The 144,179-nt window shown below is 48.6% G+C and overlaps 1 protein-coding gene across 1 annotated transcript; it reads left to right on the forward strand.

The window, feature by feature from the left end:
- Positions 1-25,978: 25,978 nt before the first annotated feature.
- On the forward strand, positions 25,979-93,455 carry LOC141174502 (ras-related and estrogen-regulated growth inhibitor-like). The gene is made up of 3 exons (XM_073659431.1): positions 25,979-26,050; positions 85,001-85,375; positions 93,155-93,455. Exons 1-3 carry the CDS (start codon positions 25,979-25,981, stop codon positions 93,269-93,271), a joined length of 564 nt encoding a protein of 187 aa, XP_073515532.1. The 3' UTR covers positions 93,272-93,455.
- The last annotated feature ends 50,724 nt before the right edge of the window (positions 93,456-144,179 follow it).

A 144,179-nucleotide genomic window follows, 5' to 3' on the forward strand; every position in this document is an offset into this window, starting at 1 on the left:
TCGGACGCCATCTGCAGGACACCGCGCGGGAAGAAGAGGGGCGTGGACGTCCAAAGCGCGTGAGACTTGAAGCCCCGCCCTACGCACCGACGCTGCGCAAGGTCCTGGAAGGGAGAGAGAGCGACTCTGACGTCACCAGGACGCGACGCAAGGTCCTCGCACGGAGCAGCACCAGCGGAGCCGCGGCCTCCAGATGAGGATATTCGGAAGGAAGGCCACGCTTAACTAGGGGGGAGAAAGATGACGGACGCAGAGCGGCCTTCTACAACCAGCGGGGCTGCAGCAGCGGTGATGCCGTTTTCTATGCCCTACATCCCCGGAGCAGCCTGGCTGCCCAATACTCAGGGGAATCCCATACCTTAACTGACTTTAGGGAAAGACTGCACAATTTATTTAAAGTTTACCCCCTGACAGAAGAACAGAAAGTGAGCATTCTGACGGGGCAGCTAACCGGTGCAGCCCAGCGGGAAGTGAAATCATGGTCCGATGAGGAGAAAAGGACAGTAAAGGACATTCTGACCCGGCTGCAGAGTACTTTTGATACCCGTATCTCAGCAGAAATCAAAATGCGGTTTTATGGCTGTAAGCAGCGGGCCCAGGATAGTATCAGAGACTATGCCTTGAACCTGCAAGAAGCCCTGAGAGCTATCAAACAAGCTGACCCTGGTAGCGTGCAGGACACTGATAAACTGTTGACTGACCAGTTCATAGAAGGTCTGCTGTCCAGCGCCCACAGGACTCAGCTGCGCCTCATGGCCCTACAGAACGCCGATTTGACTTTTGCGCAGTTCAAGGATAGGGCCATCCGGGTGCTCAGAGAACCCGCGCCAGGTGGCGCTGTAGCTTCCCGGCGCCCTACCATCACTTACCACCAGGGGGCAGCGCCCTACCCCGCAGACCTTGTGGGGGCTGATGCACAGGCCCTAAATCCGTCCCAGCCTTCAGACCTGCACCATCAGGTCCAGGAGCTAACAAAGAGTGTGGCTGCATTAACCAGGACCGTACAGTCGTTGCAGGTGGAACCGTCAAGACCAATTGAGCTGGCATCCAGTCCGGAGGATGTCCCGTGGCGTCGACAGAGGAGGATCCCGCCATTCAGAGGGAGGCCCGCCGACCGCTACACTGAGGATGGACAGCCGATTTGCCGCCGTTGCAGTCAGCCAGGACACATAGTAAGGTACTGTACTTTAAATGGGTCCGACCTGGGGCTGAGGGCCAACCCCCAGGCATAAGGTCATCAGGCCCGTCTAATTGGCGTGATAAGTACGTGGGGGGACGCCCGGTCTTACCCGTAGTGCTGGACGGTATCCCTATGAGTGCACTGCTGGACACCGGGTCTCAAGTGACTACCATCCCCTACGTACTTTTCAAGCGGTACTGGAGTGACGCTGACATAACCCGCTACCGAGACGATGACTTAAGCATCATTGCCAGCAATGGCCAACCCGTGCCGCAGGTGGGGTTCAGAGAGATGACCATCAAGATTGGTAAGGTGGAACTGCCAGCACAGGGAGTGATCATTGTGGACATTGACCGTCGTGAAAGTCACCCTAAAATAACCTTGGGTACTAATGTGATTGAAAACTGTCTTTCAGAAGTAATTGTGATTTTACAGCAGGTGGCGATGAATGCTAGCTCCAGCCAACAGAGGGTCCTCCAGAAAGAGATAAGAGCCCTGATGAGACGGCAACAGGTAGAACTGTCTGGTGGTGAGATCGGTAGCGTAAGAATGAGTGACCTATTCCCCATTTCCATGCCTCCCAAAAGTGAAATGATGATCTGGTGTCGGGCTGCAAGCGGGTTGAGAGGCAGAGACTACCAAGCCATGGTAGAACTCGTGTACTCAGACAGCAGGCCCACCATTTTGACAGCCCGGGGGGTGGTTGATGTCCGTCACGGGAGGGTGCCCGTTCGCATTCTCAACATTGGGGAGAGGGAGGTACACTTACCCAGGTACGCTACACTTGCCAAACTGTTTGCTGTTGAGCACAAAGCTATCAGGGCCGTGGAACCTTTGCCTCCATCTCCACAGGCGGAGGGTAATGGCTCCCAGAAACAAAAGGAGGACGGGTGCCAGAAACTCCATGTGGGTGCTGACTCCACTCACCTGCACCAAAAACAAGGAGTCTACCGGGTGGTTCAGGAGTACGAGAGAATTTTTAGTAAGCACCCGCTAGACTTCGGCAGAGTAAAAGGGATAGAACACCATATCCCCACGGGGAGCCACCCACCAATAAAAGAGAGACACAGGCCTGTACCCCCTGCACATTATCAGAACGCCAAGGGTATGCTGAGAGAAATGAAAGAAGCTGGGGTCATTAGAGATAGCTGTAGCCCCTGGGCAGCTCCCTTAGTTTTGGTGAAAAAGAAATACGGTACCATGAGAATGTGCGTGGACTATAGACAAATCAATTGTATCACCCATAAAGATGCGTATCCGCTACCTAGGATAGAGGAGTCTTTAGCAGCTCTAAAATCAGCTAATTTCTTCTCTACTTTGGACCTTACTAGTGGGTACTGGCAGGTTCCTGTGGCAGAGGCTGACAAGGAGAAGACCGCCTTCACCACCCTGATGGGACTGAGTGAGTTCAACTGTATGCCCTTCGGGCTCTGCAATGCACCAGGGACCTTCCAGAGGCTGATGGAATGCTGTCTAGGGCACCGAAACTTCGAGACGGTCCTCCTTTACCTGGACGACGTGATCGTCTATTCGAAGACTTACGAGGACCATCTAAAGAACCTGGCAGAGGTGTTCGAAGACCTGGCAGGCTACGACCTGAAAGTGAAGCCTTCAAAGTGCCACCTGTTAAAACCGAAGGTCCAATACCTAGGACACGTGGTGAGTGCAGAGGGAGTAGCCCCCGACCCCGACAAAGTTACGGCCATCAAGAGCTGGCCAAGCCCCTCCAACATCAAGGAAGTGAGGCAATTCCTCGGGTTGGTAGGCTACTACCGAAGGTTCATCCCCGGGTTCACTAAGATGGCAGCCCCTATGCAGGACCTCCTGATAGGGCAATCTAAATCCAGAAGTCACAAGCCACCCTTCAAGTGGGACAAGCCGGAAGAGGAGTCCTTCCACCAGTTGGAGATGGCCCTCACGGGGGATGAGATCCTGGCCTACCCCGATTATGGTCAACCTTTTATCCTCCACACAGATGCCAGTAATGTGGGGCTGGGAGCCGTACTGTCACAGAACCAACAGGGCAGAGAAAGGGTGATCGCGTATGCCAGCCGGAAGCTGAGCCCACTGAAAGAAACCCGGAGAATTACAGCTCCTTCAAGCTAGAATTCTTGGCAGTGGTGTGGGCCGTTACGGAATGGTTTAAGCATTACCTGGCCTCCGCAAAGTTCACCGTGTACACGGACAACAACCCGTTGACACATTTGGACAATGCAAGACTAGGTGCCCTAGAACAGCGGTGGATGGCCCGGCTATCCAATTACAACTTCACAATCAAATACCGGGCAGGCAGCCAACGCCAACGCAGACGCCCTATCAAGAATGCCCCACCTACCTGAAGGAGAAGACAACTCGGAAGAGCTGGAGAAAATAGAGCTCCCTGCGTTCCACCGGTATGGGGCCACTCAGTATTCTCACCAGGTAAGAGACAAAGACTTGACCACCGTCATGTTCAACCCCTTACCCCACCACGGCTGGGCTGAAACGCAAGATAGCGACCCTGCATTACGCCTGGTGAAAGACATGTTAACCCAGGAAGACGCTAGCCCTGGCCCGGATGCTCCAGAGGAAGCCAAGCAGATATGGAAGGAGAAAAGCAGGCTATTCCTCCACGAGGGTAAGCTGTGCAGAAGGCTTGTCAACCACCGGACGCACGAGCTGACCTGGCAGATAGTGGTCCCAAGACGAGATGCAGCAATGGTCCTGGAGGCCTACCATGACAGAGCGGGACACTTCGGGTGGAAGAAACTGGAGTTCCTACTGAGAGAGCGGTTCTACTGGGTCGGCATGAGAAGGGCCATCGAGAAGTGGAGCAGGGACTGCGACCCATGTCACCTCAGAAGGAAGGACCGTACCAGCCAGCAGACACCCTTGAGGCCCATCGTCACCAGGCAGCCTCTTGAGCTGGTAGCTCTGGACCATGTGAAATTGGCTCCAAGCCGGTCGGGATACGTCTATGCCCTGACAATTGTGGACCATTACTCCCGGTTCCTGGTAGTGGTTCCTGTTAAAGACTTGACAGCCCAAACAGCGGCCAGAGCCTTCCAGCAACACTTCTGCAGTCCACATGGGTATCCGGAACAGGTCTTGACAGATCAAGGTCCAGCGTTTGAGGCTGAAGTATTCCAGGAGTTCTGCAACCTCTACAGCTGTAGGAAGATTCGGACAACACCTTACCACCCGCAAACCAACAGGCTGTGTGAGAAAATGAACAATATCGTCATCGATCTCCTCAAGACGTTACCCCTGGAAGAACGCAGCCGGAGAAGCTGCCAGACCTGATTGACTTGTACAACCATATCCCTGTGAATGCTACAAATTGCACCCCGGCTTACCTGATGTGAGCAAGACCAGGTAAACTGCCGAAAGACCTGGAGATGGGAGTCCTGACACCTGAGGACACCTCCCCAGACGCAGACTGGGATACAGAATGGCGGCTACAGTACAAGAAGGTACAGGAGAGTGTGGAGAGGAGTCTGGCTCAAGCGAGAGAAAAGCAAGAGAGGCTCTTCAACCAACATGCCCCTGCTGGTCCCCTGGAACCTGGTGAGCAGGTCCTGAAGCGGAAGAGAAGGCTTCACAAGCTGGATGACCAGTGGGAAAGAGACCCGTACACAGTACTGCAGTCCGACCACAACAACCCGAAGGTATGTGTGATTACCAAGGATGGAGGAGAAACCACTAGCACCGTCTCCCGAGACCACCTAAAACGGTGCCCCGAGCAACTACAGAGTCCAAGTGAAGATCAAGATGACCTTGAACCTGCAGAGGACAAGGAAGAGATGATCAGCACAGTTCTCTGAGAGTTTCCCCGGACCTGGACTCAGATAAATGGCGCAATAGTGGTAGCCGTCCTACACTTCCTTCAGCCTACCCAGCAGGAGCCTACAGGAGGACAGGAAGAACAAGAAGAGCAAGCGGCCCAAGAGGTGGAAGAACCCACGCCAGCAGCCCAGGAGAGTCAACCCTCTGCTGACAGTGAGCCTGCCATGCCTGCGGTAAGCCAAAGGACCCGCAGACAGCTGCCTGCCCTGCCTGTGCACCCAGCTAGTAGCTGTACTCTCAATGATAGTGGGGAAAGCCAGGTTGGCCCACCACCAGACAGTGGGTTAAGGAGGTCAACCAGGAGCACTAGGGGACAAACACCAGCTCGCTGGAGGATATAGGTGCAAGATCTAAATGTACCATGTACTGTATATATTTAATATGTTTGTTACCTGTAACTAATAGTGTTTTCTCCAGTTTTTCTAGATATGTGGACTGACAGGTTATGAACTTTGGAAAACCAGAACTACGTTGTAAATAGTTGCACTTGGTGCCTTTTGCGAAAACGGCCACGGAAGAAAAACCTGTCTGGCGTGGCCCGTGTGGTCCAAAGTAGTCTTAGCACCAGAGAGGAAGTAAGAACTGCACTTGCTCCAAGCCTTCACAAGGGGTCATGTGAATATCACTGGCGCCTCTGTGTCACCCCAGGCCTGGATGCCACAAACTTGTAAGGCTGTGTCTGAGAGCAGGAGGGAGGTTCTCTGGTCATGGACCATTTGCATGCAGCACCTCCTGTCCCAGGCCAGTAGGGGGAGCAGGCTGCCCCTATAAAAGCTGGAACTGAGGGCAGGGTTAGAGGGACCAGGACCCACTTCTGAAGCATCCAGAAGGGTTCTCAGAAGAGAGGGACAGGTCAGCCGCAGCTGAGAAGTCCAGGAGGCAAAGGAGGAACAGAAAGCCAGGGACAGAGGCGACGAGAGCCGGTCCTGGTTGAGAGAGAACAACACAACCGGACACTGAGGTCCGAGGCTGCCAGGGTTGCAAGTCCTGCAGCAGATCACCTTCCTGCGAGGGATTTTAGGTCCCTTGGCCCTAGAAGCCTGGAGGCTCCGCCACACAGAGGGACCGGTACAGCACGGAGAAGCTACAGGTACCTAAGGCCCGAGTCGCAAGCCATACAGGCGTAGTACACGGCAAGCTCAGGGATGTGGGCTATCATACCACTAAAGGGGAAGATAGTCAGCAAGGGCAGAGAGAGAATGGTAGGCCTACTCACTCACCCTGGCCAGTGGAGCTCGCCCGAATGCCCTCAGACACCCAGGCCCATTCCTACCCTGTACTCCTGGTGGGTCTGTGATAAGATCTGCAGTAAAAGACCCTGGACTGCATTATTGGACTCTGTGTGATTACTGCGGCGCCTGCACCATCACCCCCAACATCCTATTACACTGCCCTGAGGCTACACTCCTCCCGTAGGGAGTTGTACTATTCCCTGCTGCATCCCCAACACCAGCCTCAGCGGTCTGCCTTGCAGCGGCAGTCCTCCCTGACCGCAATCCACGGTTGGTGTAGTCGGACTTTCAAAACCTATAAATACACAGCCACAGCATTTGGTCTGACCACCCTGAGCCACGGGACCGGGTCGCCACTACTACTCCCAGCATTGCCCTGAAGCCCGGTTCCGAGTGCCCCACGGCCCAGGTGGCGAGTCACCTCCCTATTGCAAAGTGAAGGTATTTAAACACCCAGGCCAGGGTGTTAATTAGCAAGACGAAGGTAGCCGCTGGGTCCTAGAGTGAGAGAGATCTAAGAAGATGTCTGTAATGCCAAGTGAAGAGATCTCCTGCAACCAACTGCGGGATGACTGTCACATCTGACACATCCGTGACAGTACCCCCTCCTCTATGAGTGGCCTCCAGACACTCAGGACCAGGTTTCTAAGGATAAGAGGTGTAAAATGAACTAAACAACTTGGGAGCATTGACCTCTGATGTTTAAACCCACATCCTCTCCTCTGTACCATAACCCTTCCAGCGCACCAAGTATTGTAGAGAACGACGTTGGAGACGAGAATCTGCAATCCACGAAATCTGAAACTCTAGATTACCATCAACCATTACTGGGGATGGCAGCAGAGGTGAGGGCTCAAGAGGTTCCACATATTTCTTGAGTAAGGACCTGTGGAAAGCATTGTGGACCTTAAGGGTCTGAGGAGGCTCAAGACAAAACGCTGCTGGGTTAATGACAGCTGTTATTTTATAGGGACTAATAAACCTAGGTCCCAGCTTCCAGGAAGGGACTTTCAATTTAATATTCCTGGTAGACAACCACACAAAGTCATGCACATTCAGGTCCAGACCTGGCAAGCGTTTTCTGTCAGCCATACATTTAAACCTGTCTCCCATGATCTTTAAATTACTCAGGACCCTCCGCCACACCGAGGACAGCGTCAAAGCAAAACGCTCCTCCTCAGGAACTCTCAAAGCTCCTCCCCCACTAATGGTACCAAATTGTGGGTGGTAACAGTATGCACCAAAGAATGGTGACCTGCCAGTGGATTCTTGACGATGATTATTAATGGCAAATTCCGCCAGCGGTAAGTAGAATGCCGAATCCTCCTGGTTTTTGGAGACGAAACACCTGAGGTAGGTCTCCAAATTCTGATTGACACGCTCAGTCTGTTCATTTGACTGAGGGTGGAAGGCAGAGGAAAAGGACAGCTGCACCCCCAGTCTTCCAGAACTTGGAAACAAACTGGGTCCCCCAATCTGACACCACATCGGAGGGAACCCAGTGAAGCTTCACGATCTCATTTATGAACACCTGAGCAAGTGACTTGGCATTTGGGAGTGCAGATAATGCGACAAAGTGAACCATTTTACTGAACCTATCTACAACCACCAAAACTACCGTTTTGCCTGCGGAAATCGGTAGGTCAGTAAAAAAAATCCATGGACAAGTGTGTTTCTAGCCTACTAGGGATAGTTAGCGGAAGAAGAGTACCAGACGGATGGGTATGCACGCAAATACTACAAGCAGATACGTGTTCAATCGCATCCCGATGCAAGCCTGGTCACCAAAAACAACGAGAGAGGAGGTCTGCGGTTGCCTTGCCACCTGGATGCCCTGCAAGCACCGAGTTATGATGTTCCTTAATTACTTTGCGATGCAGATTAGATGGCACAAATTACCTTCCTGAAGTACAGGAGGCAGGGGAGTCCCCCTGAGCCTCCAAAAACTCACCCTCCAGTTCAGGATATAATGCTGAAATGACTACCCCCTTCTGTAGTATCAGGGCAGGGTTCTCATGGTCACCGCCACCAGTGAAGCTCCGGGACAAAGCATCAGCCTTAACATTTTTGACCACTGGACGAAAAGTGACAACAACATTGAACCTAGTAAAAAACAGGGACCATCTGGCTTGCCTAGGGTTGAGATGTTTAACTGACTGGAGATATGACAGGTTCTTATGGTCAGTAATAACAGTAAAAGAATGGACAGCCCCCTCCAACCAATGTCGCCATTCTTTGAAAGCCAATTTGATCGCCAAAGTTCCCTATTACCCACGTCATAATTTCTCTCAGCCGAAGACAATTTTTTAGAAAAGAAGTCGCATGGACTCCATTTACCAGGGGATGGACCCTGAGACAACACAGCCCCAACCCCCACATCCGACGCATCAACTTCCACAATAAAGGGCTGGGAAACATCGGGTTGACTGAGTATAGGTGCAGTGGCAAAATAATTCTTTAAGGAAGAAAAAGCCTGGAGGGAGGCATCAGACCATTTGGAAAAAAGATACCTTCTTAGTCATGTCAGTAAGGGGTTTCATAATTACTGAGTAATTTTGGACGAATTTCCGGTAAAAATTAGTAAAGCCCAGAAAATGTTGTAGAGTCTTCAGGATCTCGGGACGGTCCCAATCAAGGACTTCTCCGGATCCATCCAAAAACCCGAAGATGACAACAAATACACCAAAAACTGCATGTCCTGAACGGCGAAAACACATTTTTCCAGTTTGGCATAGAGTTTGTTATTCCTTAACATCTGGAGTACCTGTTTAACATGCCCCCGATGTGTCTCAAGATCAGGTGAATAAACCAAAATATTGTCCAGATAGATCACCACAAACCTCCCCACCAAATGACGGAAAATATCATTTATGAAATGCTGAAATACCGCAGGTACATTGGTCAAACCGAAAGGCATAACCAGACTCTCAAAATGCTCTTCAAGGTTATTGAACGCTGTCCATTTGTCCCCTTCTCTGATTCTAACCAGATTGTAGGCTCCCCTTAAATCCAACTTGGAGAATACCTACAACCTGGCTGAAAAAAATCAGGAATCAGAGGAAGAGGGTATGGATCTCGGATAGTAATTTGATTTAATTCCCGGAAATCTAAACAGGGACGTAGACCGCCATCTTTTCTCTTCACAAAGAAGAACTCTGCCATCACAGGCGAAGATGAGGGCCTAATGTGTCGCTTCTTCAAACTGTTCGCAATGAAATCCTTCATGGCTTGTCTCTCAGGGCCAGAAAGATTATACAATCTGGACTTCGGTAGTTTAGTTCCGGGGGTCAGATTAATAGGACAGTCATATGCACAATGAGGAGGCAATTCCTGGCACCCCTCTCAGAGGGAAACGTCCTCAAAACCTGACAAAAAAATCAGGTAATATTTCCGTAGACACACTGCAAAGGGAAATATCTAAACAGTTCTCATGGCAGTAATCTCCTCATTCAATAATCTCCTTGCTTGACAATCCACCAACGGATTATGTTTCACCAGCCAGGAAAGACCGAAAGCAATTGGGGTGTGAAGACATAGCAAGGGATTATTTCACAATAAACCACCCTCAGTTTTACATTAACAACAATCTGAGTAAATGCTTTCTGTGCACGTGGTGCCGATTCAATGGTGAAGATGGAAATAGGATTAGCTAAAGTCAGGGGTGGATTAAAAGTAGCAAGGGCCCCGGGCAGATTAGAAGGCGACCCCCCCCCCACACACACACACCTGATGTATCACGAGACATGTCACATGACCCCCTTTGATAGATCATGTGATAGTTCACGTGAAATTAATTTGGCACAATATTAATATATTAATTATAATTATTTTTTTTAATTAATTGTATGACTTAACCCCTTAACCCCCGTGGGTGGTTTGCACGTTAATGACCAGGCCAATTTTTATAATTCTGACCACTGTCATTTTATGAGGTAATTACGCTAGAACACTTCAACGGATCCCTCTGATTCTGAGACTGTTTTTTCTTGACATATTGTACTTCATGATTGTGGTAAAATTCCTTTGATATCACTTGCGTTTATTTGTGAAAAAACGGAAATTTGGTGAAAATTTTGAAAATTTTGCAATTTTCAAACTTTGAATTTTTATGCCCTTAAATCAAGGAGATATGTCACACAAAATAGTTAATAAATAACATTTCCCACATGTCTATTTTACATCAGCACAATTTTGGAACCAAAATTTTTTTTTGTTAGGGAGCTAAAAGGGTTAAAATTGACCAGCGATTTCTCATTTTTCCAGCAAAATTTACAAAACCATTTTTTTAGGGACTACATCACATTTGAAGTCACTTTGAGAGGTGTTTATGACAGAAAATACCCAAAAGTGACACCATTCTAAAAACTGCACCCCTCAAGGTGCTCAAAACCACATTCAAGAACTTTATTAACCCTTCAGGTGCTTCACAGGAATTTTTGGAATGTGGAAGAAAAAAATGAACATTTAACTTTTTTCACAAAAATGTTACTTTAGACCCAATTTTTTTAATATTCACAGGGGTAACAAGAAAAAATGAACCCCAAAATTTGTTTTGCAATTTCCCCTGGGCACGAAGATACCCCATATGTGGGGAAAAATCACTGTTTGGACGCACGTCAGCGCTCGGAAGGGAAGGAGCGCCATTTGACTTTTTGATTGTAAAATTTGCTTGAATAATTAGTGGACGCCAGGTTGCGTTTGGAGAGCCCCTGATGTGCCTAAACATTGGAGCTCCCCCACAAGTGACCCCATTTTGGAAATTAGACCCCCCAAGGCACCTATCTAGATGCATAGTGAGCACTTGGAACCCCCAGGTGCTTCACAAATTGATTCGTAAAAATGAAAAAGTGTTTTTTTTTCACTTTTTCATTTTTACAAATCAATTTGTGAAGCACCTAGGGGTTCCAAGTGCTCACTATGCATCTAGATAGGTGCCTTGGGGGGTCTAGTTTCCAAAATGGGGTCACTTGTGGGGGAGCTCCAATGCTTGGGCACACAGGGGCTCTCCAAACGCAACATGGTGTCCGCTAACAATTTGAGCCGATTTTCCATTGAATTTGTTAGCGAACACCATGTTGCATTTGGAGAGTCCCTGTGTGCCCAAACATTGGAGCTCCCCCACAAGTGACCCCATTTTGGAAACTAGACCCCCCAAGGCACCTATCTAGATGCATAGTGAGCAGTTGGAACCCCCAGGTGCTTCACAAATTGATTCATAAAGATGAAAAAGTGGAAATAAAAATACTTTTCCATTTTTACGAATCAAGTTGTGAAGCACCTAGAGGTTCCAAGTGCTCACTATGCATCTAGATAGGTGCCTTGGGGGGTCTAGTTTCCAAAATGGGGTCACTTGTGGGGGAGCTCCAATGTTTGGGCACACAGGGACTCTCCAAATGCAACATGGTGTCCGCTAACAAATTGAATGGAAAATCGGCTTAAATTGTTAGCGGACACCATGTTGCTTTTGGAGAGCCCCTGTGTGCCCAAACATTGGAGCTCCCCCACAATTGACCCCATTTTGGAAACTAGACTCCCCAAGGCACCTATCTAGATGCATAGTGAGCACTTCCAACCCCCAGGTTCTTCACAAATTGATTCGTAAAAATGAAAAAGTGAAAAAAAGAACACTTTTTCATTTTTATGAATCAATTTGTGAAGCACCTGGGGGTTCCAAGTGCTCACTATGCATCTAGATAGGTGCCTTGGGGGGTCTATTTTCCAAAATGGGGTCACTTGTGGGGGAGCTCCAATGTTTGGGCATACAGGGACTCTCAAAATGCAACATGGTGTCCGCTAACAAATTCAATGGAAAATCGGCTCAAATTGTTAGTGGACACCATGTTGCGTTTGGAGAGCCCCTGTGTGCCCAAACATTGGAGCTCCCCCACAAGTGACACCATTTTGGAAACTAGACTCCCCAAGGCACCTATCTAGATGCATAGTGAGCAATTGGAACCCCCAGGTGCTTCACAAATTGATTCGTAAAAATGAAAAAGTGAAAAAAAAAACACTTTTTCATTTTTACGAATCAATTTGTGAAGCCCCTGGGGGTTCCAAGTGCTCACTATGCATCTAGATAGGTGCCTTGGGGGGTCTAGTTTCCAAAATGGGGTCACTTGTGGGGGAGCTCCAATGTTTGGGCACACAGGGGCTCTCCAAACGCAACATGGTGTCCGCTAACAATTTGAGCCGATTTTCCATTCAATTTGTTAGCGGACACCATGTTGCATTTGGAGAGTCCCTGTGTGCCCAAACATTGGAGCTCCCCCACAAGTGACCCCATTTTGGAAAATAGACCCCCCAAGGCACCTATCTAGATGCATAGTGAGCACTTGGAACCCCCAGGTGCTTCACAAATTGATTCGTAAAAATGAAAAAGTGGAAAAAAAATACTTTTCCATTTTTACGAATCAATTTGTGAAGCACCTGGGGGTTCCACGTGCTCACTATGCATCTATATAGGTGCCTTGGGGGGTCTAGTTTCCAAAATGGGGTCACTTGTGGGGGAGCTCCAATGTTTGGGCACACAGGGGCTCTCCAAACGCAACATGGTGTCCCCTAACAAATTGGAACCATGTCGCGTTTGGAGAGCCCCTGTGTGTCTAAACATTGGAGCTCCCACACAAGTGACCCCATTTTGGAAACTAGACCCCCCAGAGAACTTATATAGATGTGTGGTGAGCCCATTGAACCCCTAGGTGCTTCACAGAAAATCATAATGTTGACTTGTGAAAATAAAAAAAAACATTTTTTCCACAAAAATGCAAAAAAAAATATTTTCACAAGGGTACCAGGAGAAATTGCACCCCATAAGTTGTTGTGCAATTTCTCCTGAGTACGCATATACCCCATGTGTTGGAAAAAACTACTGTTTGGGCGCATGTAAGGGCTCGGAAGGGAAGGAGTGACGCTTTTGAACGCAGACTTTGATGTAATGGTCTGCGGGCGTCATGTCATGTTCTCAGAGCCCCTGATGTGCCTAAACAGTGAAATGCCCAACAAGTGCCCCCTTTTTGGTAGTGGTAGTTGATTTTTGAATTTTGTAATGTAGTGTTATACATCAGTTGTGTAGGACAACCTGACGAACACTACACAACTGACATATGACAACCTGACGAACACTACGTCAGCTGTGTAGTGTTCGTCAGGTTGTCATACGTCAGAAATTAATTTACTAGTCCATCGAAGTATGGTACCTTTTGAAGCAGTCTTTCATACACAGGCCAGGTTTGTCAGGGCAGGTGTCACATTGATAAATGGTGTCCTTGCGTATTCCACTTTTATAACACACTCGGCACCTCTTTTGTGACTTTCCTTTTTTTCTGCTGTGAGGGATCTGCCCCGGGAAATGCTGGCCTGGTACAATTCTCGGTCCTTCAATTCCAGAAGTACTGGGGCCCGCTCTGTCACCGCTGCCAAATATCAGGGCCTTGATAACTGTTTCCTGAAGCTGAAGATACGACGCAGAAGTCTGGCCTGCACATTGTGACAGAAGGAAAGCGTTGTGCATTGCCATCTGTACAATGTGCACGGCCAGCTTCTTGTACCACACTCTGGCCTTTCTCAAAGCACTGTACGGCTGGAGGACTTGATCAGAGAGATCAACTCTCCCCATGTACTTCTTGTACCCCACTACACAGTCTGGTTTGACGACCTGTGTAGTGGAACCTTGTACAGTGCTGAGTGTGCTGCCATCACCATGTATGGTGGTCAAGAAAAGGACATCCCTTTTGTCCTTGTACTTGACCATCAACAGGTGGTCGCTACATTGTGCTCTGCTCTCACCCCTTCTGAGCAGCTGCCCAATAAGCGTCTTTGGGAGGCCTTTCTGATTTTTGCGGACAGTACCGCAGGCTGCGGTACGTCGCGCTGAGAGGGACTTGAAGAGCGGGATACTTGTATAAAAGTTATCCACGTAGAGGTGATAACCTTTATCAAGCAGTGGGTGCACCAAGTCCCACACAATTTTCCCACTCACTCCCAGAACAGGGGGGCATTCAGGGGGTTCAATCCGGGAGTCCTTCCCTTCATAAACTCTAAACTTGTGGGTGTATCCTGAGGTACTCTCACAAAGGTTATACAGCTTGATCCCGTACCTTGCCCTCTTACTGGGCAGGTACTGCCGGAATCCAAGCCGCCCCTTAAAAGAAATTAAGGACTCATCCACACAGATGTCCCTTTGGGGCACGTACACTTCACCAAACTTGTTGTTGAAGTGTTCGATGACCGGCCGAACTTTGAAAAGACGATCAAAGTTCGGGTCATCGCGTGCAGGACACCTTGCATTATCTTGGTAATGGAAGAACTTGTAGATGGCCTGAAAGCGTGTCCGGGGCATGACCATTCGGAACACTGGAGTGTTATACAAAACATCAACACTCCAGTATTGCCGAAGCTCGGGCTTCTTCAAGATCCCCATAAGAAGGACCAGGCCCCAAAACTTCATCATTTCTACTGCGTCTACAGGAGACCAGTTAGAAAATGATGCAGAGGGGTTTTGTTCTAAAAATTGATGAGCGTATAAATTAGTTTGGCCCACCATGAGGTTTATAAAATCCTCAGAGAAAAAGACTTTGAAAAAGTCTATTTCTGTGAGGCCGGTGGTGTCAAACTTGATTCCTGATTCCGCCACGAAATCAGGAATCAGCGGCTCATAATTTTCGGGGGGCGAAGTCCATATAGGCTCAGTAGTGGGGGGCACTGGAACATCTCTCCTGCGACGACGGCGGGGCGGGCCAGCAGAACCTGAGGAAGAGGAGGAAGAAGAGAAGGAGGAAGACGACGAGGAGTCGGAAAAACAAAGAAATGTGGGATCCTCACCCTCGCTGTCAGTGTCGGAGGCAAGAATAGCGTATGCCTTCTCCGCTGAATACTGAGTTTGGGATGAGCAGGACATTGTTTGTTATGTATGTGGTGCGTGTGTGTCAATACTTTATTGAGAGTGTGTGTGTGTGTCAGTACTTTATTTAGAGTGTGTGGAAAAAGGAAATACTGTATGTGGTGCAAACAGCGAGCACGAGTGTGGATTGGTGAACTATGTCACCGATCAATACTCGGCGGCTGCTGGATGTGCGCACAGATGTGTGGGGAGTGGGAAGAGGGGAATTAGGTTGGATGAGGGGAGATCAGAGATTACTTACCAAAGTCCTCTCTGTTCTTCTTTCAGGACCGGGAGCCCGGAGCAGGAGCCCGGCGCAGGAGACCAGGAGCCCGGAGCAGGAGCCTGGAGCAGGAGACCGGGAGCCCAGAGCAGGAGACCGGAAGCCCGGAGCAGGAGACCAGGAGCCCGGAGCAGGAGACCAGGAGCTCGGAGCAGGAGACCAGGAGCCCGGAGCAGGAGACCAGGAGCCCGGAGCAGGAGCCCGGAGCAGGAAACCAGGAGCCCGGCGCAGAAGCCCGGGAGCCCGGATCAGGAGCCCGGGATCCCGGAGCAGGAGACCGGAAGCCCGGAGCAGGAGACCGGGAGCCCGGAGCAGGAGACCGGGAGCCCGGAGCAGGAGACCGGGAGCCCGGAGCAGGAGACCGGTACTGGAGCTGGAGATCAGAACCAAAAGAATTAACAGGGACACTGGGGTGAGGCGGATTGGGGTGGGAAGGGGGGTAAAAAGACAGGGGAGTGGGAAGAGGGGTAAAAAGACAGGGGAGTGGGAAGAGGGGGATTGGTGTGGATGAGGGGAGATCAGAGATGGACTTACCAAAGGGTCAGCAGGACTGGAACAGAAGACCCAGAGCAGGAGACCGGGAGCCCGGAGCAGGAGACCGGGAGCCCGGCGCTGGTGACCGGGAGCCCGAAGCTGGTGACCGGGAGCCCGAAGCTGGAGACGCGGACCAGAGCTGGAGACCGCTGCAGGACGCAGAAAAAAAGGTAAGGGGGGTAAAAAGAGGGGGGAGGGGGGATTGGGGTGGATGAGTGGAGAACAGACTTACCAAAGTCTTCTCTGCAGGATCAGCAGTAGGATCAGCAGCAGGATCAGCAGCAGGCTCTGGAGCAGGAACCACAGCAGGTCAGGAGCAGAAGATCCAGGACGCTGGAGCAGAAGATCCAGGAGCAGCGGCAGCAGTAGCAGTAGCGACTGGAACAGTGAGAAGATGGTCTTGTGGTGTCACAGAATATTCTGTGGCACTACAAGACCCACCACAGACACATCAGATGTGACCACTCTGTAGAAATCCTCACCAAGTGTGAGGGTCTGCAGGGCGGTCACAGGGTGATGATGGGGTGGTGACAGGTGGAGGTAATCTGATTGTAGCAATCATTGATGACATTGATTTCTCCAATCAGAGTACCTGAATACAGGTGACCAGGCGGTCACAGGGAGGTGTCACCTCTCTGTGACCCCCTGTGGTGCATGCTGTGCCCTAGCCATCTGATTGGTGACACTGATTGCACCAATTAGATATAGCTGGAGCAGATCATGCACCACAGGGGGTCACAGAGAGGTGACACTTCCCTGTGACCGCCGGTCACCTGTATTCAGGTACTCTGATTGGAGCGATCGATGTCATCATTGATCGCTCCAATCACAGCAGTCTGGGGGCTTGAACCACATTACAGGGGGTCATGGGGCGGTGACAGGCAGGTCACAAGCCGGTCACCACCCCATGATCGCCCTGTCACCGCGCGGTCGCGCTACGATCGGTGCGATCGATGTGATCAGCGATCGCACCGATCATAGCAGTCTGGGGCCAGGGCTGGGGTGTCCTAGCAACAGCCTAGGATCGGTGCTCTTAGGAGCACAGATCCTAGGCTACAGATCACTGTTTCCGGCAATCACAGCGATTGCTGGTGCGGGGGGGCGGCGACACCCCCCGGGATGATGACGCCATCTACCCAGAGGTAAGATGGCACCGTAACTTTAATGCTGTCACCGCGACGTAATTCGCGGTGCCGCATTAAAGATATGACGTACTAATACGGGTCTGGCTCTTAAGTCCCAGGGCACAGATGCGTATTAGTACGTCTAATGTTGTTAATGGGTTAATATTGAGCACAATTAAGTATGCTGACATCCCCTATATACAGTATGACACCCTACACACAATATGAGCTGCCACAATCCTCCTATAGACAGGAGGCCACACATAGTCATCCATACACAACAGGAGGCCGCACGGTGCCATCTATACACAGCGGGAGGCCACACGTAGCCATCTATACACAGCAGGAGGTCGTATGTAGCCATCTATACACAGCAGGAGGCCGCACATAGCCATCTCTACACAGCGGGAGGCCGCACGTTGCCATCTATTCACAGAAGGAGGCCGCATTGTGCCATCTATACACAGCGGGAGGCCGCACGGTGCCATCTATACACAGCAGGAGGCCACACGGCGCCATCTACACACAGCAGGAGGCCACACATAGCCATCTATACACAGAAGGAGGCCGCATGTAACCATCTATACACAGCATGGAGCTGCACGTAGTCATCTATACACAGCAGGAGGCCGCACGTAGCCATCTATACTCCACAGGAGGCCACACGTAGCCATCTATACTCCACAGGAGGCCGCACGTAGCCATCTATACACAGCAGGAGGCCGCACGTAGCCATCTATACACAGCAGGAGGCAGCACGTAGCCATCTATACACAGCGGGATGTCGCACGTAGCCATCTATAAAAAGCAGGAGGCGGCACGTAGCCATCTTTACACAGCACGGAGCTGCATGTAGCCATCTATAAACTGCAGGATGCCACACGGTGTAATCTATACACAGCAGGAGGCCGCACGGCGCCATCTATACACAGCGGGAGGCCGCACGTAGCCATCTATACACAGCAGGAGGCTGCATGTAGCCATCTATACACAGCGGGAGGCCGCACGTAGCCATCTATAAACAGCAGGAGGCCGCACATAGCTGTGGCGCCCCTGGGGGTTCGACCGCCACAGAGATGCTGCACCTCTTTAATAGGGTGTGGTATCTCTCCTTCGAGGTAAGAACGGTGCCATCGTCAGGACCCCACCTCTACATCCAACATCACACTTCTCCCACCAGAGGGGGCTAATAGGCACCAGTGTGCTGCCCCTATCGGGATAATGGGAGATTGGGGAACCAAAAGATAGGGGGAACCAAAAGATAGGGGGAACCATGTAGTGGGTGAGGGTGGAGGACGCACATTTAGGTTACACTTAATTCATATTTAATCTACAGCCACCTTGGGCTCATGGTCTTTTGATTGTGATCTTCATCACTGAACGTGGCTTTCTGTGTGAACCTGGAGTTGATGGGGACACGGTCCTCGTGCTCTGGCCTTGAGTCGAGGAGCGGGTCTAAGTTAACGGCTGTCTCAACCCGGTCAAAGTCCCTGCCCAAGAAGGCCTGGAGCTTAGGAGTCTAGCTCCATCGCAAAAGGATCCCAGGGGGATGCAGATGGAGTGGTGTATGCTATTCTGGCCTAGTCAGAGGGATTCCGACTGCAAGAGGGGTACCGGCCCCCGACACCTGACTTTTCTACTCTACGTCCTAGTCAGGGAAGCCCGGTAGGCACAGAGGATCCCATCGGGTAACGGAAGGAGCGGAGTCGCCACCCGTACCCTTTTTCTGCGCGTAGTCCAGAGGGAGACCCGGCCTATCTACACACATACAGACAGGAGGACTCTGTCTGAAGTCTAGGAACACTCTGGTGCGGGGTCCTGATTAAGCACTTGAATTACTCGGAGGTTGTCGGACCCCCGTTCCAGGTGACTGCAGAACCCTGTGAGGAGCAGGGAGAAGCCTTGCAGCTGCACCCTCTACTGTGAGTAAAAACTCTAGAAGTCGACCCCTATGGCCTCTGGACTCTTTATTTCTGCACCGCACCACAGAGCGCCAGACCTCTTTCACTACGACTCCCTCCATCCTCGTCTCTGCCCTGAGGCCCTGCTCCGCCAGTGGGGAGTAGTATCACCGTCGGCTGCCACAACATCCCGCCTCAGAGGACTGCAGCAGCGCTGTTGGCCTTCATCAGGTACCACAGGTGGCGTAGTCGATAGCAACCACTCAACCCTGATAGCCCATTACACCTTTTTTTTTTAATGTGACGGCCCTGGGCACGGAACGGGTCCTGGCCACAGCTACAACCCCACCAAACATCTGACCCGGCTCCGAGTAACCCCCCATCTTCCCAGGGTAGGGCTGCGAGCGTCACATACTCATCTATACAAAGCATGGAGCTGCACGTAGCCATCTATACACAGCAGGAGGCCGCACGTAGCCATCTATACACAGTGGGAGTCCGCACGTAGCCATTGAGACAGAGTCACTGGCATGATATATGAGGGGAGGTATGTGTCGCACAGGTTGATAGCCTGTGTGAACTGAAACCAATTGACTTTCTGCCAGCATGTTATATGCTGGTGGGTTAACTCACTTAAAGGGCGTGGTTTTAGGGGAATGACAGTGATGGGAGAGACGTCATTCCCCATACCTCCACCCCAGGGTGTGACTGACCATCGTTTAAATGTTCAGCCCTGTTTTTTTTTCCTTTGAGTTGTGTTTGGAGAGGCAAGGTCTCCAGACTGGACAGCCATAGCTCAGGAGGGAGCTGAAGGCTGTACATAACCTGTGTGTGCGACCAGCACACATATATGGACTGTGCTATAGTTTATCTTTTGTTTTGTTGTTTAGCCAAGTAAGGCTGTATTTATTTTGCTAGAGCGCAGATCTTTATGCTGTTAATAAAGCCTGCAAAGAAAACCCGGGTTCCTGAGTCTACTTGCGGAAGTGGCCAAGCGAGTTGTCTTACCACAGTTGGTGCGAGAGTGCATGCAAGATTCCAGGAACATGTGTACCTGCCACAGAGACCAGTGGATGTTCTGGGTAAGGGCCGCCAGCCAGAGAAGTCCGGCAGCATGGAGGAGCTCGTTAAGCACCTGGCCCAAAGCCAGCAGAGCATGCAGCAACTGCACTTGCAGACCCAGCAGAGCATGAAGCAGCAGCAGCACAGAGCAGCTTCAGCAGCAACAGGAGCAGCAGCATGAGACAAATAAACTCCTAATACAACAAATCCAGCAGCAGCAACGACAAATGACTGTTTTTGAAAGGGTGGCGGAATGGGAGAGATTACCTCAGGAGCAGTGGGCGGAGGTTCTGGCGCCACATTTGACCGGGGAGCCGCAGAAGGCCTATTATGATCTGACTTTACAAGACGCAAAGGAGTAGGCGAAATTAAAAACCGAGATATTGGCATGCTCGGGAGTGACAATGTCTGTCAGAGCACAAAGGGTCCACCACTGGGCGTATGCTGGTGACAAACCTCCATGCTCACAGATGTTCGACTTGTTACATCTAGTCCAGAAGTGGCTGCAGCCAGAGTCTTCCACTCCTGCCCAGATGGTTAAGCGTGTGGTGATGGACAGGTTCATCCATTCCCTACCCAGGCCGTTGCAGACCTGCGTTGCCCAGGGCGACCCTCGGAATGCGGGCAACCTTGCTTGCCTGGTAGAGAGGTACCAAGTGGTCGAAAAATCCCTAGGGAAACCCGACATAATCACCTCCCTCTACTGGAGAGCACAAAAGGGGGCGGGTTCACCATGGAAGGGGTTCAGATCCACAACTGGGAGGCGTCCCACTTCCACTGAAGGTGCCGCAAGGACTGTTATTAAGGATGTGATCTGTTGGCGGTGTCGCAATCCAGGACACGTAGCCGCCCAGTGTCATACGTCTGCTGAGCCAATGGACTGCAGCCTAGGCAGACGATGTTAATATTATGCTTACCCAGCCTGCAGTGTGGATTGTCAACCCAGCGAGGGCCCGCAGGCGTGTGCCTTATCCGTTAACAGAGTGATGGTCCTGGGTCTGTTGGACTCTGGGAGTCTGGTAACCTTAATCAGTGCCACCCTTCCCCACCAGCTGATCCCTACCAAATCTGCATACATGGGGAAGCCAAGAACTACCCGGTGGCCAAAGTGACAGTCGGAACAGACTGTGGCGCCCAATCCCACATAGCGGGAGGCCGCACGTAGCCATCTATACACAGCGGGAGGCCACACGTAGCCATCTATACACAGCGGGAGGCCGCACGTAGCCATCTATACACAGCGGGAGGCCGCACGTAGCCATCTATACACAGCGGGAGGCCGCACGGAGCCATCTATACAAAGCATGGGGCCGCACGTAGCCATCTATACACAGCGGGAGGCAGCACAGCGCCATCTATACACAGCAGGGGGCCGAATGTGGCCATCTATACACAGCGGGCCGCACGCAGTCACGCACACACACAAACATATACAGACATATACATACACGCATAAACACATTTGAAACACAAAATACATATAAACAGACATCACTCTATGGTATCTACCTGCACACACACATACACACACACTCACTCAATCACACACTCACGCACACACTCAGCATCCCCCGGTTCGGCTCCAGACGTCCAGCTCCTCACCGGTGCAGCAGTGCAGGGCGCACACTGCGTGACATCATGCTAGCAGATACGGCGGTGCACAGGGTCGTGTCTCCTAGCTGTGACGTGGCCGGGCCAGCACACAGGGAAGTTAACAGGTGCAGTGCTGGCCCGGCCGAAGAAGAAGCAGCAGCATTGCGTAGCTGCTGCTGGAGCGGTTCGGGGACCCCCCCCCGCCTCTGCCTGTCGGTGTGTGTCAATTGGCGCCACACATATTATAATGAGTTATAATGGAGCCGGAGTCAGCATGGTTGATGCTGAGTTTGCAATGAGTTGGTTGATAATGAGTGCAATCTGGCCATGGGCCCCCCCCGTAGCCCTGGGCCCCCCCGGAGCCCTGGGCCCCGGGTGGTAGCCCAGATTGCCCTCATTATAATCCACCTATGGCTAAAGTACAGAAAGCAAGATCATGAGTTTTCGCAAACTCAGCATAAACCATGCTGACTCCGGCTCCACTGTCAGCAAACACAGAACTTTTCTCGGTTTTGCTCTCTAGCACCACCTCTGCTGTCAGGACAAACCAGGAACTGCAGGTTGGCAACAAATGCACCCCTTGCTTATCCAACTCCAGACTACCAAGAGTTAATCGAGTCTCATTTTGTTTAGGAATTGAAGGACAGGTCCCAATAAAATGTCCCTTTTTCCCACAAAAAATATACGCTTTTTTTCTTGCAAATCTCCGGGGAAATGTATGATGTAAAGGCACCCCCTAACTGCATGGGTTCCTCCACCTTCTCCAGTACTGGTTCATCGCCAGACCGCTCCTCCCGGCAGAGGTGCATAACCCCTACAAGAAGGCCCCAGAGAAGGTGGTCTCACCCGTCTATTCCGAAAGCTTCTATGAAGACGTGTGGTCAACGACATGGCAGCCTCCAACGATTGAGGAGTTTCATATACTGCCAAGGCATCTTTCAACCTTTCAGTAACACCCTCACAAAATTGACTTCTAAGGGCTGAGTCATTCCATTTAGAATCCGTTGCCCATCTACGGAACTCAGAACTATACATCTCCACTGACCGAATCCCCTGCTAAAGGCGACGTAGCCTAGACTTAGCCAAGGCGACTCAGTCAGGGTCATCATAGATGAGCCCCGAAAAACCCTTCTACAGACTGGAAAGAAACCAAATCCTGCGCTTAAGAAAACGCCCACGATTGAGGATCTCCCTGCAGTCGAGAGAACACAATTCCAACCCGTTCCTCATTTCCAGAGAAGTAAGGACGAAGTTTAAAATACAGTTTGCAGGCCTCCTTGAATACAAAAAACTTGTCCCTACCTCCTGAAAACCTGTGCAGGAGGGCAACCTTGGGATCAGGCTGGACAGGCCTACCTGCAGAGACCCCCACATTAGCAACCTGTAGCCGCTGATGCTGTTGCTGAACCTCACAGCGGAGGTCATTCACCTCCAGAGACAGACTGCGCAGCCGCTCTGTGAGCTCTGCAACTGAACCCATACCAAAGGAAAAAAAAACCCACATAATTAAGCCCAATTGTCAGTTTTCTTTTTGTTCTCTAAATGTACATGGTCAGTGATAATGTCACGAACAGTGTAGGAAAGACAAAGAAGGGATGAGGGGAAGGGAGCCCAGAAACTAGGGAAATGGGGAAGTGGAGATCTCCTAGGCTGATCTGCAATCACCATGTCTACCCATACTGTACCTATATTGGTTCCTCACAGGAACCTATCCCTGTATTTCCTTAGCGCTTGGATCTAGATAGGGAAGGGGGGATGAGCACTAGTCGATCCCCACTGACAACTAAAGACAGCAAGGGGAGACAGACACGGGGAAGTAGCTTAGGTTGAGTCGACTTCAGAGAGATTGCACACACGTCCTCTTAGCACCAGAGAGGAAGTAAGAACTGCACTTTCTTCAAGCCTTCACAAGGGGTCATGTGGATATCAACGGCGCCTCCCTATTGCAAAGTGATGGTATTTAAACACCCAGGCCAGGGTGTTATTTAGCAAGAGGAAGGTAGCCGCTGAGTCCTAGAGTGAGACATCTAACAAGATGTCTGTAATGCCAAATGAAGAGATCTCCTGCAACCAACTGCAGGGCGACTGTCTGTCACATCTGACACACCCGTGACAGCTACTTCACAGTGCTGCAGGCTTCCTCTACTTTTCTTTGTGCTTGTTGATAGAGAGAGTCAGTTCTAAACACGGGCAATTTTTATTTGTATAGATGAGGTGTGCATTGATAGTTTTTTGTTTAAATGATTTGTAAAAGGGGAATTTTTACATAAACAAGGGAAGGTAAGGGTAGGGAATACAGCAAAAAATATGCAATTATGAAATGCAATATAAGAACTGAAAATATGTACAGTAGAGTAAAATAAAACATCAATAATACAATATATCATGTTTACCCCAAAACCTAGATGACAAAGGAGGGAAAGATGGAGGCAAGGAAAGTTGGGTAGGGAAGAGGGATTGTAGGAAAAGAGTAAAAGGTATAGGAAGGGAAAAGGACTAGTCTATAGCGTTCATTTTGAGGACCATTATGCTAATATATACAGTCATGGCCAAAAGTTTTGAGAATGACACCAAAATGATATTATCACATGATCTGCTGGCCTCTGGTTTTTATTAGTGTTTGTCTGATGTTTATATCACATACAGAAATATAATTGCAATCATATTATGAGTACCAATAGGTTACATTGACAGTTAGAATGAGTTAATGCAGCAAGTCAATATTTGCAGTGTTGCCCCTTCTTCTTCAAGACCTCTGTAATTCTCCCTGGCATGCTCTCAATCAACTTTTGGACCAAATCCTGACTGATAGCAGTCCATTCTTGCATAATCAATGCTTGCATTTTGCCAGAATTTGTTGGATTTTGTTTGTCCACCCGTCTCTTGATGATTGACCACAAGTTCTCAATGGGATTAAGATCTGGGGAGTTTCCAGGCCATGGACCCACAATCTCTATGTTTTGTTCCATGAGCCATTTAGTTATCACCTTTGCTTTATGGCAAGGTGCTCCATCATGCTGGAAAAGGCATTGTTGGGCGCCAAACTGCTCTTGGACGGTTGGGAGAAGTTGCTCTTGGAGGACATTCTGGTACCATTCTTTATTCATGGCTGTGTTTTTAGGCAAGACTGTGAGTGAGCCGATTCCCTTGGCTGAGAAGCAACCCCACACATGAATGGTTTCAGGATGCTTTACAGTTGGCTTGAGACAAGACTGGTGGTAGCGCTCACCTTTTCTTCTCCGAATAAGCTGTTTTCCAGATGTCCCAAACAATCGAAAAGGGGATTCATCAGAGAAAATGACTTTGCCCCAGTCCTCAGCAGTCCACTCCCTGTACCTTTTGCAGAATATCAGTCGGTCCCTGATGTTTTTTCTGGAGAGAAGTGGCTTCTTTGCTGCCCTCCTTGAAACCAGCCCTTGCTCAAAGAGTCTCCGCCTCACAGTGCGTGCAGAAGCACTCACACCAGCCTGCTGCCATTCCTGAGCAAGCTCGGCACTGCTGGTAGTCCGATCCCGCAGCTGAAACAGATTTAAGATACGGTCCTGGAGCTTGCTGGTCTTTCTTGGGCGCCCTGGAGCCTTTTTGACAACAATGGAAGCTCTCTCCTTGAAGTTCTTGATGATGCGATAGATTGTTGACTGAGGTGCAATCTTTGTAGCTGCGATACTCTTCCCTGTTAGGCCATTTTTGTGCAGTGCAATGATGGCTGCACGTGTTTCTTTAGAGATAACCATGGTTAACTGAAGAGAAACAATGATACCAAGAACCAGCCTCCTTTTAAAGTGTCCAGTGATGTCATTCTTACTTAATCATGACTGATTGATCGCCAGCCCTGTCCTCATCAACACCCACACCTGTGTTAATGGATCAATCACTAAAACGATGTTAGCTGCTCCTTTTAAGGCAGGACTGCAATGATGTTGAAATGTGTTTTGGGGGTTAAAGTTCATTTTCTGGGCAAATATTGACTTTGCAAGTACAGTAATTGCTGTTAAGCTGATCACTCTTTGACATTCGGGAGTATATGCAAATTGCCATTACAAAAAATGAAGCAGTAAAAAATTAAATTACTATTTGTCTCATTCTCAATACTTTTGGCCATGACTGTACAGTATGAAGACACTTTAATGCAGGGTTCCCCAACTCCAGTCCTCAAGGCCCACCAACAGGTCATGTTTTCAGGATTTCCTTAGTATTACACAGGTGATAATTGCATCACCTGCACAGGCAATAATTCCATCAATACTAAGGAAATCCTGAAAACATGACCTGTTGGTGGGCCTTGAGGACTGGAGTTGGGGAACCCTGCTTTAATGGATGTGATTTTATTGTTCTCATGTAAAGAATATTTCCTCTCTTCACAGAAATGATTTATAGACACACAGCTGCAATAGATGGAGAATTTGTCCATTTTGAAATCCTGGACACGGCTGGTCAGGTATGATCTATTTTCCAGACCTGCTTAATATAAATCTTTTCACCAAAAGTGCATTAAAAGTTGAAACAACTTTGCTAGTAGTCTTGATTAAATATAGTACCATTTTGTGTATACAGGTCTTATTGAGATCTATGGTTATGGGCTACAATGTGTGTACTATGATTCTCCATTCTTCCTCTTTTTTCCTAACCTACAGGCAGCAGGAGCAGCAGATGAAATAAAGCCATGAAATTTGGCCCAAATGCAAAATAAGTGAGAGTAAAGGGGGTAGTAAAGCTGAAGGTTGGGTTGGATGTGATGTATTGGGTCAGACTCCATTATAAAATGAGGGGGCGCAATTTAGAAAAAAACAAAACCTGATATTGCTGAATGCCTGCGGCCTCCCAACACCTTCCTCCTGCCGCAGGCATTCAGCATACTGACTGCCGGTGCACAGGTACGAAGGTGAGCAGTGTCAGTGAGTCACCAACACCGCTCATTGCCTGCCCCCCCGCCGTTGCTACCTTCCTGCACTCAATTATATTCACGTCCTTAAGACAATGTGAGCGCAGGCCAGGACAAGAGCAGAGGAGCTGTAATCAGCTCGCTGCTCTGCCGGTAACTCCTACAAGACGCAGGCTATGGTCAGCCTGACTCTGTTAGAGGATGGCGCCACACAGGAATACGGCAGTAGAACAACCATCAGTTTTTTTTCAAGCAGCATCTGTCAGCACTGTGGTTTTGCAGTTTCACGGTTCAAATCTCTGTATTATGCAGCTTTTGGCCTTTTTTCCGTAAAAAAAACCCAGTAATAGTGTCTCCCTAACTGTTCAGACACAAATATATCTGTTTAAAAGATTCTGGTGTAGGCCACATAACTATAACTGTGGTTTTGCAGTTCCACGGTTCAAATCTCAGTATTATCCAGCTTTTGGCCTTTTTTTCTGTAAAAAAAAACAGTAATAGTGTCTCCCTGACTGTTCAGACACAAATATACCTGTTTAAAAGATTCTCGTGTGGGCCACATAACTATAACTGTGGTTTTGCAGTTCCACGGTTCAAATCTCTGTATTATCCAGCTTTTGGCCTTTTTTACATAAAAAAAACAGTTTGAGTGTCTCCCTAACTGTTCAGACACAAATATATCTGTTTAAAAGATTCTGGTGTAGGCCACATAACTATAACTGTGGTTTTGCAGTTCCACGGTTCAAATCTCAGTATTATCCAGCTTTTGGCCTTTTTTTCTGTAAAAAAAAAAACAGTAATAGTGTCTCCCTGACTGTTCAGACACAAATATATCTGTTTAAAATATTCTCGTGTGGGCCACATAACTATAACTGTGGTTTTGCAGTTCCACGGTTCAAATCTCTGTATTATCCAGCTTTTGGCCTTTTTTACATAAAAAAAAACAGTTTGAGTGTCTCGCTCAGTGTTCAGACACAAATATATCTGTTTAAAAGATTCTGGTGTAGGCCAGAGAAATAGAACTGTGGTTTTCCTCTTCCACGGTTCTAATCTCCTTTCTATTACCCTTTTTCCATTGATAGTGCAAGTGTAAGCTATTTTACTTCATTTACAATGGGCAAGGCGCGTGGCAAGGGACGTGGAACAAGGGATGGTACGTGTAGAGCACGGGGCCGTGGCAAAGGTGAAAATGTGCCACAACCAACAGCCACATCTTCTCGCTCCCACTTCTTGACCGAATTAATAGGGAAGCACACTACAACACCAGTATTGCAAACTGATCAGTGTGAACAGGTTATTAATTGGATAGCAGATAATACTTCCAGTTACCTGGGCACCACCACCTCCGGTCTGTCTTCCACACGGTCAAGTTTTAGTAGCCATGAGTCTCAACCTCATACTCCTACTCACCCTGATGCTCCTTCCTCCCACCATGCCTAGTGTCGTCAGACAGCAACTGATCCCACAGTTGGACACTCTGAAGAGCTGTTCACTGGTCCATTTCCATATTTGTGCCCCTCGCCTGCTCCACTTGAAGTGGTGGAAGAGGAGATCCCATGTAGCGATGCCCAAATATTTGAACAGTCACGGCCACAGGAAGGCGACGCTGGCAATTTGTCACAAGAGGTGGATGATGACGAGACACAATTGCCACGAAGTGAGGAGGAGGATCATGGTGCGCAAGTGAAAGAGGAGGAGGTGGTGGATGATCTAGTAACTGACCCAATGTGGCAGGAGGACACGCAGAGCGAGGGAGGGAGGCAGAGTACCCCAACAGGCAGGAAGAAGCAGTGTGGTAGCCACACACAGAAAGCGGGCAATGGTTCCCCGTAACACCAACACGAGGGACGTTGCCAGTACAACCTGTAGGTCTTCCAGAGTCTGGAATTTTTTTAAAGACTCTGCTGATAACCTCAAAAAGGTCATTTGTACCACCTGCCATGCCAGCATCAGCAGGGGTGACAAAACTACCAGCCTGACCACCACCAGCATGATCAGGCACATGTCAGCAAAGCACCCGACTTTGTGGGGCGAACTCCAGGGTCCACGACCAGTGTAAGCGGGTGTCACCACTGCTTCTTCCGCTGTTGTGCATGCAAGAGAACCACCTGTTGTGCGTGCAAGGCAATCCCATGTCCATACTGCATGCAAAGATGCCCCCTCCTCTCAGTCTTCACTTGTTATGGCAGTTTCTCAAGAAACAGCATCAACGTCCACGTCCACGTCCCACCGCAGCCATATCCCAGACCTTTGAACGAAAGCGCAAATTCGCAGCCAATGCGCCACAGGCCACAGTCCTAAATTCGCACATTTCACGACTGCTTGCGTTGGAAATGCTGCCTTTTAGGCTGGTGGAGACGGAATCCTTTCGCAACCTTACTGCGGTAGCCATCCCTCAGTACTCGATCCCCAGCTGACACTATTTTGCCTGGTGTGCCATCCCCGCACTACACAAGCATGTGTCCCAAAACATCTGCCATGCCCTCAACAACTCAGTTACTGGGAGAGTCCACCTGACAACGGACACGTGGACAAGTGCTTGTGGCCATGGATGGTACACTGGGTAAACATAGTGGAAGCCGTTACCCAGTCGGACCTTGGGATGCAACACATCCTCCCCACACTGAGGATTGCGGGCCCTATGTCAGTCAAAGTTGCCCCCACAGTGTACAGCTCCTGCACATCATCCTCCTCCTCCTCCTCATGTTCAGCCTCCATCTCAGATATCACCACATCAGTTACAAGCTGGAAGCACTGCAGTGCTGCCTCAGCCAAGCGGCAAAAGGCTGTGCTGAAACTCATAAGCTTAGGTGATAAACCTCACACTGCTTGTGAGTTGTGGACAGCTGTGAAAGAGCAGGCAGATCTGTGGCTGAGACCGCTGAACCTACATCCAGGCATGGTCGTGTGTGACAATGGCCGTAACCTGGTGGTGGCTCTGAGGCGAGGCGAGATCACACACGTATCATGAGTGGCTCATGTGCTTAACCTCGTGGTTCAGCGGTTTCTTAAATCGTACCCCGAGTTGCCAGATCTGCTCGTGAAAGTATGCCGCCTGTCAGCTCATTTTCGGAAGTTGGCTACAGCTTCCGCCGCCCTTGCTGTGTTGCAGCAGCGTTTGCAGCTTCCGGCACACCGACTGGTGTGTGATGTCCCCACACGTTGGAAACTCTACCCTCCACATGTTGGAAAGGATTTGTGAGCAGAAGAGAGCAGTTGTGGAGTACCAGCTGCAACAAGGCCGTCGATATTCAGGTCAGACTCCACACATAAGACCTCAGGAGTGGACCTGGATGTCTGACACATGTACCATCCTGACAAACTTTGAAGAGTCCACCAAGATGGTGAGTGGCGATGACGCCATCATTAGCGTCAGCATCCCACTTGTCTGTCTTTTGCAACGCTCTCTGCAGAGAATTAAAGAGGAGGCATTTCAGCCAGAGTATGATGAGATGGATCAAGAACCCATAACGGGCGATTACACACAGCCAAGCCTCATCTCATCCTAACGTACATTGGGGGACAATGAGGGAGAGGAGGAGGAGGAGGAAGAACAGGAGCTGGTATCATGCGCTGTAGACGGTAGTACCTGTACAACTGTCATACCGTCGGTTCAGCGTGGGTGGCCTGAGGACAGAGTGGGAGGAGGAGGAGGAGGAGAGCATGGTCAGTCGTCATCTTGGTGAAGACACGGAAGTCTTGCCCGTTACCAGTGTGGCACGCATGGCTGACTTTATGTTACTGTGGCGCCCCTGAGGGTTCGACCGCCACAGGGATGCTGCACTTCTCTAATGGAGTGTAGTGTTCCTCCTCTGAGGTAAGAACAGTGTGATGGTCAGGACTCCACCTCCACATCCAACACCACACTTTCTCCACCAGAGGGCGCTAGAATGCACTATGTGCTGTCCTCCTGGTTACAGGGAGACTGGGGAACCAAGAGTTAGGGGAACCATTTAGTGGGTGAGGGTGGAGGACTCACATTCTAGTGACACTTAAAATTTCATATTTAATAAAAAGCCATTTTGGTTCTGGCTTCTTTTGACTGTCTTTGAACTGTGAAGTACTGTGATCTCCTACCCTGAACGTGGATCCTGTGTGGACCTGCAGCGGATGGAGACACAGCCCTCGTACCTTGGCCTTGGGTCGAGGGGCAGGTTGTAGACAAAGAATGTCTCAACCCGGTCAAGGACCACGACCAAGAAGGCCCGGAGCTTAAGATTGTAGCTCCACAGCAAATGGATCCCAGGGAGGATGCAGACGGAGCGGAGTACGCTACCTGTCCTCGCCTACCTGATATATTCAGAGGGAGTTCGTCTGCAAGAGGGCTACCGGCCCCCGAAACCCGACCTTGGTCGGGAAAGCCCAGTAGGCCCTGAGGATCCCACCGGGTAACGGAAGGAGCGGAGCTGCCACCCGTACCCTTTTTCTGAGAGGAGTTCAGAGGGAGACCCGGCCTATCTACACAACCAGACAGGAAAGAGTACCCGGTCTGTAGTCTAGGAACACTCTGGTGCGGGGTCCTTATTGAACACTGGACTTACTCGGAGGTTGTCGGACCCCCCCCCGTCTCTGGTGACCGCAGAACTCCGCGAGGAGTAGGGAGAAGCCTTGCAGCTGTATTCTACAACTTGAGTAAAAACCCTGGAAGTTAACCCCTATGGCCTCCAGACTCTTTATTCTGCATCACACCATATCATGCGGCACGAGGCCTCCTGGACTACTACCCCCTCTATCCTGCCCTGCTGCCCTGAGGCCCTGCTCCACCTGTGGGGAGTAGTAACAACACCGGCTGCCCTAACACCAGGCCTCAGCGGACTGCAGCAGCTCTGGTGGCCTTTACCAGGTGCCACAGGTGGCATAGTCGCGATCAGACACTCAACACGGACAAGCCCATACCATCCTTCTTTTAATGTGATGGCCTTGGGCATGGAGTCGGGTCCGGGCCACGGCTGCACCCCGTCTCTCCATCACAGGACCCAATTCCGAGTCCCCCATCTCCCAGGGTAAAAATAGGGGCTTGCGAGTAAAGAGGCGTCACATTACGCTGCCTTAACTGTGACCCTCGCGTTGTCAAAATGTTGGGTGACAGTCATTACTGGTTGGTGACACTTTTAGACCCCCGCTACAAGGAGAACTTTCACTCTCTTATTCCTGAGGTGGAGAGGTCTACAAAAATGGGGCAGTACCAGAAGGCCCTGAGGCGCGGGGTACTCTCACAAGGAGTGGAAAGTTTCAAAAGATGGTGAGGGAGTACCTTGCCAACCGTACCAGCATCCTCCGTGATTCCTCGGTGCCTTTTAATTATTGGGTATCAAAGCTGGACAGTTGGAATGAACTTGCTCTGTACGCCTTGGAGGTCCTGGCCTGTCCCGCCGCTAGCGTGTTATCGGAGCGTGTTTTTAGTGCCGCTGGGGGAATTATAACTGATAAGCGCACTCGCCTGTCAACTGACAGTGCTGACAAGCTGACCCTTATCAAAATGAACAAGGGCTGGATTGGGCCAGACTTCTCATCACCACCAAATGACAGCAGAGTAACATAAAGTCAAATCCACTGTGTTATTTCGGGAGGTGTATTCCCATGCACCGCTTCACACCCACACATGGGTATACGCTTCCTCATTTCTGCTGTATTTTGCTCTTCTCCTCAGCCTCAGCCTCCACCACCACTATGCCACCAGGGTGACCGTGGTCAATGTTGCCAGCATTGCAAGTTCCTCCGTCCTAATTTTTGGCAGTTTTTGCTTGGAAGGCATAGGCAAAGACTATGGGAGACCCACTCCCCAATAATGGGAATAATGTTTTTAATATGCTGTACTGCATGGCTCTTGTTTCCCAGCATTGCAAGTTCCTCCCTCCTAATTTTTGGCAGCTTTTGCTTGGAAGGCATAGGCAAAGACTATGGGAGACCCACTCCCAATAATGGGAATAATGTTTTTAATATGCTGTACTGCATGGCTCTTGTAAGGGGCATGAAAACCGTCTTGTTAAACCACTCTGAACTCCACAGCTCTTCCAAGGGGTATTACCCCCTTAACAACATTAGACGTACTAATACGCGTCTGTGCCCTGGGACTTAAGAGCCAGACCCGTATTAGTACGTCATCGCAATCGCGCGCGCACACAGGCTGTGCGGGCGCGATCGATGTCGGGTGTCACCTGATTGTCACAGCTGACACCCAGGGCTATGTGCAGGGAGCGGTCACGCACAGCTCCCGGCACATTAACCCCCGCAATGCTGCGATCGAAGTCGATCGCAGCATTGCGGTGGCAAGGGGAGGTGATCGCAGATACTCACCTCCTCTTCCGCCTCCAGCGCTGTCTGCCGTGGCTTCCAGGATGTTGCCATGACGACCCGATGTCGTCATGACAACATCGAGGTCACCAGACAGCAGGAAGATTTTTTGGACATGCGCAGTGCATCTCCAAACTATCTTCTCCCTGTCCAGAGCTGACAGCCTGCATGGCACAGGGATGGTGCTGCATTCCTGTGCCATGCAGGCGATCAGAGAAAAAAAAGTGAAAGTCCCATAGTGGGACAAAGCAAAAAAGTATAAAAACTGTCAGAAAGTGAAAAAAAAAATAAAAAATAAAAATATAAAAAAAAATAAAAAAAATAATCCACCAAAAATAAAAATATAATGTACTCATCAATAAATATTATTATAAAAAAAACAAAACAATAAAAGTACACATATTTGGTATCTCCGCGTCCGAAACGACCTGCCCTATAAACCTGTCCCACTAGTTAGTGAACATGGTAAAAAAGAAAAAAAAAAACGAAGCAAAAAACAATGCTTTATCACCATACCGCCAAACATAAAAATGGAATAACACGCGATCAAAAAGACGAATATAAATAAAAATGGTACCGCTGAAAACGTCATCTCCTCCCACAAAAAACAAGCTGCCATACAGTTCCATCAGCCAAAAAATAAAAAAGTTATAGCTCTCAGAATAAAGCTATGCTAAAAAATATTTTTTTCTATAAAATTGCTTTTATTATGTAAAAGTGCAAAACGTAGAAAAACGATATAAATGTGGTACCGCTGTAAACGTACTGACCCGAAGAATAAAACTGCCTTACCAATTTTACCACACGCGGAACAGAATAAAAAAAAAAAAAAAAAACAATTCCTGAATTGTTGGTTTTTGTTTATTCTGCCTCACAAAAATCGGAATAGAAAGCGATCAAAAAATGTCACGTGCCTGAAAATTGCACCAATAACAATGTCAACTCATCCCGCAAAAAACAAGCCATCACACGACTGTCTGCCAAAATCTGGAAAAATTATAGCTCTCAAAATATGGCGATGCAAAAACTAGATTTTACAAAAAATGCGTCTTTTAGTGTGTGACAGTTGTCAGTCATAAAAATCCCATATGATTCTGGTATCGCTGTAGTCTCACCGACTCGAAGAATAAGGTCGTCTAATCACTTATACCGCACGAGGAATGGCATAAAAAATAAACTCTCGGGTTAGGGTTGGGCTAGGGTTAGGGCTAGGGTTAGGGCTAGGTTTGGGGTTAGGGTTGTGATGGGGTTGGGATTTTTTTCAAAAGTAAGAAAAAAAGAAGACAATGTGGCGACTAGCGTTGAGCGCAAGTGCTCGCTACTTGAGTTTGCATCGGGTGCTCGGGTATGCATTGAGTATCGTGGGTATTTGAGTGACATGCTCGAGTCTCTGCCCCATATGCTTCGCGGCCAAAATAACTTTGCGGGAATTGCCTGCCATGCACAAGCGATCCCTGCATGTTTTTTTTGGGGTGTCTAATAACCGTGAAACACGCGGGTCAGGGACTCGAGCATGTCACTCGAGCACACGCAGTACATGGTGCATACCTGAGTACCCGATGCAAACTCAAGTAGCGAGCACTTGCGCTCAAGACTAATGACAACTTATTCAATATGATGACCTAAGGTTATCAAATTCTGTGTCGTACTTCTGGGTTCAAAATGTTCACTATACCCCTTAATAAAATCCATGAGGGGTATAGCTTCCAAAATGGGGGAGCTCCACTGTTTAGGCACATCAGGGGCTCTCCAAACGCGACATGGTGTCCACTAACAATTTGAATGGAAAATCGTCTCAAATTGTTAGCGGACCTCATGTTGCGTTTGGAGAGCCCCTGCGTGCCTAAACATTGGAGCTCCCCCACAAGTGACCCCATTTTGGAAACTAGACCCCCCCAAGGCACCTATCTAGATGCATAGTGAGCACTTGGAACCCCCAGGTGCTTCACAAATTGATTCGTAAAAATGAAAAAGTGTTTTTTTTTTCACTTTTTCATTTTTACGAATCAATTTGTGAAGCACCTGGGGGTTCCAAGTGCTCACTATGCATCTAGATAGGTGCCTTGGGGGGTCTAGTTTCCAAAATGGGGTCACTTGTGGGGGAGCTCCAATATTTAGGCACACAGGGGCTCTCCAAACGCAACATGGCGTCCGCTAATTATTCAAGCAAATTTTACAATCAAAAAGTCAAATGGCGCTCCTTCCCTTCCGAACCCTGCCGTGCGCCCAAACAGTGTTTTTTTCCCACATTTGGGGTATCTGCGTGCCCAGGGGAAATTGCCCAACAAACTTTGGGGTCCATTTTTTCTTGTTACCCCTGTGAAAATAAAAAAAATTGGGTCTAAAGTAACATTTTTGTGAAAAAAGTTAAATGTTCATTTTTTTCTTCCACATTCAAAAAAATCCTGTGAAGCAGGGTTAATAATCATGAAGTACAATATGTCACGAAAAAACAATCTCAGAATCAGGGGGATCCGTTGAAGCGTTCCAGAGTAATTACCTCATAAAGTGACAGTGGTCAGAATTGTAAAAATTGGCCTGGTCATTAACGTGCAAACCACCCTCGGGGGTTAAGGGGTTAAAATCGTCTTGTTAAGCTACTGTGACCTCCATGTCTCTTCCAAGGGGCATTAAAACCATCTTGTTAAACCACTCTGAACTCCACAGCTCTTCCAAGGGGCATGAAAACCATCTTGTTAAGCTACTGTGACCTCCGCGTCTCTTCCAAGGGGCATTAAAACCGTCTCGTTATACCACTCTGAACTCCACAGCTCTTCCAAGGGGCATTAAAACCATCTTGTTAAGCTACTGTGACCTCCACCACTCTTCCAAGGGGCATTGATATTGTCTTTTTATTCCACTGCGACCTCCACCACTCTTCCAAGGGGCATTAAAACTGTCTTGTTAAGCTACTGTGACCTCCACGTCTCTTCCAAGGGGCATTAAAACCGTCTTGTTAAGCTACTGTGACCTCCACCACTCTTCCAAGGGGCATTGATATTGTCTTTTTATTTCACTGCGACCTCCACCACTCTTCCAAGGGGCATTAAAACTGTCTTCTTAAGCTACTGTGACCTCCACGTCCCTTCCAAGGGGCAATAAAAGCGTCTTGTTAAACCACTCTGAACTCCACAGCTCTTCCAAGGGGCATGAAAACCATCTTGTTAAGCTACTGTGACCTCCACGTCCCTTCCAAGGGGCAATAAAAGAGTCTTGTTAAACCACTCTGAACTCCACAGCTCTTCCAAGGGGCATTAAAACCGTTTTGTTAAGCTACTGTGACCTCCACGTGTCTTCCAAGGGGCATTAAAACCGTCTCGTTAAACCACTCTGAACTCCACAGCTCTTCCAAGGGACATGAAAACCGTCTTGTTAAGCTACTGTGACCTCCACGTCTCTTCCAAGGGGCATTAAAACCGTCTTGTTAAACCACTATGAAGTCCACAGCTCTTCCAAGGGGCATGAAAACCGTCTTGTGTAACCACTCTGAACTCCACAGCTCTTCCAAGGGGCATTAAAACTGTCTTGTTAAGCTACTGTGACCTCCACCACTCTTCCAAGGGGCATTAATATTGTCTTTTTATTCCACTGCGACCTCCACCACTCTTCCAAGGGGAATTTAAACTCTCTTGTTAAGCTACTGTGACTTCCACGTCTCTTCCAAGGGGCATTAAAACCGTCTTGTTAAACCACTCTGAACTCCACAGCTCTTCCAAGGGGCATTAAAACCGTCTTGTTAAGCTACTGGAACCTCCACCACTCTTCCAAGGGGCATTGATATTGTCTTTTTATTCCACTGCGACCTCCACCACTCTTCCAAGGGGCATTAAAACTGTCTTCTTAAGCTACTGTGACCTCCACGTCTCTTCCAAGGGGCATTAAAACCGTCTTGTTAAACCACTCTGAACTCCACAGCTCTTCCAAGGGGCATTGAAATGTTGTTTTTAATTACCTCTAACCTCCACGACTCTTGCATTTCCTCCTACTTTTAGTCAGCTTTTGCTTTTCAATGCATAGGCGAAAATTAAGGGAGACCCACTCCCCAATAATGGGTAGAAGGTTTTTAGTATGCTGTAATCCACGTCTGTTTCAAGGGGCATTGCAGTTCCTCATAATTTTTGGAAAGCCTTCCATTCACTGCTTAGGCCAACAGTGTACAGGAGACCCAGTTGCTATAAATGGAAAAAACGGTTTAGTTAAGGCCCTCTGACCTCCATGTCACTTCCAAGGGGCATTGGAGTGCCTCGAAATTTTTGGTAGGCATTGCACTCACTGTATGCCCTATAACTGTGTAGCTGAACCGCTCCTTTTGGTACAGAAACATATCCTACAAGACATGTGTGATTGACAGTCCTGATATTGATGTGAATGGTACCTGTTCCTCCTGCTCTTTCTCCTTTGCCACCACCTCATCCATCATTCATCACCTGAAGCTTTGTTTTAACGGGAGTCATAGAACTGGGATAGTAGCAGGAAAACATCCAGCAATCCTCGGAGGAGGTAGGATATGCGCCAAAACGGTGACCACCTCAGGCCTAGCCGCTACTACATACATGCACTTGTATTCCAAGGAACAGGAAGCTAAGGAGATGGATGGCCTCATGAATGATCATGAATAATTTACTCGTTGTGTAGGGGGCCGACCACTGCTGCTGTCTACATACTGAACTTGAAGCCTGATTGACCCAGGACCCGCAATCCTCTATGTGTGGAGGATGTGTTGCATCCCAGTGTCCAACTGTGTCTCGGCTTTCACAATATTAACCCAGTGTAAAGGCGTCAGTGAGATGGACCATCCCTGGCCACATTCACTTGTCCACGTGTTTATGGTTAGGCTGTCCTTCCTACTAAATGCACTGGGGAGGGCACAGGTAATGTTTTGGTATGCGCGCTTGTGTATAAGGCACACCGGGACAAATAGGGGCGGCTGGGGACATAAAAATGCATAATTTTATTGATACAATTATTAAAACATACAAATATAACACCCCATAAAAAAGACAGAGTACAAACTACCTAGTTAGCATTACAGGGTCAACTCCAAACTACCAAAGTCTGAAATAATGAAATAACACCCAGTGACACTACCATTTAAATTGCTGTGCTGTACTATTTAGCACAAAATAAAGTGAATGTTATGCTGTAGGTACTATTTCTGTAGGTACTATTTCATCTTCCTGAACAAAATGCCATAGGTAATGAAAGAAGGGGGCCACCTGGATGTCACTAGGGGAAAATCCCCTCTTATATCAACTTGCACCCTTTATATTATGCCCCTAAGCATTCACATTAAAGCAGATAGCATCAGGTCATATAAATTTTACCTGAAGTCATGGTGACATCTAATATGGCAACAGAGGAGTCGATGCCCCCTACATCCCGACGCGTTTCACTGCTACCTGCAGTTTAATCAAGAGGTCATCTCAGAGTATCTAAGGCCCATTTTATGGCTAAGTACTCTTTTTATACTATAGCGTAGTTTTTCTTGCAGGAAGAGAGCTTCCGATTCAGATAGAGAATGGGATGTTGATCCCCATTTATCTCTTGAGAGAGCACGGCTCCTAGGCCAACTTCTGAAGCGTCTGTCTGGACCACAAATTCTTTATTGTAGTCTGGTGCGACCAAGACCGGCTGCTTGCACAGTGCCAGCTTCAGCTGTTGGAACGCTGTTTCCGTTTCATCTGTCCATATTGCCATCGTTGATCTGGTGCCTTTGAGGAAATCCGTAAGTGGTGCGGCCATCATGGCAAAATTTGGGATAAACTGCCGGTAACATCCCACAATTCCAAGAAACGCTCTCACCTGCTTCTTGGAGAGCAGTTGCGGCCATTTCTGGATTGCCTAGACTTTGTTGATTTGCGGCTTAATTTCACCTCTCCCAATGACATAGCCCAAGTACTTGGCCTCCTCCTTCCCAATGGCACATTTTTTTGGATTTACAGTAAATTCCGCCTTCCTCAGAGCATCCAGAATTGCCTGTACCTTCGGCAGATGACTAGCCCAGTCTGGGCTAAAGACTACAATATCATCAAGGTAGGCTGTGGCATACTTCTTATGTGGGGCTAGGATCCGATCCATGGCCCTCTAGAAGGTAGCTGAGGCCCCCTGCAATCCGAAAGGAATTTGGGTGCATTGGAAACATCCATGAGGTGTTGAGAAAGCTGTCTTCTCCTTGGCCCACTGCGATATGGGGATCTGCCAGTAGCCCTTCGTCAGGTCAAGGGTGGTGATATACCTCGCAGGTCCAAGCCTCTCAATGAGTTCATCTACTCGGGGCATCGGGTATGCCTCACACTTGGAAACCTCATTCAGCTGGTGGTAGTCATTGCAAAACCTCCATTCTCCGTTGGGCTTTGGCACAAGGACAATGGGACTCGACCATCCACTCTTTGACTCCTCTATTACGCTGGGGTCCAACATCCTCTTCACCTCGCTTGAGATCTCCTCACGGCGTGCTTCAGGGATCCTATAGGGCTTCAGGTTCACTCTTATATGCAGCTCTGTCAACACATCGTGCTCTTCCACCTGGGTACGCCCCGGCAACTCTGAGAACAGGTCACTATTTCGCTACAAGAGTTCTCGACAATGTTGCTTCTGGGCTGATGATAGAGTCTCCGCTATCGTGACCTCTTCCATCTTGTCTTCAGGACCGGCTCCAAGGCAAGGAGCGCCCACAGGTTCCCTATCTCGCCACTGCTTGAGTAAGTTCCCATGATAAATCTGATGCGGATTTCTTCGGCTTGGCTGGTGGACTTAACTTCGCTGAGTTTCTCCACCACCTCGTATGGGCCTTGCCACTTGACCAGGAACTTGCCCTCGACTGTCGGGATTAGCACAAGAATGCGGTTCCCAGGCTGGGACTGCCTCAGCCTTGCTGATTGGTTATAGACCTTTGCCTGGGCCTCCTGTGCCTGAAATAGATGCACCTTCACGATAGGCATCACCTTTGCCATTCTCTCCTGCATCTGGGCGACATGTTTTATGATGTTCCGGTGGGGAGTAACCTCGGCATCCCAGGTTTCCTTGGCAATATCTAGGAGCCCTCGCGGATGTCGTCCATACAGTAGCTCAAACGGGGAGAAACCAGTAGAGGCTTGTGAAACCTCCCTTACCTAGAAGAGCAGGAATGGTAGCAGGTAGTCCCAGTCACGTCCATCCTTCTCTATGACTTTTTTTTAGCATTGCTTTTAAGGTTTTATTAAAGCACTCCACTAGGCCGTCTGTCTGCGGATGGTAAACAGAGGTTCATAGCTGGGAAATCTGGAGGACCTTATACAGCTCCTTCATTACCTTTCTCATGAATGGGGTTCCTTGATTGGTTAGTATCTCCTTCCGCAGACTGGTCCTGGCAAAGATATGGACAAGTTCCTGGGCTATGCTCTTACTCGATGAGTTCCTTAGTGGTACCGCTTCAGGGTACTGGGTTGCATAGTCGATGACCACCAGATGGCCCCATGCCGATTTAACTAAGGGCCCCCCTAGGTTCATGACAATCCTCTCAAAGGGGATTTCTATCACCAGTAGTGGGATTAGAGGACTACGGAAGTGGGAAGAGGAAGCAGTTATCTGGCAGGTGGGGCAGGACCTTCAATAGTTTAGGATCTCCAGGTAACACCTTGGCCAATAAAACCTCCTCAATATCCTCTCCTAAGTCTTCTCAACCCCCAGGTGTCCCCCCAGAACATGTGAATGGGCCATATCTAATACCCTCCATCGGTATGGCCCTGGAACTAACAGCTGTTCCACTATCTCATCACCCCTTAATTTTGTCACCCAATGCAATAGCTCTCTCTGAACTGCAAAGTGGGGGATTCTGGTGTCGGCCCCCGGCTCTTGAGCAACCCCATTACAGACAGTAACCTGGTCAAATGCCCCCTTTAAGGTCAGGTCCTGAACTTGAGCATTCCCAAAGTTCTCTCCGGATACTTCTAACTCAGGGAGGTCGGCCTCCTCAGTCACCGTTTCATCCTCGTCGCTGGCAAGGACACACGGTGGGAACTCATCCACTTGAGATTTCGAAGGGGGTTCTTCCCTAGGGACCTGGCTTTTGTCCACGTGACTCAGTATGGTTTGCTTTTCCCACAAGTCTCAAAACAATGATAAATCACGCCCCAATAGGACGGGATGTTGCAGGTCCTTGAATAGCCAGACCTCGTGAGACTGGGCACCACAGTCTGTTCCTACTGTAACTCTGGCCACAGGGTAGTCCTTGGCATCCCTATGTATACACCGAATGCCCACGGTTTTGGCAGGGACCAACTGGTGGGGAAGGGTAGCTCTGATTAGGGTCACCAGGCTCCTAGAGTCTAACAGTCCAAGCACCTTTACCCCATTAATGGACACGGCACACGCCTGCGACCCCTCAGCTGGTTGACAGTCCACACTGCAGGCCGGATAAGCAAAATAGGAACACCGTCTGCCTAGGCTGCAGTCCATTGGCTCAGGGGACATATGTGTCCAGTATTGTGACACCGACAACAGACCACATCCTTAACAACAGTCTTTGTGGAACCTTCAGTGGAAGTGGGATGCCCCCAAGTTGTGGCTCTATACCCCTTCCATGGTGAACCCGCCCCATTTTGGGTATCCCAGTACGGGGAAGTGACTATATTTGGATTCCCGAGGAATTTCTCAACCACCTGGTACCTCTCTACTACGCCGACGAGGTTATCCGTGTTCTGGGGGTCACCAAGTCTGTACCGACTTGGGAAGGGTGTGTATGAATCTATTATTCACCACCTGCTCGACCATCTGGGCAGGAGTGTAAGACCCTGGCTGCAACCACTTCTGAATGAGATGCAGTAGGTCAAACATCTGTGAGCGAGGGGGTTTGTCGCCGGTAATACACCCAGTGGTGGACTCGTTGGGCTCTCACCACCATATTCACTACAGCATGCCAAGATCTCTGTCTTTAGTTTGGCATATTCCTTGCCACGCCCAAACAATATTTGGAACCATTTAGTCAGAGCAGACGTGGGCTCTAATCATAGGCTGATTATAATGAGGGCAATATGGGCTACCGCCCGGGGCCCGTAGCTCCAGGGGGACCTATGAATTGCCCCCATTATAATTCACAATCCAATCCCGCAGGCGGCTTAAATGATGCTGAGCCCGCCCTGCCACATGACATCAGGCAAAGCGGACCCAGCATACACAGCGTAGGCAGCTGGGTGCGCTTATTTAAAAGTAAGGTGCCCGCTCACGCTGTGCAGCCGCTCCTAGCTGGCCGCATGTTGTTAGGACGATCGCGCATCAATGCTGGGCCGCCCTGCCTCATGACATCAGGCAGAGCGGACCCAGCATACACAGCGCGGGAGGCCGGGTGCGCTTATTTAAAAGTAAGGTGCCCGCTCTTGCTGTGCAGAAGCTCCTAGCCGGCCGCATGTTGTCACAACGATCGCGCACCGACACTGGGCCGCCCTGCCTCATGAAGTCAGGCAGAGCAGGGGTGTGAGCCGGGAGGAGACCCGCCGGAGGCTGGCGCAGTCAGTGCCCTGAGAGGTAGGTGTGCACTGTGATGTCAGCATGCTGCGGCTTGTAGTGTGCCCTGTCTTGTGATATACACCTTCACTTCTTGTTTTTATTATGGTGTCACGTGACCTGAGGTGTCTGGGTCTCTGCTTTTAGGAAGGTAATGGAAGCAGTCATTAATTGCACCTGAGCGCAGGTGGTGTCTATTCACTGGCAGCAGCAGAGGTCTCACACAATGGACATGGCTGACACTGACAGGGGTGTACTTTATTATCTCTGCTCAATAAGAGAAAGTGTCATTTTTGCAAGAATCTCACAATCCGATTTTTTTATCCCATTTTCGGTGCCGATTTCTTTGTCAATTGCAATGAAAATACAAAATTATTTCCACCTGTGTGCTGTGCCAGGAAGTGTTGTCATAGGGTCTGTACAGTGTATTGTATGGCCCGTGTGTGTATCTATCAGATCCAGCCTCCGCGGAGCAGCAGAGCGCACACGCAGCCACCGTGCACTGCCGGCGCCAGGAGATGGGAGAAACGATCAGGCATGCTGGGGAGCGACATGTCCGAGCGATGGCCGTGTGTGGTCACTAAGGCTGGAGCTACACAGGGATGTGTAAGGTGTAGGCGCGACCCCAATCTCTTTTATCGCCCCCAGATCTGTCTCATGATCACAGTTTTATTTATTTTATTTGCATGTTTTTAAAACACAAACAATTATTGTGCTACAGAATTAAAGGGATCCTGTCATCAGAAATAACGCTATTAACCTGCATATATAACGGTTACATGGCAGGTTAACAGCGTTATTATGCTGCCCAGCAGCTGAATGCAGCGGGGAGAAAATTAACTTTATTTTCCTCGCCAGTATTCAGTTTCAGTCATGGGGGCGGGACGGTGCCAGTTCGGTCACCACTCTGAGTATACAGAGCGGCTGCTGTAACCGCGCCCCCAGCATTGACTGACACTGGCTCTATATTGAGACCGGCTGTCCGTCAGGGCCGGGGATACAGTGGCTGCTCTGTATTATCAAAGCAATGCCTGAACCGGCACCCATGACTGAAACCAAATGCTCCCCCATCCTGGTATAGGCTCCTCCATCCGCCTCCCCTATCCCAGTGTATGCTCCCCCATCCTGGTATATGCTCCCCCATTCTGCCTGTGCTGCTGTTCTTCCGGCGAGGCTGGAGGAGTGTGGCGCCAGAGTTCACGCCAGAGCATAGCACGATCTCCGGCGCCTTTTTGTTGAAGACAAATTTGCACACAGTGTCTTCAACAAAATGGCGCCAGAGATCGAGGTATGTGTCCTAATGGCGCCGGAGATAGCGGTATGTGGTCAGCTCTTACGCATACCGCATCACAATCCTTTATCCTCGTCCTCCTCCCTCTCACCTGTAACGGCTGATGTGTTCTTCTGTCTCTGGCCAGACTGTGCAGGCTCATTGCGTGCACAGTCTATAGAGGCTTCGGACAGACGGACAGATCTCTGATTATATTATAGATACCAGTCATGTATTCTCATATAGATTATACAGGGCCATACCTAGGGGAAGAGGAGGGGCATGTGACCGAGGTACAGCTGTCAGGGGGTGCCTTCGGGCCACCTCATGCTGTGGTCAGAGGTGTCTCCCAGGCAGCTGCATGTTGCCGCCCCCAGAGTGGGATTCAACCATTCTCTGAGCTGGCTGTGGAACCGACAGTCCATCAGAGAAGGGAGCTATGTGCGGGCTCATACTGTATATAGGGAGCTATGTGCAGGCTCATACTGTGTGTGTATATAGGAGGCTATGTGGGGGCTCATACTCTATGTTGGTGGCTATGTGGTGCTCATACTGTATATAGGAGACTATGCAGGGGCTCATACTGTATATAGGGATCTATGTGGGGCTCCTACTGTATCTAGGAGGCAAGTTAGGGGCTCATACTGTATATACTGAGCTATGTGGGGCTCATACTGTATATAAGAGGCTATTTGGGGGCTCTTACTGTATATAGGAGGCTATGAAGGATTAAACTGTGCATAGGGAGTCTAAGGTAGTGTGACGCCTCTTCTCGAAAAAGCCCTTTAGTTTACCCTGGGAGATAGGGGACTCGAAGTCGGGTCCTTTGATGGAGAGATGGGGTGCAGCCGTGGCCCGGACCCGACCCGTGCTCAGGGCCGTCACAGTTAAAAGGATGGTGTGGGCTTATCCAGGTTGAGTGGCTGATTTACGACTACGCCACCTGTGGCACCCAGTGAAGGCCACCAGCGCCGCTGCAGTCCGCTGAGGCATGGTGTTATAGCGGCCAGAGTTATTACTACTCCCCACAGGCGGAGCAGGGCCTCAGGGCAGAGGGACAGGATGGAGGGGGTAGTAGTAGAGGAGTACGGGCTCCGCGTCGCGTGGTGTGGCACAGAATAAACAGTCCGGAGGCCATAGGGGTGAACTTCCAAGGCTTTACTCACATAGATGGCATGAGGAAGGTGACTCCCTGCTCCCCGCGGAGTCCTGCGGTCACCAGGGACGGGGGTCCGACAACCTCCGAGTAAGTCCAGCATTCAGTCTTGACCCTACACCAGAGTGTTCCTGAACTACAGACCGAATCCTTTCCTGTCCGTGTGTGTGCAAATAGGCCGGGTCTCCCTCTGAGCTCCTCTCAGAACAAGGGCACGGGTGGCAGCTCCGCTCCGTCTGATACCCGGTGGAATCCTCAGGGCCTACTGGGCTTTCCCAACCAGGACATGGAGTAGCAAGGTCGGGTGTCGGGGGCCGGTACCCCTCTTGCAGCCGGAATCCCTCTGAATAGATGAGGTAGGCGAGGACAGGTGGCGTGCTCCGCTCCGTCTGCATCCTCCCCGGGACCCATTTGCTGGGGAGCCACACTCTTAAGCTCCGGGCCTTCTTGATCCTGGTCCTCGGCCGGGTTGAGACATTCCTTGTCTACAACCTACCTCTCGTCCCAAGGCCAGGGTACGAGGGCTGTGTCCCTTACCGGTGCAGGTCCACACAGGATCTGCGCTCCCGGAGGGAAGTCACATTACACACAGTAATTGGACAGCACAGTGACAGCCTGCAGACTAGCAAAGGCTAGACAAAAGGACAGACGGACCAGCGAAGAACGGACCAAGATCAAAGATGGCATACTATTAAATATGAAATCTGAAGTGTAACTAACTAGTAAATCCTCCACCCTCACCCACTAACTGGTTCCTACCACTTTGTGTTCCCCAGTCTCCCTGTAACCAGGGGAGCAGCACCTAGTGCATACCAGCTCCCTCTGGTGGAGAAGTGTGGTGTTGGATGCAAAAGGTTAGGTCACAACTATCACACTGGCCTTACCTTGGAGGAGGAACACTACACTCCATTAAAGAAGTGCAGCATTCCTGTGGCGGTCGAACCCTCAGGGGCACCACACGCCCCCCTAGTAAACCGTAGCCTACCTTCTTTACTTTTATCAGGTAGGCCGCAGCTCCGCAGACGACGGTCTCCTTCCAGGACCTGACGCTTCCTGGTGCTGCGTCAGAGCGCGAGGCGGGGCTTGAGCTTCGCGCGCTACTAATGGTCACGCCTCTCTGGTTCCCGCGGTTACGCCCCTCTTCTTCCCACGTGGCGACGCTGTAATGGCGGCGATGTTCACCACAGTTTAAACACAGTTCAATTACGGCACACAGTACCCGGTGGCAACGGGCACGAAATCCTGTTCGTGACGCCAGGAAAGAGTGTGACTCGCCCAGGGGGATATATGGGGGAGACTCGGTACCCGGGCCTTGACCTTCGAGTGGGATGTCACGGCAGTCGGCTCCCGGGCCTGTCCTCAGGGTCACTCTTTAAAAGGGGTTTTGTTAACAGTTTGTCTCGTGACGCCACCTGTGGTTTCTGGTAATGGTTAGCAGCGCTGCTGCAGACCACCGGGGGTGATGGGATGGCGGCTGGGATGTTTCTGCTCCCCACAGGCGGAGCGGGCCCCCAGGGCAGGATTGATGGAAGGGATGCAGGTGAGAGATGGCCCAGTCAGGTCAGGGGGAATGACGGACACGCACACAGGGGGATTCGCTTCAGTACCTTCACTGGTGTAATGGCAGGTATTTTCCAGGGTACTTGCTAGGAAGGGTGCACTTCAGGACTCTCCCCAGTGAGCGGGTATAAGGCCTCCTGTTCCGTGTCTTCCTCTCTCTAAGCTTCTAGCCAGCCTGGAACTTGGCCTAGCTCCTATGTTGTGTTGCTTTCTCACCTGACCGATTGGTATTAGGATTTTTCCTTGGCAACCACTATCCCTGGACGCCGGGGCCTTCGTGGTTACTAGTCCTGTTATTGCTGGTAGCTTCAGGATGACCAGGGGTCTGGAAGCCTCCTGGTATGCCGGTTGTCCCTACTGGGTGTAGAGAACACTGTAGGCGCGGACCCGGTGTCCGGCTTGTGTCTTGGGGTGAGTCTGTGATGCTCCTCTGCCCCATCAACACCTCTCTCCTCTCTCCTCACCTCTGGCCACACTCGGGGCCCTCAACACACACAGCAGCTCACATGCTGCTTCTTCACTGGTCTAAGTGCCAGCGCACTGTCTTCAGACTAACTAACTGCCTGACTCCACCCTCCATATATATATATGGAGGGTTCAGTCGCCACAGAGGTACTGCACCTCACCCAGAGGTGTGGTGTCTCCCTTCTCTCAGGTAAGGAGGGAGTGCTGCTCGGAACCCCAAACACCTGCATCCAACACTACACTGCTCCAGGCTGGCTGGAGGGGCAACATGCAGAGTGCAGCTGCTGAGCCCTGACCCAGGCTGGAGTGGGGGGAACCCAAAGGTAGGGGGAACCAGTAGTGGGTGTGGGTGGAGGAAGTAGTTAGAGGGAGCACTTTGGTAGGAATATAAGATAGGGAAGCCATCTTAGGGTGGTGGTTAGATAGTTCTGGAGAGCAGTTCAGAAGAACAGCTTGGGACAGTTCAGAAGAACAGTTCGGGAGCAGAGTCTCATTAGGAGATCTGCTCCACAATTAGGGCCAAGTCAGGAGGCCCAGGAGGGGAGCAGGGAGTAGGCTCCGTTCTAAGAAAGGATCCCAGGGGGTACGGCGCGTGCAGGACGGCACCCGTACGCTCCGCATCTGTCAGAAGACAGAGGGATCGTAGCTGCATTCTAGTCCCCTGAGGGTCAAGCAAGTCTGTGTAACTCCGACGGACAGGAGGGACTTCAGAGTACCCGAACAGGACTGAGAGTGGGCAGCGCAGGGCAGCAGGGAGAAGGACCCAGTGTGAAGACGGTCAAAATAGGAACATGAGAAAGTGGGGTTCTGCCAGGTATTCCCAGGCTGCCTGAGGAAGAATTGAACCCCTGCCCGGTGAACGCAGCGCGACGCGGGAGGCCTTTACCTGTACAGTGCACCTGTGGGCTGTCTTACGAACTGTGAGTAAAATCTCGGATGACTGCACTGTACTGCCGCCGTCCATTCTTTCATCGGCGCCATTGTTCTCCCTGCACTACAACGCCCAGCGCAACCCACCCTCTCTCACTTCACAGCCCTGAGGCCTGCTCCACCTGTGGGGAGCCATCCCATCACAAGCTGCCCTAACATCTGCCTCAGAGGACTGTTGCAGCACTGGTGATCCTCACCAGGCACCACAGGTGGCGTCATGAACTTTCTAAAAATATTCCCCTTTTGCACTGACCGCCCTGGGTCACAGACCGGGCCAGCCACCGTGATATTCCCTGCCAACCGGCATCCAGAGGCCCGGCTGCCGAGTACCCCACGGCCCTGGGGGCGCGTCAAGTTTGGCGTCACAAACAGGATACGTGACCAGCCTGTACCGGCGGGTGAAGTGTGCCTAAAGAACTGTGTTGTGTTACTGAATATGGCGCCCGCCCCAGAAGAACGGGCACCATTATGTGCGTGCTGAAGCACAGCAAAATGGAACCTCCCATCATGGGCCAGGTCCCAGAATGGCGCCAAAAGCATACCCTCCCCCTTGCAATAGTGACTGTCCACATAGATGTGTCCATCAAGGCAGTCACAGGGAGTGACCGACAGCAGATTGCCATGGGACCACCCCCGAAAGAAGAGAGGAGGCGAAGAGAAGGAATGGAGACAAGGTGTGGCCTTTTTCAGTCTGGCCAAACCACACCCGGCAGCCTGAATGGAAGGGAGTAAAAGTCCAACCTCCGCCTCTGACCTGCCGCAGCATCAAGTGACCCCCCTCACCCTGAAGGGTGAAGCTGAAAAGTTGTCCCCGGAGGACGTGGAGTTCATCCACAACGAGGTCCTCGAGCTGGGCCAACAAATGGAGCAAGCCCAGCGAGCAGCGGTCGCAAAGTGGAGGAGCGAGATGCTGGAAAAATTGGCAGCACGGCGGAAAGCGACACCGGATGCCAGCAGCAGCACCCCAGCCTCGGCGGAGCTTGCCGAGTACCAGGAGGCCGCACACAACACAGGAGCAGGTAGGAAACCGTCCCCTGTCCCGGGCGCTGTATGCACTGACCTGCTCCTGGGCCTCATCCACCAGCACTCCCCGTGTACTGCCGTGCCCTGGCTGGAACAGCTGTGCAGCCCTTAACCTCCACCCCCGGGCGCTGAACCAGAGGATCCTCCACCGAGTGCCCTCCCGGAACCTCTAATCCCGGGCGCTGAAGCTGCAGGCCTACTACTGGAAGCCCGCCCGCCACCTCCACCTCCGGCACCTGAGTGGGTATACGGCGCGCCGGTCTTTGATTGGTCCGCCCGGTTTGAGGACCAACAGCCGTGCCCGTTCAACCCAATACCAACTCCCCCGGTTGCCTGCCCCAGCGGAGAAGAGTTATGCTGGGACAACCGGGGGGGGACCTGATGGGGTTCTCACAAGAGACCGAGGCTGCCGCCCTGCAGAGGAAAGAGTTCTGCAGGCGGGAGCTCCGGCAACTGGAGAGGGAGCAACGTGCGCGGCAAGCACGCAGTGAGCGCCTGGAGGCCCGAGATAAGGCCGCCAAGGCGCATGTCCACCAGGTGGAGTCAGCCCACCCCAGCCCCCGCGAGGAAGGCCTCGTGGTGAAGTTCAACCTGAAGGCTGGGTGGGGCTTTATCAGGAGTCCCGATTTCAAGAGGGACGTGTTTGTGAACTGGCGGGATGTGGAGCCGGAGCTGAAGGAGGGCCATCCCGACCAGAACCTGTATCCGGGGGACCGTGTCACGTTCACCCGGCACCATGGTGAATGTGGCTGCTACGCCCTGCACGTGTGTCGTGTCAGCGAAGACACACCCCTGCAGGAAATCCCTCATGACACGGCTGGGTCAGGGAAGAACGAAAAGTACCCCAGGCGGGGTCCCCACTATTGATCGAGCAAGTGGGGCTGAACACTGCTTATATAGTTGCCCGTAGGGGTATAGTTGAAAATAATGTGTGATTTAAGTGTGTGTTTACTTAAGTACCCGCCAGGGTAAATAGACTTGTAGGCTGGGGACAGTGAACGGCCGAGAACTTGCATTGTAAATAGTTCAGCACTTCTTAAAGTGCACCCTATTGGTTTTATATTAACAACCAAGATCACAGAACAAAAACCCATTTGGCGTGGCGGAAGCCATGGTCCAACTCCAGGATCGCCTATGCCCTGCAGCCACGCCCAGGGCCTACGTTGAGGGTTTGCGGATGGGTCCCTCATGCTGCTACCAGTTGCACTTATTGAAAAGAAAAATGTTATTTAAGAAAGTTTTATAATGTCTCTAAAAAAATGTAACCTGTAACGTTTAAGGAAGATGTGCCTCCCATATAGGGAAGAAATGTTGAGTTTTACAATCTTATATGCGGATGCATCTAAAAATTTTTGCATGTCAAATATACCCTGTTTTAGTCTGCTCCAGCCCGCGGACGTGCTGTGTTTTACTGGGGGGGAATGTGGCGCCCCTGAGGGTTCAGTCGCCACAGAGGTACTGCACCTCACCCAGTGGTGTAGTGTCTCCCTTCTCTCAGGTAAGTAGGGAGTGCTGCTCGGAACCCCAAACACCTGCATCCAACACTACGCTGCTCCAAGCTGGCTGGAGGGGCAACATGCTGAGCCCTGACCCTGGCTGGAGTGGGGGGAACCCAAAGGTAGGTGGAACCAGTAGTGGGTGTGGGTGGAGGAAGTAGTTAGAGGGAGCACTTTGGTAGGAGTATAAGATAGGGAAGCCATATTAGGGTGGTGGTTAGATAGTTCTGGAGAGCAGTTCAGAAGAACAGCTCGGGACAGTTCAGAAGAACAGTCCGGGAGCAGAGTCTCATTAGGAGATCTGCTGCACAATTAGGGCCAAGTCAGGAGGCTCAGGAGGGGAGCAGGGAGTAGGCTCCATTCTAAGAAAGGATCCCAGGGGGTACGGCGCATGCAGGACGGCACCCGTACGCCCCGCATCTGTCAGAAGACAGAGGGATCGTAGCTGCATTCTAGGCCCCTGAGGGTCAAGCAAGTCTGTGTAACTCCGACGGACAGGAGGGACTTCAGAGTACCCGAACAGGACTGAGAGTGGGCAGCGCAGGGCAGCAGGGAGAAGGACCCAGTGTGAAGACGGTCAAAATAGGAACATGAGAAAGTGGGGTTCTGCCAGGTATTCCCAAGGTGCCTGAGGAAGGATTGAACCCCTGCCCGGTGAACAAAGCACGACGCGGGAGGCCTTTACCTGTACAGTGCACCTGTGGGCTGTCTTACAAACTGTGAGTAAAATCTCGGATGACTGCACTGTACTGCCTCCGTCCATTCTTTCATCGACGCCATTGTTCTCCCTGCTCTACAACGCCCAGCGCAACCCTCCCTCTCTCACTTCACTGCCCTGAGGCCTGCTCCACCTGTGGGGAGCCGTCCCATCACAAGCTGCCCTAACATCTGCCTCAGAGGACTGTTGCAGCACTGGTGATCCTCACCAGGCACCACAGGTGGGGTCATGAACTTTCTAAAAATATTCCCCTTTTGCACTGACCGCCCTGGGTCACGGACCGGACCAGCCACCGTGATATTCCCCACCAACTGTAATCCAGAGGCCCGGCTGCTGAGTATCCCACGGCCCTGGGGGCGCGTCCTATATCCCTAACAGGGCTCCCTCTGGTGGTATGAGGTGGAAGGGTGGAGGTGTCTGTTTGTAGTGAGGGCCTCTTGAGGAGAAGTCCATCCATGCACCCTTTTGGGTCCTGTGGTACCTGTGGTAGCAGGGTGCCACACTTCCAGGGGTCTTCCCCATGCTGTTCCCATGTCTTTTCAGCACTGTATGCATGTGTCACACAGCACATGGCCAGATAAGGTTGCAAAATGTTAAAATTACATTTCCCGGTGAATGTATTTGTCACGGTTGAAAGCAATACAAAAGTGCAAAAACGCATAAAAAATGCTACTTGTGAACATAGCCCAAGGTGTGGAGGAGTATTTTTGTTTTTGGTTATTTATTTTACCTTATACACAAGTCTTTACCCTGGAAAGGATGTTCCTTAACATATTTCACAGGAAAGCAGTTTCAGTTTCGTTTTTGAAAGTTTTATTGTGAGCCCGTAAAAGTGGCTTAATACCTCTGACCACATTGTTGACAGCAGTGACCTGGGGGTCAGAAATGCTTCCTGGGGCGATCCCCATGCTGTCCCCATGTCATTTGAACACTGTCACTATCGTTTTGGGCACTTTTTAGGCTTTCTACAGGCTGCCGGGGGTGCCGCTGCAAAAATGCTTGGGTCTCCCATAGACTAACATTGGGCTCGTTGCTCGGGGCGAGCACCCGAGCATCACGGTGAGCTCGGCCCGAGCTTCGAGCACCCGAGCATTTTAGTGCTCGCTCAACACTAATCGCTATCCTTCGTCTGACATTTAACATATAGGATGTCAGGGAAGAATACCGCTATTTGTCCCTTATATTGAGTAAATGGTCCATAAACAACGACTGATTCTATATATAACTTTGAAAATGCGCTCTCTATTAAACCTCATGCCTAAAGTACGCCACTTTTGCTGGTATTTTTGGTGAAAAAGGTAACAATTTTAGTGGAAGTGGCCATCAGAGCTTGTTACGTGACTAGTGTTGAGCATTCCGATACTGAAATATCGGGTATCGGCCGATATTCACTGTATCGGAATTCCGATACTTAATTCCGATACTTTTATAATATCGAATACCGGAATCGGAAGTTCCCATAATGCCTGCGCTCTGCAGTGTCTGTGAAGGATGACAAGCTGGATGGCAGCGCTCAGCTGCGATCCAGCTTGTCATCAGAATGCCATCCCAGCGTGGGAGAATTCTCCTGATTGTTTAAAAGCCGGCGCGCGGTAAAAAGCCGCCGGCTTTTAAACAATCACGCAGCCCCATATTGCTTCCCCGCAGCCTCCCACCCCGATCCTCCGCTCCCCTCGCCACCTCCAATCCCAATCGTAAATTAGGACCGGGCGGGGAGCGCAGCACCAAGGAGCGAAGGACCCGGGCGGGGAAGCCGGCAGTGAAAAGACTTCACCGCCGGCTTTCCCGTTCTGTGCTGCGCTTTCCCGCCGGTTATTTCAAATGAACAGCTGAGGTATCAGGTGATGCCGATCAGCTGTTCATTTGAAGTCGCCGCGGTGCCCTCAGAGGGTTCATGTGAGTTCATGCTTGACTGCATGAACTCACATGAACTTTTCCACGGCCGCACAGGTCAGCCACTCCTCCCAGACCCGTCATGATTAGTGTGTGCGGGGTGTGTGTGCGGGGTGTGTGTGTGTGCGGGGTGTGTGTGTGCGGTGTGTGTGCGGTGTCTGTGCGTGCAGGCAGACATAGGCCGATGTGACACTACTACTCCCATCGGCCTATGTCTGTCCCCCGTCCACTCGTGCCAGCAGGATCAGCTCGATGGGAGCAGTAGTTCCCATCAGCCTGATTCTGCTATTTAAATTGCCCTACTGTATCCCCAATAAATTTTAAATACATGTCATTGGTGGCCAGTGGTTACCTAAAAGAAATTAGTTCATACATTACCTGTCCCCGCCGATCGCCACCTAAAATAAAGTAAAAAATAAAAAACTACACCTATACTCACCTAGACACCTAATTCCCCGAAGCCATCGATCTCCTGTAATAAAATATAAAATAATAAACCACAACCTTATCCTTACCCCTCCGTAGTAGTCCACGAGTGTCCCACGAAGATCTCCAGTTCAGAGCAGCCACATAGAATGTGACCGCTCTGAACCGCTGCCGCCGCTAGAATGACGGGGCCGTAAGGGTTCACCGGAGTTCAGGCAGCGCTGCTCCGGTTAGCTCCTTTACGGCACTGCTGTATCGTGAGAAATTCCCACGGTACAGCACTGCCGTAAAGGAGGTCTCCGGAGCTGCGCTGCCTGAATGCACTCCGGTGACCTCAGTCAGTGGCTCCCGCTGCCGGGAGCGGACGTGTTCCCGGCAGCGTGAGCTTACAGCAGCCATGCACAGCTGTCACCATCTCCAGATGTGACAGCTGTGCATGGGAGATCAGCGCAGGAACGTGGACAGGTAACTATTATTTTTTTAGTAAACTAAGAATTAAATAAAATGGTGTTTTATTTCAAATAAATTATTTTTTTCTGGGTGTAGTGTGTTTTTTCTTTTTAACACTTTGTAGGTTAGTAATGGGGGTGTCATATAGACGGCCATCATTACTAACCTGGGCTTCATGGCAGCTGGCGCTGACATGAACCCCACCACTATTACCCCCTGCCACCGCACCAGGGCAGCGTGGAAGAGCGAGGCTAAGTGCCAGAATTGGCGCATCCTATGGATGCGCCATTTCTGGGGCGGCTGACGGCTGGTGTTTCTAGCCTGGGAGGGGGCCAATATTCATGGCACCCTTCCTGAGCTATTAATATCAGCCCCCAGCTGTCTGCCTAGCCTTTGCTAGCTATTAAAATAGGGGGGACCCCACGTCATTTTTTTTGGGGGGGTCCCCCATTTTAATAGCTAGTAAAGGCTAGGTATTCAGCTGGGGGCTGATATTAGTAGCCTGGGAAGCTCCGTGGGTTTTACCCCCTTCCCAGGCTTCAAACATCTGCCCCAGCCGTCTGCTTAACCTCCGCTAGAGACTAAAATTATGGGGGATCCCACGCCATTTTTTTTTTAAATAAATCCTTTATTTTAACACTAAATGACATTTGAGGACTTAATAAAGATGCAGTCCCTAAATTATTATTTATTTTTTAATAAATTTTTCCCAAAACTTTTGACGTGGGCTTCGCCATATTTTTGTATGCCAGCCAGGTACAGCATCCAGCTTCTATGAACGCGCCATTTTCCGGGGCGGCCGCGGACTGCAATTTTCAGCGGGGGGGGGGGGGGGGCAGAAAGCTTGGGCCTCCCTGCGCTGCAGATTCCATCCCCCAGCTGCCTAGTTGTACCTGGCTGGACACAAAAATAGGGAGAAGCTCCACGTTTTTTTTTTTTAAATTATTTCATGAAATTCATGGAATAATTAAGAAAAAAAGGGCTTCCCTATATTGTTGTGTCTGGCCAGGTACAAATAGGCAGCTGGTGGTTGGGGGCAGCCTGTTCCTGCCTGCTGTACCTGGCTGGACACAAATATAGTGTGAAGCCCCACGTCAATTTTTTTTAATTATTTCAGGAAATTCATGAAATAATTAAAAAAAAATTATGTGGGGCTTCGCCCTATATTTGTGTCCAGCCAGGTACAGCAGGCAGGAACGGGCTGCCCCCAACCACCAGCTGCCTATTTGTACCTAGCCGGACACAACAATATAGGGAAGCCCTTTTTTTCTTAATTATTCCATGAATTTCATGAAATAATTAAAAAAAAAAATGTGTGGCGCTTCGCCCTATTTTTGTGTCCAGCCAGGTACAACTAGGCAGCTGGGGGCTGGAATCTGCAGCGTAGGGAGACCCAAGCTTTCTGGGCCCCACCCGCTGCAAATTGCAGTCCGCAGCCGCCCCGGAAAATGGCGCGTTCATAGAAGCGCCATCTTCTGGCGCTGTACCCAACTCATCCAGGGCCCTGGTGCGGTGGCTCACTGGGTAATAAAGGGGTTAAGGCCAGCTTGGCATTATCAGCTGGCCCTAAGCCCGAAATTCATGGGGTCACGCCAATATTAGACATGACCGCCATGAATTTCTAGTAAAGTATTTAAAAAAAACACAAACACCCAGAAAAAAGTCCTTTAATTGAAATAAAGACACAATTCTTTATTGTTCTAAATTAAACCATACTTACCGCCACGCCCATTCCAGCTGAAGCCAACGATCTCCTGCAATAAAAGTAAAATAATAAAGCAACCTCATCCTTACCTTTCCATGGTTCCCAGGACAGCTTCAGCTCTGCTACATCGAGATGACAGGCTGGACCGCAGCAGAACGCTGCCATCCAGCCTGTCATCCCGCGGACACTGAGAAGCGCAGGCATGCTTGCGCTTCTCAGTGTCTCTCTGTGACGTCATCCAGATGAGCCGAGGTCATGTCCAATGAACTCAGCTCACCTCATGCACGTCACTGACAGCGTGGGAAAATTCTCCTGCACTCAGCGCTTCAGCGTGAGAATTCTCCCACGCTGTCAGTGACGTGCATGAGGTGCGCCGAGTTCATTGGACATGACCTCACCTCATGCACGTCACTGACAGCGTGGGAAAATTCTCACGCTGAAGCGCTGAGTGCAGGAGAATTCTCCCACGCTGTCAGTGACGTACATGAGGTGAGCCGAGTTCATTGTCGGCTCATCTGGATGCCGTCACAGCCAGACACTGAGGAGTGGAAGTATGCCTGCGCTTCTCAGTGTCTGCGGGATGACAGGCTGGATGGCAGCGTTCTGCTGCGGTCCAGCCTGTCATCTCGATGTAGCAGAGCTGGAGCCGTCGTGGGAGCCATGGAAAGGTAAGGATGAGGTTGCTTTATTATTTTTCTTTTATTGCAGGAGATCGTTGGCTTCAGCTGGAATGGGCGTGATGGTAAGTATGGTTTAATTTAGAACAATAAAAAATTGTGTGTTTCTTTCAATTTAAGGACTTTTTTCTGGGTGTTTGTGTTTTTTTTAAATACTTTACTAGAAATTCATGGTGGTCATGTCTAATATTGGCGTGACCCCATGAATTTCGGGCTTAGGGCCAGCTGATAATGCCAAGCTGGCCTTAACCCCTTTATTACCCAGTGAGCCACCGCACCAGGGCCCTGGATGAGTTGGGTACAGCGCCAGAAGATGGCGCTTCTATGAACGCGCCATTTTCCGGGGCGGCTGCGGACTGCAATTTGCAGCGGGTGGGGCCCAGAAAGCTTGGGCCTCCCTGCGCTGCAGATTCCAGCCCCCAGCTGCCTAGTTGTACCTGGCTGGACACAAAAATAGGGCGAAGCTCCACGGTTTTTTTTTTTAAATTCATGAAATTCATGGAATAATTAAGAAAAAAAGGGCTTCCCTATATTGTTGTGTCCGGCTAGGTACAAATAGGCAGCTGGTGGTTGGGGGCAGCCCGTTCCTGCCTGCTGTACCTGACTGGACACAAATATAGGGCGAAGCCCCACATCAATTTTTTTTAATTATTTCATGAATTTCCTGAAATGATTTAAAAAAAATTGACGTGGGGCTTCGCACTATATTTGTGTCCAGCCAGGTACAGCAGGCAGGAACGGGCTGCCCCCAACCACCAGCTGCCTATTTGTACCTGGTTGGACACAACAATATAGGGAAGCCCTTTTTTTCTTAATTATTTCATGAATTTCATGAAATAATTAAAAAAAATATATACGTGAAGCTTCTCCCTATTTTTGTGTCCAGCCAGGTACAACTAGGCAGCTGGGGGATGGAATCTGCAGCGCAGGGAGGCCCAAGCTTTCTGCCCCCCCCTCCCCCGCTGAAAATTGCAGTCCGCAGCCACCCCGGAAAATGGCGCGTTCATAGAAGCTGGATGCTGTACCTGGCTGGCATACAAAAATATGGCGAAGCCCACGTCAAAAGTTTTGGGAAAAATTAATTAAAAAATAAATAATAATTTAGGGACTGCATCTTTATTAACTCCTCAAATGTCATTTAGTGTTAAAATAAAGGATTTATTTAAAAAAAAATTGACGTGGGGCTTCGCCCTATATTTGTGTCCAGCCAGGTACAGCAGGCAGGAACAGGCTGCCCCCAACCACCAGCTGCCTATTTGTACCTGGCCGGACACAACAATATAGGGAAGCCCTTTTTTAAAAAAATTATTTCATGAAATAATTAAAAAAAAATTGACGTGGGGCTTCGCACTATATTTGTGTCCAGCCAGGTACAGCAGGCAGGAATGGGCTGCCCCCAACCACCAGCTGCCTATTTGTACCTGGTTGGACACAACAATATAGGGAAGCCCTTTTTTTCTTAATTATTCCATGAATTTCATGAAATAATTAAAAAAAAAAATGCGCGGGGCTTCGCCCTATTTTTGTGCCCAGCCAGATACAACTAGGCAGCTGGGGGCTGGAATCCGCAGCGCAGGGAGACCCAAGCTTTCTGGGCCACCCCCGCTGCAAATTGCAGTCCGCAGCCGCCCCAGAAAATGGCGCGTTCATAGAAGCGCCATCTTCTGGCGCTGTACCCAACTCATCCAGGGCCCTGGTGCGGTGGCTCACTGGGTAATAAAGGGGTTAAGGCCAGCTTGGCATTATCAGCTGGCCCTAAGCCCAAAATTCATGGGGTCACGCCAATATTAGACATGACCACCATGAATTTCTAGTAAAGTATTTAAAAAAACACAACACCCAGAAAAAAGTCCTTTAATTGAAATAAACACACAATTCTTTATTGTTCTAAATTAAACCATACTTACCACCACGCCCATTCCAGCTGAAGCCAACGATCTCCTGCAATAAAAGTAAAATAATAAAGCAACATCATCCTTACCTTTCCATGGCTCCCACGACAGCTTCAGCTCTGCTACATCGAGATGACAGGCTGGACCGCAGCAGAACGCTGCCATCCATCCTGTCATCCCGCAGACACTGAGAAGCGCAGGCATGCTTGCGCTCCTCAGTGTCTCTCTGTGACGGCATCCAGATGAGCCGAGGTCATGTCCAATGAACTCAGCTCACCTCATGTACGTCACTGACAGCGTGGGAAAATTCTCCTGCACTCAGCACTTCAGCGTGAGAATTTTCCCACGCTGTCAGTGACGTGCATGAGGTGAGCTGAGTTCATTGGACATGACCTCACCTCATGTATGTCACTGACAGCATGGGAGAATTCTCACGCTGAAGCGCTGAGTGCAGGAGAATTTTCCCACGCTGTCAGTGACGTGCATGAGGTGAGCTGAGTTCATTGGACATGAACTCGGCTCATCTGGATGACGTCACAGAGAGACACTGAGGAGCGCAAGCATGCCTGCGCTTCTCAGTGTCTGCGGGATGACAGGCTGGATGGCAGCTTTCTGCTGCGGTCCAGCCTGTCATCTCGATGTAGCAGAGCTGGAGCTGTCCTGGGAACCATCGAAAGGTAAGGATGAGGTTGCTTTATTATTTTTCTTTTATTGCAGGAGATCGTTGGCTTCAGCTGGAATGGGCGTGATGGTAAGTATGGTTTAATTTAGAACAATAAAGAATTGTGTCTTTATTTCAATTAAAGGACTTTACTCTGGGTGTTTGTGTTTTCTTTTAACTTTGACTATGGGGTTAGTAATGGGGGTGTCTTATAGACGCCTCTCCATTACTAACCTGGGCTTGATGTCAGCTGGCATTATAAGCTGACATCAACCCCAACCCTATTACCCCCTGCCACCGCACCAGGGCAGCGTGGAAGAGCGAGGCTAAGTGCCAGAATTGGCGCATCCTATGGATGCGCCATTTCTGGGGCGGCTGACGGCTGGTGTTTCTAGCCTGGGAGGGGGCCAATATTCATGGCACCCTTCCTGGGCTATTAATATCAGCCCCCAGCTGTCTGCCTAGCCTGTGCTAGCTATTAAATTAGGGGGGACCCCACGTTATTTTTTTGGGGGGGTTCCCCCATTTTAATAGCTAGTAAAGGCTAGGTATTCAGCTGGGGGCTGATATTAGTAGCCTGGGAAGCTCCGTGGGTATTACCCCCTTCCCAGGCTTCAAACATTTGCCCCAGCTGTCTGCTTAACCTCCGCTAGAGCCTAAAATTAAGGGGAACCCCACGCCAATTTTTTTTTAAATAAATCCTTTATTTTAACACTAAATGACAAGTACAGTAATCAACACTGTCACTGTACTTCATATATATGTGACTGACATGTTTCTATCTATCTAATCTATGTGTGATTCTTTATTCCTTCTATTCTAAATTGTCGGGTACAGATGCTGAATTGCCGGCCGGCTTTCTTAAAGAGACGGTGCATGAAAACACTATTATTTTTTTAAATAAATCCTTTACACTAAATGACAAGTACAGTAAGCAACACTGTCACTGTACTTCATATATATGTGACTGACATGTTTCTATCTATCTAATCTATGTGTGATTCTCTATTCTGTCTGTTATAAATTGTCGGGTACAGATGCTGAATTGCCGGCCGGCTTTTTTAAAGAGACGGTGCACGAAAACACTAATATTTTTTTTAATAAATCCTTTACACTAAATGACAAGTTCTGTAAGCAACACTGTCACTGTACTTCTTATATATGTGACTGACATGTTTCTATCTATCTAATCTATGTGTGAAGCTCTATTCTGTCTGTTATAAATTGTCGGGTACCGCTGCTGAATTGCCGGCCGGCTTTTTTAAAGAGACGGTGCACGAAAACACTAATATATTTTTTAATAAATCCTTTACACTAAATGACAAGTACAGTAAGCAACACTGTCACTGTACTTCATATATATGTGACTGACATGTTTCTATCTATCTAATCTATGTGTGAAGCTCTATTCTTTCTGTTGTAAATTGTCGGGTACCGGTGTATGCCGCTGATGAATTGCCGGCTTTTCATGTCATTCTACATTATTCTTAGTTGTTTTACTTCATGTAGAATTAACCTACAAGGAAAGAAAGGGTTTATTTTCATTCCGATATTTGTGTCCCATTGACTTGCATTGGTTTCCGGTATCGGAATCGGCGATATCCGATACTTTTTGGGTATCGGCCCGATCCAATCCGATACGATATTTCCTGATATCGGAAGGTATCGCTCAACACTATACGTGACCAATCGGAGGGGGGAGGTGCTCTGTTAGGGGTCCTGTTACCTTAGTTTCTGAACCTTTCCTTTGGTTGGGGAGGTGGGGGGGGGGTCAATTGGCTTCATCTGCCTAAGGCACCAAAATACCTTGTCCCAGTTCTGATCATGATATTAATAAAAATACTGAAAAGCAAGTCTGTATAGCAGAAGAATCGAACCAAATGCAACATAGATGTTTTATATATTTATTTGTGCATGAGAGTTGTTAATAACATGCAAATATGAAAAAAGAAAGTGTGTAGATACGGTCACTTTCTGTAGAAAGGAGCAGATGATGATGATTCTGCTCCTCAGGCCTTGGCTTACACTTTTGCCGTTTTTGGCATCCAGGTCTGGATCACACATGAGAGAGAAGAACAGCAGGAAAGTGTGACTTGTGATCTGTGTAGTTGGTGTTTTCCTGGATTCCTACAGCATCGCGATCAGCCAAAAGGCCATTTGTCTGACCATGGTCAGGAAGGTGAAGGAGCAGCCGCTTCCTTCTTTCTGACCATGGCCTGGTAGATGAAGGAGCAGCCGCTTCCTTCTATCTGTATAAGACCAAGTAGGAGAAGGAGCAGCCGCTTCCTTTGTCTGTACATGGCCAAGTAGGAGAAGGAGCAGCCGCTTCCTCCTTTCTGTACATGGCCAAGTAGGAGAAGGAGCAGCCGCTTCCTTCTTTATGTCCATATCTTGTAGTCGTCTCCTTACCACCACATTGTAGATGAGTCGTCCAGATGGTAACATAGCAAGTATGGCTGAAAGAAGTCCTTCAATTTCAGCCTTTAATTACTTGCTATGCTGATCCACAGGAAGGCGAAAAATAACCCTGAGGACTCGTTGTTGGATCATCCTCATATCAAGGGAAAAAAATTCCTTCCTGACCCCAAATATGGCGACCGGAATAAATCCCTGGATGTTTGGTGCTCAAATCTACGTGGATGTTATGTGGTGGAAGCTCGGTAGGTTTGTCACAGTCTGGTAAATAAGAAAGTCCATTGTAATTGTCTCATCCGATTAATGTAAATCTTCATTCCTGGATGTTACTGGAATGGGGCTGATTTTTATCAGCCTAATACTCCTGCTGTAAGAAGAGAAATATACACGTCTGAGAATCAGCTCCTCACATACAGTATATACAGTGTACTGGGGGGACATAACGATACGGTGTATAGTGGGTAAGTGTGTTACTGGGTAGTGATAACACTATGGATGTCTGTATGTGTTGTACTTACATAGCAATATGGGAATGGTGGGTCGGCTCTGCCGGACTCCACATCGCTCCAGTCTATAGAATAGAAGAACGAATGCGATCTGATGGACGATGTAATGGCAAGTCGGGCCAAAGGAGTTTTGCAGAGAAGCTATTAAATGAAAACAAAGCATTAGTCATTATATTATGTATTATTACTGATACATTATTACACAATGTCTATGGACTGTCCACATCTTATCTTCTATATCTTCTTGTAATCCCCCATTATCATTGTCCATCTGATCTTACTCACCCGTTTTATGATATCCATGGTATGACAGCAGATCCCAGGTGGAAAATAAGGGATATCGTCATACAGAGACTGGTGGTATTCGTCCATTGTGCCTCTGGTATAGAATGGCCAGTCACCTACAGTCATCATATATAAGATGACGCCAAAGGAAAAGGAGTCTGCCAGATGGTTGTATCCTTCACCGTCCATTACCTATGGGAACATGAGATTGGAAAGAATCTGAATATACCGGGAAGGGGATTTACACACAGAGACTATGAGGACCGGTCTGTGATTAGATATGAGCAGGATACATTGGGATCAGATTATCCCTCAATCCTACTATCGGCATCAATCACACAGAGATGTTCCTTACCTCGGGCGCTATGTAACCCTTAGTGCCAGTAGTATATTCCACTATGTCACCCTCAAACACATTCGTGGCTGCTACGCCAAAGTCTGAGATTTTGATGTGTCCGGTGTCTTGGAGGAGGATGTTCTCTGGCTTCAGGTCACTGTAGGGAGAAGGATCAGATATTGATTGTGAGGACAATTCACGGAAAGAACTTTCTATAATAGATATGTAAGGAGACAACAGAGAGTCACAGGTGACAGATTTATGAAGGTGAAATGATTACCTATGTATGACGCCACATTCATGCAGGAACTGGAGTCCGCACACCATCTCTGCCGCAAAGAGTCTGTGGAGTAGAAAGGATGGATCAGTGGTTACATGCACAATCATACAGAGAACATGAGGAGATCACACACGTGTCCTTTTCACGTCATTACTTTCTCTTGCTGTCGTTGTCCATTGCTCTAAGACTAAGACTGCCGGCAGCGGATTATTAACATTCAGTACAAGACATTTACCTTATTGTCTTTGTGTTAAATATCATTGAATCTTTTATGTGGCCAAACAGGTCTCCCCCGGCCATATAGTCCATGGCTATTTCATACTCCGTAGGTGTTTCCCTGAACGCCCGCATAGTCATTAGGTAGGGGCATCCAGGAGCCATTCTCAAGACTTCTAGCTCTGTAGAGATTAGTTCCTCACAAGAACTTTTGTCCATGATTTTGATGGCCAGCAGTCCTTCACTGACTGGATCTGATGCCAAGACGACCTGGAGAAAAATCACAACAGATCAGACCAAACTCTCATCTGTTACTGTGTAGTAGTTCACTAGTTTATCCCAATTATCATTACATATGAGCATCCTGTAATGAATATGTACATCCCTCCTGTGTATCTGGTGCAGGATACATTGGGGAACACGGACAAATATAAATTGACACTTACTTTTCCATAGTTTGCTTTTCCAAGATCTTTCCAGAAATCGAGATTGGAAAAGTCTATAGGTTGGTCTGAGTGGACCAGTTCTCTTGGGTCAGAAATCTGTAAACTGGCATCATCAAGGCCTTGTGCCGGTATGTCCGTTGTGTCGTAGGGCGCCTTATCAATTCCATCTGCTGAGATGATATAAAAAATTTGAACCCCTTAGTGAACACATTATTGGAAATGACTACCTGAGCCTGCAGAAAGCCCCTGCCTTTTCCTCTTCCTTTTAAGACCAGCCTGGCTTTCATATGAGAACATTAATTTAGCTATATACAGTTCTATCACAGTATCTAGTAGAAGCGATCAGAAAATCGCAGGTTCAAGTCCCCAAAGGAGACTAAAGAAAAGAAGTAACAAAAAAAAAGTAAAAAAAAAAATAATAAAATGTAAAAAAAAATACTTTCCTATTAATAATAATAATAGTAATAATTTGAATATCTAGTATAACCACATCCGGAACATTAATTAACCCAAACAGTAAACACTGAAATGAGAAAAAACATTTAAACACCAGAATAGTGTTTTTGAGATGGCGCAGTATCCATCTAACAAATTGCAATAAAAGATATCACAATGTCTTGTCTACCCGAGAAAGTTATCTACACTGTGTTCCAAATTATTATGCAAATAATATTTTCTCATATTTTCCCAATTACCAATATGAATTGCAGTCATTGTAATTTTCCAGTCAAATAACTATTAGAGTACAATTGAAAGGTTTTTGTACAAACTGCCTATGATAACAGTATATTTTTTAAAAAATAAAAAAATCAAACTGCACTCAAAATGCATGTTCCAAATTATTATGCACAGCAGAGTTTTCAACCTTTTCATTTTAATAAAGAACAAAAAAATTGTCATTTTTTAAATTATAAGCATTAGCAGGTTATTACAAACTGAAATCAAACCGTTTTCAACTCAAAACTTTATTCTAGGTGATGTTACATTTGCACATAGGACAGCTTGTTCGAAAGGAGCTTCTGAACTCTCTCGTCCATTGAATTTGTCAGGTTTTGGATGGTTTCTGCTTCAATTGTTTTGCATGAGGACAGAATACCCTCCCAGAGCTGTTGCTTAGATGTGAACTGCCTCCCGCCATCATAGACACTCCTTTTAATGATGCTCCAGAGGTTCTCAAGGGGGTTGAGGTCAGGGGAGCATGGGTGCCACACCATAAGTTTGTCCCCTTTTATACATATATATAGCTAAAAGAAAATATTATAATTTTAAACCGCATTATGTAAATGAGCAGGAAATGTCTAATATTTGGGCTTTCATTTATCAAAACTGTCCAATAATAAAACTATCCCTGTTGCCCAGAGCAATGAATCACAGCATAGATTCCAACTCTTAACATTCTATGGAACAATGAAAGCTGCATTGTGATTGGTTGCTATGGGCAACAAGGACAGTTTTTCTGCACTTTTGATAATTGAGGCCAGTACATAATATTAGGAGTATAATCCCCGTCACCCCCAGTCTTATTACACTGAGAAGTTTCCATCTTACCTGGTCCATCTGTATCCAGTGATGTGTTTGGTGGAGAAACACTCAGCTGTTTGTTCTCTGGGATGGAGATGTTTTCAGCTGATGACCTCGACCTCCGTAATGCACCATTCCCATTTATAATGGCTTTAGCGTAGATGAGACGTCTTCTACATTGGACAACCCAGTCTCTGCTGTTCCTGATCCTCTTCTGGGCTGCCGCTCTTTGCAGTTTCGGTGCCTCCAGACTTTCAGATCTGGAGGATGTCACTTGTCTCGGTGTCTCTTGGAGAACATATTCCAGCTCTAACTCTGCACTGATGTTTCTCCTCTTATTGAGGATGACATCTTTGTTCCTCCTCCGTATTTCAGGGACCAGATCTCCAAGTTTTTTCAAGGAGATAAGAATGGCCCTCTGAAGCTCAGCGGAGGCTGCAGAGTGAGACTCCATGAGGGTCTCCATTTTCCTTTTTTCTGTAAGGATCTCATGTCTTTTGGTGTTTCTTATTTTTTCCAGATTTTGTCGTTTGGACGCCATTTCTGAGGCGTCAGTGTCCATGTCCGGTAGTATAGAGTCTTTTCGCCCTAAAGCGAACAATGGTACCTGCTCTTCATTTATTCCTCTCTTCTCTCTGAGAACCCGATCTCTTTGGGCTTTTCTGTAATTATCCATTTTGCAATGAATTTTTGCTTCGTTCGTGACGAAAAACAAAAGGGGCTGCCTCACCCTTGGGAGTCTGTAAGGCAGTGGTTTCCCTTAGGACGGAACACTGGGATATAGAATGGAATGATGACATCACATCACTTGTGACATCAATTTTATTCTGATCTCACAATGATAAATAGATATCAAATTCTGAGGATACTGAACCAAATGTTTGCAGATGTATATATATATATATATATATATATATATATATACAGTATGGACCAAAAGTTTGGACACATCTCATTTAAAGATTTTTCTGTATTTTCATGACTATTAAAATTGTACATTCACACTGAAGGTATCAAAACTATGAATTAACACATGTGGAATTATATACTTAACAAAAAAGTGTGAAACAACTGAAAATATGTCTTATATTCTAGGTTCTTCAAAGTCGCCACCTTTTGCTTTGATGACTGCTTTGCACACTCTTGGCATTCTCTTGATGAGCTTCAAGAGGTAGTCACCGGAAATGGTCTTCCAACAATCTTGAAGGAGTTCCCAGAGATGCTTAGCACTTGTTGGCCCTTTTGCCTTCACTCTGTGGTCCAGCTCACCCCAAACCATCTCGATTGGGTTCAGGTCTGGTGACTGTGGAGGCCAGGACATCTGGCGTAGCACCCCATCACTCTCCTTCTTGGTCAAATAGCCCTTACACAGCCTGGAGGTGTGTTTGGGGTCATTGTCCTGTTGAAAAATAAATGATGGTCCAACTAAATGCAAACCGGATGGAATAGCATGCCGCTGCAAGATGCTGTGGTAGCCATGCTGGTTCAGTATGCCTTCAATTTTGAATAAATCCCCAACAGTATCGCCAGCAAAGCACCCCCACACCATCACACCTCCTCCTCCATGCTTCACGGTGGGAACCAGGCATGTAGAGTCCATCCGTTCACCTTTTCTGCGTCGCACAAAGACACGGTTGTTGGAACCAAAGATCTCAAATTTGGACTCATCAGACCAAAGCACAGATTTCCACTGATCTAATGTCCATTCCTTGTGTTCTTTAGCCCAAACAAGTCTCTTTTGCTTGTTGCCTGTCCTTAGCAGTGGTTTCCTAGCAGCTATTTTACCATGAAGTCCTGCTGCACAAAGTCTCCTCTTAACAGTTGTTGTAGAGATGTGTCTGCTGCTAGAACTCTGTGTGGCATTGACCTGGTCTCTAATCTGAGCTGCTGTTAACCTGCGATTTCTGAGGCTGGTGACTCGGATAAACTTATCCTCAGAAGCAAAGGTGACTCTTGGTCTTCCTTTCCTGGGGCGGTCCTCATGTGAGACAGTTTCTTTGTAGCACTTGATGGTTTTTTCAACTGCACTTGGGGACACTTTGAAAGTTTGCCCAATTTTTTGGACTGACTGACCTTCATTTCTTAAAGTAATGGTGGGCACTCGTTTTTCTTTACTTAGCTGCTTTTTTCTTGCCATAATACAAATTCTAACAGTATATTCAGTAGGACTATCAGCTGTGTATCCACCAGACTTCTGCACAACACAACTGATGGTCCCAACCCCATTTATAAGGCAAGAAATCCCACTTATTAAACCTGACAGGGCACACCTGTGAAGTGAAAACCATTTCCGGTGACTACCTCTTGAAGCTCATCAAGAGAATGCCAAGAGTGTGCAAAGCAGTCATCAAAGCAAATGGTGGCTGCTTTGAAGAACCTAGAATATAAGACATATTTTCAGTTGTTTCACACTTTTTTGTTAAGTATATAATTCCACATGTGTTAATTCATAGTTTTGATGCCTCCAGTGTAAATGTACAATTTTAAAAGTCATTAAAATACAGAAAAATCTTTAAATGAGAAGGTGTGTCCAAACTTTTGGTCTGTACTGTATATATATATATATATATATATATATATATATATATATATATATATATATATATAGTGGATACGGAAAGTATTCAGACCCCTTTAAATTTTTCATTCTATGTTTCATTGCAGTCATTTGGTAAATTCTAAAAAGCTCCTTTTTTTATCATTAACCCCTTAACCCCCGAGGGTGGTTTGCACGTTAATGACCAGGCCAATTTTTTCAATTCTGACCACTGTCACTTTATGAGGTAATTACTCTGGAACGCTTCAACGGATCCCCCTGATTCTGAGACTGTTTTTGTGTGACATATTGTACTTCATGATTGTGGTAAAATTTCTTCGATATCACTTGCGTTTATTTGTGAAAAAAATGGAAATTTGGCGAAAATTGTGAAAATTTTGTAATTTTCAAAATTTGAATTTTTATGCCCTTAAATCAGAGAGATATGTCACACAAAAGAGTTAATAAATAACATTTCCCACATGTCTACTTTACATCAGCACAATTTTGGAACCAACATTTTTTTTGTTAGGGAGCTATAAGGGTTAAAAGTTGACCAGCGATTTCTCATTTTTCCAACAAAATTTACAAAACCATTTTTTTAGGGACCACATCACATTTGAAGTCACTTTGAGAGGTCTTTATGACAGAAAATGCCCAAAAGTCACACCATTCTAAAAACTGCACCCCTCAAGGTGCTCAAAACCACATTCAAGAACTTTATTAATCCTTCAAGTGCTTCACAGGAATTTTTGGAATGTGGAAGAAAAAAATGAACATTTAACTTTTTTCACAAAAATGTTACTTTAGACCCAATTTTTTTTATTTTCACAGGGGTAACAAGAAAAAATGGACCCCAAAATTTGTTGTGTAATTTCCCCTGGGCATGCAGATACCCCAAATGTGGGGAAAAAACACTGTCTGGGCACACGGCAGGGCTCGGAAGGGAAGGAGTGCCATTTGACTTTTTGATTGTAAAATTTGCTTGAATAATTAGCGGACGCCATGTTGCGTTTGGACAGCCCCTGTGTGCCCAAACATTGGAGCTCCCCCACAAGTGACCCCATTTTGGAAACTAGACCCCCCAAGGCTCCTATCTAGATGCATAGTGAGCACTTGGAACCCCCAGGTGCTTCACAAATTGATTCGTAAAAATGAAAAAGTGTTTTTTTCTTTTTCACTTTTTCGTTTTTACGAATCAATTTGTGAGCCGATTTTCCATTCAATTTGTTAGCGGACACCAAGTCACGTTTGGAGAGCCCCTGATGTGCCTAAACAGTGAAGCTCCCCCACAAGTGACCCCATTTTGGAAACTATACCCCTCAAGGATTTTATTAAGGTGTATAGTGAACATTTTGAACCCAGAGGTACGACACAGAATTTGATAACATTAGGTCATCATATTGAATAAGTTGTCATTAGTCTTGAGCGCAAGTGCTCGCTACTTGAGTTTGCATCGGGTACTCAGGTATGCACCATGTACAGCGTGTGCTCGAGTGACATGCTCAAGTCCCTGCTCCGCATGTTTCACGGTTATTAGACACCCAAAAAAAACCATGTGGGGATCGCTCGTGAATGGCAGACAATCCCCGCAAAGTTTTTTGGCCGCGAAGCATAGGGGGCGGAGACTCGAGCATGTCACTCAAATACCCACGATACTCAATGCATACCAGAGCACCCGATGCAAACTCAAGTAGCGAGCACTTGCGCTCAACACTAGTCGCCATATCGTCATCTTTTTTTCTTACTTTTGAAAAAAATCCCAACCCCATCACAACCCTAACCCCAAACCCAGCCCTAACCCTAGCCCAACCCTAACCCGAGAGTTTACTTTTTACGCCGTTCCTCGTGCGGTATAAGTGATTAGACGACCTTATTCTTCGGGTCGGTGCGTTTACAGCGATACCAGAATCATATGGGGTTTTTATGACTGACAGCTGTCACACACTAAAAGACGCATTTTTTGTAAAATCTAGTTTTTGGATCGCCATATTTTGAGAGCTATAATTTTTCCAGATTTTGGCAGACAGTCATTTGACGGCTTGTTTTTGCGGGATGAGTTGACGTTGCTATTGGTGCCATTTTCAGGCACGTGACATTTTTTGATCGCTTTCTATTCCGAGTTTTGGGAGGCAGAATAAACAAAAACCAACAATTCAGGAATTGTTTTTTTTGCTTTTTTTTTATTCTGTTCCGTGTGTGGTAAAATTGATAAGGCAGCTTTATTCTTCGGGTCAGTACGTTTACAGCGGTACCACATTTATATCGTTTTTCTATGTTTTGCACTTTTACATAATAAAAGCAATTTTAGAGAAAAAATAATTTTTTAGCATAGCTTTATTCTGAGAGCTATAACTTTTTTATTTTTTGGCTGATAGAGCTGTATGACAGCTTGTTTTTTGCGGGACGAGATGACGTTTTCAGCGGTACCATTTTTATTTATATTCGTCTTTTTGATCGCGTGTTATTCCATTTTTTGTTTGGCGGTATGGTGATAAAGCATTGTTTTTTGCTTCGTTTTTTTTTTTTTTACTGTGTTCACTGAAGGGGTTAACTAGTGGGACAGTTTTATAGGTCAGGTTGTTCCGGACGCGGCGATACCAAATATGTGTACTTTTATTGTTTTTTTTTTATAATAATATTTATTGATGGGTACATTATATTTTTATTTTTGGTGGATTATTTTTTTTTTTATATTTTTACTATTTTTTTTTTTTTTTTTCACTTTCTGATAGTTTTTATACTTTATTACTTTGTCCCACTATGGGACTTTCACTTTTTTTCCTCTGATCGCCTGCATGGCACAGGAATGCAGCACCATCCTTGTGCCATGCAGGCTGTCAGCGCTGGACAGGGAGAAGATTGTTGTCTGCTGTCTGGTGACCCGGATGTTGTCATGACGACATCGGCTTGTCATGGCAACATCCTGGAAGCAACGGCAGACAGCGCTGGAAGCCGGAAGAGGAGGTATCTGCGATCACCTCCCCTTGCCACCGCAATGCTGCGATCGACTTCGATCGCAGCATCGCGGGGGTTAATGTGCTGGGAGCGGTGCGTGACCGCTCCCTGCACATAGTACCGGGTGTCAGCTGTGACAATCAGCTGACACCCGGCGGCGATCGCGCCTGCACAGCCTGTGTGCGCGCGCGATCGCCATGACGTACTAATACGGGTCTGGCTCTTAAGTCCCAGGGCACAGACGCGTATTAGTACATCCAATGTTGTTAAGGGGTTAAAGTACACTCTGCACCCCATCTTGACTGAAAAAAAAAACTTAATTGTAGAAATTTTTGCAAATTTATTAAAAAAGAAAAACTGAAGTATCACATGATCATAAGTATTCAGACCCTTTGCTCAGTATTGAGTAGAAGCACCCTTTTGAGCTAGTACAGCCATGAGTCTTCTTGGGAATGATGCAACAAGTTTTTCACACCTGGATTTGGTGATCATCTGCCATTCTTCCTTGCAGATCCTCTCCAGTTGTGTCAGGTTGGATGGTGAACGTTGGTAGACAGCCATTTTCAGGTCTCCCCAGAGATGCTAAATTGAGTTCAGGTCAGGGCTCTGGCTGGGCCAGTCAAGAATGGTCACAGATTTGTTCTGAAGCCAGTCCTTTGTTATTTTAGCTGTGTGCTTAGTGTCATTGTCTTGTTTGAAGGTGAACCTTCGGCCAGGTCTGAGGTGCAGAGCACTCTGGAAGAGGTTTTCATCAAGGATATCTCTGTACTTGGCCGCATTCATGTTTCCTTCAATTGCAACCAGTCGTCCTGTCCCTGCAGCTGAAAAACACCCCTATAGCATGATGCTGCCACCACCATGTTTCACTGTTGGGATTGTATTAGGAAGGTGATGAGCAGTGCCTGGTTTTCTCCGCACATACCACTTAGAATTATCACCAAAAAGTTCTATCTTTGTCTCATCAGACCATAGAATCTTATTTCTCATAGTCTGGGAGTCCTTCATGCGTTTTTGGGCAAACTCTATGCATGCTTTCATATCTCTTGCTCTGAGGAGAGGCTTCCGTCGGGCCACTCTGCCATAAATGCTCGACTGGTGGAGGGCTGCAGTGATAGTTGACTTTGTGGAACTTTCTCCCATCTCCCTACTGCATCTCTGGAGCTCAGCCACAGTGATCTTGGGGTTCTTTTTTACCTCTCTCACCAAGGCACTTCTCCCACGATTGCTCAGTTTGGCTGGACGGCCAGGTCTAAGAAGACTTCTGGTGGTCTCAAACGTCTTCCATTTAAGTATTATGGAGGCCACTGTGCTCTTAGGAGCCTTGAGCAATGCAGAAATTATTTTGTAATTTTGGCCAGATCTGTGCCTTGCCACAATCCTGTCTCCAAGCTCCTTGGGCAGTTCCTTTGAGCTCATGATTCTCATTTGGTCTGACATGCACTGTGAGCTGTGAGGTCTTATATAGACAGATGTGTGCCTTTCCAAATCAAGTCCTATCAGTTTAATTAAACACAGCTGGACTAAATATTAAATATGAGTGTCTGAGCAAAGGGTCTGAATACTTATGACCATGTGATATTTCAGTTTGTCTTTTTTAATAAATTTGCAAAAAATTCTACATTTCTGTTTTTTTTCAGTCAAGATGGGGTGCAGAGTGTACTTTAATGAGAAAAAAATGAACTTTTTAGAATTTACCAAATGGCAGCAATGAAACAAAGAGTGAAAATTTTAAAGGGGTCTGAATACTTTCCGTACACACTGTATATATACTGTGTGCACAATTTGCTTTTTTGGTAATATATCTTATTAATGAGCAACTACTGTGCTGTCATTTAATGCATAAAGTTAACAAACATGAATATTTAAGAAAATGAAAGTGAGGTTTTGTCTTCCTTAGGAGAATATCTATGTGTGTACAATTATCGGGCAAATATTAATGTGCAGAATTATTATGCAACTAAATGAAAAACGTACATTTTCCCCATCTCAGCTGTTTATTTTCCTTGGCTATAGTGAGAATAATAGTCAAGCAACTCAAAATGTACAAAAATACATTTCATACATTTAAAAAAAATATCAGTGACCAATATAGCCGCCCATCCATTCACTAACAGCCACAAGCCGCCCATCCATGGAGTCTATCAGTGACATTGTTCAGAAAAGTGACTGTTTTTCTTCACCATAAATCTCCTGATTAAGAAGGGCTCACAAGTTCTCAATATGGTTTAGGTCCGTTGAGGAAGGGGTCATGTTCTAATTGCCCCCCCCCCAAAAAAAAAATATAAATAAATAACTAAAATAACTAAAATAATGAAATAATTGTAGGGGGTCACAAAAGAGCATAGCTCACAACATTCCAGCCTTTACATAGTCAATTTCCCCCTGCTGAAGACCTAGATTCCTCTTTCATTGTCCCCATAAAGTATGATGCAAACAAAAGTGCTCCCCAAACACAGTATGATACCCCCATGGTGATGTCCTCTGCATTAGCCTTGACATGCACAGTATAATGACATGACCCTACTACACCCCACCTCAAAACTCAAGGAAAAGTATGATGACCTCAACACAGTATCTTCCCCCACACAGCCCTCCATGCAGTATAATGAGCCTACATACAGTATACTGACCACACACTCTATAATGGCCTGCACTAGCCCTCCAAACAGTATAATGACCCCCACACAGTATGATGGACCCCACACAAACCTTCACAAACTATAATTGCTTGCATACAGTTTAATGGCCCCCCACATAGAACTACCAAATATTATAACAGCCCAACATAGCCTTCCATATAGTATAATGTGCCCCCCATAATCCTCCATATAGTATACTGCACCCCCATGGTCCTCCATACAATATAATGCACACCCCATGGTCCTCAATACAATGTAATGCACCCCCATACTCTTTTATGGTCTCCAGTCACTAATTTAAAAAAAGAAATAAATATAATGCTCACCTCTCCTCATTCTAGCCGATGCTCCGGTCTCCTGAGCGTGGGGTGTGAAGCACTTGACATCTCAGTGCAGCGGGCGAGCGAGCTGTCAGATGCCGAGGCAGAATGACGGAGGTGGAAGTGTCAGCTGACGCTCCCTCCTCTATCGTCATTGCTCATGCTGACGGCCAGAGCCCCCCTCCGGCTGTCAGCGCAAGCAGTGAAGCAGTGATGGAGGAGGGAGCATCAGCAGATGCTTCCACCCCCATCATTCTGTGCAGACGGGCGGAGTGTGGGTGATAATGGGCGGAGGGGAAGCGGTGTGGACACTGGCACCGTGCCCTCCGGTTCAGGGGCACCATAGCAGTGGCATGGCCTGCCGCCATTGGCGGTAGGTCACTGCCTAGCAGAACCCCACCTGCACCTTGCTAGCATCTGAGTCGAAGTTGTGGACTGTGGGGCCGATTCATCAAAAAGTTTGTGTAAGAAATTGGGTATAAAACTTTTTGAAATGTTACGAAATATTGCTACTTTTCATATTTTCACCTCTCCATTCTGCCAACTTTTTGAAAAGTAGGTGAAGGAAGAAGGGTTGTGTCCGAGCTTGCACGACAAATTCATCATCATTTACCCTATAAAAGTAGTGTACAATGGCATGTAAAAGTTTGGGCACCTCTGGTTAAAATTACTGTTATTGTAAACAGTTAAGAAAGTTGAAGTTAAAATGATCTCTACAAGGGCTAAAGTTAAATATGACACATTTCATTTGTATTGTAGCAAAAAAAATAATATATATATATATACAGTTATATGAAAAAGTTTGGGCACCCCTATTAATCTTAAGCTTAATGTTTTATAAAAATTGGTGTTTTTGCAACTGCTATTTCAGTTTGATATATGTAACAACTGTTGGACACAGTAATGCTTCTGCCGTGAAATGAGGTTTATTGTACTAACAGAAAATGTGCAATCTGCATTCAAACAAAATTTGACAGGTGCATAAGTATGGGCACCTCACCAGAAAAATGACATTAATATTTAGTAGATCCTCCTTTTGCAAAAATAACAGCCTCTAGTCGCTTCCTGTAGCTTTTAATGATTTCCTGGATCCTGGATGAAGGTATTTTTGACCATTCCTCTTTACAAAACAATTCCAGTTCAGTTAAGTTTGATGGACGCCGAGCATGGACAGCCCTCTTCAAATGATCCCCCAGATGTTCAATGATATTCAGGTCTGGGGACTGGGATGGCCATTCCAGAACATTGTAATTGTTCCTCTGCATGAATGCCTGAGTAGATTTGAAGCGGAGTTTTGGATCATTGTCTTGCTGAAAGATCCATCCCCTGCGTAACTTCAACTTTGTCACTGATTCTTGAACATTATTTTCAAGAATCTGATGATACTAAGTGGAATCCATGCGTCCCTCAACTTTAACAAGATTCCCGGTGCCGGCATTGGCCACACAGCCCCAAAGCATGATGGAACCTCCACCAAATTTTACTGTGGGTAGCAAGTGTTTTTCTTGGAATGCTGTGTTTTTTTGCCGCCATGCATAACACCTTTTTGTATGACCAAACAACTCAATCTTGGTTTCATCAGTCCACAGGACCTTCTTCCAAAAAGAAATTGGCTTCTCCAAATGTGCTTTTGCATACCTAAGCCGACTCTGTTTGTGGCGTGCTTGCAGAAACGGCTTCTTTTGCATCACTCTCCCATACAGCTTCTCCTTGTGCAAAGTGCGTTGTATAGTTGACCGATGCACAGTGACACCATCTGCAGCAAGTTGATGCTGCAGCTCTCTGGAGGTGGTCTGAGGATTGTCTTTGACTGATCTCACCATTCTTCTTCTCTGCCTTTCTGATGTTTTTCTTGGCCTGTCACTTCTGGCCTTAACAAGAACTGTCCCTGTGTTCTTCCATTTCCTTACTATGTTCCTCACAGTGGAAACTGACAGGTTAAATCTCTGAGACAGCTTTTTCTATCCATCCCCTGAACAACTATGTTGAATAATCTTTGTTTTCAGATCATTTGACAGTTGTTTTGAGGAGCCCATGATGCCACTCTTCAGAGGAGATTCAAACAGGAGAACAACTTGCAAGTGGCCACTTTAAGTAGCTTTTCTCATGATTGCATACACCTGGCTATGAAGTTCAAAGCTCAATGAGGTTACAAAACCAAAAAAAGTGCTTTAGTAAGTCAGTAAAAAGTAGGTAGGAGTATTTAAAACAAGAAAATGATAAGGGTGCCCATACTTATGCACCTGTCAAATTTTGTTTGAATGCAGATTGCACATTTTCTGTTAGTACAATAAACCTCATTTCAAGGCAGAAACATTTCTGTATCCAACAGTTATTACATATATCAAACTGAAATAGCTGTTGCAAAAACACCAATTTTTATAAAACATTAAGCTTAAGATTAATAGGGGTGCCCAAACTTTTTCATATAACTGTATATATATATATATTCAATTTTTATGTTTTAAAAATTAGAAAAAGGAAAATGGGCTGATGCAAATGTTTGGGCACCCTTGGAGATTTGTGGGCTCAGATAACTTTGACCAAGATGTTAGACCTTAAGTTGCCTGTTAGGGTTATGGTTTGTTTACTATCATTATTAGGAAAGGCCAGGTAATGCAAATTTCCCAGCTTTAAAAAAACCCCAGCTTCCTCTAACCTCGTACCAAAAAACACAAGCCATGGGTTTTTCTAAGCAGCTGTCTAGCACTCTGAAAATGAAAATGGTGGAGGCCCTCAAAGCAGGAGAAGGCTATAAGATTGTAGCATCGGCGTCTCTGCCCCGTACTAGGCAGAGACGCTGTCCCTCTCACCTCCCCGCTCCTGGCGCGGCGTCTTCTAGCGCTTCTCTCCCCGCTGCTTCCGGCACGCGCTCCTTCCCCGTCAGTGTGCTTAGGGCGCGCGCGCGCGCTCCCCCTCTCTTAAAGTGACAGCACGCGCCGTCCTAAGGAGTCCCCGGCCAATTGCCGGAGGACCTCCCATATATAAGGCACCTCCTCCAAAATGGAGGTGCCCGAGCAATGTTGTTGCAAAGCCTTCACTCTGCATCAGCCCTCAGGTCCCGTTACCAGTTACCTGCCAGTCACCTGCCAGATTCCTGCTTGTTACCTGCCAGTCACCTGCCTGATTCCTGCCTGTTACCTGCCAGTCACCTGCCAGATTCCTGCTTGATACCTGCCTGATATCCGCTTACCTGCTTGCAAGCCTGCGGTCCGACGGTCTGCCCTCCGACACCTGTCAGTCTGTCTATGGACCAGCCTGTCCGCTTACCTGGGAGCGCTCACCTGTTACCTGCCTGCTAGCCTACCTGGAGGCTCTGCCGTCACTTGCCGTGACCACCTGCCTGTCCAGAGACTCTTGCCCGCTCACCTGGGAGCGTCCACCCGCTACCTGTCTGCTAGTCTACCTGGAGGTTCTGCCGTCACTTGCCGTGACCACCTGCCTGTCCAGAGACTCTCGCCCGCTCACCTGGGAGCGCTCACCAGCCACCAGCCCGCTGCCCTTCTACCCAGAGACTGTCCCTGTCACTTGCCGTGACTACCTGCCCTTCTACCCAGAGACTGTCCCTGTCACTTGCCGTGACTACCTGCCCTTCTACCCAGAGACTGTCCCTGTCACTTGCCGTGACTACCTGCCCGTCTTCCCTGGGAGCCACCCGCTTCCTTACAAGGACAGCCCCCTTGTATAGTTGCTCAGATGCTCCACCTCCCAGACCCATTACAGTTTGCTCGGGCCATGGAACCCGGTGGCCCCCAGATCTCCGATCTGCACCAGGAAGTCTTACGTCAGAAAACTCAGCAGGAGGTGATACTGTCCTATCTACGGTCCGTTAACTCTCGCCTAGGCGCATTGTGTGACTCGTCTATGTCTACCTCTGGTCCAGCCGTGCCCATTCCTGCGGTACCGCAATCCAGTCCCTTCATGGTACCCGACTATGGACCTCGGCTTCTGGCACCTCCACGCTTTGCCGGCGAACCTACTTTAGCTCGGGGTTTCATAAACCAGTGCACCCTGCACTTTGAGCTATTGGCATACCAGTTCATCTCCGACCGGGCCAAGGTGGCCTTCATCATGTCCCATCTCACTGGGGAGGCACTGGCATGGCTAAATCCCCTGTGGGAGAGAGGGGATCCCCTGGTGTCCGACCTGCCGTCTTTCCTCGCTGCTTTCCGGAAAGTCTTCGATGAACCTGGACGGAAAACCTCTTCTGCCTCCTCTCTGCTACGTCTCCGCCAAGGGAGTCTCACCGTGGGCCAATATGCCATACGGTTCCGCACCCTCGCTTCTGAGCTTGCCTGGGAAAATGAGGCTCTGGTGTCCGTCTTCTGGGAGGGTCTTTCCGGTCGGATTAAGGACGAGTTAGCTGGTCGGGACATTCCTACCACTCTGGATGACCTGGTGTCACTAGCTACCCGGATTGGCATCCGGTTCCAAGAACGTGCCAAAGAGACTGCCTGGGAGAAAGACTTTTCTTGCTCTGCTCCTACTTCCCTGAGACCTGCCTCTCAACCAGTCACTCCGCGGGCGCTCTCGCCTGAACCTATGCAGATCGACCAGACCAAGATGGTCAGATCTCGCCAAGAATCTCGCTGAGCCGAGGGAAGCTGTTTCTATTGTGGCAGTATGGAGCACTTCATCCGTTCCTGACCGGAAAAGCCGGGAAACGCCAGTGTCTAGGACCGCTCGGAGAGGTCGTCCTAGACAAAAGTAAGCCCTCTCCGACTCTGACTTTACTGGTCTCTATTGCTTGGGGAGAAAACCGTCACTTTGAACTCGCCCACCTGGATTCTGGAGCTGCTGGAAACCTCATCTCCCAGTCTCTGGTAGAGAGATACCGTATTCCCACCAAGTCCCTGGCTGAACCATTATCAGTCGCCTCCGTGGATGGAAGACTTCTCTCGGAGACCATCCTGCTCGTCACTGAACCCATAACCCTGCAGGTGGGAATGCTGCACTCTGAGGAAATCTCATTCCATGTGCTGTCCGGACTTTCTCACTCCCTGTTGCTAGGTCTACCTTGGCTCCAGACACACGAACCCGTATTGAACTGGCGATCCGGTGAAGTACTCCGATGGGGTCCAGACTGCCATAGGACCTGCCTGGTTCTGGTCCGCCCAGCTCGCCCTCCGCCTACTCCAGCTAATTTACCAGGTCTCCCGGCTCCTTACTGGCCCTATGCGGACGTCTTCGGTAAGAAGGAAGCAGAGACGTTGCCACCCCATAGGCCATATGACTGCCCGATCGACCTGGTACCTGGCACCACTCCTCCCCGTGGGCGTATCTACCCGTTGTCTGCAGCCGAGACCCGGGCCCTGTCTGAGTACATTGAAGAGAATCTGGCTAGGGGATTTATCCGAAAATCTATCTACCCGGCTGGAGCCGGATTCTTCTTTGTCAAAAAGAAAGACGGCTCGCTACGTCCCTGTATTGACTACAGAGGACTCAATCTCATCACAGTAAAAAACAAATACCCCCTGCCGCTCATCTCCGAATTGTTTGACCGTCTCAAGGGCGCCAGGATCTTCTCCTAGCTGGATCTACGAGGAGCATATAACCTGGTCCGTATCCGTCAAGGAGACGAGTGGAAGACGGCATTCAATACCCGGGACGGTCACTATGAGTACCTTGTGATGCACTTCGGTCTCTGTAATGCTCCCGCTGTCTTTCAAGAACTAGTCAACGACATCTTCCGCGACCTCCTGTACTCCTGCGTAGTGGTATACCTGGACGATATCTTGGTCTTCTCTCCGGATCTCCCCACACACCGAAGGGATGTTCGTCAGGTCCTGCTTAGGCTTCGGCAGAACCACCTCTATGCCAAATACGAGAAGTGCCTCTTCGACCAGACCTCCCTACCGTTCTTGGGCTATGTCATCTCCCAGACAGGTCTGCAAATGGATCCCGAGAAGCTCTCTTCCGTTCTAAAATGGCCTCGTCCTGAAGGTTTGAAGGCGATACAGCGATTCCTGGGCTTCGCTAATTACTATCGTCTTTTCATCCCACACTTCTCGTCTCGGACTGCTCCCATATCTGCACTTACCCGTAAGGGGGCTAATCCCAGGACATGATCACCTGAAGCCGAGGAGGCCTTCCTTTCCTTAAAGAAAGCCTTCACCTCTGCTCCCGTCCTGCACCGTCCGGACTGTAATAAACAATTCTACCTGGAGGTTGATGCCTCCTCCTCCGGAGCCGGAGTGGTACTCACCCAAAAATCTTCTACCGGGAGAATGGTAACCTGCGGCTTCTTCTCCAAAATCTTCTCCTCGTCTGAGCACAACTACTCCATAGGAGACCGTGAATTGTTAGCCATCAAATTGGCACTGGGGGAGTGGCGCTATCTGCTTGAAGGGGCTCTCTACCCGGTAATTATCTACACGGATCACAAAAACCTGGCATATCTCCAAAATGCCCAGAGACTCAATCCTCGCCAGGCCCGGTGGTCGTTGTTTTTTGCCCGCTTCGGCTTCATTCTTCATTTCCGTCCATCGGACAAGAACGTCAAAGCTGATGCCTTGTCCCGGTCCTTCCTGTCCTCCGATCAAGAGGAGGAGCCTACGCACATCATCGTCTCCTCCAAGGTGATGAATGTGGCCCCCTTGGATCTAACTCATCTCCGACCCGGTAAGATGTTTGTAGCTGTACCAGATCGGGAGAGGGTTCTTCGCTGGGGACATTCTTCTAAGCTAGCTGGCCATGCTGGCCAAAAGAAGACCTTCCAACTCATTACCCGGCATTACTGGTGGCCTGCCCTGCGTAAGGACGTGGTAGACTTCGTCGCGACCTGTGCCCGTAACAAAGTTCCCAGACATCTACCAGCCGGCCATCTCCTGCCCCTTCCCGTACCTGCTGCTCTTTGGCAGCACATTGCTATGGACTTTATCACCGATCTTCCTATTTCTGCCGGTTGTACAGTCATTTGGGTTGTCGCTGACCGCTTTTCTAAGATGGCCCACTTCATTCCCCTGCCTGGTCTCCCATCTGCACCCGAGCTGGCTAAAGACTTTATCCGCCACATCTTCCGTCTCCATGGCCTGCCCCTCCACATCGTGTCGGATCGTGGGGTTCAGTTCACCTCACGCTTCTGGAGAGCCACATGTAAGCTGCTAGACATCACCCTGGACTTCTCCTCCGCTTACCACCCACAGTCCAATGGTCAAGTGGAGCGGATCAATCAGATCCTGACCAATTACCTCCGGCACTTCGTTAATGCACACCATTCGGACTGGGTGGATCTCCTACCATGGGCCGAGTTCTCTTACAATAACCATGAGAGCGAATCCTCTTCCAAATCCCCGTTCTTTATAGTCGGTGGCCAACATCCCCGGATTCCACTTCCTGTCTCCGTTTCTGTGGACAACCCTGCTGCGGAGTCTCTTGTCAGCGAATTTTCTACTATTTGGGAGAGTACCAGGTCCGCTCTTCTTCTGTCCTCTGAGCGGATGAAGAGATATGCTGATAAGAGACGTCTGGATCCGCCTCAATTCCGTCCAGGAGACAAGGTTTGGCTCTCGTCCAAACATGTGCGGCTCAAAGTACCCTCCTTCAAGTTGGGCCCTCGATTCATCGGTCCCTTCGAAGTCCTCAGGCAAATTAACCCTGTGGCCTACAAATGAAAACTCCCGGCCACCCTACGGATTCCCAACTCCTTCCACATATCTCTCCTCAAACCCGTTCTCTTTAACTCTTTTTCCAATAATCCAGGTGCCCCTCCTGCTCCGGTTTCCGCTGATGACGTCTTTGAGGTAGAGAGTATTCTGGCCTCCAAGAGGGTAAGAGGAAAGACCTTTTTTCTGGTAGACTGGAAGGGGTTTGGTCCCGAGGAGAGAACTTGGGAACCGAGGGAGAACATCAACGCCCCGCTTCTTCTTGAAAAATTTCTTTCTGGCCAAAAAAAGAGGGGGCCTAAAGGGGGGGGTACTGTAGCATCGGCGTCTCTGCCCCGTACTAGGCAGAGACGCCGTCCCTCTCACCTCCCCGCTCCTGGCGCGGCGTCTTCCAGCGCTTCTCTCCCCGCTGCTTCCGGCACGCGCTCCTTCCCCGGCAGTGTGCTTAGGGCGCGAGCGCGCTCCCCCTCTCTTAAAGGGACCGCGCGCGCCGTCCTAAGGAGTCCCCGGCCAATTGCCGGAGGACCTCCCATATATAAGGCACCTCCTCCAAAATGGAGGTGCCCGAGCAATGTTGTTGCAAAGCCTTCACTCTGCTTCAGCCCTCAGGTCCCGTTACCAGTTACTTGCCAGATTCCTGCTTGATACCTGCCTGATATCCGCTTACCTGCTTGCAAGCCTGCGGTCCGACGGTCTGCCCTCCGACACCTGTCAGTCTGTCTATGGACCAGCCTGTCCGCTCACCTGGGAGCGCTCACCTGTTACCTGCCTGCTAGCCTACCTGGACGCTCTGCCGTCACTTGCCGTGACCACCTGCCTGTCCAGAGACTCTTGCCCGCTCACCTGGGAGCGCTCACCTGCTACCTGCCTGCTAGCCTACCTGGAGGCTCTGCCGTCACTTGCCGTGACCACCTGCCTGTCCAGAGACTCTTGCCCGCTCACCTGGGAGCGCTCACCTGCTACCTGCCTGCTAGCCTACCTAGAGGCTCTGCCGTCACTTGCCGTGACCCCCTGCCTGTCCAGAGACTCTTGCCCGCTCACCTGGGAGCGTCCACCCGCTACCTGTCTGCTAGTCTACCTGGAGGTTCTGCCGTCACTTGCCGTGACCACCTGCCTGTCCAGAGACTCTCGCCCGCTCACCTGAGAGCGCTCACCAGCCACCAGCCCGCTGCCCTTCTACCCAGAGACTGTACCTGTCACTTGCCGTGACTACCTGCCCTTCTACCCAGAGACTGTCCTTGTCACTTGCCGTGACTACCTGCCCTTCTACCCAGAGACTGTCCCTGTCACTTGCCGTGACTACCTGCCCGTCTTCCCTGGATGCCACCCGCTTCCTTACAAGCACTGCCCCCTTGTATGCTCAGAGGTTCCACCTCCCAGACCCATTACAAAGATGATAGCAAAGCATTTTCAAGTTGCCCTTTCCTCGGTTCGAAATGTAATTAAGAAATGGCAGTTAACAGGAACAGTAGAGGTCAAGATAAGGTCTGGAAGACCAAGCAAAATTTCAGTCAGAGCTGCTCGTAGGATTGCTGGAGAGGTAAATCAGAACCCCCGCCTGACTGCAAAAGACCTTCAGAAAAATTTAGTAGACTCTGGAGTTGTGGTACATTGCATTACTGTTCAGAGACACCTACACAAATATGACCTTCATGGAAGAGTCATCAGAAGAAAACCTCTCCTGCATCCTCACCATAAAATTGAGCGTCAGAAGTATGCAAAAGAACATCTAAACAAGTCTGATGAATTCTGGAAACAAGTCCTGTGGACCGATGAGGTTAAAATAGAACTGGCCACAATGATCAAAGGTATGTGTGGAGAAAAAAGGACACAGAATTTCAGGAATAAGAACATCTCGCCAATCGTTGAGCATGGGGTGGATCAATCATGCGTTGGGGTTGTGTTGTGGACAATGGCATGGGGAACATTTCACGCGTAGAGGGAAGAATGGATTCAATGAAATTTTTGATGTAAACATAGCACAAACTGTAAAAAAGCTGAAGTGTAGAAGAGGATGGCTTCTACAAATGGATAATGATCCTAAACACACGTCAAAATCCACAATCCACACGTTTTACAATGGCCCTCACAGTCCCCTGATCTGAGCATCATGGATAATCTGTGGCTAGATCTGATATGACCCAGGAATTTCACAGAACTGAAAGAATTTTCCAAGGAAGAATAAATGAGAATCTCTCAAACAAGAATTGAAGGACTCTTGTCTGGCTACTAAAAGTGTTTACAAGCTGTGATACCTGCAAAAGGGGGTTCTAATAGGTACTAACTATGCATGGTGCCAAAACTTTTGCATCAGCCCATTTTCTTTTTGTAATTTTTAAAATGTAAACAATTACAATATATTTTTCGGGGGCTAAAATGCAAAGGAAATGTGTCCTCTTTAACTTTAGCTCTTTTAGAGATCATTTCATTTCATCTTCACCTTGCTTATCTGTTCCCAATAACAGTAACTTTGACCGGCGGTGCCCAAACTTTTACATGCCACTGTAAATTATAACAGAAATGTAGATAAATCCATTACTGGATTACATTTCTGACGCTGGTGCATGACAGCTGAAAGATGTGGCAAAATGTAAGCATAGAACACGATCACAATATATAAACTCTGAAAGGCTGAATTGATTCTAAACCACATTAATGTGACAAAGTCACTGGTGAAGTGCTGGAGGGGAGATATGTTTCCCTGAGGCTGTTGGCGTCAGTGAACTAAAACCATTACATTTCCTCTAGCATGTTATTTATTGAGAGGGGTTAAGTATATAGTAAAAGAGAGTGGTTTTTGTGAATGGCTATTGTGAAGGGTGGGAGACTATTCACCATATCTGCCCGCCTCAGGGTCTGGTCTGGGGGAGTTTAAATACTCGGCCAACTGAGGCATTCAGGGTTCAATATTTGGAGAAGTAAGCTCCAGAAGGGAGCTTGAGTCTGTTCCTGAACCATGTGGAGTTGCTGAACTCTCAGCAGGCAAATTCCTGCCCCTACAAGAGACGCCATACCTGTGTCTATCTTCGTGTGCAGCCAAGTGAGTGATCTACTACACTAGGCATGACAGATATATGCCAAGAAGTGAAGCAAAGGTTTTACCTAGGGGTGGGGCGAGTGGTAAGCAGGGTAGGCACCCATCTAGGGCACTACCTCTTGCATTCCTGAGTCTGGGTCTGACATTTAACATATAGGATATCAGGGATGAATATCGCTATTTGTCCCTTGTATTGTGTAAATGGTGCACACAAACAATGAATGATTCTATAACTTTGAAATTGCGCTCCCCTAAAGTACACCATAATTTTTCACTTTTGCTGGTAAGTTTGGTGAAAAAAATAACAACTGCAGTGGAAATGGTCATCAGAGCTTGTTACCTGACCACTCAGAGGGGGGAGGTGCAGCACTAGGGGTCTTGTTACCATAGTTCCTAACCCATTCCTTTGCTTGGGGGGGACACTATTGGCTTCATCTGCTTAAGGCACTAAGATAACCTGTCCCGGTCCTGGGCCTCACATACTGTAAAATAAATACTTTCTGTATTTTTTCTCTATCGAGGACATCTCAAAGTATCAATATCAAGATATTCTTATAAAAAAATGTATCTATTTATTCTCGGGTTGTCCATTAAAAAGAATTATTGCAGAAGGTACATACAATAATTAGTTACAAAGTGATTGTCCATTTGTCCATAATTAGCTTAATAGTTGAGATTCACCCATCTTTTCCTGGGATTCTGGATAGTAGATTGCATATGTCTGTGTCCAGCACGTGTGTCCGGATGACACCATGTGTCCAGGTAAAGAACGTGTTTCCTGGGGTCTACATCAGCAGCTGGTTTACACACAGACCCTCATCCTGTGTCCTGTGGAATGGCAAGAGACCCCCCTGTCTCTCACATGGGCTTTTATAGGCCGTTCATTCCGCATATGGTAGTGAACTAAAAATGCACACGCAAATAGCGCATGGCTAGAAACGATGGCTGATGCAATCTTATGTACAGAACTCAGAATTAAGAATAAAATGAATTTCCATAATTAATATTTAACACATACACATCTCTGCTTTGTTCAGGATGGGACTGCAGTGCCTTTTTTGGGGGTTTCCAGAGCCACGATCTTGGGATCTTTGGCAGTCCAAGCTGTCGGACCACCCAGCAAACAGCAATTTAACCGCTATCCCATATTTAGGAATAAATTGATTTTTGTGGAATGACCCTTTAACTTTATTGTGTGTGTCAGTATGATAATGATATTACCAAATTGATATAGTTTTTGTTATATTTATTTTAATAAAGGAATTGACATCTTTTCTCTGTTTTAATGCATGACAATTTTTTTTTTAAAGGAGGAGGACTCCCTTCAGATTGAAGAGAAAATTAAATGGGGCGATAGTTTTGCAGTGGTATACTCCGTAACAGATCGCTGCTGCTTTGATGAAGTCATGAGATTATGCTTCTTAATTAATCACATTCACTCTGCCAATAAGAAAGGAGCAACAGAGCAACCCCCCATAGTTATTGTCGGGAACAAGAAAGATCTCCAGTATGATCGCATGGTGTCCACTGAAGATGGGGAAAAACTCTCTAAGGCCTTGAAGCATCCGTGCTATGAAATTTCCACCAGGGACAGTTATGAAGAAACAGCTCTGGTCTTCAACACAATTTACTATGAACTACTTAGACAAGGAAGCCTTTCTCCTGGGACTTTCAAAAAAAGAAGCGTATCTGTGACACCCCAGGGGTCTGGTTGCCACAGTGATAGAGATATTACGTCTGAGAGCAGGTGGGAGGTCTCTTGGTCAGGAATCCGATGCATGCCACACCTCCTGCACAGTCCTGGGAGGGGAAGAACTTCCCCTGTATTAAACTGGGGCTGAGGCAGGGTTAGTGAGTAGAGAAGAAGTAGAGACAGAGAAAAGAAGCAAATATAGGAACAGAACATCAGGAGCTCTGTGGGAGCAGTGTTACAAGGAGTCAGGGGCTGGCAGCTGCAGAGCTCGCCCTGACTGAGAAGATTTCTTACCGGACCCGGAGTCCGAGGCTGTGGGGACTAACTCCTACCCAGCAGCAGAATCCGTCAGGCAGGGGATTCCAGGTCCTCTGGCCAAGAAACCCGAAGGCCCCGAGTCACCGGCCATACGGGTGAGCACCACACGGTACACTGAGGGACGTGGGCTACTTATACCCGCCTCTAGCAAGGTAGCCAGAAGAGTACAGTTAGTTTGGGAGGCCTACAACTCCGCCTGGCCAGGGGAGATCCCATCTGCTCAAGGACTGACCAGGCCCCAATCGCTAGCCAGTACTCCGGGAGGGTCTATCTTTGTCACCAGTAAAGACCCTGAACTACACCGTACCGTCTCCGAGTGGTTCCTGCTACCCCCATCATCCACGTCGGCTGCCCTGAGGCCATACCCCTCCCGTTGGGGGTTATACTATCACGCTGCACAATCCTACCACCGGCCTCAGCGGTCTGCCCTGCAGCAGCAGCTCCTTAGCTGTACTCAACGGGTGGCGTAGTCGTCCAACATCTACCGCTGATACATCGCCGCTCAGTTTGACTCCCTGGGCACGGACCGGGTCACCGCCACGAGACTACAACCCTCAACAGATCCGGCTCCGGGTAAGCTCCCGCGTGCGCAACGCAGTGCGACACAGGCCCAGGGGCGCGTCAACTTTTGGCGTAGTCGGCAGGATTTCGTGCCCGCAACCACCGGGTACTGCGTGCCTGAAAAAGACTGTTCAAACTTACCTGTGGTGAAGATTCCCGCCATCCGGCGCCATCTTCAGCCTTCTTCCCGCCATCGGTGAAGATTCCCGCCATCCGGCGCCATTTTCAGCCTTCTTCCCGCCTTCCGTGGAGTTTTCCCGCCGTTGGACGCCATCTTGAAGACGTCGCGCGGGAAGAAGAGGGGCGTGGACTCCGAAAGCGCGCGAGAACTGAAGCCCCGCCTCACGTCCGGACGTCGCGTAAGGTCCTGGAAGGAGCCCAGCAGACGCCGACGTCACAGGAGCGCGACGGAAGGTCCTCAACCCTGACGATCTACTGCGGAGCCGCGGCCTACAGAAGAGGATCATCGCAAGGTAGGCCACGGTCCACTATGGGGGAGGAGGATGTCGGATACGGAGGAGAGCTTCACTGCCTCAACCCCCGCCAGCGCCACCGCTGCTGCAGTCATGCCTTTCACCATGCCCTATATCCCGGGAGCGGCCTGGCTACCCCAGTACTCAGGGGAGTCACATACCCTGCATGACTTTAGAGAAAAGCTGGATAGCCTCTTCCAGGTGTACCGCCTCACAGAAGAGCAAAAAGTGAGCATCCTGGTGGCCCAATTAACTGGGGCAGCCCGAAGGGAGGTAAAGTCCTGGCCACCTGGGGGGAGGACTGTCGCAGGGATACTAACCCGGCTGAGGGACACCTTTGATACCCGCACCTCAGCCGAGATCAAGCTTAGATTCTACGGGTGCAAGCAGCGAGCACACGAGAGTATAAGGGACTATGCCCTGAACCTACAAGAGGCCCTGAGAGCCATTAAGCAGACCGACCCTGACGGCGTGGGAGACGAGGACAGGCTGTTGACTGAACAATTTATAGAGGGTTTATATTGCAATGCCCACCGAACCCAGTTGCGGGCAATGGCCTTACAGGACCCTCATCTGGGATTTGCACAGTTCAAGGACAGAGCCATCCGGGTGCTCCGAGAACCGGCACCAGGTGGCGTTGTGACCCACAGACGCCCCACTACCACTTACCACCAGGAGGCGGCACCCTTGTCGGCAGGGCCTGTGGGAGCTGATGCGCAGGCTTTGAACAATGACCCGGCTCCAGACCTGCACCATCAGGTCCAAGAGCTAGCTAAAAGCGTTGCTGCGCTAACCCGAACTGTGCAGTCTTCACAGGTTTCCACTCCAGGGAAGATCCAGCTGGCATCCGGACCGGAGGACATCCCGTGGCGTCGACCAAGGAGGACCCCACCGGCCAGAGGGAGACCCAGCGACCGATACAACGAGGACGGACGACCCATCTGCCGCCGCTGCAATCAACCCGGACATATGGCAAGGTACTGTCCTTTAAACTGGCACAACCTGGGGTAGAGGGCCAACCCCCAGGAAAAAGATCACCAGGCCCATCGAACTGGCGCGACAAATATGTGGGAGGACGTCCAGTCTTACCCGTGGTACTGGATGGCATTCCTATGAGTGCCCTACTGGACACCGGGTCACAGGTCACCACCATCCCGTACGTGCTCTTCAAGCAGTACTGGAATGACTCGGATATCACCCGCTACCCTGACGACGACTTGAGTATCATCGCCAGCAATGGTCAGCCCGTGCCACAGATTGGATTTAAAGAGGTGACCATTAAAATCGGTAGAGTCGAACTGGCAGCACAGGGACTGATCATTGTAGACATTGACAAACACGAGAGTCACCCAAAGATAACTCTAGGAACTAATGTAATTGAAAATTGTCTTGCAGAGGTGATTTTCCTTTTACAGCAGGTTGCCAAGAACGCCAGCTCCGGCGAGCAGCGAGTGCTCCAAAAAGAGATCCGGGCACTGATGCGACGGCAACAGGTGGAACTCTCCGGCGGTGAGATTGGTAGCGTGAGAATGTGTGACCCTTTCCCTATTGCCATGCCCCCAAAAAGTGAAATGATGATTTGGTGCCGGGCAGCTATTGGTCTGAGAGGTAGAGATTACCAGGCAATGGTAGAACCAGTTTACTCAGACAGTAGGCCAACCATCTTGACAGCACGGGGGGTGGTTAATGTACGCCATGGGAGGGTGCCCGTTCGCATAATCAATATCCGGAAGAGGGAAGTGTACCTGCCCCGGTATGCCACGCTAGCCAAATTATATACCATTAACCAAAATGCTATACAATCTGTGGAACCCTTGCCTCCATCTCACCCGGAGGAAGGTAACGGCTCTAAGAAAACAATGGAGGACTGGTGTCAGCAACTACATTTGGGTACTGACTCCACTCCCTCACACCAGAAACAGGGAGTCTATCGGGTGGTTCAAGAGTACGAGAGAGTGTTTAGTAAACACCCGTTAGACTTTGGGCGAGTCAAGGGGGTAGAACACCACATCCCCACGGGAGACCATCCTCCCATAAAAGAGAGGTATCGACCCGTACCCCCTGCACACTACCAACACGCCAAGGGGATGCTTAGAGACATGAAGGAGGCTGGGGTGATCAGGGATAGCTGTAGCCCCTGGGCAGCTCCACTAGTCTTAGTCAAAAAGAAAGACAACACCATGAGGATGTGTGTAGATTACCGGAAAATCAACCGTATCACACACAAGGATGCGTACCCCTTACCAAGGATAGAGGAGTCTTTGGCTGCTTTAAGATCTGCTAACTTCTTCTCTACCTTGGATCTCACTAGTGGGTACTGGCAGGTTCCTGTAGCAGAGGCGGACCGGGAGAAGACCGCATTCACCACCCCGATGGGACTTAGCGAGTTTACCTGTATGCCGTTCGGACTCTGCAACGCACCAGGAACCTTCCAACGATTAATGGAGTGCTGTCTGGGCCACAGAAACTTCGAGACGGTCCTGTTGTACCTGGACGATGTCATCGTATATTCTAAGACTTATGAGGACCACCTGAAACACCTGGCGGAAGTGTTCGAAGCTCTGGCAAGCTACGGCCTAAAGGTGAAACCCTCCAAGTGTCACCTCCTGAAACCAAAGGTGCAGTACCTGGGACACGTGGTGAGCGCTGACGGAGTGGCTCCCGAACCCTGATAAGATCACCGCAATTAAGGAATGGCCAAGTCCCTCCAGTGTAAAGGAAGTGCGGCAGTTCCTCGGGTTGGTAGGCTACTACCGCAGGTTCATCCCCGGTTTCACCAAAAAGGCAGCTCCTATGCAGGACCTCCTGATAGGCCAGTCCCGGAAGGCCAAGAACCAGAAGCCGCCCTTCAGATGGGAGAAGTTGGAAGAAGAGTCCTTCCGCCAGCTGAAGATGGCCCTCACGGGGGATGAAATCCTGGCATACCCGGATTACAGCCAGCCCTTTATCCTCTACACCGACGCAAGTAACATCGGGCTAGGAGCCGTGTTGTCCCAGATCCAGCAGGGGAAGGAGCGAGTAATCGCTTACGCCAGCCGAAAACTGCGACCCACCGAAAGAAACCCTGAGAATTACAGCTCATTTAAGCTAGAGTTCCTGGCAGTGGTGTGGGCAGTCACCGAACGCTTTAAGCACTACCTCGCTTCTTCCCGGTTCGTCGTGTACACGGATAACAACCCGTTGACACACCTGGACACGGCAAGACTCGGTGCCCTAGAGCAGAGATGGATGGCCCGCCTGTCCAACTACGAGTTCACCATCAAATACCGGGCAGGACGCTCCAATACCAACGCGGACGCCCTGTCCAGGATGCCAAACCTACCGGACGTAGGAGAAGATCCAGAGGGACTGGAAGAAGTCGAACTCATCGCGTTTCACCGTCATGGGACTATCCAGTATTCCCATCGGGTAAGGAGTAAGCAAGGCGCTACGCTTAACCCCTTACCTCACTACAACTGGGCGGAAACGCAAGACAGTGACCCTGCCGTCCGGCTGGTGAAGGAGATGCTGACTCGGCCAGAGGCTCGCCTTGACCCAGACGCTCCGGAGGAAGCCAAGCAACTGTGGGCAGAAAAGAGTAGACTGTTCCTTTACAAGGGGAAGTTGTGCCGCAGGATGGTTAACTCCCGGACGCATGAACTAATCTGGCAAGTAGTGGTGCCACGACGAGACGCAGCCATGGTGATGGAGGCATACCACGATGGAGCTGGGCATTTCGGATGGAAGAAGCTGGAGTTCCTGCTGCGCGGGCGGTTCCATTGGGTAGGCATGAGGGGAACCATCGAGAGGTGGTGCAGAGACTGTGGCCCGTGCAACCTGAGGAGGAAGGACCGTGCCAGCCAGAAGACTCCCCTGCAGTCCATCGTCACCCGGCAGCCGTTGGAACTGGTAGCCTTGGATCATGTAAAACTGACCCCAAGCAGAAGTGGCTACGTCTACGCGTTAACCATCGTGGATCATTACTCCCGGTTCTTGGTTGTCGTCCCCGTCAAGGACTTAACGGCTCAAACAGCAGCTAGAGCCTTCCAGCAGCACTTCTGCCGTCCACACGGGTACCCGGACCAAGTGCTGACGGACCAGGGACCTGCCTTTGAAGCGGAGATCTTCCAGGAATTCTGCAATCTGTATGGCTGCCGGAAGATAAGGACGACACCCTATCATCCGCAAACTAATGGACTTTGTGAGAAAATGAACCAGGTGGTAATGGATCTTCTGAAAACGTTGTCCCTGGAAGAACGCAGTCTGTGGCCTGAGAAGCTGCCCGATCTGGTGGACCTATACAACCACATCCCGGTAGGTTCCACCAACTGTACCCCGGCTTACCTAATGAGGGCGAGACCTGGTAAGTTGCCTGTTGACCTGGAAATGGGAGTCCTGACACCCGAGGACACTTCACCAGAAGCAGACTGGGACACAGAGAGGCAGCAGCAGTACTGGAAAGTACAGGAGAGCGTGGAGCGAAGTCTCTGTCAGGCTAGGGAGAGACAAGAGAAAACTTACAACCAGTATGCTCCCGCTGTTCCCCTGGTGCCCGGAGAGCAGGTCTTGAAGAGGAAAAGACGGCTCCACAAGTTGGACGACCAGTGGGAGAAGGACCCATACACCATACTGCCCTCAAGCCACGAGAACCCGAAGGTCTGTACCATCAGTAAAGACGGAGGGGAGACCACAGCCATTGTATCCCGGGATCACCTGAAGAAGTGTCCTGAACAGCTACGGAACCCTGAAGAGGAACAAGAAGACCATCGACCCGTAGAGGAAAGGGAAGATATGGTTAGTACTGTGCTCGGAGACTTCCCTCGGTCTTGGACTCAAGTCAATGGTGCAGTTGTGGTACCCGTACTCACCTTCCTCCAACCAGCATCCCAAGCACCTACGGAGCAACAGGTAGAGCTGGAAGAACAGCCGGTCCAGGAGGCAGAAGACCCCACACCAGCAGATCAGGAGGATCAACCCTCTGCTTGCAGTGAGCCTGCCATATCCCTAGTGAGCCAAAGGGCCCATAGACAGCTGCCCAATTTACCCTTGACAGCTCCTACACCCTGTAGTTCAGGGCCAGACAGTCAGCTCCGTAGGTCCACTAGGGCCACTAGAGGCCAGTTACCCGCACGTTGGAGGATTTGAAGTGTATAAATTGTTTTATTTGTGGTTACCTGTTTTTCTTGTTGCTTGTGTATAATTATGTGTTTCTAGTTGTTTATAGGAGTCTTTGGTGGATTTACCGGGAATCCTGTGTACATAGTTGGAGCGTAACCCAGGACGGACTAAAGACTGTTAAGGACTCGGGGCAGGACAGACCCCTACCTGGTTACGTCTCCCTGTTTTGGTGAAATGGACACCTTGCTTTCTTCAAAGACTGCACCCGGTTACGGACATGCCAGGACCACCTTTATGTGTTTCTTTATTGTATTGTTATTGTTATATCTTGTTATGTTTTTCTAAAATATGTTTAGTCCCGGAGTACTAAATTTCACTAGGGGGGAATGTGACACCCCAGGGGTCTGGTTGCCACAGTGATAGAGATATTACGTCTGAGAGCAGGTGGGAGGTCTCTTGGTCAGGAATCCGATGCATGCCACACCTCCTGCACAGTCCTGGGAGGGGAAGAACTTCCCCTATATAAAACTGGGGCTGAGGCAGGGTTAGTGAGTAGAGAAGAAGTAGAGACAGAGAAAAGAAGCAAATATAGGAACAGAACATCAGGAGCTCTGTGGGAGCAGTGTTACAAGGAGTCAGGGGCTGGCAGCTGCAGAGCTCGCCCTGACTGAGAAGATTTCTTACCGGACCCGGAGTCCGAGGCTGTGGGGACTAACTCCTACCCAGCAGCAGAATCCGTCAGGCAGGGGATTCCAGGTCCTCTGGCCAAGAAACCCGAAGGCCCCGAGTCACCGGCCATACGGGTGAGCACCACACGGTACACTGAGGGACGTGGGCTACTTATACCCGCCTCTAGCAAGGTAGCCAGAAGAGTACAGTTAGTTTGGGAGGCCTACAACTCCGCCTGGCCAGGGGAGATCCCATCTGCTCAAGGACTGACCAGGCCCCAATCGCTAGCCAGTACTCCGGGAGGGTCTATCTTTGTCACCAGTAAAGACCCTGAACTACACCGTACCGTCTCCGAGTGGTTCCTGCTACCCCCATCATCCACGTCGGCTGCCCTGAGGCCATACCCCTCCCGTTGGGGGTTATACTATCACGCTGCACAATCCTACCACCGGCCTCAGCTGTCTGCCCTGCAGCAGCAGCTCCTTAGCTGTACTCAACGGGTGGCGTAGTCGTCCAACATCTACCGCTGATACATCGCCGCTCAGTTTGACTCCCTGGGCACGGACCGGGTCACCGCCACGAGACTACAACCCTCAACAGATCCGGCTCCGGGTAAGCTCCCGCGTGCGCAACGCAGCGCGACACAGGCCCAGGGGCGCGTCATATCCAAATTGATGGAAAAGATTCCCAAAATTTATGCAAATTCTGCTCTAAATGCGAATGGTCGAAATTTAAATTTCAATTCTTTTCGGGATTATATTCCAGAATGATTTGCATTGATAAAAACATTGAAGGAGAATTCTGATTTACTACATGGATGTTGAGCACAACTCTTGAGTATGCAAGAATAAAAAGACGTGCGGATGTCTTCACTAGTGGGATATAGTCAGCAAGTCGATAGATGTTTGCCACAACACACTAAAATACTAATTTTATGTTATTAGTTTGGCAAGTGGTCCAAGATATTTAGGAGATAACACCAGAAGACTCTGACATTTTACTGTAACCTAATTAAGATGAAGGCATTGTATCAACGGCATGGAGCTTACTTTATTTCTTTGAATGGTCTATTTAGGTTACATATCAGTTGTGTGCACCTTTGTGGATGGATCAATCTTATGTCATTTATGGAGAAGTGGATAATGGAGATGATTTAGGATGATGAAAAATAAATAATTTTTCTTCTTTTTTTTCATATCTTATCATTGTTCTTCACCCCAACCAAGTACTTTTTGGAGTTAGGTCTAAAGCAGCGATCTCCAGTTTGGATGTTCCTTGAACAGAGAGACTGTGTCGGATTCTTAGGACGGCTACCTTGTCTCTAGGTGTAATGGTTAATGTCCAGGGACGTAGAACATCCTTCTTCCACCAGATGAGTCAGATAATTTACCCCATTGGGTTATAATACTGGGAACGATGTCTCAATTGTTTGTGTTTTTTAGGACAAGGATGTTTATCTAAGGTTTTCATTGCATTTAAGTAGACATATTTCTTCTAATGCCAAACTCCAAATCCTCTTTACTTTCCTCACATATCTATACAGTTACATGATAACATGTTGTTTCCCAGTATCCACCACTAATGAAGCCTAATCCATAAGGAATAATAGAGCTCCCAATAAAAATAAATGCAAATTGATTGGTAGAGCCAGTCCAGTGGGCACATTAATAATCTGTGGCCGCTTTATGGGAGTCCTGGGAACTGCCCCCTAACTGACGGCATCTGCGGCTCTTCTGTGGGACGACACATGTGCATCAGGCCTAGGGATTTAAGATTGAAAAATAAACTAGATTAGTAAGTCCCATAATGTTTGAAAATAAACCTATTTGACTACATTTTTAACAAAGCGACCAACCACTTTAACAATAAAACAGCAGGCTGTGACCTCAGCCTCATTGCAGCAAAAACCATGTAATTTTTTAGTACCTCGGTTTCTATATATTAGGAGCTGAGATATTTGGAACCTCTCTTAGGTGTACGCCTGACCTGAAAAGTCTCCCAGCAAATGTGGTTCTGTAGCTCTGGACTAGTCATGATATCAACCAATTAGAAACTAAAGCATTTGTACATGAAAAGGAGACTTTATTACATGGTTTGTGGTCTCTTCTAGTACATTGAGAAGGCAGGGAGTGCTGAATTGCAATCTTAAACGGACCTGTCACCAGGACATAAGTGGGCATTTTTCTTCTTATTTTATTCATGCTGCTCCCCTGAGTATTCAGTTTTTGTTCCATTTAATTCCGCCATACGGCTCCAGAGATACGGGCGTTTTTATTTCTGGTATTTTATGATTTTTACTAAGAGGGCATGCCAAGCAGGGTAATACTGCCGGGGAGCTGAAAGACTCGCCCCAGAGGATCATTTGTGTCATATCCCATTAGTAAGGACCATAAAAATTAGCCACAAATAAGAAGGCCCACATCTCTGGAACCATATGGCAGGTTTAGAGGAAAAATGAAAACTATTTGGAGAGCAGCTGGAATGACATAAGAACAAAAGTTGCCACTTTTGACCTGATGACAAGTTCTCCTTAAAGATTCAAGGTTGAGACATTGAAAGAAAAATGCACATGTTTACTATAGCCATGATCATAGAGGTTTTGGTAATTTGCCCTTAAGAACTAGATTTATATAACTGTTTGAGAACTGAAACCAGGAATGAAATATAAAGTATAAAAAAGTGATGAGAGAAATGTTTATATTTGTATAAAATATTTTAAAAAAGATTTGTATGAAATTTTTTTAATATTATGAATAATTTGTGAGATTTAATGAAATGATTTTGTTGTTGAGCTCATGGTGACCTGGATAAATATGCTTTATACATGCAAGCCAAAGATGACTCTGTGACTATGGGGGTGCAACCTCTTGACCGGGTACGGCCAGTACGGCTTCTTACCGTATTTACCTTGTTCTGCCTTCTCCCCAACGCTACACCTTACTTCCCCGAATAAAACACTTCACCAATGGATTCTTTGGATAAATTTGGCCACAGCAGCCATTTTATTAACATAAAAATATTAACAAATTAACAATAATACCAGATAAAATAAAAGGGGAGGGCTCTTGGAGCTAATAGGTCTGGCTTTGTATAACACGAAAGAAATCCAACCGCCATCTTACCCTCAGCCGTGCACCACCAGCTCGAGGGCACCAGACTTCCACAATACGTGAAAGATTAATCACCTAAGGGCTCCAAGGGTAAAACCCCATCCAGAGCCCTGACCAAAAATTGCCAGACCACCCCCATGTAACTTCAAACTGCCTGGAATTCTCGCAAATTCCTTGCACCGACAAATCAGTACCAACTCCAAGAATCTCATCCCCCGCCAACCATGCACAGCCCTGACACCTCAGGCTCGTGAGTGCCCAATGCCAACAATGCCCTTTCAATCCCATCCTGTATTGCCAAAGCCCAAAGATCAATTCCGATGGCATTCAAATGAACACCATCCGCCAGCCAAAAATTCCCCGTTCCGGACTCTAAATCTAAATGTCTGATGCTTACGCCTCCGTTCCTGAATACAAAGGCTGCTATGGCCCTATTGAACATCACCCTTGCTCTATTAATCTCTTTTAACGATCTCAACGCCCTCCACTTCTGTCTAGGCACGATGTCTGACCACACAGTCAGCAACCCCGGAAATGTTGTCTATAACCTCAAAAAAATCTAAGCGAATATCCCGAATTAATTCCCTAACGGGCCTTGTTCCCAAATCGTTCCCACCTATGTTCACCACCAAAATATCAGGCGCTCTATCCAACCGGGCCGCCTTGTGGAATTCTGACAAAAACCGACTCCACACCATCCCCCTAAACCCCAGCCAGCGGACAACAATCTGCTCTCTACCAAAACCCAGTTGCCTACCTTCCAGCCGTACGTTGGCCCGCCGTGCCCCCCAATGAACGAACGAATGTCCAAAAATCCAGGCTAACAATGGAGCAGCACCTAAAAAATGATTAGCGAGAAACATATTAACCAACTTGACGAACTATGTCCGCCATTACCTTATCATAATTAGAACCTCACATACGTAAGATAGCGGTCAGAATTCTACCTGCCGATGCGCTTCATCGCCTCAGCACCCAAACCGCACCTGTCTGACTCTGACGCTGCATAAATCCTAAATGAATGTGAGCCATATAATTCTGGGATAAGCCCCAACTCGTGAATCCCTTTTTTAAGTACCGCAGTAAACTGAAAACGGGACAAAAACGTTCTGTCCTCATGGCATAGAAGCGGACCAACTCTACCCGAACATACTTGCCAATAGTCTTCCAAACATTTCCTTGGGCACATCATTGCCCCGTCCACCTTACCCAACACCACACGCCTACCCTTTCCCTTTTGATCTGTCTTAGAATGTCTTATCCAAAAATCAATGCCCCCAACCCAATATCCCACATCTTCGGCCCGCAGTCCCCCCGCCCTGCCTTTACTTGGCGCCACCAATTCCCCAACTCGCATTGCGCCGAAGAGAGCTAACGAAAAAGCCAACCTAAACAATGCCAACTCAAAACTAGAACTACAAATCCTTCTTAAGACTGCACCCAAACCCTCTAACGTAGCAAACAACACTGGTCTACGTTTGTCCGGAATGTGTCTGCCCCTCCTGAAACCCTTTAGTGCCTGCCTGGCCAAAAAAGATTTTGTGGCGTCCCCTACTCCCTGCAATTTAAAACCGAACGCCAGCCCTGCCATAAACTTACTAACTCTTGACCCGGACCACCCAACCACTAGCGCCTTCCCGATCAAAAACAAAACTGCCATACTTCTGTCCTCGTCGCTTACAATTGACCCCCATTCAGCCACCCAACTTTGCCATACTCGCCATGATGCCTCGTAAGCAGACCAGGTTTTACTCGCAATAGATTCCCGAATTAACCTCCCTGCTCCTCCATTATCAGTCGCCACAAGTGCGAAGGGCATTCATCTCCCACGTCCTCCACCTCTGGCGCCAGTGCCCGGAAACGGTCCCACTGAAAACTAGACAATGCTATAGAATTCTGAACACCCGGAACATGTACAGCCGAAATTCAAGCATTCAATTCAAGACACCTGAGTACGAGTTCCCTGAGCAGATAATGACCGGAGGAGACAAGAGGCCGACAAACTGTTAATCACCGCCACCACGGCCATATTGTCGCAATGAAAGCGTATTCTCCTATTCAAGAAAAATTTCCCCCAAATCGAAATGGAATTGGGAATTTGGTCAAGATTAATGGTGTCTTCAATGCGAGAAATGCAGGCAGAAACTTATTGATCGTGCAATACCATCAGGAGGCATCTGGATCCAAGTTTATTCTGCAGCAGGACAACGACCCCAAACATACAGTCAATGCTATTAAGAACTATCTTCAGTGTAAAGAAGGACAAGGAGTCCTGGAAGTGATGGTACTTTTCCACAGAGCCCCGATCACAACATCGAGTCTTTCTGGGATTACATGAAGAGCAGAATGATTTGTGCAAGCGACATCCACAGGAGATCTGTGGATAGTTCTCTAAGATGTTTGGAACAACCTCTCTGCTGAGGTCCTTCAAATACAGCGGGCAAGTAACAAGTGTTTTCCTTGGAAGAATTAATTGTGTTTTGAAAGTAAAGAGCGCTTACCCCGTTTGATTTTATTTTACCTTTTGTTCATTCAGTTTGCATTTTTTTAATTGATTAAAACAAGCGAACACCTGCATTTTTTAAAGTATTCTTACTTTGCAGCATTTATTCCATACCTGCCTATAACTTTAGGAAAGTATTGTATATGCCGAGGGTTTACTCAGGCAAAATCTTACAGCTGTGTCCATCTAACAAAAAAGAGCCCTTTACAAAATGTTATTTTTCATGTATTTTTTTTAATTATGTTCTAATTTTCTATATAATTGCATGTGTAATTCATTAGCATGTGCATATTCTACAAATGCATTTAAATGTGCATGTATATAGACAGGGCACAATGGATTGAGGGTCCACACATATCCTGTAAATGAACCCTTCGCTGTCAATGTACTCCACTGCTCAGAACCCAGACCCCACAAGTTCACCAAGAGACAGCCAGTGATTAAATAGGCAAAAAGCCCATACACTAGAATGAGTATATTCAGAAGAAGGACCCCACTGGCAAAATAACAATATGTGACAATGCAAACAGCTGCATCTACCATGAGGTGAGATGAGTACCTTGCCTCAGGTCGCGGTCTCTCAGGGCGTGGCAGCACGCAATGTCTCTGGTCTTGATATTCAGTGCAATTGTCCTGCTCCTGAGAAGCATTGGCCAGCGTCATTATTTTCTGTGTAGGCAGACACTGTGTGATCATACAACACTCAGTCTCTGCTTAAGGCTGTTGGCTACTCTGAAATAAATTGAGAGGTCCACTCTCATGGCATGTGTCATGGGACGTTGCTGCGATGGTTAGTTTCTCCTCCTCTGACACTGGAGCTTGCAGGAGGGGCCCCAATATGTGTCTGTGCTCTGTAGATACATTCATATATAGTTAATTAAACAGTTATTTCCACAACGGCAATATATTTTTACATAGTACAGTATCTGCAATACTATTGGAAATATACAGTACAAGCCCAATATAACATTTCTTCCTTGTACCTTTGTGTTTTTTTCATCACCTTCTGCCCCTCTGTATATCCAGCTTCACAGACAGACCTGAATGGATAGTCCTATTTTTATGTTATGAAACTAATAGCACCCTGCTACTATCACGCACAGTATAGGAAAGACAAAGTGCGACACAAAGGGATGAAGGGAAGGGAGCACCAACACTAGGGAGAGGGGGAAGTGGAGACCTCCAAGGCTGATCTGCAATCACCCTGTCTACTCCTACCATCCCTATATTGGTTCCTCACCAATCGCCACACAGGAACCTATCCCTGTATTTCCTTAGCGCTTGGCCCTAGATAGGGAAGGGGGGATGAGCCCTAGTCGTTCTCCACTGACAACTAAAGACAGCAAGGAGAGACAGACAGCGGGGAAGTAGCTTAGCTTGAGTCAACTTCAGAGAGATGGCACACAGGTCCTCTTAGCACCAGAGAGGGAGTACGAACTGCACTTGCTCCAAGCCTTCACAAGGGGTCACGTGAATATCACCGGCGCCTCCCTATTGCAAAGTGAAGGTATTTAAACACCCAGGCCAGGGTGTTAATTAGCAAGACGAAGGTAGCCGCTGGGTCCTAGAGTGAGACAGATCTAAGAAGATGTCTGTAATGCCAAGTGAAGAGAACTCCTGCAACCAACTGCAGGGTGACTGTCAAATCTGACACACCTGTGACAGTACCCCCTCCTCTATGAGTGGCCTCCGGACACTCACTCAGGACCAGGTTTCTCAGGATAAGAGGTGTGAAATGAACAAAACAACTTGGGAGCATTCACCTCTGATGCTGAAACCCACATCCTCTCCTCTGTACCATAACCCTTCCAGCGCAGCAAGTATTGTAGAGAACGACGTTGGAGACGAGAATCTGCAATCCACGAAATCTGAAACTCTAGATTACCATCAACCATTACTGGGGATGGCAGTAGAGGTGAGAGCTCAAGAGGTTCCGCATATTTCTTGAGTAAGGACATGTGGAAAACTTTCTGGACCTTAAGGGCCTGAGGAAGCTCAAGACGAAACGTTTCTGGATTAATGACGGCTGTTATTTTATAGGGACTAATAAACCTAGGTCCCAGCTTCCAGGAAGGGACTTTCAATTTAATATTCGTGGTAGACAACCACACAAAGTCATTCACATTCAGGTCTAGACCTGGCAGGAGTTTTCTGTCAGCCATACATTTAAATCTGTCTCCCATGATCTTTAAATTACTCAGGACCCTCTGCCACACCGAGGAGAGTGGCAAAGCAAAATGCTCCTCCTCAGGAACTCTCAAAGCTCCTCCCCCACTAATGGTACCAAATTGTGTGTGGTAACCGTATGCACCAAAGAATGGTGACCTGCCAGTGGATTCTTGACGATGATTATTAATGGCAAATTCCGCCAGCGGTAAGTAGAATGCCGAATCCTCCTGGTTTTCGGAGACAAAACACCTGAGGTAGGTCTCTAAATTCTGATTGACACGCTCAGTCTGTCCATTTGGCTGAGGGTGGAAGGCAGAGGAAAAGGACAGCTGCACCCCCAGTCTTCCAGAACTTGGAAACAAACTGGGTCCCCCGATCTGACACCACATCGGAGGGAACCCAGTGAAGCTTCACAATCTCATTTATGAATACCTGAGCAAGTGACTTGGCATTTGGGAGTGCAGGTAATGCGACAAAGTGAACCATTTTACTGAACCTATCTACAACCACCGAAACTACCGCTTTGCCTGCGGAAATCGGTAGGTCAGTAAAAAAATCCATGGACAAGTGTGTCCATAGCCTACTAGGGATAGGTAGCGGAAGAAGAGTACCAGATGGATGGGTATGCACGCAAATACTACAAACAGATGCAACCCGATACCCGATGCAACCCCGGTCACCAAAAACAACGAGAGAGGAGGTCTGCGGTTGCCTTGCCACCTGGATGCTCAGCAAGCACCGAGTTATGATGTTCCTTAATTATGTTGTGATGCAGATTAGATGGTACAAATTACCTTCCTGAAGAACAGGAGGCAGGGGAGTCTCCCTGAGCCTCCAACACCTCACCCTCCAGTTCAGGATATAATGCTGAAATGACTACCCCCTTCTGTAGTATCAGGGCAGGGTTCTCATGGTCACCGCCACCAGGGAAGCTCTGGGACAAAGCATCAGCCTTGACATTTTTGACCCCTGGACGAAAAGTGACAACAAAATTGAACCTAGTAAAAAACCGGGACCATCTGGCTTGCCTAGGGTTGAGATGTTTAACTGACTGGAGGAGATATGACAGGTTCTTTTGGTCAGTAATAACAGTAATAGAATGGACAGCCCCCTCCAACCAATGTCGCCATTCTTTGAAAGCCAATTTGATCGCCAAAAGTTCCCTGTTACCCACGTCATAATTTCTCTCAGCCGAAGACAATTTTTTAGAAAAGAAGTCGCATGGACTCCATTTACCAGGGGATGGACCCTGAGACAACACAGCCCCAACCCCCACATCCGACACATCAACTTCCACAATAAAGGGCTGGGAAACATCGGGTTGACTGAGTATAGGTGCAGTGGCAAAATAATTCTTTAAGGAAGAAAAAGCCTGGAGGGAGGCATCAGACCATTTGGAAAAAAGATACCTTTTTAGTCATGTCCGTAAGGGGTTTCATAATTACTGAGTAATTTTGGATGAATTTCCGGTAAAAATTAGTAAAGCCCAGAAAATGTTTTAGAGTCTTCACATTCTCGGGACGGTCCCAATCAAGGACTGAACGGATCTTCTCCGGATCCATCCAAAAACCCGAAGATGACAACAAATACCCCAAAAACTGCATCTCCTGAATGGCGAAAACACATTTTTCCAGTTTGTTATTCCTTAACATCTGGAGCACCTGTTTAACATGCCCCTGATGTGTCTCAAAATCAGGTGAATAAACCAAAATATTATCCAGATAGACCACCACAAACCTCCCCACCAAATGACGGAAAATATAATTTATGAAATGCTGAAATACCGCAGGTGCATTGGTCAAACCGAAAGGCATAACCAGACTCTTGAAATGCTCTTCAATGTTATTGAACGCTGTTTTCCCTTCGTCCCCGTCTCTGATTCTAACCAGATTGCAGGCTCCCCTTAAATCCAACTTGGAGAATACCTTAGCTCCTACAACCTGGCTGAAAAAAATCAGGAATCAGAGGAAGAGGGTATGGATCTCAGATAGTAATTTTATTTAATTCCCGGAAATGTAAACAGGGACGTAGACCGCCATCTTTTCTCTTCACAAAGAACTCTGCCATCACAGGCGAAGATGAGGGCCTAATGTGTCCCTTCTTCAAACTTTCTGCAATAAAATCCTTCATGGTTTGTCTCTCAGGGCCAGAAAGATTATACAATCTGGACTTGGGTAGTTTAGCTCCGGGGTTCAGATTAATAGGACAGTCATATGCACAATGAGGAGGCAATTCCCGGCACCCCCTCTCAGAGAGAAACGTCCTCAAAACCTGACAAAAAAAATCAGGTAATATTTCCGTAGACACAGTAGCAAGGGAAATAGCTAAACAGTTCTCATGGCAGTAATCTCCCCATTCAACAATCTCCTTGTTTTGACAATCCACCAACGGATTATTTTCACCAGCCAGGAAAGACCAAAAGCAAATGGGGTGAGAAGACTGTCCAGGACAAAGCAAGAGATTATTTCACAATAAACCACCCTTAGTTTTACATTAACAACAATCTGAGTAAATGCTTTCTGTGCAAGTGGCGCCGAGTCAATGGTGAAGATGGAAATAGGATTAGCTAGTCAGGGGTGGATTAAAAGTAGCAAGGGCCCCTGGCAGTTTAGAAGGCGCCCCCCCACACACACACACACACACCTGATGTATTATGAGACATGTCACATGACCCCCTTTGATAGATCATGTGATAGTTCACGTGAAATTAATTTGGCACAATATTAATATATTAATTAAAATGATTTTTTTAAATTAATTGTATGACTTAATATTGAGCACAATTAAGTATGCTGACATCCCCTATACACAGTATGAGACCCTACACACAATATGAGCTGCCACAATCCTCCTATAGACAGCAGGAGGCCGCACATAGTCATCCATACCCAACGGGAGGCCGCACGGTGCTGTCTATATACAGCGGGAGGCCGCACGTAGCCATCTATACACAGCGGGAAGCCGCACGTAGCCATCTATACACAGCAGGAGGCTGCACATAGCCATCTCTACACAGAGGGAGGCCGCACGGTGCCATCTATACACAGCGGGAGGCTGCATGGTGCCATCTATACACAGCGGGAGGCCGCACGGTGCCATCTATACACAGCGGGAGGCCACACGTAGCCATCTATACACAGCAGGAGGCCGCACGGTGCCATCTATACACAGCTGGAGGCCGCACGTAGCCATCTATACCCAGCCGGAGGCCGAACGTAGCCATCTATGCACAGCATGGAGCTTCACGTAGCCATCTATACACAGCGGGAGGCCGCACGTAGCCATGTATACTCCACAGGAGGCAGCACGTAGCCATCTATACACAGCAGGAGCCCGCACGTAGCCATCTATACACAGCAGGAGGCCACACGTAGCCATCTATACACAGCGGGAGGCCGCACGTAGCCATCGATAAACAGCAGGAGGCCGCACATAGCCATCTATACACAGCGGGAGGCCACACGTAGCCATCTATACACAGCGGGAGGCCGCACGTAGCCATCTATACACAGCGGGAGGCCGCACATAGCCATCTATACACAGTGGGAGGCCGCACGGCGCCATCTATACAAAGCATGGGGCCGCACGTAGCCATCTATACACAACGGGAGGCAGCACGGCGCCATCTATACACAGCAGGGGGCCGAATGTGGCTATCTATACACAGCGGGCCACACGCAGTCACGTACACACACAAACATATACAGACATATACAGTACAGACCAAAAGTTTGGACACACCTTCTCATTTAAACATTTTTCTATATTTTCATGACTATGAAAATTGTACATTCACACTGAAGGCATCAAAACTATGAATTAACACATTTGGAATTATATACTTAACAAAAAAGTGTGAAACAATTGAATATATGTCTTATATTCTAGGTTCTTCAAAGTAGCCACCTTTTGCTTTGATGACTGCTTTGCACACTCTTGGCATTCTCTTGATGAGCTTCAAGAGGTAGTCACCGGAAATGGTTTTCACTTCACAGGTGTGCCCTGTCAGGTTTAATAAGTGGGATTTCTTGCCTTATAAATGGGGTTGGGACCATCAGTTGTGTTGTGCAGAAGTCTGGTGGATACACAGCTGATAGTCCTACTGAATATACTGTTAGAATTTGTATTATGGCAAGAAAAAAGCAGCTAAGTAAAGAAAAACGAGTGCCCACCATTACTTTAAGAAATGAAGGTCAGTCAGTCCAAAAAATTGGGCAAACTTTCAAAGTGTCCCCAAGTGCAGTTGAAAAAACCATCAAGTGCTACAAAGAAACTGTCTCACATGAGGACCGCCCCAGGAAAGGAAGACCAAGAGTCACCTTTGCTTCTGAGGATAAGTTTATCCGAGTCACCAGCCTCAGAAATCGCAGGTTAACAGCAGCTCAGATTAGAGACCAGGTCAATGCCATACAAAGTTCTAGCAGCAGACACATCTCTTCAACAACTGTTAAGAGGAGACTTTGTGCAGCAGGCCTTCATGGTAAAATAGCTGCTAGGAAACCACTGCTAAGGACAGGCAACAAGCAGAAGAGACTTGTTTGGGCTAAAGAACACAAGGAATGGACATTAGACCAGTGGAAATCTGTGCTTTGGTCTGATGAGTCCAAATTTGAGATCTTTGGTTCCAACCACCGTGTCTTTGTGCGATGCAGAAAAGGTGAACGGATGGACCCTACATGCCTGGTTCCCACCGTGAAGCATGGAGGAGGAGGTGTGATGGTGCGGGGGGTGCTTTGCTGGTGACACTGTTGGGGATTTTAAGGTATTGTACGTGTAGAAGGCGCTTATCAGGCTAACTACTACCAATGGCAGCGATAATTGTGGACAGGGAACCACTAATGTCCGTAGTAGATATACTACAATAAATTAACTGTTCTATAGTAAAAATCGCGCTATCGGTAGTAAAAAAGAGATCAGGAGAAGAGTGCTATTATTTTATAAAAAATGTTTTATTTGTTTGGATGCTTAAGATAAAAACTTGATAAAATACAGGATTAAAAGGCGAGTGTAGTAAACAATTAATTTGTTTGAGATAAAAACCTAATGATATAGAAGGTGTAATAAATAGTTAAATCCAGCAGTTAATTTGGCGTGGTAAAATGCCTGTGGTGGCTTTGTACCTGGAAAGAAGAGGAGTTTGGTTAGGGCTATCGTTCTATAGTATTGGATATGTTAGCTGGCTATGGAGCTGTTACTCACCAGGTATCAGAATTGGCAACGTGCAGGTGTGCACTAGGACTGTGGTCCCTCAGGATTCTTTGGGTGGGGCGTGGTCCTGAACGCTTTGTTATGCTCCTGGAGATTTAATGATATGGGGTTAATGCTGTTAGCACTGGGTAGGTAGATAGTGGGGTTAGCGACTTACCCTCGGAGGAGCTGTTCTGCTTTTGGAAATTGCTTATTAGCACTCCCTCAGTTGGGGGGTGCAGCAGGAGGCTCTGGATTGTATCTGACTTTATTGCAGAGATGTGGCAGGGGGGCTTTTTGGTTGCCGGTAGGCGTAGTAACGCTTGAGGATACTCAATGTCCTGTATATAGATATGGAGGAAGGGTTAGGAACTGAGGTATACAGGAATAGTCCACAGTTTGTGGTAAACCTAGATGTTTACCTGTGCGTAATTGTCAGTAATTCAGGGGTGCAACAGGAGGCTCTGGATTGTATCTGTCTCTGTGCAGAGATGTAGCAGGAGGCTTCTGGTTGCCGGGTGATAGGAGGTGTAGTGGCACTCAAGGATATTTGACGTCCTGTATATAGATGGGGAGGGAGAGTTAGGAGCTGAGGTGTGCAAACAATAAGCCACAGTGTAAGTAAGCCCAGGTGTTTACCTTGTTTAGGGTCCAAGTGTGAAATGGTCAGTCACCTTCTTATCTGTGGCTGGAGGCCTTAATCAAGGGAAGGTGTTCAAGAGGTTCTGCAAGAGGTTTCAGCCTAGTGGTAGGTGCAGCAGGAGGCTCTGACTGAGTAGTTTACTGGCTAAGTAGCAGTGGGTCTTGTCCCTGGACGCTGTGGTGCAGCAGGGGACCGGCTGCAAATGTGGCTGGAGGCCTGGTCTGGATAAGTATATTCAAGTAGGTGGAAGGCTTTGGTGGCAGGCTGTGTAGTAGATATCCGGGCAAGGTCTATGGTTATGCGGAGTCCGGTTTACAGGCACGGTCCCTACTCGTATGGAGTCAGGCAGGCCGCATTCCTGGAATCTTGTCGGTGATAAAGAGGCGAGTGTGTGTGGTTTTGGTCCTTGTGGTTGTGTGTCATAAGCGGTGGGGGCCGTGGCCCAGGGTACTTACGGTCCGTAGTCCCGCAGAGATGTCAAGGGGTAGTGGGGCCCGGAGCGAGAGCGGGGTCCCGGCCGGTGACCGCCGCTACTCGCGTGCTTCCGGGTAGGTGGAGCAGGAGAGAAGGGGCGGAGAAGGTGAGGGAGCGCGTTCTATTGAAAGCACGCGAGAGGCAGAGAGACGCGCTGACACGTGGTGTGTAGCATGTATTCGGAACGGATGCCTGTGGGCGCCTTCTCTGCTGGGTCAGTGAATTCCAACGCGTTTCGACAGCTGACGGCTGTCTTCATCAGGGATAGTCTGGCCCAGTAGGTGGAGTCCTTCATATACCTGTGTATAAAGACGTCATGGCAACGGTCTGCTGTTGGTGGCGTTGTCATGGTAACTATCAGTCGTTGAAAGCGAATAGCTCAATTTCGCTGTTAAGACCCCATGGTCTCAAGGTGTTTAATTTACAGATCCACTCGCTTTCTTTTCTTGACATATGTTTAATAAAATCACCCTGTCTCCAATGTTTGTGAACTATTTGTATGCCTATCACTTTAATTCCTTTGATGGATCCTTTATGTTTGTCCGCAAAGTGCTTGGACAGGGGGTGGCCCATGTATTTATTTTTAATATTCCTCAGATGTTCATTAATTCTTGTGCCCATTGCTCTTTTAGTCCGACCTATATACATTTTTTCACAAGGGCACATTAGTCCATAGATAACCCCCGTAGTGGTACATGTGACGAAGTCTGTGATGGGATATGACTCTTTGCAGTGATTGACAGTGTGTGATTTGGCTGGTTTCAGGGTTTTGCATATTTTGCATTTTGGGCATGGAAAGAACCCTGTTGTTTTTTGTTGAAAAGGTGTGACTGTTTTTTTTGTGATGGTATTATTTTTTACGGTGGGGGCTATGAGTGATCCTAGGTTCCGTGCTTTCCTGAATATGAACCTAGGCCTATTGGGCCTTTGATCGCCAATGATTTTGTCATCCTTTAGTGTATGCCAGTGTTTTTCCACAATTTTTTTAAAAATATGCGTATTGGCGGAGTAGGGGGTGATGATGGGCATGATTATATTGGGATTGATTCGTGTTGATTTTGTGGTGTTTGTATCAGTTAAGAGGTTTTGTCTTGGTATTGCAGCTATTTTTTCTTTAGTATTTTTAAGAAACTGAGCATTGTATCCTTTTTCCAAGAATTTGTCCGTGAGTGAATCTGCCTCATTGTTGAAGTCTTCCTGTTTGGAGCAGTTTCTATGGAGGCGCAGGTATTGGCTGCGGGGGACATTAAGTAACCAGTTGGGAAGATGGCAACTGTCTAGCGGAATATTGCCATTAGCATCGGTTGGTTTGTGGTATGTGCGAGTCTGAATGGAATTGCTTTCGATATAGATATTGAGATCTAGGAAGTTAATTGCAGTGGAGCTAGTGGTAGATGTAAATTCTAAAAAGAATTAGTTTTTGTTTAATTCCTGTATAAATAGATCCAGGAACGGTTTGTCGCCTGACCAAATGAATAATATGTCATCAATGAATCTCCGCCATAGGACCAGGTTCGCATGTAGTTTGCCTCCAGGGTGGATGGCTAGGGATTCCCACCTGCCAACATAGAGGTTGGCATAGCTGGGTGCGAACCTAGTGCCCATGGCGGTGCCCCACTGCTGGGAGTAGTAGTCCCCCTCGTAGAGAAAGTAATTATGTGTTAAGATGAAGGACATGCAGTCTGTAATGAATTTACTTTGTTCTGAAGACATTTTTTGTTCGAGAAAGTGGAGGGAGGCTTCACATCCTTTGGTGTGTTGGATGTTTGTGTATAGTGACGTTATATCCATTGTTCCTAGGATATAGTGGCTATCCCATGGGGTGTTGTTGAGTATGCGGATAGCATGTTTGCTATCTTTTAAATGGGATGGGAGTGTTGGGACCAACTCCTGTAGATGGTGATCTACTAGTCTGGAGAGATTTGATGTCAGGCATTGAATACCGGAGATGATGGGTCTTCCTGGTGGGTTATTTACGTTTTTGTGGATTTTTGGTAAGTGGTAAAAGGCGGCTAGTCTGGGGTGTTGGATATTAACATAATCAAATTAATGTCCCCCGCAGCCAATACCTGCGCCTCCATAGAAACTGCTCCAAACAGGAAGACTTCAACAATGAGGCAGATTCACTCACGGACAAATTCTTGGAAAAAGGATACAATGCTCAGTTTCTTAAAAATACTAAAGAAAAAATAGCTGCAATACCAAGACAAAACCTCTTAACTGATACAAACACCACAAAATCAACACGAACCAATCCCAATATAATCATGCCCATCATCACCCCTTACTCCGCCAATACGCATATTTTTAAAAAAATTGTGGAAAAACACTGGCATACACTAAAGGATGACAAAATCATTGGCGATCAAATGCCCAATAGGCCTAGGTTCATATTCAGGAAAGCATGGAACCTAGGATCACTCATAGCCCCCACCGTAAAAAATAATACCATCACAAAAAAAACAGTCACACCTTTTCAACAAAAAATAACAGGGTTCTTTCCATGCCCAAAATGCAAAATATGCAAAACCCTGAAACAAGCCAAATCACACACTGTCAATCACTGCAAAGAGTCATATCCCATCACAGACTTCGTCACATGTACCACTACGGGGGTTATCTATGGACTAATGTGCCCTTGTGAAAAAATGTATATAGGTCGGACTAAAAGAGCAATGGGCACAAGAATTAATGAACATCTGAGGAATATTAAAAATAAATACATGGGCCACCCCCTGTCCAAGCACTTTGCAGACAAACATAAAGGATCCATCAAAGGAATTAAAGTGATAGGCATACAAATAGTTCACAAACATTGGAGACAGGGTGATTTTATTAAACATATGTCAAGAAAAGAAAGCGAGTGGATCTTTAAATTAAACACCTTGAGACCATGGGGTCTTAACAGCGAAATTGAGCTATTCGCTTTCAATGACTGATAGTTACCATGACAACGCCACAAACAGCGGACCGTTGCCATGAAGTCATTATACACAGGTATATAAAGGACTCCACCTACTGGGCCAGACTATCCCTGATGAAGACAGCCGTCAGCTGTCGAAACACGTTGGAATTCACTGACCCAGCAGAGAAGGCGCCCACAGGCATCCGTTCCGAATACACGCTGCACACCACGCGTCAGCGCGTCTCTCTGCCTCTCGCGTGCTTTCAATAGAACGCGCTCCCTCACCTTCTCCGCCCCTTCTCTCCTGCTCCACCTACCCGGAAGCACGCGAGTAGCGGCGGTCACCGGCCGGGACCCCGCTCTCGCTCCGGGCCCCACTACCCCTTGACATCTCTGCGGGACTACGGACGGTAAGTACCCTGGGCCACGGCCCCCACCGCTTATGACACACAACCACAAGGACCAAAACCACACACACTCGCCTCTTTATCACCAACAGGATTCCAGGAACGCGGCCTGCCTGACTCCATACGAGTAGGGACCGTGCCTGAAAACCGGACTCCGCATAACCATAGACCTTGCCCGGATATCTACTACACAGCCTGCTACCAAAGCCTCCCACCTACTTGAATATACTTATGTGACACCCCAGGGGTCTGGTTGCCACAGTGATAGAGATATTACGTCTGAGAGCAGGTGGGAGGTCCTTTGGTCAGGGATCCTGTGCATGCCACACCTCCTGCCCAGTCTTGGGAGGGGAAGAACTTCCCCTATATAAACCCGGGGCTGAAGCAGGGTTAGGAGTCAAGGAGAGTAGAGACAAGAGACAGTCATAGGAAGAAACAGCTGGAGCTCAGTGGGAGCAATACTACTACGAGTCAGGGGCTGGCAGCTGCAGAGCTCGCCCTGACTGAGAAGCTTTCTTACCGGACCCGGCGTCCGAGGCTGTGGGGACTAACTCTTACCCAGCAGCAGAAGCCGACCGGCAGGGGATTTCAGGTCCTCAGGCCCAGAAACCCGAAGGCACGGTCACACGTGTGGGACCAGCACCGCCATCGTGGAGCGGAAGCCAATAGAAGGCCCCGAGTCACCGGCCATATAGGTGAGCACCACACAGTACACTCAGGGACGTGGGCTACTTATATCCGCTTCTAGCAAGGTAGCCAGAAGAGTACAGTCAGTTTGGGAGGCCTACAACTCCGCCTGGCCAGGGGAGATCCCATCTGCTCAAGGACTGACCAGGCCCCGTTCGCTAGCAAGTACTCCGGGAGGGTCTATCGTTGTTACCAGTAAAGACCCTGAATTACACCGCACCGTCTCTGAGTGGTTCCTGCTACCCCCATCTTCCACGTCGGCTACCCTGAGGCCATTCCCCTCCCGTTGGGGGTTATACTATCACGCTGCACAATTCTACACCGGCCTCAGCGGTCTGCCCTGCAGCGGCAGCTCCATAGCTGCAAATCAACGGGTGGCGTAGTCGACACTCAAATAACATCTATCAAGACTGCCACACACTGAGTCTGACTCCCTGGGCACGGACCGGGTCCCCGCCACTCGGAGACTACAACCCTCATCTGATCCGGTTCCGGGTAAGCCCCCGTGCGCGAGACGCTGCGCGACACAGCAGGCCCAGGGGCGCGTCAACTTTGGCGTAGTCGGCAGGATTTCGTGCCCGCAACCACCGGGTACTGCGTGCCTGAAAAGCAAAGACTGTTCAAACTTACCAGTGGTGAGGTTTCCCGCCATCCGGCGCCATCTTCTGCCTTCTTCCCGCCATCCGCGAAGTTTTCCCGCAATCCGGCGCCATCTTCGGCCTTCTTCCCGCCATCCGTGGAGTTTTCCCGCCATTGGACGCCATCTTGAGGACGCCGCGCGGGAAGAAGAGGGGCGTGGACTTCGAAAGCGCTCGAGAACTGAAGCCCCGCCTCACGTCCGGACGTTGCATAAGGTCCTGGAAGGAGCCCAGCAGACGCCGACGTCACCGGAGCGCGACGGAAGGTCCTCAACCCTGACGATCTACTGCGGAGCCGCGGCCTACGGAACAGGATCATCGCAAGGTAGGCCACGGTCCACTAGGGGGGAGGAAGATGTCGGATACGGAGGAGAGCTTCACTGCCTCAACCCCCGCCAGCGCCACCGCTGCTGCAGTTATGCCCTTCACCATGCCCTATATCCCGGGAGCAGCTTGGCTACCCCAGTACTCAGGGGAGTCACATACCCTGCATGACTTTAGAGAAAAGCTGGATAGCCTCTTCCAGGTGTACCCCCTCACAGAAGAGCAAAAAGTGAGCATCCTGGTGGCCCAACTAACCGGGGCAGCTAAAAGGGAAGTAAAATCCTGGCCACCTGGGAGGAAGACTGTCGCAGGGATACTAACCCGGCTGAAGGATACCTTTGATACCCGCACCTCAGCCGAGATTAAGCTTAGATTCTACGGGTGCAAGCAGCGAGCGCATGAGAGTATAAGGGACTATGCACTAAACCTACAAGAGGCCCTGAGGGCCATTAAGCAGACCGACCCTGATGGAGTGGGAAACGAGGACAGGCTGTTGACTGAACAATTTATAGAGGGACTGTATTGTAATGCCCACCGAACCCAGTTGCGGGCGATGGCCTTACAGGATCCCCATCTGGGCTTTGCACAGTTCAAGGACAGAGCCATCCGGGTGCTCCGAGAAACGGCACCGGGTGGCGTTATGACCCACAGGCGCCCAGCTATTACTTACCACCAGGAGGCGGCGCCCTTGTCGGCAGGGCCTGTGGGAGCTGATGCGCAGGCTTTGGACAATGACCCGGCTCCAGACCTACACCATCAGGTCCAAGAGCTAGCTAAGAGCGTTGCTGCGCTAACCCGAACTGTGCAGTCTTTACAGGTTTCCACCCCAGGGAAGATCCAGCTGGCATCCGGACCGGAGGACATCCCGTGGCGTCGACCAAGGAGGACCCCACCGGCCAGAGGAAGACCCAGCGACCGATACAACGAGGACGGACAACCCATCTGCCGCCGCTGCAATCAACCCGGACATATGGCAAGGTACTGTTCTTTAAACGGGCACAACCTGGGGTAGAGGGCCAACCCCCAGGAAAAAGATCACCAGGCCCATCGAACTGGCGCGACAGATATGTGGGAGGACGTCCAGTCTTGCCTGTGGTACTGGATGGCATTCCCATGAGTGCCCTACTGGACACTGGGTCACAGGTCACCACCATCCCGTACGTGCTCTTTAAGCAGTACTGGAATGACTCGGATATTACCCGCTACCCTGACGACGACTTGAGTATCATCGCCAGCAATGGCCAGCCCGTGCCACAGATCGGATTTAAAGAGGTGACCATCAAAATCGGTAGAGTCGAACTGGCAGCACAGGGACTGATCATTGTAGATATTGACAAACATGAGAGTCACCCAAAAATAACTCTAGGAACTAATGTAATTGAAAATTGTCTTGCAGAGGTGATTTTCCTTTTACAGCAGGTTGCCAAGAACGCCAGCTCCGGCGAGCAGCGGGTGCTCCTGAAAGAGATCCGGGCACTGATGCGACGGCAACAGGTGGAACTCTCCGGCGGTGAGATTGGTAGCGTAAGAATGTGTGACCCTTTTCCTATTGCCATGCCCCCAAAAAGTGAAATGATGATTTGGTGCCGGGCAGCTATTGGTCTGAGAGGTAGGGATTACCAGGCAATGGTAGAACCAGTTTACTCAGACAGTAGGCCCACCATTTTGACAGCACGGGGGGTGGTTGATGTACGCCATGGGAGGGTGCCCGTTCGCATAATAAATATCGGGGAGAGGGAAGTGTACCTGCCCCGGTATGCCACGCTAGCCAAATTATATACCATTAACCAAAATTCTATACAATCTGTGGAACCCTTGCCTCCATCTCACCCGGAGGAAGGTAACGGCTCTAAGAAAAACATGGAGGACTGGTGTCAGCAACTACATCTGGATACTGACTCCACTCCCTCACACCAGAAACAAGGAGTCTATCGGGTGGTTCAGGAGTACGAGAGAGTGTTCAGTAAACACCCGTTAGACTTCGGGCGAGTCAAGGGGGTAGAACACCACATCCCCACGGGAGACCATCCTCCTATAAAAGAGAGGTATCGACCCGTACCCCCTGCCCACTACCAACACGCCAAGGGGATGCTTAGAGACATGAAGGAGGCTGGGGTGATCAGGGATAGCTGTAGCCCCTGGGCAGCTCCACTAGTCTTAGTCAGAAAAAAAGACAACACCATGAGGATGTGTGTAGATTACCGGAAAATCAACCGTATCACACACAAGGATGCGTACCCCTTACCAAGGATAGAGGAGTCATTGGCTGCTTTAAGATCTGCTAACTTCTTCTCTACCTTGGATCTCACTAGCGGGTACTGGCAGGTTCCTGCAGCAGAGGCGGACCGGGAGAAGACTGCATTCACCACCCCGATGGGACTTAGTGAGTTCACCTGCATGCCGTTCGGACTCTGCAACGCACCAGGAACCTTCCAACGACTAATGGAGTGTTGTCTGGGCCACAGAAACTTCGAGATGGTCCTGTTGTACCTGGACGATGTCATCGTATATTCCAAGACGTATGAGGACCACCTGAAACACCTGGCGGAAGTGTTCGAAGCTCTGGCGAGTTACGGCCTAAAGGTGAAACCCTCCAAGTGTCACCTCCTGAAACCAAAGGTGCAGTACCTGGGACACGTGGTGAGCGCTGACGGAGTGGCTCCCGACCCTGATAAGATCACCGCAATTAAGGAATGGACAAGCCCCTCCAGCGTAAAAGAAGTGCGGCAGTTCCTCGGGTTGGTAGGCTACTACCGAAGGTTTATTCCCGGTTTCACCAAAAAGGCAGCACCTATGCAGGACCTCCTGATAGGCCAGTCCCGGAAGGCCAAGAACCAGAAGCCGCCCTTCAAATGGGAGGAGCTGGAAGAAGAGTCCTTCCGCCAGCTGAAGATGGCCCTCACGGGGGACGAAATCCTGGCGTACCCGGATTATAGCCAGCCCTTTATCCTCTACACCGACGCCAGTAACATCGGGCTAGGAGCCGTACTGTCCCAGATCCAGCAGGGGAAGGAACGAGTAATCGCCTACGCCAGCCGAAAACTGCGACCCACCGAAAGGAACCCCAAGAATTACAGCTCATTTAAGCTAGAGTTCCTGGCCGTAGTATGGGCAGTCACCGAGCGCTTTAAGCATTACCTCGCTTCTTCCCGGTTCACCGTGTACACGGATAACAACCCGTTGACACACCTGGACACGGCAAGACTTGGTGCCCTGGAGCAGAGGTGGATGGCCCGTCTGTCCAACTACGAGTTCACAATCAAATACCGGGCCGGACGCTCCAATACCAACGCGGATGCCCTGTCCAGGATGCCCAACCTGCCGGACGAAGGAGAAGATCCGGAGGGACTGGAAGAAGTTGAACTTCCTGCGTTCCACCGTCATGGGACTATCCAGTATTCCCACCGGGTAAGGAGTAAGCAGGCTGCTACATTGAACCCCTTACCTCACTACAACTGGGCGGAAACGCAAGACAGCGACCCTGCCGTCCGACTGGTGAAGGAGATGCTGACTCGCCCGGAGGCTTGCCTTGAACCAGACGCTCCGGAGGAAGCCAAACAACTATGGGCAGAGAAGAGTCGACTGTTCCTTTACAAGGGGAAGTTGTGCCGCAGAATGGTTAACTCCCGGACGCATGAACTACTCTGGCAAGTAGTGGTGCCACGAAGAGACGCAGCCATGGTGATGGAGGCATACCACGACGGAGCTGGACACTTCGGGTGGAAGAAGCTGGAGTTCCTGCTGCGCGAGCGATTCCACTGGGTAGGCATGAGGGGAACCATTGAGAAGTGGTGCAGAGACTGTGGCCCGTGCAACCTGAGAAGGAAGGACCGTGCCAGCCAGAAGACTCCCCTGCAGTCCATCGTCACCCGGCAACCGTTGGAACTGGTAGCCTTGGATCATGTAAAACTGACCCCAAGCAGAAGTGGCTACGTCTACGCGTTAACCATCGTGGATCATTACTCCCGGTTCTTGGTTGTCGTCCCCGTCAAGGACTTAACGGCTCAAACAGCAGCTAGAGCCTTCCAGCAGCACTTTTGCCGTCCACACGGGTACCCGGACCAAGTGCTGATGGACCAGGGACCTGCCTTTGAAGCGGAGGTCTTCCAGGAATTCTGCAATCTGTATGGCTGCCGGAAGATAAGGACGACACCCTACCATCCGCAAACTAATGGACTTTGTGAGAAAATGAACCAGGTGGTAATGGATCTTTTAAAAACGTTGCCCCTGGAAGAACGCAGTCTGTGGCCTGAGAAGTTGCCCGATCTGGTGGACCTATACAACCACATCCCGGTAGGTTCCACCAACTGTACCCCGGCTTACCTAATGAGGGCAAGACCTGGTAAGTTACCTGTTGACCTGGAAATGGGAGTCCTGACACCTGAGGACACTTCACCAGAAACAGACTGGGACACGGAGAGGCAGCAGCAGTACCGGAGAGTACAGGAGAGCGTGGAGCGAAGTCTCTGTCAGGCTAGGGAAAGACAAGAGAAAACTTACAACCAGTATGCTCCCGCTGTTCCCCTGGTACCCGGAGAGCACGTCTTGAAGAGGAAGAGACGGCTCCACAAGTTGGACGACCAGTGGGAAAAGGACCCGTACACCGTACTGCCCTCAAGCCACGAGAACCCGAAGGTTTGTACCATCAGTAAAGACGGAGGGGAAACCACAGCTATTGTATCCCGGGACCACCTGAAGAAGTGTCCCGAACAACTGAGGAACCCTGAAGAGGAACAAGAAGACCATCGACCCGTAGAGGAAAGGGAAGATATGGTTAGTACTGTGCTCGGGGACTTCCCTCGGTCTTGGACTCAAGTCAATGGTGCAGTTGTGGTACCCGTACTCACCTTCCTCCAACCAGCATCCCAAGCACCTACGGAGCAACAGGTAGAGCTGGAAGAACAGCCGGTCCAGGAGGCAGAAGACCCCACACCCGCAGACCAGGAGGATCAACCCTCTGCTTGCAGTGAGCCTGCCATATCCCTAGTGAGCCAAAGAGCCGGTAGACAGCTGCCCAGTTTACCCTTGACAGCTCCTACACCCTGTAGTTCAGGGCTAGGCAGTCAGCTCCGTAGGTCCACTAGGGCCACTAGAGGCCAGTTACCCGCACGGTGGAGGATTTGAAGTGTATAAATTGTTTTATTTATGTTTACCTGTGTATTGTTGCTTGTGTATAATTTTGTGTTTCTAGTTATTTGTAGGAGTCCTTGGTGGATTTACCGGGAATCCTGTGTACATAGTTGGAGCGTAACCCAGGACGGACTAAAGACTGTTAAGGACTCGGGGTAGGATAGACCCCCTACCTGGTTACGTCTCCCTGTTTTGGTGAAATGGACACCGTGCTTTTCTTCAAAGACTGCACCCGGTTGCGGACACGCCGTAACCATCTTATGTGTTTTTCTTATTGTATTGTTATTGTTATACCTTGTTATGTTTTTCTAAAAATATGTTTAGTCCCGGAGTACTAAATTTCACTAGGGGGGAATGTGACACCCCAGGGGTCTGGTTGCCACAGTGATAGAGATATTACGTCTGAGAGCAGGTGGGAGGTCCTTTGGTCAGGGATCCTGTGCATGCCACACCTCCTGCCCAGTCTTGGGAGGGGAAGAACTTCCCCTATATAAACCCGGGGCTGAAGCAGGGTTAGGAGTCAAGGAGAGTAGAGACAAGAGACAGTCATAGGAAGAAACAGCTGGAGCTCTGTGGGAGCAATACTACTACGAGTCAGGGGCTGGCAGCTGCAGAGCTCGCCCTGACTGAGAAGCTTTCTTACCGGACCCGGCGTCCGAGGCTGTGGGGACTAACTCTTACCCAGCAGCAGAAGCCGACCGGCAGGGGATTTCAGGTCCTCAGGCCCAGAAACCCGAAGGCACGGTCACACGTGTGGGACCAGCACCGCCATCGTGGAGCGGAAGCCAATAGAAGGCCCCGAGTCACCGGCCATACGGGTGAGCACCACACAGTACACTCAGGGACGTGGGCTACTTATATCCGCTTCTAGCAAGGTAGCCAGAAGAGTACAGTCAGTTTGGGAGGCCTACAACTCCGCCTGGCCAGGGGAGATCCCATCTGCTCAAGGACTGACCAGGCCCCGTTCGCTAGCAAGTACTCCGGGAGGGTCTATCGTTGTTACCAGTAAAGACCCTGAATTACACCGCACCGTCTCTGAGTGGTTCCTGCTACCCCCATCTTCCATGTCGGCTGCCCTGAGGCCATACCCCTCCCGTTGGGGGTTATACTATCACGCTGCACAATTCTACACCGGCCTCAGCGGTCTGCCCTGCAGCGGCAGCTCCATAGCTGCAAATCAACGGGTGGCGTAGTCGACACTCAAATAACATCTATCAAGACTGCCACACACTGAGTCTGACTCCCTGGGCACGGACCGGGTCCCCGCCACTCGGAGACTACAACCCTCATCTGATCCGGTTCCGGGTAAGCCCCCGTGCGCGAGACGCTGCGCGACACAGCAGGCCCAGGGGCGCGTCACTTACCCAGACCAGGCCTCCTGCCACATTTGCAGCCGGTCCCCTGCTGCACCACAGCGTCCAGGGACAAGACCCACTGCTACTCAGCCAGTAAACTACTCAGTCAGAGCCTCCTGCTGCACCTACCACTAAACTGAAACCTCTTGCAGAACCTCTTGAACACCTTCCCTTGATTAAGGCCTCCAGCCACAGATAAGAAGGTGACTGACCATTTCACACTTGGACCCTAAACAAGGTAAACACCTGGGCTTACTTACACTGTGGCTTATTGTTTGCACACCTCAGCTCCTAACTCTCCCTCCCCATCTATATACAGGACGTCAAATATCCTTGAGTGCCACTACGCCTCCTATCACCCGGCAACCAGAAGCCTCCTGCTACATCTCTGCACAGAGACAGATACAATCCAGCGCCTCCTGTTGCACCCCTGAATTACTGACAATTACGCACAGGTAAACATCTAGGTTTACCACAAACTGTGGACTATTCCTGTATACCTCAGTTCCTAACCCTTCCTCCATATCTATATACAGGACATTAAGTATCCTCAAGCGTTACTACGCCTACCGGCAACCAAAAAGCCCCCCTGCCACATCTCTGCAATAAAGTCAGATACAATCCAGAGCCTCCTGCTGCACCCCCCAACTGAGGGAGTGCTAATAAGCAATTTCCAAAAGCAGAACAGCTCCTCCGAGGGTAAGTCGCTAACCCCACTATCTACCTACCCAGTGCTAACAGCATTAACCCCATATCATTAAATCTCCAGGAGCATAACAAAGCATTCAGGACCACGCCCCACCCAAAGAATCCTGAGGGACCACAGTCCTAGTGCACACCTGCACCTTGCCAATTCTGATACCTGGTGAGTAACAGCTCCATAGCCAGCTAAGCATATCCAATACTAGAGAACGATAGCCCTAACCAAACTCCTCTTCTTTCCAGGTACAAAGCCACCACAGGCATTTTACCACACCAAATTAACTGCTGGATTTAACTATTTATTACACCTTGTATATCATTAGGTTTTTATCCCAAACGAATTAATTGTTTACTACACTCGCCTTTTAATCCTGTATTTTATCAAGTTTTTATCTTAAGCATCCAAACAAATAAAACATTTTTTATAAAATAATAGCACTCTTCTCCTGATCTTTTTCACTACCGATAGCGCGATTTTTACTATAGAACAACTGTTGGGGATTTATTTAAAATTGAAGGCATACTGAACCAGCATGGCTACCACAGCATCTTGCAGCGGCATGCTATTCCATCCGGTTTGCGTTTAGTTGGACCATCATTTATTTTTCAACAGGAAAATGACCCCAAACACACCTCCAGGCTGTGTAAGGGCTATTTGACCAAGAGGGAGAGTGATGGGGTGCTACGCCAGATGACCTGGCCTCCACAGTCACCAGACCTGAACCCAATCGAGATGGATTGGGGTGAGCTGGACTGCAGAGTGAAGGCAAAAGGGCCAACAAGGGCTAAGCATCTCTGGGAACTCCTTCAAGATTGTTGGAAGACCATTTCCGGTGACTACCTCTTGAAGCTCATCAAGAGAATGCAAAGAGTGTGCAAAGCAGGCATCAAAGCAAAATGTGGCTACTTTGAAGAACCTAGAATATAAGACATATTTTCAGTTGTTTCACACTTTTTTGTTAAGTATATAATTCCACATATGTTAATTCATAGTTTTGATGCCTTCAGTGTGAATGTACAATTTTCATAGTCATGAAAATAGAGAAAAATCTTTAAATGAGAAGGTGTGTCCAAACTTTCGGTCTGTACTGTACATACACATTTGAAACACAAAAATACATATAAACAGACATCACATATGGTATCTACATGCTCACACACACACACACACACACACACACACACACACACACTCACTCACTCACTCAATCACACACTCAGCATCCCCCGGCTTGGCTCCAGTCATCCAGCTCCTCATCGGTGCAGCAGTGCAGGGCGAACACTGCGTGACATCATGCTAGCAGGCACGGCCGCGCACAGGGCCATGTCTCCTAGCTGTGACGTGGCTGGGCCAGCACACAGGGAAGTTAACAGGTGCAGTGCTGGCCAGGCCGAAGAAGAAGCAGCGGCCCTGCGCAGCTGCTGCTGGAGCGGTCCGGGGACCCCCCCCGCCTCTGCCTGTCGGTGTGTGCCGCATTGGCGCCACACACATTATAATGAGTTATAATGGAGCCGGAGTCAGCATGGTTGATGCTGAGTTTGCAATGAGTTGGTTGATAATGAGTGCAATCTGGCCATGGGCCCCCCGGAGCCCCGGGCCCCGTGTGGTAGCCCAGATTGCCTTCATTATAATCCACCTATGGCTAAAGTACAGCAAGCAAGACCATGAGTTTTCGCAAACTCAGCATCAACCATGCTGACTCCGGCTCCACTGTCAGCAAACACAGAACTTTTCTCGGTTTTGCTCTCTAGCACCAACTCTGCTGTCAGGACAAACCAGGAACTGCAGGTTGGCAACAAATGCACCCCTTGCTTATCCAACTCCAGACTACCAAGAGTTAATCGATTCTCATTTTGTTTAGGAATTGAAGGACAGGTCCCAATAAAATGTCCCTTTTTCCCACTAATAAAAATACACTTTTTTTCTTGCAAATCTCCGGGGAAATGTATGATGTAAATGACGTGCCCACTGGGCCGTGGGGTACTCGGCAGCCGGGCCTCTGGTTGCCGGGGGATATCACGTTGGCTGGCCCGGTCCGTGACCCAGGGCGGTCAGTAAAAAGGGGAAGATATTATAGGGGATTTAAAGTGTTCGGGACGCCACCTGTGAAATGCGGCTAAGGGGTGCTACCACAGCGGAACAGTCCTCTGGAGCTGGTGTTATGGCAGCAGGGATGGTGTGGCTCTCCACAGGTAGAGCAAGCTCTAGGGCAGTGTAGGTAGATGGTGATTGCGCTGGGCGTTGTAGTGCAGTGAGGGAAAGGTGGCGCAGACGAAATAATGGACAGAGGCATGCGGTGTAGTCATCCGAGTCTTTACTCACAGTTCTTTAGTTCCTCAGGGTGCACTGTCAGCTTACAGCCTCCCGTGTCACGCTGCGTTCACCAGGCAGGGGTTCAGTGCTTCCTCAGGTAGATCAGGGGTACCTGGCAGAACCCCACTTTCACGTGTTCCTATTTAGACCGTCTTCACACTGGGTCTTTCTCCCTCCTGCCCTGCGCTGCACACTCTCAATCCCGCTCGGGTGCTCTGAAATCCCTCCTGTCCGTCGGAGTTCATAGACCTACTTGACCCTCACGGGGATTAGAATGCGGCTTACGATCCCTCTGTCTTCTGGCAGATTCGGGGCGTACGGGTGCCTTCCTGCACTCGCCATACCCCCTAGGATCCCTTCTTAGAATGGAGCCTACTCCCTGATCCCCTCCTGGGCCTCTGTCACTAGGCCCCTGGTTGTGGAGCAGAGCTCCTAGTGAGACTCTGCTCCCGGACTGTTCTTCTGAACTGTCCTGAGCTGTTCTTCTGAACTGCTCTCCTCTACTCGACCTGAACTCTATCTGCCACCCTAAGATGGCTTCTCTATATATACTGTTACCAAAGTGCTCCCTTAAACTATTTCCTCCACCCACACCCACTACTGGTTCCCCCCTACCTTTGGGTTCCCCCCACTCCACCCAGGGTCAGGGCTCAGTGGCAAACATACATTGCGTCTTGCCCCTCCAACCGGCCTGGAGCAGTGTAGTGTTGGATGCAGGTGTTGGGGTTCCGGGCAGCACTCCCTCCTTACCTGAGAGAAGTGGGTACCACACCTCTGGGTGAGAAGCAGTACCTCTGTGGCGACTGAACCCGCTGGGGCGCCACATAAAGGCACCCCCTAACTGCATGGGTTCCTCCACCTCCCCCAATACTGGTTCACCGCCAGACCGCTCCTCTCGGCAGAGGTACATAACCCCTACAAGAAGGCCCCAGAGAAGGTGGTCTCACCCGTCTATTCCGAAAGCTTCTATGAAAACGTGTGGTCAACGACACCGCAGCCTCCAACGATTGAGGAGTCTCATATACTGCCAAGGCAACTTTCAACCTTTCAGTAACACCCTCACAAAATTGACTTCTAAGGGCTGTTATTCCATTTAGAATCCGTTGCCCATCTACGGAACTCAGAACTATACATCTCCACTGACCGAATCCCCTGCTAAAGGCGACATAGCTTAGACTTAGCCAAGGCGACTCAGTCAGGGTCATCATAGATGAGCCCCGAAAAACCCTTCTACAGACTGGAAAGAAACCAAATCCTGCGGTAAAGAAAACGCCCACGATTGAGGATCTCCCTGCAGTCGAGAGATCACAATTCCAACCCATTGATCCTCATTTCCGGAGAAAAGGACGAAGTTTAAAATACAGTTTGCAGGCCTCCTTGAATACAAAAAAATTGTCCCTACCTCCTTAAAACCTGTCCGGGAGGGCAACCTTGGGTTCAGGCTAGACAGGCCTACCTGCAGAGACCCCCACATTAGCAACCTGCAGCCGCTGATGCTGTTGTTGAACCTCACAGCGGAGGTCATTCACCTCCAGAGACAGACTGCGCTGCTGCTCTGTGAGCTCTGCAACTGATCCCATACCAAAGGAAAAAAAAACACTTTCGAAAAAAAACACACAATTAAACCCAATTGTCAGTTTTCTTTTTTTTCTCTAAATGTACATGGTCAGTGATAATGTCACAGACAGTGTAGGAAAGACAAAGTGCGACACGAAGGGATGAGGGGAAGGGAGCCCAGACACTAGGGAAAGGGGGAAGTGGAGATCTCCTAGGCTGATCTGCAATCACCCTGTCTACCCCTACTGTACCTATATTGGTTCCTCACCAATTGCCTCACAGGAACCTATCCCTGTATTTCCTTAGTGCTTGGCTCTAGATAGGGAAGGGGGGGTGAGCAATAGTCGATCCCCACTGATAAGTAAAGACAGCAAGGGGAGACAGACACGGGGAAGTAGCTTAGCTTGAGTCGACCTCAGAGAGATTGCACACACGTCCTCTTAGCACCAGAGAGGAAGTAAGAACTGCACTTTCCAAGCCTTCACAAGGGGTCATGTGAATATCACCGGCGCCTCCCTATTGCAAAGTGAAGGTATTTAAACACCCAGGCCAGGGTGTTATTTAGCAAGAGGAAGGTAGCCGCTGAGTCCTAGAGTGAGACATCTAAGAAGATGTCTGTAATGCCAAATGAAGAGATCTCCTGCAACCAACTGCAGGGCGACTGTCACATCTGACACACCCGTGACAGCTACTTCACAGTGCTGCAGGCTTCCTCTACTTTTCTTTGTGCTTTCTGATAGAGAGAGGCAGTTCTAAACACAGGCAATTTTTATTTGTATAGATGAGGTGTGCATTGATAGTTTGTTTAATTGATTTGTAAAAGGGGAATTTTTACATAAACAAGGGAAGGTAAGGGTAGGGAATACAGCAAAAAATATGCAATTATGAAATGCAATATAAGAACTGAAAATATGTAAAGTAGAGTAAAATAAAACATCAATAATACAATATATCATGTTTACCCCAAAACCTAGATGACAAAGGAGGGAAAGATGGAGGCAAGGAAAGTTGGGTAGGGAAGAGGGATTGTAGGAAAAGAGTAAAAGGTATAGGAAGGGAAAAGTACTGAAGAGGACAAAAAGGAGCGGAGAGAAGGAAGGGGTGAAAGACTTGTTGGGAATTGTAGTTTTGCAGCAACTTGAGAGTGACAGGTTGCAATCAACTAGTCTAGCATTCATTTTGAGGATCATTATGCTAATACATACAGTATGAAGACACTTTAATGCAGGGTTCCCCAACTCCATTCCTCAAGGCCCACCAACAGGTCATGTTTTCAGGATTTCCTTAGTATTACACACGTGATAATTGCATCACCTGCACAGGCAATAATTCCATCAATACTAAGGAAATCCTGAAAACATGACCTGTTGGTGGGCCTTGAGGACTGGAGTTGGGGAACCCTGCTTTAATGGATGTGATTTTATTGTTCTCATGTAAAGAATATTTCCTCTCTTCACAGAAATGATTTATAGACACACAGCTGCAATAGATGGAGAATTTGTCCATTTTGAAATTCTGGACACGGCTGGTCAGGTATGATCTATTTTCCAGACCTGCTTAATATAAATCTTTTCACCAAAAGTGCATTAAAAGTTGAAACAACTTTGCTAGTAGTCTTGATTAAATATAGTACCATTTTGTGTATACAGGTCTTATTGAGATCTATGGTTATGGGCTACAATGTGTGTACTATGATTCTCCATTCTTCCTTTTTTTTCCTAACCTATGGGCAGCAGGAGCAGCAGATGAAATAAAGCCATGAAATTTGGCCCAAATGCAAAATAAGTGAGAGTAAAGGGGGTAGTAAAGGTGAAGGTTGGGTTGGATGTGATGTATTGGGTCGGACTCCATTATAAAATGAGGGGGGCGTAATTTAGAAAAAAACAAAACCTGATATTGCTGAATGCCTGCGGCCACCCAACACCTTCCTCCTGCCGCTGGCATTCAGCATACTGACTGCCAGTGCACAGGTACAAAGGTGAGCAGTGTCAGTGAGTCACCAACACCGCTCATTGCCTGCCCCCCGGCCGTCGCTACCTTCCTGCACTCAATTATATTCACGTCCTTAAGACAATGTGAGCGCAAGCCAGGACAAGAGCTCTCTTAAAGGCCGGAGGACCTCACCATATATAAGGCACCTCCTCCAAAATGGAGGTGCCCGAGCAATGTTGTTACAAAGCCTTTCAACTTTGCTTCAGCCCTCAGGTCCCGTTACCAGTTACCTGCCAGTCACCTGCCAGATTCCTGCTTGATAGCTGCCTGTTACCTGCCTGATATCTGCTTACCTGCTTGCAATCCTGTGGTCCGACAGTCTGCCTACGAGCACCTGCCAGTCTGTCTATGGATCAGTCCGTCTGCGGACCAGGAAGTACCTGCCAGATACCTGCCTGATACCTGCCTGCCTGTCCAGAGACTCCTGCCCGCTCACCTGGGAGACCACACCTGCAACCTGCCTCCTAGCCTACCTGGAGGCTCCGCCGTCACTTGCCGTGACCACCTGCCTGTCCAGAGACTCCTGCCCGCTCACCTGGGAGCGCTCACCTGCTACCTGCCTGCTAACCTACCTGGAGGCTCTGCCGTCACTTGCCGTGACCACCTGCCTGTCCAGAGACTCTTGCCCTCTCACCCGGGAGCGCTCACCTGCTACCTGCCTGCTAGCCTACCTGGAGGCTCTGCCATCACTTGCCGTGACCATCTGCCTGTCCAGAGACTCTTGCCCGCTCACCTGGGAGCGCTTGCCTGCTACCTGCCTGCTAGCCTATCTAGAGACTCTTATCCTGCTGTCACTTGCCGTGACCATCCGCCTGTCAAGAGACTGTCCCCGTCACTTGCCGTGACCTCCTGTCCTTCTACCCAGAGACTGTCCCCGTCACTTACCGTGACCTCCTGTCCTTTTACCCAGAGACTGTCCCTGTCACTTGCCGTGACTACCTGCCCGCCTTCCCTGGGAGCCACCCGCTTCCTTACAAGGACTGCCCCCTTTGTATAGATGCTCAGAGGTTCCACCTCCCAGACCCATTACAGTTTGCTCGGGCCATGGAACCCGGTGGCACCCAAGCTCCCTCGCTCTCGGACCTATGTCATGAGCTTTCCCGTCAGAAGTCCCAACAGGAGTCCATCCTGAGCCACCTGCGTAGTGTTAACTCCCGCCTGGACACACTGACTACCTCTTCGGGACCTGCTTCCAGTCGCACGACTCCTACCCCGGCAGCGTCGCTGCCTATCAATTCCATGGCATCTCTTCCCGGTCCCCGCCTCACCGCCCCGCCTCGTTTTGGCGGAGATCCCGGTCAGGCACGGGGCTTCATTAACCTGTGCACTCTGCACTTCGAACTGTTGGCACACCAGTTTTCCACTGACCGAGCCAAAGTAGCCTTCATCATGTCCCATCTCACGGGGGAGGCGCTGGCTTGGCTAAATCCTCTATGGGAGAGAGGAGACCCCCTGGTGTCCAACCTGCCAGCCTTTCTCACGGCTTTCCGGAAGGTCTTCGACGAACCAGGACGGAAGACCTCATCCGCCTCATCTCTACTACGCCTCCGCCAAGGAATTCTCACCGTGGGCCAATATGCCATACGGTTCCGTACCCTTGCTTCGGAGCTTGCCTGGGATAACGACGCCCTGGTGTCCGTCTTCTGGGAGGGTCTGTCCGGCCGTATTAAAGATGAACTCGCCGGTCGGGACATTCCTACCACTCTCGACGACTTAATTACACTTGCCACCCGGATTGACATCCGGTTCCAGGAGCGCACCAAAGAGGCCACCCGTGAGAGGAGGTTTCCACGCCTTGCCCCTACCTTCCAGAGACCCGTCACTTCCTCCGTTACTCCCCCGGCGCACTCACCCGAGCCTATGCAGGTCGACCAGACCAAGATGGTCAAGACCCGTCAAGAATTACGCCGTGCCGAGGGGAGCTGCTTCTACTGTGGCAGTAAGGAGCACCGGATTCGTTCCTGCCCGGAGAGGTCGGGAAACACCTGTGTCTAGGGTCGCTCAGAGAGGTCGCCCTAGACAGAAATAAACCCTCTCCATCTCTAATGCTGTCGGTCTCTATCATCTGCGGGGAGAACCGTTATTTTGAACTGGCTCAACTTGACTCTGGAGCTGCCGGAAATCTCATTTCTCAGTCCCTGGTAGAGAAATACCGCATTCCCACCAAATCTCTGGCTGTACCCTTATCTGTCGCCGCCGTGGATGGGGGCCTCTTACCTCATCCCATCCAACTCATCACCGAATCCATAACTCTGCAGGTGGGAATGCTGCACTCTGAGAGCATCTTCTTTCATGTTCAGCCTGGACTCTCTCACGCCCTCTTGCTAGGCCTACCATGGCTCCAGAGACACGCACCCGTGCTTGATTGGCAGACCGGAGAAGTTCTTCACTGGGGACAGGACTGCCATAAGACTTGTTTAGTTCCCGTTCATCCTGCTCGTCCTTCTCCTACCCCAGCCAATCTACCCAGCCTACCGGTTCCCTATTGGCCTTTTGCGGACGTCTTTAATAAAAGAGAAGCAGAGACATTACCCCCTCATAGACCATATGACTGCCCAATTGACCTGATGCCCGGCGCTACTCCTCCCCGTGGGCGTATTTACCCTTTGTCCGCTGCTGAGACCCGGTCCATGTCTGAATATATTGAGGAGAATTTGGCCCGGGGATTTATCCGGAAATCTACCTCTCCGGTGGGAGCAGGCTTCTTCTTCGTCAAAAAGAAGGACGGCTCACTCCGTCCCTGTATAGACTATAGAGGCCTTAACCAGATCACAGTGAAGAATAAATACCCCCTTCCGCTCATTCCTGAATTATTTGACCGTCTGAGGGGGGCTAGAATCTTCACCAAGCTGGACCTCCGTGGGGCGTATAATCTGGTCCGTATCCGTCAGGGGGATGAATGGAAGACGGCATTCAACACCCGGGACGGTCACTATGAATACCTTGTAATGCCCTTCGGTCTCTGTAACGCTCCCGCCGTCTTTCAAGAGTTGGTCAATGACATCTTCCGTGACCTTCTCTACTCCTGCGTGGTGGTGTACCTGGACGACATCTTGGTCTTCTCTCCGGATCTTCTCACTCACCGGAGGGATGTTCGTCAGGTCCTGCTCAGGCTCAGGCAGAACCACCTCTACGCTAAATATGAGAAGTGCCTCTTTGAGCAGACCTCGCTTCCGTTTCTGGGCTACATAATCTCTCAGACCGGCCTACAAATGGACCCTGAGAAACTGTCTGCCATCCAGAAGTGGCCCTGACCAGAGGGGTTGAAGGCTATTCAGCGGTTCCTGGGCTTCGCCAACTACTACCGCCTCTTCATTCCGCACTTCTCTTCCCGGACTGCCCCTATCTCGGCGCTCACCCGTAAGGGCGCTAATCCCAGAGAATGGCCGCCCGAAGCAGAGGAGGCCTTCCTTTCTTTAAAACGAGCTTTTTCCTCCGCCCCTGTGCTGCATCGTCCGGACGGCAACAAACAATTCTTTCTAGAAGTCGACGCTTCCTCCTCTGGAGCCGGAGCAGTACTTACCCAAAAGTCATCTTCCGGAAGAATGGTAACCTGCGGCTTCTTCTCCAAACTCTTCTCCTCATCTGAGCGCAACTATTCTATAGGAGACCGAGAATTGTTGGCCATTAAGCTGGCACTGGAGGAGTGGCATTACCTGCTCGAGGGGGCTCTTCACCCGGTAATAATTTACACGGACCACAAGAACTTGGCTTACCTCCAGAGTGCCCAGAGACTTAACCCGCGCCAAGCCCGGTGGTCCTTGTTCTTCGCCCGCTTTAATTTCATTCTACATTTTCGCCCGACTGACAAAAACATCAAAGCTGATGCCTTATCCCGATCCTTTTTGGTCTCTGATCTTGAGGAGGAGCCTAAACACATCATCGACCCCGCCAAAGTAATGCAGGTGGCCCCCGTAAATCTAAATCGTCTTCCACCCGGTAAGACGTTCGTAACTGTTCCTGATCGTGAGAAGGTTCTACACTGGGGACACTCGTCCAAGCTAGCTGGCCACGCTGGTCAGAAAAAGACCCTTCAGCTTATTTCCCGGCATTACTGGTGGCCTACCCTGCACAAGGACATAATAGACTTTGTTTCAGCCTGTGTTTCCTGCGCCCGCAAGAAGGTTCCGAGACATCTGCCAGCCGGCCGTCTCCTTCTTCTTCCTTTACCTGCTGCCCCGTGGCAGCATATAGCTATGGACTTTATAACGGACCTCCCTGTCTCTGCCGGTTGTACGGTCATATGGGTGGTCGCTGACTGCTTTTCCAAAATGGCTCACTTTATTCCCCTGCCGGGTCTCCCGTCTGCATCAGAGTTAGCTAAAGACTTTATCCATCATGTCTTCCGTCTACACGGTCTTCCTCTCCACATCGTATCCGACCGAGCAGTTCAGTTCACCTCTCGTTTTTGGCGAGCCATGTGTAAACTGCTGGGGGTCACCTTGGACTTTTCTTCTGCATATCACCCACAGTCCAATGGCCAAGTAGAACGGATCAACCAACTTTTAACCAGTTACCTCCGGCACTTTGTTAATGCTCACCATTCCGACTGAGTGGATCTTTTACCGTGGGCCGAATTTTCTTACAATAATCATGAGAGCGAATCTTCCTCCAAATCCCCGTTTTTTGTAGTCTTCGGTCAGCATCCTCGGATCCCGTTTCCCGTCTCCACCTCGGTGGACAATCCGGCTGCGGAATCTCCCGTTAACGAATTTTCCTCCATTTGGGAAAGTACCAGATCCGTACTTCTTCAGTCATCCGAGCGGATGAAAAAACAGGCTGACAAAAGACGTCTGGATCCACCACAATTCCGTCCTGGAGATAAGGTCTGGCTCTCGTCCAAGTATGTCCGGCTCAAGATTCCTTCCTACAAGTTAGGGCCTCGGTTCATCGGCCCACTAGAAGTTATCAAACAAATCAACCCGGTGGCCTATAAACTGAAACTCCCAGCCAACTTGCGGATTCCTAACTCCTTCCATGTATCTCTACTCAAACCCGTGGTACTTAACTCTTATTCCAAGTCTAAAGGTACGCCTCCTGCTCCGGTTTCCGCTGAAAACGAGTTTGAGGTAGAGAACATTCTGGCCACCAAAAGGGTAAGAGGAAAGTCCTTTTTTCTAGTGGATTGGAAGGGGTTTGGTTCTGAGGAGAGAACATGGGAGCCCCGGGAGAACATCCATGCCCCTCTCATCCTTGATAAATTTCTCTCTGGCCTAAAAAAGGGGGGGGTACTGTAGCATCGGCGTCCCTGCCTCCTGCCAGACAGGGACGCCGTTCCCCTCACCTCTCCACTCCGTGCCCGGCGGCTTCCTCCCGCTCTGCTGGCAGCGCGCACTGCTTCCCGGCCTCTGTGCTTAGGGCGCGCGCGTGCTCCCCCTCTCTTAAAGGGGCCGCGCACGCCGTCCTAAGGAGTCCCCGGCCAATGGCCGGAGGACCTCACCATATATAAGGCACCTCCTCCAAAATGGAGGTGCCCGAGCAATGTTGTTGCAAAGCCATTCAACTCTGCTTCAGCCCTCAGGTCCCGTTACCAGTTACCTGCCAGTCACCTGCCTGATTCCTGCTTGATACCTGCCTGTTACCTGCCTGATATCTGCTTACCTGCTTGCAATCCTGTGGTCCGACAGTCTGCCTACCAGCACCTGCCAGTCTGTCTATGGATCAGTCCGTCTGCGGACCAGGAAGTACCTGCCAGATACCTGCCTGATACCTGCCTGCCTGTCCAGCGACTCCTGCCCGCTCACCTGGGAGCGCTCACCTGCTACCTGCCTGCTAGCCTACCTGGAGGCTCTGCCATCACTTGCCGTGACCATCTGCCTGTCCAGAGACTCTTGCCCGCTCACCTGGGAGCGCTCACCAGCTACCTGCCTGCTAGCCTATCTAGAGACTCTTATCCTGCTGTCACTTGCCGTGACCATCCACCTGTCAAGAGACTGTCCCCGTCACTTGCTGTGACCTCCTGTCCTTCTACCCAGAGACTGTCCCTGTCACTTGCCGTGACTACCTGCCCGTCTTCCCTGGGAGCCACCCGCTTCCTTACAAGGACTGCCCCCTTTGTATAGTTGCTCAGAGGTTCCACCTCCCAGACCCGTTACAATATATATATATATATATATATATATATATATATATATATATATATATATATATACACACAGTCCTGCTGATGGTTAATGGCCCCATGACCTGAAAGTATATAATGTATAATATCTCCTGACAGCCCGGCAGGGGGAGGGGCCGGGGATATACTGTATATATATATATATATATATATATATATATATACACTGTATATATACACACACAGTCCTGCTGATGGTTATTGACCCCATGACCTGTAAGTGTATAATGTATAATATCTCCTGACAGCCCGGCGGGGGAGGGGCAGGGAATATATATATATATATATATATATATATATACACACACAGTCCTGCTGATGGTTATTGACCCCATGACCTGTAAGTATATAATGTATAATATCTCCTGACAGCCCGGCAGGGGGGAAGGGCAGGGGATATCTATCTATCTATCTATCTATCTATCTATCTATCTATCTATCTATCTATCTATATATATAAAATGGTAAAGACAAAGGATTTGGTGGAGGACATTAGAACTGCTATTATTACCAAACAAAAGACTTCCAGGGGGTATAAGGCCATATCCAAAGACCTTCGTGACCCAGTTTCAGCAGTGCGCAATGTTATTAAGGAGTTTTCCAAGCATGGAGCCATCAAGAACCTCCCTGGACGGGTGGGAGGGGGAGAGGAAAAACCACAAGAGATGTCTTCAAAGGTTGGTGAAAATGGTGGAAAAAACACAACATTAAACATCTAAAGACCTGGAGGCCAACGTGGAACAGTCTGGAGTCCTGGTTTCAACAAGTACTTAAAAAGAAACAACTGATTTTTGCTAAACAGTACTTTGACAAACCACAATCCTTCTTGGAAAATGTTCTGTGGACAAAACTAGAGCTTTTTGACAATGCAAAGCAACAGTTTGTTTACAAACGGTGCAATGAAGCTTATAAGAAAAAGAACACCTTACCAACAGTTAAGCATGGTGGAGGATCCATAATGCTGTGGGGTTGCTTTGCGGTGTCTGGTTCTGGAGGCCTTGACCATACCACAGGAATTATGAAATCAGAGAATTATCAAGAGATTTTAGAGCATAATGTCCTATACAGTGTAAGAAAACGTGGTTTGAGTGGAAGATCATGAGTCCTCCAGCAAGATAATAACCCCAAGCACACATCCAAAAGTACACAGGAATGGTGGAAAAAGAAAAAATGGACTATTATAAAATGGCCACAATGAGTCCTGACCTCGATCTCATTGACAATCTTTGGGGTGAAATCTGCCATTGGGGAAAGAACCTGCAAACATTCAAGAGCTCGAACAAACTGCAAAGGATGATGGGAGAAAACTCCAGAGAAGAGCAAGAAGTTTATAGATGGCTACAAGAGATGTGTGGAGGCTGTCAGCAATGCCAAAGGGTGGGCAACCAAGTGTTAATGAGGGGGGCAACCAAGCATTAATTAGGGGGGCAACCAAGTGTTAATGAGGGGGGCAACCAAGTATTAATTAGGGGGGCAACCAAGTATTAATTATAGGGGCAACCAGGTATTAATGAGGGGGGCAACCAAGTGTTAATTATGGGGGCAACCAAGTGTTAATGAGGGGGGCAGCCAAGTGTTAATCAGGGGGGGCAACCAAGTATTAGAGGGGCAACCAAGTATTAATGAGGGGGGCAACCAAGTATTAGAGGGGCAACTAAATATTAATGAGGGGGGCAACCAGGTAATAATGAGGGGGGCAATCAAGTATTAATTAGGGGGGCAACCAAGTATTAATTAAGGGGCAACCAAGTATTAATGAGGGGGGCAACCAAGTATTAATTAGAGGGGCAACCAAGTATTTATGAGGGGGGCAACCAAGTATTAATTAGAGGGGTAACCAAGTAGTAATGAGGGGGGCAACCAAGTATTAATCAGGGGGCAAACAAGTATTAATTAGGGGGCAACCAGGTACAACCAGGTATTAATGAGGGGGGCAACCGAGTATTAATCAGGGGGGCAACCAAGTATTAATTAGGGGGGCAACCAAGTATTAATCAGGAGGGGCAAACAAGTATTAATTAGGGGGGCTACCAGGTACAACCAGGTAGTGATCAGGGGGGCAACCAAGTATTAATGAGGGGGGCAACCAAGTATTAATGAGGGGGGCAACCAAGAATTAATTAGGGGGGTAACCAACTGGGAGGCAATCAAGCATTAATCATGCAGGGAACCGAGTATAAATTAGGGTGGCAACCAGCATTAAAGGGGGGGGGACCAGGTATTAATCAGGGGGGCAAAAAATATTAATTAGGGGGCAACCAGGTATTACTCAGGAGGGCAACCAAGCATTAATCAGGGGGGCAACCAAGTATTAATGAGGGAGGCAACCAAATATTAATTAGGGGGGCAGCCAAGCATTAAAGGGGGGGCAACCAAGTATTAATTAAGGGGGGCAACCAAGCATTAATGAGGAGGGCAACCGAGTATTAATGAGGGGGCAACCGAGTATTAATGAGCGGGGCAACTAAGTATTAATGAGGGGAGCAACCAAGTATTAATTAGGGGGGCAACCAAGTATTAATGAGGGGGGCAACCAAATACTAATCAGGGGGGTAACCAAGCATTAATGAGGGGGGCAACCAAGTATTAATTAGAGGGGCAATCAAGTATTAATTAGGGAGGCAAGCAAGTATTAATTAGGGGGCAACCAAGTACAACCAGGTAATAATGAGGGGGGGGGCAACTAAGTATTAATGAGGGGGTAACCAAGTATTAATGAGGGGGCAACCAAGTATTAATTAGGGGGGCTATCAAGCATTAAAGGAGGGGGCAACCAAGTATTAATTAGGGGGGGCAACCAAGCATTAATGAGGGGGGCAACAGAGTATTAATTAGGGAGGGCAACCAAGCATTAATGAGGGAGGCAACAGAGTATTAATGAGGGGGCAACAGAGTATTAATGAGGGGGCAACCGAGTATTAATAAGGGGGGCAACCAAGTATTAATGAGAAGGGCAACTGTGTATTAATTAGGGGGGCAACCAAGTATTAATGAGGGGGAAACCAAGTGTTAATGAGGGGGGCAATCAAGTATTAGGGGGGCACCAAGTGTTAATGAGGGGGGCAACCAAGTATTAATTAGGGGGGCAACCAAGTATTAATGAGGAGGGCAACCAAGTATTAATGAGTGGGGCAACCAAGTATTAATTAGAGGGGCAACCAGGTATTAATGAGGGGGGCAACCAAGTATTAATGAGGGGGGGCAACCAAGTGATAATGAGGGGGACAACCAAGTATTAATGAGGGGGGCAACCAAGTATTAATTAGGGGGCAACCAAGTATTAATTAGGGGGGCAACAATGTATTAATTAGGGGGCAACCAAGTGTTAATGAGGGGGGCAACCAAGTGTTAAAGAGGGGGGCAACCAAGTGTTAGGGGGGCAACCAAGTGTTAATGAGGGAGGCAACCAACTATTAATTAGGGGGGCAACCAAGTATTAATGAGCGGGGCAACCAAGTATTAATTAGAGGGGCAACCAAATATTAATGATGGGGGCACCCAAGTATTAATTAGGGGGGCAACCAAGTATTAATTAGTGGGGCAGCCAAGTATTAACTAGGGGGGCAACCGAGTATTAATTAATTGGCAACCAAGTATTAATGAGGGGGTCAACCAAGAATTAATTAGAGGGGCAACCAAGTATTAATCAGGGGGCAACCAAGTATTAATTAGGGGGCTACCAGGTATTAATGAAGGGGGCAACCAATTATTAATGAGGGGGGAAACCAAGTATTAATCAGAAGGGCAACCAAGTATTAATCAGGGGGGCAAACAAATATTAATTAGGGAGCAACCAGGTACAACCAGGTATTAATGAGGGGGGCAACCAAGTATTAATGAGGGAGGCAACCAAGTATTATTGAGGGGGACAACCAAGTGTTAATGAGGGGGGCAACCAAGTATTAATGAGGGGGGCAACAAAGTATTAATTAGGGGGGCAACCAAGCATTAATGAGGGGGCAACCAAGTATTAGAGGGACAACCAAGCATTAATGAAGGGGCAACCAAGTATTAATTAGGGGGCAAGCAAGTATTAATTAGGGGGCAACCAGGTACAACCAGGTATTAATGAGGGGGGCAACCAAGTATTAAAGAAGGGGGCAACCAAGTATTAATTAGGAGGGCAACCAAGCATTAAAGGGGGGGCAACAAAGTATTAATTAGAGGGGCAACCAAGCATTAATGAGGGGGTAGCTGAGTATTAATGAGGGGGCAACCGAGTATTCATGAGGGGGGCAACCAAGTATTAATAAGGGGGGCAACCAAGTATTAATGAGGGGGGCAACCAAGTATTAATGAGCGGGGCGACCAAGTATTAATTTTGGGGGCAACCAAGCATTAATGAGGGGGGCAACCAAGTATTAATCAGGGGGGCAACCAAGTATTAATTAGGGGGGCAACCAAGCATTAATTAGGGGGTCAACCAAGTATTAATGAGGGGGCAACCAAGCATTAATGAGGGGGGCAACCAAGCATTAAAGGTGGGCACCAAGTATTAATTAGGGGACAAACAAGCATTAATGAGGGGGGCAACAGAGTATTAATTAAGGGGCAACCAAGTATTAATGAGGGGGTCAACCAAGTATTAATTAGAGGGGCAACCAAATATTAATCAGGGGGCAAACAAGTATTAATTAGGGGGCTACCAGGTATTAATGAAGGGGGCAACCAATTATTAATGAGGGGGGAAACCAGGTATTAATGAGGGGGGCAACCAAGTATTAATGAGGGAGGCAACCAAGTATTATTGAGGGGGACAACCAAGTGTTAATGAGGGGGGCAACCAATTATTAATGAGGGGGGCAACAAAGTATTAATTAGGGGGGCAACCAAGCATTAATGAGGGGGGCAACCAAGTATTAGAGGGGCAACCAAGTATTAATTAGGGGGCAAGCTAGTATTAATTAGGGGGCAACCAGGTACAACCAGGTATTAATGAGTGGGGCAACCAAGTATTAAAGAAGGGGCCAACCAAGTATTAATTAGGAGGGCAACCAAGCATTAAAGGGGGGGGGCAAAGTATTAATTAGAGGGGCAACCAAGCATTAATGAGGGGGCAACTGAGTATTAATGAGGGGGCAACCGAGTATTCATGAGGGGGGCAACCAAGTATAAATAAGGGGGGCAACCAAGTATTAATGAGGGGGGCAACCAAGTATTAATGAGCGGGGCAACCAAGTATTAATTTTGGGGGCAACCAAGCATTAATGAGGGGGGCAACCAAGTATTAATCAGGGGGCAACCAAGTATTAATTAGGGGGGCAACCAAGCATTAATGAGGGGGGCAACCAAGTATTAATGAGGGGGGCAACCAAGCATTAATGAGGGGGGCAACCAAGCATTAAAGGGGGGCAACAGAGTATTAATTAGGGGACAAACAAGCATTAATGAGGGGGCAACAGAGTATTAATGAAGGGGCAACCGAGTATTAATGAGGAGGCAACTAAGTATTAATAAGGGGTGCAACCAAGTATTAATGAGGTGGTCAAGCGAGTATTAATTAGGGGGCAACCAAGTATTAATTAGGGGGCAACCAAGTATTAATTAGGGGGGCAACCAAGTGTTAATGAGCGGGGCAACCAAGTATTAATTAGGGGGCAACCAAGTGTTAATGAGGGGTCAACCAAGTATTAATTAGGGGGGCAACCACGTATTAATTAGGGGGCAACCAAGTGTTAATGAGGGGGGCAACCAAGTAATAATTAGGGGGGCAACCAAGTGTTAATGTGGGGGCAACCAAGTATTAATTACGGGAGCAACCAAGTATTAATTATAGGGGCAACCAGGTATTAATGAGGGGGGCAACCAAGTGTTAATTAGGGGGCAACAAAGTGTTAATGAGGGGGGCAGCCAAGTATTAATTAGGTGGGGCAACCAAGTATTAATGAGGGGGGAAACCAAGTGTTAATGAGGGGGGCAACCAAGTATTAATTAGGGGGGCAACCAAGTGTTAATGAGGGGGGCAACCAAGTATTAATTAGGGGGCAACCAAGTATTTATTAGGGGGCAACCAAGTGTTAATGAGGGGGGCAACCAAGTAATAATTAGGGGGGCAACCAAGTGTTAATGTGGGGGCAACCAAGTATTAATTACGGGGGCGACCAGGTATTAATGAGGGGGGCAACCAAGTGTTAATTAGGGGGGCAACAAAGTGTTAATGAGAGGGGCAGCCAAGAGTTAATGAGGGGGGCAATCAAGTATTAGACGGGCAACCAAGTATTAATTAGGGGGGCAACCAACCATTAATGAGGGGGGCAACCAAGTATTAATGAGGGGGGCAACCAAGTATGAATTAGGGGGGCAGCCAAGCATTAAAGGGGGGGGGGCACCAAGTATTAATTAGGGGACAAACGAGCATTAATGAGGGGGCAACAGAGTATTAATTAGGGGGGCAAACAAGCATTAATGAGGGGGGGCAACAGAGTATTAATGAGAGGGCAACCGAGTTTTAAGAATGAGGCAACTGAGAATTAATAAGGGGTGCAACCAAGTATTAATGAGGTGGGCAACCGAGTATTAATAAGGGGGCAACCAAGTATTAATTAGGGGGCAACCAAGTATTAATTAGGGGGGCAACAAAGTATTAATTAGGGGGGCAACCGAGTATTAATGAGAGGGCAACCAAGTATTAATGAGGGGGGCAACCAAGTATTAATGATGGGGACAACCAAGTATTAATTAGGGGACAACCAAGTATTAATTAGATGGGGCAACCAAGTATTAATGAGGGGGGCAACCAAGTGTTAATGAGGGAGGCAACCAAGTATTAATTAGGGGGGCAACCAAGTGTTAATGTGGGGGCAACCAAGTATTAATTAGGGGGGCAACCAAGTATTAATTATAGGGGCAACCAGGTATTAATGAGGGGGGCAACCAAGTGTTAATTAGGGGGGCAACAAAGTGTTAATGAGGGGGGCAGCCAAGAGTTAATGAGGGGGGGCAGCCAAGAGTTAATAAGGGGGGCAACCAAGTATTAGACGGGCAACCAAGTATTAGTGAGTGGGGCAACCAAGTATTAATTAGAGGGGCAACCAAGTATTAATGAGGGGGGCAACCAAGTATTAATGAGGGGGCAATCAAGTATTAATTAGGGGGGCAACCAAGTATTAATTATAGGGGCAACCAGGTATTAATGAGGGGGGCAACCAAGTGTTAATTAGGGAGGCAACAAAGTGTTAATGAGGGGGGCAGCCAAGAGTTAATGAGAGGGGGGCAGCCAAGAGTTAATGAGGGGGGCAACCAAGTATTAGACAGGCAACCAAGTATTAATGAGGGGGGCAACCAAGTATTAATTAGTGGGGCAACCAAATATTAATGAGGGGGGCAACCAGGTATTAATGAGGGGGCAATCAAGTATTAATTAGGGGGGCAAACAAGTATTAATCAGAGGGGCAACCAAGTAATAATGAAGGGGGAAACCAAATATTAATCAGGGGGAAAACAAGTATTAATTAGGGGGCAACCAGATACAACCAGGTATTAATGAGGGGGGCAACTGAGTGTTAATCAGGGTGGCAACCAAGTATTAATTAGGGGGACAACCAAGTATTAATCAGGGGGACAAACAAGTATTAATCAGGGGGCAACCAGGTACAACCAGGTATTAATCAGGGGGCAACCAATTATTAATCAGGGGGGCTACCAAGTATTAATTAGGGGGGCAACCAAGTATTAATCAGGGGGGCAAACAAGTATTAATTAGGGGGCAACCAGGTACAACCAGGTATTAATCAGTGGGGGCAACCAAGTATTAATCAGGGTTGCAACCAAGTATTAATGAGGGGGGCAACCAAGTATTAATTAGGGGGGCAACCTAGAATTAATTAGGGGGGGTAACCAACTGGGGGGGCAAACAAGCATTAATCAGGCAGGGAACTGAGTATAAATTAGGGGGACAACCAAGCATTAAAGGGGGGGACAACCAGGTATTAATCAGGCAGGCAAACAAGTTTTAATTTAGGGGCAACCAGGTATTACTCAGGAGGGCAACCAAACATTAATCATGGGGGTAACAAAGTATTAATTAGGGGGGCAACTAAGTATTAATGAGAAGGGCAACCAAGTATTAATCAGGGGAGCAACCAAGTATTAATTAGGAGGGCAACCAAGCATTAATGAGGGGGACAACCAAGTATTAATTAGAGGGGCAACCAAGTATTAATTAAGGTGGCAACCAAGTATTAATTAGGGAGGCAAGCAACTATTAAATAGGGGGCAACCAGGTACAACCAGGTATTAATGAGGAGGGCAACCAAGTATTAATCAGGGGGGCAACCAAGTATTAATAAGGGGGGCAACCAAGTATTAATTAGGGGGCAACCAAGTACTAATCAGGGGGGTAACCAAGTATTAATGAGGGGGGGCAACCAAGTATTAATTAGAGGGGCAATCACATATTAATTAGGGAGGCAAGCAAGTATTAATTAGGGGGCAACCAGGTACAACCAGTTATTAATGAGGGGGGCAACCAAGTATTAATGAGGGGGGCAACAAAGTATTATTCAGGGGGGCAACCAAGTATTAATTAGGGGGGCAACCAAGTATTAATTAGGGGGGCAACCAAGCATTAAAGGGGGGGCAACCAAGTATTAATTAGGGGGGGTAACCAAGCATTAATGAGGGGGGCAATAGAGTATTAATGAGGGGGCAACCGAGTACTAATAAGGGGGCAACCAAGCATTAATGAGGAGGGCAACCGTGTATTAATAAGGTGGGCAACCAAGTATTAATGAGGGGGGCAAACAAATGTGAATGAGGGGGGCAACCAAGTATTAGGGGGGCAATCAAGTATTAATGAGGGGGGCAACCAAGTATTAATTAGAGGGGCAACCAAGTATTAATGAGGGGGGCAACCAAGTATTAATGACGGGGGCAACCAAGTGTTAATGACGGGGGCAACCAAGTATTAATTAGGGGGGCAACCAAGTATTAATTAGGGGGGAAACCAAGTATTAATGAGGGGGGAAACCAAGTATTAATGAGGGGGGAAACCAAGTATTAATGAGGGGGGCAACCAAGCTTTGATGAGTGGGGCAACCAAGAATTAATGAGGGGGGCAACCAAGTATTAATTAGAGGGGCAACCAGGTATTAATGAGGGGGGCAACCAAGTGTTAATTAGGGGGGCAACCAAGTGTTAACGAGGGGGGCAACTAAGTATTAGAGGGGCAACCAAGTATTAATGAGGGGGGCAACCAAGTATTAAATAGAGGGGCAACCAAATATTAATTAGGGGGGCAACCAAGTATTAATTAGAGGGGCAACCAAGTATTATTGAGGGGGGAAACCAGGAATTAATGAGGGGCAACCAAGTATTAATCAGGGGGCAAACATGTATTAATTAGGGGGCAACCAGGTACAACCAGGTATTAATGAGGGGGCAACACGATGTAACAGCAGAATAGTGATTGCAGCTCTGGAGGTGAGTGGAGGATAAGACACGATGTAACAGCAGAATAGTGAGTGCAGCTCTGGAGGTGACTGGCGGATAAAACATGATGTAACAGCAGAATAGTGAGTGCAGCTCTGGAGGTGACTGAAGGATAGGATGTGATGTAACAACAGAATAGTGACTGCAGCTCTGGAGGTTAATGGAGGATAAGACGTGATATAACAGCAGAATAGAGGCTACAGCTCTGGAGGTGACTGGAGGATAAGACATGATGTAACAGCAGAATAGTGAGTGCAGCTCTGGAGGTGACTGGAGGATAAGACACAATGTAACAGCAGAATAGTGAGAGCAGCTCTTGAAGTGACTGGAGGATAAGACACAATGTAACAGCAGAATAGTGAGTGCAGCTCTGAAAGTGGCTGGAAGATAAGACATGATGTAACAGCAGAATAGTGACTGCAGCTCTGGATGTGACTGGAGGATAAGACATGAAGTAACAGCAGAATAGTGAGTGCAGCTCTGGAGGTGACTGGAGGATAAGACACGATGTAACAGCAGAATAGTGACTGCAGCTCTTGAGGTGACTGGAGGATAAAACACGATGTAACAGCAGAATAGTGACTGCAACTCTGGAGGTGACTGGAGGATAAGAGTTAATGTAACAGCAGAACAGTGATTGCATCTCTGGAGATGAATGGAGGATAAGACAGGATGTAACAGCAGAGTAGTGAGTGTAGCTCTGGAGGTGACTGGAGGATAAGACTTGATGTAACAGCAGAATAGTGACTGCAGCTCTGGAGGTGACTGGAGGATAAGACTTGATGTAACAGCAGAATAGCGACTGCAGCTCTGGAGGTGAATGGAGCAAAAGACACGATGTAACAGCTGAATAGTGAGTGCAGCTCTGGAGGTGACTGGAGGATAAGACCTGATGTAACAGCAGAATAGTGACCACAGCTCTGGACAAGACTGGAGGAAAAGACAGGATGTAACAGCAGAATAGTGACTGCAGCTCTGGAGGTGACTGTAGGATAATACATGATGTAAGAGCAAAATAGTGAGTGCAGCTCTGTAGGTGACTGGAGGATAAGACATGAAGTAACAGCAGAATAGTGACTGCAGCTCTGGAGGTAACGGGAGGATAAGACACGATGTAACAGCAGAATATTGAGTGCAGCTCTGGAGGTGACTGGAAGATAAGACATGATGTAACAGCAGAAGAGTGACTGCAGCTCTGGAGGTGACTGGAGGATAAGACACGATGTAACAGCAGAATAGGGAGTGCAGCTCTGGAGGTGACTGGAGGATAAGACACAATATAACAGCAGAATAGTGATTGCAGGTCTGGAGGAAACTGGAGGATAAGATATGATGTAAGAGCAAAATAGTGACCGCAGCTCTGGAGATAACTGGAGGATAAGACATAATGTAACAGCAGAAGAAAGACCGCAGCTCTGGAGGTGGCTGGAGGATAAGACTTATGTAACAGCAGAATAGTGACTGCAGCTTTGGAGGTGGCTGGAGGATAAGACATGATGTAACAGCAGCATAGTGACCACAGCTCTGGAGGTGACAGGAGGATAAGACACGATGTAACAGCAGAATAGTGAGTGCAGCTCTGGAGGTAACTGGAGGATAAGACATGATGTAACAGCAGAATAGTGACTGCAGCTCTGGAGGTGGCTGGAGCATAAGACATGATGTAACAGCAGAATAGTGAATACAGCTCTGGAGGTAACTGGAGGATAAGACACGATGTAACAGCAGAATATTGAGTGCAGCTCTGGAGGTGACTGGAAGATAAGACATGATGTAACAGCAGAAGAGTGACTGCAGCTCTGGAGGTGACTGGAGGATAAGACACGATGTAACAGCAGAATAGTGAGTGTAGCTCTGGAGGTGACTGGAGGATAAGACACAATATAACAGCAGAATAGTGAGTGCAGGTCTGCAGGAAACTGGAGGATAAGACATGATGTAAGAGCAAAATAGTGACCGCAGCTCTGGAGGTAACTGGAGGATAAGACATAATGTAACAGCAGAAGAAAGACCGCAGCTCTTGAGGTGGCTGGAGGATAAGACATATGTAACAGCAGAATAGTGACTGCAGCTTTGGAGGTGGCTGGAGGATAAGACATGATGTAACAGCAGCATAGTGACCACAGCTCTGGAGGTGACTGGAGGATAAGACACGATGTAACAGCAGAATAGTGAGTGCAGCTCTGGAGGTAACTGGAGGATAAGACATGATGTAACAGCAGAATAGTGACTGCAACTCTGGAGGTGACTGGAGGATAAGAGTTAATGTAACAGCAGAACAGTGATTGCATCTCTGGAGATGAATGGAGGATAAGACAGGATGTAACAGCAGAGTAGTGAGTGTAGCTCTGGAGGTGACTGGAGGATAAGACTTGATGTAACAGCAGAATAGTGACTGCAGCTCTGGAGGTGACTGGAGGATAAGACTTGATGTAACAGCAGAATAGCGACTGCAGCTCTGGAGGTGAATGGAGCAAAAGACACGATGTAACAGCTGAATAGTGAGTGCAGCTCTGGAGGTGACTGGAGGATAAGACCTGATGTAACAGCAGAATAGTGACCACAGCTCTGGACGAGACTGGAGGAAAAGACAGGATGTAACAGCAGAATAGTGACTGCAGCTCTGGAGGTGACTGTAGGATAATACATGATGTAAGAGCAAAATAGTGAGTGCAGCTCTGTAGGTGACTGGAGGATAAGACATGAAGTAACAGCAGAATAGTGACTGCAGCTCTGGAGGTAACGGGAGGATAAGACACGATGTAACAGCAGAATATTGAGTGCAGCTCTGGAGGTGACTGGAAGATAAGACATGATGTAACAGCAGAAGAGTGACTACAGCTCTGGAGGTGACTGGAGGATAAGACACAATGTAACAGCAGAATGGTGAGAGCAGCTCTGGAGGTGAGTGGAGGATAAGACATGATATAACAGCAGAATAGCGATTGCAGATCTGGAGGTGACTGGAGGATAAGACCTGATGTAACAGCAGAATTGTGAGTGCAGCTCTGGAGGTGACTGGAGGATAAGATCTGATGTAACAGCAGAATTGTGAATGCAGCTACGGAGGTGACTGGGGGATAAGACCTGATGTAACAGCAGAATAGTGACCGCAGCTCTGGAGGTGACTGGAGGATAAGACACAATGTAACAGCAGAATAGTGAGTGCAGCTCTGGAGGTGACTGGCGGACAAAACATGATGTAACAGCAGAATAGTGAGTGCAGCTCTGGAGGTGACTGGAGGATAAGACGTGATGTAACAACAGAATAGTGATTGCAACTCTGGAGGTGGCTGGAGGATAAGACACGATGGAACAGCAGAATAGTGAGTGCAGCTCTGGAGGTGCCTGGGGAATAAGACACGATGTAACAGCAGAATAGTGACTGCAGATCTGGAGGTAACTGGAGGATAAGACATGATGTAACAGCAGAATAGTGAGTGCAGCTCTGGAGGTGGCTGCAGGATAAGACATGATGTAACAACAAAATAGTGACTACAGCTCTTGAGGTGACTGGAGGATAAGACACAATGTAACAGCAGAATGGTGAGAGCAGCTCTGGAGGTGACTCAACAATAAGATCTGATGTAACAGCAGAATTGTGAGTGCAGCTCTGGAGGTGACTGGGGGATAAGACCTGTTGTAACAGCAGAATAGTGACCGCAGCTCTGGAGGTGACTGGAGGATAAGACACGATGTAACAGCAGAATAGTGAGTGCAGCTCTGGAGGTGACTGGCGGACAAAACATGATGTAACAGCAGAATAGTGAGTGCAGCTCTGGAGGTGACTGGAGGATAAGACGTGATGTAACAACAGAATAGTGATTGCAACTCTGGAGGTGACTGGAGGATAAGACACGATGTAACAGCAGAATAGTGAGTGCAGCTCTGGAGGTGTCTGGAGAATAAGACAAGATGTAACAGCAGAATAGTGACTGCAGATCAGGAGGTGACTGGTTGATTAGACCTGATGTAACAGCAGAATAGTGAGTGCAGCTCTGGAGGTGACTGGAGGATAAGACCTGACGTAA

Source organism: Phyllobates terribilis, unplaced genomic scaffold (genome assembly GCF_046119375.1).
Source record: "Phyllobates terribilis strain yellow unplaced genomic scaffold, ASM4611937v1 Scaffold_13__5_contigs__length_258822181, whole genome shotgun sequence".
NCBI lineage: Eukaryota > Metazoa > Chordata > Amphibia > Anura > Dendrobatidae > Phyllobates > Phyllobates terribilis.

Coding starts and splice junctions, on each gene's coding strand:
- LOC141174502 (XM_073659431.1), top strand. CDS start 25,979: ATGATTTATAGACACACAGCTGCAATAGATGGAGAATTTGTCCATTTT. Junction 26,051..85,000: donor TCCTGGACACGGCTGGTCAG/GTATGATCTATT, acceptor TTTTTTTTAAAG/GAGGAGGACTCCCTTCAGAT. Junction 85,376..93,154: donor GGACTTTCAAAAAAAGAAGC/GTATCTGTGACA, acceptor ACACAGGCCCAG/GGGCGCGTCATATCCAAATT.